This window comes from Hippoglossus hippoglossus, chromosome 10, assembly GCF_009819705.1.
Source record: "Hippoglossus hippoglossus isolate fHipHip1 chromosome 10, fHipHip1.pri, whole genome shotgun sequence".
Taxonomy (NCBI): domain Eukaryota; kingdom Metazoa; phylum Chordata; class Actinopteri; order Pleuronectiformes; family Pleuronectidae; genus Hippoglossus; species Hippoglossus hippoglossus.
In genome coordinates, this window is record NC_047160.1 from 15923955 (window position 1) to 16068133 (window position 144179).

The following is a 144179-nucleotide window of genomic DNA, read 5'->3' on the forward strand; positions in this document are numbered from 1 at the left end:
GACCGTTAGAGTCCAAAATAGTTACTCCATAATAAAAAACATTTTCCTTCAAGCAAGCTGAATACACTGAGCTGAATGATGAAGATAATCATTTAACCAAATGCTCGTCCACCAGCTGTCACTACTTGATTCATTCATTTTGTGAAGCGAAAGGAGTTATGACTTGCATGATGTAAAAATAGAGCTTTCAAAGCTCGAGGATTTATTGTGACTGCAATGTGCAATCATCCAACAATGCCACAGTGAGCTTTAAACCAGTCAAACCTAAAAGTATTATCTGTATCATAAAATATACTACTGTATATGTACATTAGCTCTTTACAACTGCACTAGTTTGTCATCCTTTCTACAGCAGAATAGAGTAGAATAGAAAAGAATAGAATAATGTAGAATAGGGATAAGGCAGAGCATACAGCATCGTAGTAGAACAGGAGAGGAGAGTGGAGCCAACAGCAGAGACCTGGGGGAACAGAGCAGCGATGAGGGACGGGTACCAGAGACACCCAGCAACATACATGGGTGTGCACGGCAACCCACACACACCGGTGCACAAAGGCCATAAAAGCACACATGATTACACAGGCCAGGAGAGGGCAAGTGTGTAAATGCAACCGCACAGGCTGTGTTCCCAAGTACCTACACAGACGAAATCACATATGCAACACACCTGTAGTGCACAGCATGCACACACAGCATCGTCACAGCACACGTACACAGAGAGGACACATGATATTCTTCTCATTATTGCGAATCCTCTCTTATCTGCATGTTTCCTCTCATCTTTTACTTCACTGCCCTTCTGCCTCTCCGATAAAATCCCAGAGATCCGTCATGTTCCATATTTCCATCGCAGGAGACAGCCACAGGGCCCCGACGCACTCCACAAGTCCGCCGTTCTGTCCAACCCACAGGTCCGACTCCAGGATCCTGTCATGTGCTATAATTTAGCTCTTTCCAGAACGCTTTACTTTCCCGCTGTCTGTCACTTCCCATACATCACTGTCATTCAGCTCATCTGTCAGGGGTCTGGGAAAAGGGGGTATGGGTGACTGAACAGAGGTGTCATCAGATTCCTGTCTTGGTTGTTTCATGTGCTCTTGTCTCTCTCTCACAGACAGACACACACACACACACACCACACACACACACACACACACACACATTTTTTAACCTAAGTTTGAATAACAAAGGGCAGAGGGGAAAGGCAGGTGGGTTTTCATGAGCAGAGAGTCTGAAGAGAGAAAAGGGATAAAGTGACAGAAGCCAACAGAGCGAGTGTGAGTGAGGGGGGAAAAGGCGTGAGAGAAAGATTGAGAAGAAAAGGGAGAATAAAACAACAGGCAAAGTGGGGAGAAAAGGAGAGGGAGAGAGCCTTTTTCGCTCCAGTGGGACAAAAGGTTACAGCATGACGGGGGTAGGTGTCAGGTGATGTGTGACAAGTCCAAATTAAAGATGACATAATGGCGGGGGCCCGGATGGGGTCCAAACTGGGGGCTGACTGAGAGTGAGGGTGGGGGCCAACTGTGGCAACCAAGTTGAGCTGGGCCATGCTGGGCTGGGCAGCAGGGGGCTACCCTGCAGGCTCCTCCATATGGAACGTGTTAGCCTAGCGATTGCTAATGAAATGCAGGCTGACGTCAGGCAGACACCCACCCGTTGTTTAGCTGTTTAATTTGTTATAATATTTGTCTTACAAATGAGGATTTTGCCAGGGCAGAGGAGGAGTTAAGGCTACAGCAGCAGATGAACCAAAGGTGGGCAAAGGGAATTATGGTAAAAGCCAAACGTTAAGGCAGCAAATGGGGTTTGAGCATTAACAGTAGAGATAGAGGAAAGCTAGGGAACTTAGCATAAGTGCTAACACAATAAGGCCAAGGGCCTCAGCTGTCTAAGTGGGAGGTATGGTGACCAGAGGACTAGCATGGGTGGGTGCGCTGGAAAGGGAGGGACTGCTGTAAGAGGCTCGGAGTACAGTGGGGTCCAAGAAGTCTGAGACCACACTGAAAATGTCTCATGTTTTCATGCAAACCTGGAAATAATCAGAAACTTTGAGGATTTGGGAACATTTAAAAACACAATTTATGTCACGTAAAATGAGAAGGAAATACTTTGGATTCCGACCATTTCTAGGTCAGCCCTGAAATTCAAGCAAATTTGGGGCATTGAACAACTTAACTCCTTCATACAAAAGGTCAGATTTCCATGAGTTGTATCCCTTCCACTGAAGCATGCGATCAGATGGGACTCAGGTGGATTTGATCTACTCAACAGAGGCCCGTTCAAGAAACTCAAACTGCCACCTGTTATAAATAAAGCTGTCTCCAGTTCCCAGCAGATCAGATCAGTGCACATTCGTGGCATTGTGCAAGTGAGAAAACCTGCATCAGAACTAAGTGAAAGTGTCACATGTTGAATTGTTATTCTCTGCGAATTGAAGGTAGAAGGTTGTTGAGGGGGCAGAGCATTGAACAATGAATAATTCCACACAATCTGGATTAGTTGTATCCATCAGGCGGACCAAAAAGGCACAGCAGCATCAGAAAATCAATTCATCAAACTTATCTCCTTGAGAGATGGAAAAGAGACTTAACCACATACACAATTTACTGATAAAAGAATGCACAATTCCAATAAGCAAACATACTGTCAAAGGAAAGTTGTTATGCAGTGGTCTTAGACAACGAATAGCAGTTTCTAAACCACTTCTCAGGAGGGGAAGCAAGGCCAAACACTTGGGGTGGGCTAAGAAATACCAGCATTTCACAGCAGATGACTGGAAAAAGTCCTGTTTACTGCCGATTCCAAGTTTGAGATTTATGGCAGTAACAGGAGGGTGTATGTAAGTAGACGAACAGGAGAGAGAATGATACTGCAGTGTATCAAACTGACAGTGAAACATGTTGGTGGGAATATTAAAGTCTGGGGATGTTTTGTTCTAGAGTTGGACACCTGCACTGAATTTGACTGCACCCTGACCAAGGAGAAATACCACTCCATTCTTCAGAGACATGCCGTACACTCTGGTTTGCATCTTTGTGGAGAATGATTCATATCTGCAGCAGGAGCGTGACCTCGAGACATGAAAACTTTGAATGAAGTACTTGAAGACGCAAAGAAGATGTAGTCCTGACGGTCATGGACTTTACTGCAGAGTTACCTGACCTCAACCATTGATCATTTATGGCAGCACTCGAAGATAAGCACTCTGTGACGCAGTACAACAATGATCAAAGAAAGCCAATTGTATAATAGAAAATCTAAAATCACTACAACAAGCTCTGTAGAAATTACACAGGGATAACGTGGGTTATCAGGTTTTAAGCAAACTTGTGGAGTTCATGCCAGCTAACATTTAGGCAAAAGGGGGATACAGCAAATAAGACAAGTTAATTTATGTAAATATCACTGATATCATCGGGGCATCATTAGTAATAGAAAATAACTGTTACATTTGAAATAAAGGCAACATTAAAGTATCATGACTATTGGTCTTAGACCTTTGGAACCGACAGTATATTATAATTATATGGAAATGCTTTGCATAGATGAACATAACTTTTTATGCATCGTTGTTTACACTCTTTTAGTGTAAAGAGTGTAACCCCCCCCCCCCCCCACCACCCTCTCCTTCATGCCCATTCACCCAGTTCCCAACATGCAGAGAAGCCTTCCCAAAATAGGCCTGGCAGAGCAAGTTTTAAGAATGCTTTTGTTATTGCAAAAGGAGTTGCGCTGTAATTGACCACCACCTGGGCATCTGGCAGGAGTCACAGAGAGCCGGAGAGAAGGGGATGCAGAAGGTAGAGGAAGGAGCTGTAGATGGAAAGAATTAAAGAAACGACAAAAACGGGGATGAATAAACGGATACAGAGGAAAGACAAGAAAGGGGGAGAGATTAATGGGAGAGGAGGGGGGGAATTTATGTGTGTGTTGGAAGGGGGTGAATGATGGAAAGTTTGTGTGCTATGCCCCCCTCTCTCTTTCTCTGTCTGTTTCTCACTCTGTTTCTCACTCTCCCACTCTGACACGTCAATTCAAAGGTACTTTATTGGCATGAGTAATGATGGGAGGTGTTGCCAGGGTAATTACATAGCACATTAAAGGGTTTCATAAACATTACAGTTCCTCCTCTGCCCGGTGGCAAGGCTAAAGGGCCAGGGAGAGGGAAAATAACAGAATGAGAGAAATGGACACAGCGAGCGGGAGCGGGAGCGGCACGAAGGAGAGCGGAGAGGAGGATGTAAGTTATAAGGGCACTTACTGGAGAGGAGGGGAAGGTAACTAGAAGGGAGGGGTGTGGAAGAGATGAACAGAAAAGATGACAGGAGTGAAGGTTACCATGCTCATGGATTCCATCGCTGAGCGCCTGAACATGAAACAGGAAGAAAAAAAAACAACATGCCGGATCAGTGTCCAACACAAACCACAGCTGCATTTCACATCACTATGCATGGAGAGCACAGGATGACTCTCTCTCTCTCACAAACACACTCACACACACACACACACACACACAAACACTTACACATGCATCCTGCAGCCATAAAGCACACACTTGTACAACTTTATGCAAAATCCCCAGTTGACACAATCTTTGCATATATATTTGTAACCATTTACACCATAGCCACAAACCTCACACACTCAACTGTGCACACTCTGTCACTGAGGGTCATGACACTCTCACTCAACCAAACACACGCGACCACAAGGACCATAATTAAACAAACATCCACCCAGTCCCTCGGCGTTGCATATTTATGCACAACCTCATTGGTCAGAAGCAATTACGTTGTACATCCTCGCGCAGCGCACTCACCGGCCCCTGCCATTCATGCAGTGCCACTCCTGTTGTAAAGCCGTTGTGTGCATCTAAATGTGAGATCAAACTCTCTGTTTTTCCCTGTAGCTGCTGGCGTTTATTTCCCTGCCTTAGTTATTGGGATGGTCAGAAGTTCTTGAAAAGTTGGCCCCTGCACGAGGTTCTGTCAAGAGTTCCTGATCACATTGATATATGATCCAGGTGCATAAATATGGCTCATTCCAAGTTTGATGTCTTTATGTTTTTTACATACCGCTTCATCAATGCGGACCGTCCAAACTTCAGCAGCATTCTTGCCAGATGGCACAGAGGCGAAGATGAGACAGCCTAGCTGCTGGATTGCATGTGTTGCTGGATTTAAGGTCAGTATTATGCACTCGGTTAATCTGGAAGGCACAGATGTTTTGTATTATGAGACATTTTGGCAATTCTTATCCACAACAATGACAAACTCCCGAATCCACTGAATCAGGTCCAGAATGAAAATCGTGCCATGAATGCTGCTAAGAAGGCAGGTGTAGCCTGAGGAACACGACTACCTGGGCACGATTCCCTCTGTAAAACCAGGCTCTGGCCTAACAATGACAGGCGAGATCACATGAATAATTACCCTGACACGCGTCCAAAGCAGCATCAAACCATCCGACTTGAAAGTGTCAAATTAAAGTTATTCCAGTGCTTCAGCTGGGCTATGTATAGAGACAACAGCTGCAATGGATTCCGGGACAGAGGAGAGTAAACTTTCATATTCACAGGATTAATCTTGCTAAGCGAGCGAGGGGAGCAGGCTGTGCACCACCAACATCGCCGCTAATAAAAACAATATTTAGCTTTTCTCTTCATCTCACTTTTCACTCGAGCTCACTGTTGCACAAATGGCTGCTCCACTAATTAATTCCTGCCCTTGCTTAGTTGCAGCTGTCGATTCTCTCATCTCCCAGACGCGGACAAGTGGCAAACAGGTTCTCATTTCAAAGCACAGCACACTGTACACATTCCTCGACTTTGCATGGGCCCCCCTGTCATCAAAGGGACTTTATTAAGTGTCTCATACATTTACACATTGGGGAACAGTTTAAACTTGGCCCGTGATTAACAGAGTTGGAATATCTATACCAGAGACCAATGTTAGGCTGTCATCTCGACATCTGATGCGAGGTTTAAGGCCCATGTCTGCAGGTATTAATCAAAGCCACAAGCCGCTCTCCCCCCACCCCCCCTCCAGAGATCCCGCAGGCCTGCCTCCGCTGTCCCTCCTCCCATCCACACATACACAGCCCCATACCTTATGGAGAAAACTAATTGAACACAATCCACTGCACTTGACACATCTGAAACCCCAATATCTGCTCAGTGTGTCACCAGGATGATGGATTGCATTTATACCGTTCAAAGTTTTTCAAAGTGTTGAAGTCTTTGGAGCACACAGCATGGGGATGATATCGCCTGTCTGCCAACTTGTCTTTGAAAACCAAACCAAAGCATATCTACACTTGACTCTTCACCCGCACCTCTACACACACACACACACGCACACACACACAAGAACATGAGGCAACAACTGGCCCGTGGCTCACAGTTCCGCATTAGGTTCCACTCCAGTCACCCATAACATAGAGTCCAGCACACCATGCCTCTCCTCCACGGTGACCTTGGGGTCAGGCCAGAATGCCCTCATATAATGAGAGTGCTGTTTGGGGATTTGTTGGACTGTGATAGAGAAAGGGCAAGCACACGCAATGCACCCTGGGTCTTTGTCTGGGTGCTGACGGTATTGACGAGCACTGATCGATGTTAATTGCTAGACAGAATGGCCATATTGACCAGGCTCCCTGGATGAAGAAGCCTGCAGGCCCAGTCAAAAGAGAGAGAGGGATGCACAGAGAAAGCTGCTGGGCCTGGACCTACAGCAGCTTAAAGGCCCCAAGACGCACACACATCCACACACACACGCTCCCACAGACACGCACACATGGCTTTCACTCACTTTAATGACTAGAGAGAGGAACACAAAGGCATAACGTCCATCAATGCCAAGTCTATTCAACACAATCGAGGGTATATGCAAAAATACGTGTCCTAGTGTGTGCCTCTTTGTGTGTTGTGTTCACATGTGAGTGCATCCACGTGTGTGCTTTTGTGAATTATGAAGGCGGCAAACTTTGTCTGCATCAAAGTAAGACAGTTCCTTTAGTATGTGGAAATGGGAAGGGGACTTCCATGGATGTGTGTGTGTGTGTGTGTGTGTGTGTGTGTGTTTGTGTGTTTGTGTGTGTGTGTGTGTGTTAGCAAAGGATCAATAGGCAGGAGCTGCAGAGGCAAAGACATGGGCAATCAATATGCTGACTGCAAACAGAGGGAGGGACAGAGGGAGCAGATAAAAAACAGCCGGGAGATTAAAGAGACAGATAGGGAGGACAGAGAATGTATGAGAGAAAGAGTGATGAAGGAAAGAGAAAGCGAAAGGGGGGGGGGGGGGGGGGGGGGGGGCTGGTCCGTTTATCTCAGTTTTGTCTTACTTTTATCTTATTTTGAGCGTATTGTAAAGAAAAATGTTTTTCTAAAGCCAAGCATCATTGAGTTCAATCTAATCCCATACTGTATATCTGCAAGCGCAAACACCTGCTGATCATTCTGTCCATCATCAGGTCTTCAGAAACAGCAGGCAGTCAGTTACTTCGTAAAAAGACAGAGAATGAGAATAGTTTGGTAACTTACTGTAGGGAGGGCTTTTAGAGAACAGACCTTTATTCTTTGTCCTTTCTTTTCTTTTGGCACCTCAGCCTCAATCAGAGTTCATATACACCGGCTCTCGTTTCCCTGAAGGATCTTTGTGTAGCATAAATCTCATGGATTTACGATTGGTGTAAGAACCTCTTAGCATCAGGATCCTTTTTGGAAAACCTTTCTTTCTATAAATCGGTTACTAATTTAAAAGCCCAGTATGTGAATGGAGTTATACGGTTCATACTCTCCCATTGCACTGAGATCTGCTGCAGCCACCGGCCTGAACCCTTCCATCTGGGCTTAAGAGAACCAGACAGACCCATACCTTATCACCAGAATGTGGTTCCAATCCCTCTCCACAACATTTACCCTGGTGTCCCATGCAGCAGTGCAGTGAGCGGCAAAAAAAGCACAGACACAGGTGCAAAGACAGAGCGAGAGCCAGTAGTAGGAAAGAAGGCCAGAGGCTTTTCTATGGAGCATGACTGGAAAGGCATTCAACCACAGTACCCCTACCCAGCCCAGCTCAACCCTGTCCAGTCGCACAAGTCTGTCTGTGGGCGTGCGTGTGCTTTGGTGCGTGTGCGACTGATTTGAAAGTACAATGTTGAAAAGAATAAGCCTACATTTGGAGCCAAGATAACTGTCCCTGATGTATGAGGCCAACCCCCCCCCCCCCCCCCCCCCCCCCCCCCCCCCCCCCCCCCCTCCCACTTCCACCACACATGCACGCACGCTTGCGCACACACACACACACACACACACACGCTAAAATGTACTCTCATTCCTTCTATTATTTTTCTTCCCGTGCGTGTGTGTGTGTGTGTGTGTGTGTGTGTGTGCGTGTGAGAATGAAAGGTATGGCAGGAGTGTTGTGTTGGCTTGGCTGACCGTCTGCGGTTGTGCGGCGGTGAGAGGGAGTTTTTTGGGAGCGCAGAGCGGGCGTTGCTGCCGAAATCCCTGAGAAATGTTCGTTTTGGATCCGTGTCCGTGCTTACATACCGCCCTCCCGACTGTCTCTCGTTCTCCGTTTCATTTTTCCTTCTTAAGTTCTAACTCAAAAGTTATGAAACGGGGAGTCAAAATACATCACTTGAAAGCGCGGCGACTCCGAATGGGTGTGCAGGAGACAGCGCGCTGCCCTCCGCCCCGTGCGCCCTGCGCGGGGCCACTGAGGCCGCAGGGGTGGGGTTATCTTCAGGGGAGATAGCGGAGGGCAGGGAGTGTTTGGCTGGTTTTAAGACAGATGTTCACTTGACTGAGGCAGGTGTCTTTGTTTTATGAACGTATAACCGTTTGTTTGCCACCTTCTCTGTCGGCCTGAGACACGTTGAAGAGATGACTTGCTCTGACGCGCAGTTTAAAATCGTTTTCTCTGGAAACAAGTGAATTCCTCCCGATAACATGACATCATCCCTAATTGCTTCCAATTACTTCGTTTTAAGAATTTCCATACACAAATATTAGTTGAAACAAGACAGAACAAGACAGAGGGGGAAAAAAAGGATTGTCTGGATCCTGGAGAAATGATAGAAACAAGTTGGGTTGTGCTTTGTAAACAAGTGAAATTATCTCACCTCGTAACCAGATGTTTTTCACATAGGACGGAACACTGGTTAGGATGGATATTTTTGCAGTGTAACTTTGGTCGGCATCGCATAGCGACTGACTAATCCCATTTTGATCCAATAAGTGTGCATGTGCGTGTGTGTGAGGGGAGAGAGAGTGGGGAGAGGAGAGAGAGAGAGAGAGAGAGGGGTGGGAGGGAGGGAGGGAGGAGGAGGGAGGGAGGGAGGATTGATCCGCGTCTGTTAAAATCTTGTTCTGGTTTTTCTTGGAGTGAGGTCTGTGCCTGCCGACGCGCCTCTCCTGTGCAGCCCCCCCTTCAAGAGGAGCTTTTAGTGGAAGCAAACCTTGGATTTTTTTTTTCCTGAAAGGGAGAAGGATCTGCACAACACAAGTGGAGTGGATAACAACGCACGGCTGGGTTTCTTCTTGCGTTTTCTCCCCATGGTGTCTGAATGAAACAGGGAGGCAGACGTAAGGTGAAGAGGAACGCTGCAGGCTGTGGACTGCCTCTCGATCTGTCACAGTGATTTTGGGGTAAACACGTTCCCAGAAGCGCCCGTTTTTAACTTTTTTGTATTTCTTCAGAAACTGGCGAGCTCGACTCTTCTCCCCTCTTGAGCAGCGGACTTCGTTTTTTCCCCCTTTTCTCGGAACGAGGAGAGACTTTCGTGTTTTTCCTCCCCTTCAGAGAAACTGCCTAAACTTTCTACGTGTACAAAAATAAATAAAAAGATCAGATTGCATTTCCCCCCTTCAAACATTTCGGAGGTGATGTCATCGTGCTGTGTTTTGGCTGGTATTGTGTCGAGAGGGCGCAGGGAGGACTGCTGCTGCAGCCAGGCGGTAACCAGCGGCTGAGGCGAGAGGGGAAGTCCGGAAAATCAGGTGCAAAGTGCGGCTGTCATTTCCTCGCCGTGTCGCGGGTGGCTGAGTCCGCCACCCAGTCACAGCTGTTCCCATCCTCTCCAGCCACCCCTCCCTCCCTCGTCTTTCTTTCCACTTTACTATCCCCTCCCATTCTCATTCAGCACTCTCCATATACCTCTCTGAGCTGGACCGCCCCGGGACCTTATCACCCTCTGTGCCGGACAGTGTCGGTCGGTGTCACTTGAGCCACAGACCCTTTGAACCAGCGTGGGGGAGCAGACATGACAGAGGGCGCCTTGCACTACCCTGCGCCCGCAGAGCCCCCGTCTCCAGCTCGCCGTTTGCTCCATCAGCCAGCCCAGGTACCCCACATCCAACAGCTCCTGGCCCCGCTCTGCTGGGACTAAACCTGCGTGTCTGCGCCGGGACGAACTCTCCGCCACTTTCTTGTATCACCTCACCTACCGCAGAATTCCAGTTGGAGATCAGAAGATTGCTGTTGCTCTGAAACGTTACGCATTGGATTACGCAGGAGATTACGCGCGTACCGCAGCTGTCCACGGGGCCGAGCGTCCCTCTGCGGGTCAACAAGGTCGATTGGAGTTGGTTATCTGTGAGGCGTGAGCGCGCTTTCACCTGTTCCTCTCCTCGTCGGGGACGCGCGGCGTTTAAAGCCCCTATAACCTCCCCCCCCCTTTGCTCCCCCGCCCATCTGTCTCCACCGGTCTGGACAGCTGTTAGAGGTTGCCCGGCGGTCACAGTGGCACGCTCACCCCGGCCTCACACCTCAGTTTGCCCGCGCCCGCACGTTTACCTACGCCGGGGGGACCTGGGCACACCGCCGCCGATGCCAACGGGAGTGTCTGACTGTGTGACTCTGCCCAACATCCAGCGGATTCGAACCACGCAGGGGAACTCTCCGGACTGTCGGACTGGCTCAGACCGAGCGAGGAGACTGTCTCTGGGCCAAGTTCCATAGTGGAGGGGGGAAGCAATGTGGCCCCTTCTTTCCACGCTGACCGTCTTGTAAGTCACTTTTATCACCTCATCACGCACTAATCTCATGCATCCACTCTGGTCCTATCTCTGTCATCAGTTGTGTAAACTTGTATCATGATAGCGATAGCTAGATGAAGATGATGGAGAGGAGGGTTGCAGTGTCTAACGATTACGTCACTCCCCATCAGTCCCCATAGAAAACATACCATGGAAAGCCCTGTTTTGATTGGCTGACAGTTCAAGGTCACTGGGTCAGAGTCAGGGCCATGTTACTCATAAAACCTGCCATAAACATCTCCATCACCATCTGCACTTACTTCAGGGATGACCAAGCTGGCCTGGAGAAGACCATTTTCCCATCGCCAAGAAAATGCCTCTTTTTTTTTTCCTATTGAAAATATTTCAGAAGTTGAGTCAAATAACACCAGCTTTATCTAGTGGGATAGGAAAATGATAAAGTGCCAAGAGCAAATCTAAGGGAGGAGGATACAGACTCGGGGGTTTGAGTTTGCCCATTCGAGGTGTGTCTTGTTAAAAGCCAAGGGATTTATTTTTCTTTCTTTGTGTCGGCTGTACTTCTCCCAGATGGCAGTCATCTCCAGATACTTCTCATTCCTCACACAACCTGGACAGGGTGTGTGCTGCTGCTGCTGGTGTCTGCCTGGCTTTCCCTCTCCGTCTGTCTCCCTCACAGTCTCTCCACTTACTCACCTAACTACCCACATCTGTCTTCCTGTCTTGCCCATACCCCTTTTTCCACAGATACTTGCTCCGATAAAAAGTATGAATTAATGACTGATGAATGATGGTGCCCCTGGCAGTATCTGAAGAGAGCAGCCTCACTGTTTAGTCTGCTGGTTTCGGTTTAGGTCTACCAGAGTCAATCATCTCTCCATTCATTTCCCTCTTGCCGATCAGTTTTACCACAGACACTTTACTCCATCCACATGCTGTTTTACAAAATTGATCACAAGTTTTTTAGCCGGTGAAAAAAAAAGCCAAGGGCCTTTTGCCACAGCAACCTGCTCCACTCCTAAAACCACAGCTCCGTGTCGAGGTCTTCCTCATCGCTTACCATTGCCCCAACATACGCCCTATTACTGCTGATACCACTCACACGCCCACTGGCCTAACCACTAGTCTGCACCGAGGCCGACTGCTGAACATCTGAAAGTCTTGCACTGTGCCGAAGCCCACTGCTCCAGTGTTGGCCTACCACGCTAACCACTGCTACACACAGCTGAAACCACTGCTCTGTGCTGAGTCCCACCAGGCCGACCGCTCTCACTCCATGCTGGTGCCCAGTCCTCAGTGCTGAGGCCTGCTAGTCTAACCGCAGCGTCCATATGGTAGATCTGCTGGGACGCAGGTTTATGATGTCAGACCCTTGCTTGTTTTGGCAGCCGGCCAAGGTGCACCGGGCTTTCCCTCTCTCCATACCTCCTTTACTCTCCCCGACTTTTACCCTGCGATCTTTTATTCTCTCGTTTTCTCATCCCTCCCCCACCCCCGGCCGATCCTGTCCCCCTCTTTCCTCTCTTTTTCTCTCTGTGGCTGGCATAATATGGAGTGTCTGTGGTTTTTGTGGGAGCGGGGGAATCCAGTGCTGAGGCACTTTTCCTGCAGTGTCCTCGGCGGCAGTGCAGCCGGGGTGTTTTAACAGCTGAGAGTCCTCACAATGCACAGGCGCTCAGGTTTTTTTCGGCTGCGCAGGCAAAATGTGAGGGCCAACACTTTACTGCAATGCCCGGGATGTCTGCATCTATTAGAGGGACTCAGGGGCCAACACACTGGGAAAGAAACAGAGAAGGAGGGAGAAGAGAGAGGAAACAAGAGTATATGGTATTTGTGTGTGTGTGTGCGCGCATTCGTGTGTGTGTGTGTGTGTGTGTGTGTGTGAGTCAAGAGGCAGTGACATGTGTTACGATGTGCATGAGTTGAACTCTCTTCCTCTTCTTTCCTCATTATTTATCTTTTTGTCTACTTCTCAGGCCAGACCACACTCAGTGGTTACACTACTGTCTCTCATTCAGCCCTTTTTTCTCCTCCTGCCTTCGAGATGTAACCTTAGTCCTTTTTCTCCTCCGTCTCACATCTGTGCATCTGCCCCTTCTTTCAGATTTTATCTCCCATGTCTTTCATTCGCCGTCAGCCTTCTCTGGCTTCATCTCCCCTCTATTTATTCTACCATCCCCTTCTTCTGTCCTGCTTTCTCCCTATCCCTTTGTGTACCTCTCAGTCTACCTCTCTCGCTATCTCCCTCTCTCAGCAGCGCGTATGTCTTTGCTTTGGCCCAGCTGTCAGCTGCCTGCTCCTCCTGTACACACACACACACACACACACACACACACACACACACACACACACACACACACACACACACACACACACACACACACACACACACACACACACACACACACACACACACACACACACACACGCACACGCACGCCCTGCACACATCTGCACATCTGTGTGCATGCCCATGACAGTGTGGAGGAGTCATTCTGCTAACCCCAAACATAAAGGAAGATGGGAGGCAGGGAACGATAGGAGAAAGGTAGAGTGGACAGAGAGCGAGAGATAAAGTAGAGGAGAGAGGGAGGACAACGAGTCAGAGAAAGAGAGAGAGAAGAGGCATGCAGTGAGATAGCAAAAGATGAGGTGGGGAAAGACACAATGTGTAGAATTGCTTTTCAGCCCACACACTTGGTTCTGAACTTCATCCAGTCTTCAGCCACTAATTCAGAGCAGTTCAAGGACTGCCAGAGTAGAATTTGCACAACACAATCACTCCCTCACTAAAGCTGTAAATAACACTTGATATATCCAAGGTCAAGGTCTAAACTTCAATTAAGCAATGTGCTAAAGTAAGAAGAATTTTAATTGTTACTGTAACCAGCTGCTTCTACCATTAATGTGTCAAAGTGTTCAGATAGTTTGTAAGGAAAATAGAGAGAGAGAGTTCATGTACAATCCATGACAAATGGATTCCGTCTGCAACATCGCCATGACTACTCCTCACCGATTGTTTCCTCCATAAATTATCTTTCCGCACATTTTGGTAGCTCGTGTTCTCACTTATTCATAGCATCTATAAATGTAACCGCAGTCCAACGCGCTCCAAAGCCACATCACAGCACAGTGTACACCTGTAGTCCAGCCCAGCTGTCTACATACAGAGAGCAGCCAAATAAGCCAGCCGTTTCCCTCAGATGTCCAAACCAAAACATATTCTAGATGTCTCGGTATGTTTGCCATTTCGCCACAGTCCAATCGGGTCATTTGGAGGCCAGATTTTAGCGTTGCGAAAGTCACAAACGGGTCAGAAAATAGCTTTGGACAGAAGGCTGGTAGCGTTACTATAAACAGTGCTGTGGGTGTCGTCTGTCTGTTGATCCCTGGACATCTGCCGGTCTGTATGTCAAGTCGCTGTGCCAGCTGCACACCCAGCGGTGTGAGTAATCACCCAATAAGGAAAAGAGATGTTGAGCAGAGAGAAACGGCAGAGAAGAAAGAGATGGAAACGATGGTGTCAAGCCTAACTGGTCCAGCATTCAATGTTGCTTGCATATTTCTAAACTCATCTGTTTCTACTTTTTCCAGATGTATCCAGATGTTGCTGGTGATGTGCAATCCATTACAGGTTAGAGTCTACATGCATGACAAAGAGTGATTGTAAGATAAGTTGTATGTTGGTTGTACGTGGAGTTTTTTTTAAGCCTGTTAATGAACCTCTGTATCTTCTGTGTGTATCTCTGGGTGTGTCTATGTGTGTGTGTGTGTGTTATCAGCAGGTACTTGGTGTGGATGGAGTCAACTTCAGCGTGCATGTGGAGAACCAGACTCAGGTGCGAGACACCATGAGCCGGCGACACCACCGGGTCTACCAGCTCTACAGCCGCACCAGCGGTAAACATGTCCAGGTGCTGGGGCGCAAAATCAGCGCCAGGGGAGAAGATGGAGACAAATATGGTAAGACACACAAACACACACACACACACACACACACACACACACACAGTAGAACACAGGGAAACGCTTTGGCGAATGCGAGTGTATGCACACAGAGAAAGACGCTGACTTGCACACACACACACACCCTCACACAATCTAACGGCTGCAAGTACAAAGACTTAAAGGTTGACCAAGTGCATGCATGAGCGGATACAGAATGCAACTGTGCACACTCACAAAAGCACACACACATGCCTCCCCAGGCTTTGGCAGAGGGGCAGTGGAGCTTGTCTTGGGAGTACAAAGACCTCATCGACTGGCTGCTGACTCAATGATTCACTAGAGAGCAAAAGGAAGAGAGAAAGAAAAGGTGATAGTGAAAAAAAAAAAAGAGTGTGAGTTAGAGGGAGAAGCCCAGCAGGTAGAGTGTCGGAGCGAGTGTTAGAAACTCATCTCCTTCATCGATCCCACCATTGATTTCTCATCCTCCCTGTTGTCTCCTCTGGTTTTAAAACAGCAGGCTTCCTCTCCCTCCCCTCTCTCCATCCTCTAACACTCCCTCTGTCCATCCCCCTCTCCCTCCCCCTCCTCTCCCCGCCTGTAATGATGTCTAACCCATTCTTAAACCACACACAGAATCAATGGGCAGTCGAAAGCCATACATACAAGCCGTACAGCTGGAGTTCATGTTTCTGTATGTGGCCCAGCACATGCCCCAGCTCATGTTGCACATCCCGTTCCATTCACAAACATGTCAGGTTTCTCTTCACACCACTTCAAGCCCGAGATGGGATCATAGATGCAAGGGCCCGTCAGATTTTTATACCACTCGAAAAAAACACAGAAAAGCCACCTTAAACTGACTGATTGTGAAAAGGTTTTGCAGGGAAACCAAGAGCAAAAAAGAAAAATAAAGAAAAGAAGGAGCACATGCATGAAGGTATAAACATGAAGCGAAGGAGCAGAAGGGAGACGAAAAGAGAGTTGGGGGAAGAGAGAGGAAGAGGGCAAGAGGGAGGGAGGTATTGATTTCTCTTGACCCCTTTGTTGACTAAGGTCATGTAGGAACCATTTTAGGGATTTATTTTTAAACAGGCACTAGCGCTGTCTGAAGATGTATAGTTGGCGGAGCAGTGTTGCCTGGAAGGATGAACATGTATGCACCTGCACACACACACGCACACACCGAGCTACACGCAAACACATGCACGCACCTTAAAACAATAGTATCGCAGGCGCTCCATTCTCCCGCTCCTCTTGGCTCACCGTGCTCCGTCTACTCCTGGATGTTATCTTTTTTACGAGGTCCATTTGTGGTCAGCAGCCTCACATCCATGTGTGTGACCGGGCTTATCTGACAACCATCTGTCCAGCCAGAGACATTGACATCTGTTTGGGATTTATCGACACATTTAATAGCAACTATGAATCCGAAAACAGAGATTCGATGTGAATGCCTCATCAGGTTTAAAAGCCAAATCTGATTTAACGGTCGCTGGTAATCTGAGCAATTAGTGTCAAACACATTGATGTTGTAAATGTGTAAAAGTTTATACTTAGATGTGGAAATTAAACAATCTCTAAATTTGTATTATCCTAATCTTGTGGTACAGCCTTACACACACACACACACACACACACAGTACTGTATTTGTCTGTGTTGCCTTTGGCTCTAATGTCTGTCTGTCTCTCTGTCTGTCCCTTTACAAGCCCAGCTCGTAGTGGAGGCTGATACCTTTGGTAGCCAGGTGAGAATCCGGGGCAAAGAAACCAATTTCTACCTGTGCATGAACCGCCGCGGCAAGCTGGTAGGAAAGGTGAGACTTCTTTTTTCTTGAGACGTGTTTCTTCAAAAAGCAAATCGAATCCGACCAGTTTCCTGACCAGCCTCTCTTTCCTCTTTCTTCTCCCTATGTGTGTGTGGTTTCTCTGCGCTCTCAGAAGGCCAGTAATCGAAGCGAAGACTGCGTCTTTGTGGAAAAGGTTCTGGAAAACCACTACACAGCTCTGATGTCAGCGCGCTACACGGGCTGGTACGTGGGCTTCACTAAAAGAGGGCGTCCTCGCCGCGGCCCCCACACGCTCCCCAACCAGCAGGACGTGCACTTCATGAAGCGCTTCCCGCCCGGAGAGCAGCCCGACCTCACCACCCCCTTCCGCTTCACCACCATCAGCAAGCGGGGCAAGAGGGTGCGTGCTACTGGACCCCGCTAGTAGTGGCTAACGCTAGCACCCGCTGTCTTGTCGTCCACAGCCTTGACCTGAGCCTGCCAATGGCTAACCCAGTCATCACTTCTATCACACATGACTCAACACCTCCCTTTGTTGGGACAAACATTGACCAGAAACTTGATGAATCATTCACGGGGTTTAGCTTTACACCTACTAATTTGCCACTACAGCCCCTTAGTTATTGATCATTCTTCTCAGTTTTAGTTCCCTTACTGGACCAACTGGAGCACTACCAGTCCATGGCTGGACCTGGTCTGCTTCCGTTCACTGGACAGAAATACTGACAGGAAACCTGAAGGGCAGCCAGACTCCCAGGCTCGACAAAGGCCTTTATTCCCCCCACCACAAAAACCTCAAGGCCTTCACATCTCCTGTTCTGGACCAGCTTGACACTGTCAAGTACGGGATTACAACTGGACCATACAGAGGCAACAAGGGTGGGAACGACTGACTGAACAAGAGAGTGGGTGCTTAGCCTTCGGATAAAGGGAAAGCAAGAAGGAGAAGACAGGAAAACGGCAGAGTGGACAAAGGGATAGAGTGGTCTGCGCAGCGGATCATATGGACCAATAATTGACTGTTGACATGTGACGCACTTATTTGTCTCACTGCTAAATTGGTGGGAACCAGTGAGACTGTTGGACGAGCGGAAGGATGAGTGACAAGAGGACTCGAGTGAGTGTCTTACTGAATAAATGCATGTTTGTAGAAGGAGGACGAGGAAACGTTTGTACGGTTGTGCATGTGCTTGTGTGTGTGTGAATGAGTGAGTGAGTGCACCAACAACCATGAGTGAAGCTGGATCACAAGGGACTCTGGAAAGGGACCACGCAGTCCCTGCATGAACCCGTGACAACTCACCGCAGGGACTGAAGCTTTAGGAACTGGAATGTATAAAAAAAACAAGCTGCACCAAATACAGCCAGCCAGTCACAGCGAACCAAACCAACAACCGACCAAAGACAACTGGAGACCTTCTTCACGACTCCTCCCCCACGTTCCCCCACCACCACCCCAAGGACACAATGCCCTCCGCTTATAGGTGCGGCGGGTGAAGAGCGAAGGGACGAGCATGGCGGGGAGGGTGCCTTCTCAATTAGCATCATTGCTATAGAAACAACCCAGGGGATGATGCTCCCGTGCGATATCTTGGATACAGAGTGCTGCTACCAGGACATTCAGTGGAACAAACCAAAGTCTCATGCATACACCCAGGAGAAAAAATATTAAAGGGAACAATTTATTGAAAGTTATATATATTATATATATAAAAAAAGAAGACAGAAACCCTAAATAAGCAATCTTAATATGATGGTTACTATAATTATTATGATAAAATTATTTCATTTATTTATTTCAGCTCTGTGTGCAGCAGTCTTTCTCGACTCAGTAAACCTTACAGAAACATTTCCTGTGTCTCCACGCCTCTTTAAATTGTTTCTTCTTCATACTGGTTTCTATCAACAAGACATGCAAGTTGCTTCAGATGTGTTCGGCTGGCTTTACTGGTTAATCTGACATTTTTCATATTTAGGAGTTTAGGTTTAAAAAATCTACTATAAAGTGAAGGTTTGATGCTTTTCTCCGTTTTAAATAATCAACAACTGATTTCCGTTGGGTTTGGGAATATTGGTTCAAGAAAAACAAGCATTCAAAAGCTATTATGCCGAATGAGGGTTTAAAGATGGGCAATTTGATGATTGACCACGATCCAATCTAACCACCAGAGATCGTACCATACAATAGAGAATGTGAATCAGTGAGTCGGAGTGTATTGTGGCAATGTTCAGGATTTTTGCAGCAAAATCATACTTCATTATCCACTACAGAAAATCTACTGTATCACAATATATATATCAACTATTTTTATATGAAACACCTACTGTGATAGATTTGATCCCTATTGTCCAATCCTAATATATATTTGTCTTTTTTTGGGGCATTTTTAAAGATAGATACTGATTAATTACATATATAAATACATATATATTTAAATTACTTGATTGCAGCCATAGCTGGCTTCGAACATGTTAGAAAACTATATCAAAGATTTGAAAATCTTCTCCAGGCAAGTACCACGGGACAATAACTCTTTTTCCTACGACGTATTAGTTGAGTCTGAAACTATTAAATTCTGCATTTCCCACAACAATTCATTGTCTGGGAAAAGTTCTCAGACTGGCAGATATGTAATAGAGACAAGGTGCAGACTCTGAAAGGCCACAGAAGAATGGATTCTCAAGTTTCCATATTTCTTGTTGGTTTGGCGTGAGGTAGTCACTGAAGTTCGACTCTGGTGTATTAAATTACATGACAAACACAAGTCTAAGGTGGACCGGCCTCGCTCAGGAACCCCGTGAAATTGCCTAGAAAAACTGTCGAGCCCCGACTGTTGTGCAAAAATCAACAGTCAGCTCCACATCTACCAAAGTTTAGGCCAAGAATATGCAGCACAAAGGGTCAGACCGAAAAAGAGGAAGGGAAACGTGCAGTAGTTAGATAGAGTTTCATGGCTGCTTCTCGTCTCATCTGTCCTGCTCTTATCCCCCCTCCCCTTCCTTCCCTCTCCTAGCAGGAGGTCACTGAAGAGATGTCGCTGCCAAATGACCCAATCATGCCGGCAGACACAAACAGCTGACTCAGGGGGAGAAAAAGGGTTGTACCGGAGGATTCCCATTGCAAGGCAGCAGGAATCTGTGCCGGGGGGGAGTAGGGTGTATAAAGAGGACAGTGGGGTGGGAGGGAATCGAGGTGTGGATGTGGGATAAAGAAGACTGGTTTTAGGGGGTAGGGGAGGTGGTGGGGGTGAGTTGCTCATTTCTGGAACGTTGCTCCAGTTCCACCCCGGAATGATGGAAATATCCCGCATAGCCAAACCCAGAGTGGAAGGTGTATGGTAATCATGTCGGGGAAGGAATGCCAAATATGTGCGTGAGAACGGAGCTGTGACCTGAGAGCTGCAGGAATTATGGGCCAAAATCCCACAGACCCAGAGGAAGCACACACACCCATATCCAACACATACACACATCATATACTAATGGTGCTCCACCAAGCACAAATCCATCCCACATAACTTATTCCCAGAATTTAAAACATTCTACTATACTGAACTAAACCCAGAAATGTTGAAAACCAACCCCCATCAGCCGGCCAACTCCCCTCCTCCTCCTAGCAGAGAGACTACACACTGTACAAGAACCGGGCGGACGCACTGCACAGCTCAAACCCTGTAAATGCATCACATCGAGGATTTTAAACACACATTGGTCCTTCATGATTACGGTGTTTACAAGACTGAGTGTGTGTTCTACTGTAACAGGTTGTTTAGACTCCAAACACCGAGAGCCCAAGTCTCATAAACATATTACACTGGAGGAGATAGCTGAGTTTATACTCCCACCTAGTGGCCAAACTAAATACATGTACCAGGCTTTAGGAAAGTCTAAATTGTGAAATTTACACTGGAAAGTCTTTTCGACAGGTGCATAATGTCGCTATTGGCAATTTGCTTTAATACATATAAGATGTGATAAGAGAAAAATATATTTTTTAATTGATGAAAACTGGTCTTTAGAAAGGTTTACTTCACACAACTTTTGACTTTCACAGAAGCAAAATATTCTGCAGTTGAACACTTTTATTAACATTTAATGTTGACAGTCTAAATTCATTCTACCTTGATGAAGGTTCAAAATGTGGGAAATGTCATTAAGTGCCAGTTTGTATCAATTCAATTAACTTTGTCTCATTTTTACAAAAACAGACTTTTTAAAAACTTGTATCAAACATGTTCTAACATTATGAAACTTATTGTGGAATGCAGATCATCCCTTCCTCACAGGAAGACAAACTTATACCCACCTAAAGTTCATGTTGTGATCCATAACAACCAGAACTCAAAGAACAGACTTACATCCTGTCTTCACCTATATAAGATGGTTTCCATTTTGCCACAGGTCTGTGCATTTCGTAGGTTTGTTTGCAAGATTACACAAACAGCAGATTGGATTTCCACGACACTCGGTGGAAGGATGTGGTTTGTATGGGTCAGGGAAAAACATTACATTTGGTGTGGATCCAGATCAAGGGGGCAGATCCAACTCCTTTCTTCAATATCGTGAGAGCGTTTTTTTTCAAGAGTTTCAGTTTTCCCAGATCTTAGTGAAAAAAGGGAACTGATATCTGTGATTGTGCAGCTTGATTCAATTTTAAAAAAAGGGACTGTTGGGCCTTAGCAGAGGTGTGCCCTCTACCAACTTCTATTCGAATAATTGATGTTGAAACCTCGAGATCTCATCCCGATTTCAGAAAACCGCTGCGTGGAGTTCTCCAATTCACACAAACTCTAAGGCAAGAAAACACCTCACCCAGGTTTTGTTGGTGCGAGATGATTAACTGTACACACATGCTTTCACAATCTAGGATGTGAACAACCACGTTCCTCATGTTCCATCCAGATACCAGTGCACATGTAAACACTGGCCAATAAACATTCAAATCAGCATTTTATGAAAATAAAAACATAAAAACACTAAAAGCTTCACTACCCACCCATTCCCTGAGCTTTCAGTTGCACCTTCCTCCATCGTCTTCATCACCAAATGATGTCTGCTGAGTTGAGTTGCTGCTGGAGGAAAACACTCAGAGATACAAGATGTTCCAGTAAAATCTAGTCACATGATCAGGAGTTAAAAACCTCTTTTGACAAACAATTTTCTTGTTTTCATTTTCAAGTATTCTTGTCAGCAATCTAGAAAACTGAACGGTTTGTTCCCTGCAGTTTGAAGAAGAGGAGGAACAGTCTGAGAACATGTCAGATACAGAGGCAGCATAGGACACAGACACATGCAAACCCACACACACACACACACACACACACACACACTTGCACACACAGACAATTAGACACTCATTCATGTTACAGTTGGCTCAACACTCCACCACTGTCAAGTACTTTATTCACAATAAGGTCATTTTCTTCTTTAAAAAATCATTTTTAATATACAACACAATTTTTGACAAGACAACTCCGTTTACAGCTAAATTTGAGCTCTTGAGTTCCAGCTTCTCTCATAACCAAAGCAAGCACGTAGATGATGGGAGGGAGAGAGAGATGGAGTGAGAGGGACAGATGACCAAGGGAGGAAGTTAGAAGAAAGAATGGAGGAAAAAGACAGTAAGAGAGAGAGAAAGAGAGGGAAAGAGAAAGAGGACTACGCTTAGTATGATGTTGGTACTAAGAACCAAAATACTCAAATAAAATTAGAAAATAACAGTAATAAAAAACAGTAAGAAAGTAAGAGTTAGAGAAAAAAAAAGCAGAGGTGCGCCGGGATGCTGTATCCATGGCAACCTCACATGCATGTCTGTTTGTTTGACGCTTCTGCTCTGTTCGGCCATTTCACATAAGTCCACATACAACAAACGCACTCGAAACTCGAGTGTGCGTGCCCCCCCGTGTTCCAAGCAAGTGTGCATCTCTGGGGGTTAGAGCGAAGGGGGGAGCGAAGGGGAGGTGGGGTTCGGGGGGTGTCGAGAGAGACAGGGCAGAGTAAGAGGGAGTGAGAGGGAGCAGGGAGGTCATTCCCGAAACATTCTCCCTCGTTCACTCTCTCCGTCTCCCATCCTCCCCTCCTTTTTTTAGAGCTGAGTAAAGAGTCTCTGTCTCCCGCATCACAGCTCCTGTCATCCTCTGTCCAACTGCGCCACTGTGTGTGTGTGTGTGTGTGTGTGTGTATGTGTGTAATATATATGTATATATAAATATATATCTATAAGCGATTCCATATCTGTGGGAACCTGTTTTGGCAGGGGGTTGAAAACTGAGGAGCAGAAGCTGCTTGAAGTTTCTATCAAAGGGACAAAAGGGAGCTTGTGACTTATATAAGATCTAAGGTAATACTGTCATTAGTGTACTTTACAAAACATAAATTAAGAGTTGAAGGTGAACTTCTTGGGAGAGTTGCATTGGTTGCGTAGTAGGGCGTCCTCATCAGTGTTGACCTGTGTGTATATGTGCGTGTCTGTGTGTACATGTCACCGTACTGGGCAGGCCATGGGCACAAGCTTTAGAGTCTGTCAGAACGGGCTGAGGAGGGGTGAGGTGGCGGGGTGCAGGGTGGGGAAGTGGACAGAGAGATGACGAAGAGGAAAGAGAGGAGATGGACTCCTTTTCCATGATGGATGCATCCATCAGCCCATCAGCCCTGGGCTCCTCCAAGGAAGGGTGCAGTGGACGGCGCCACCTGAGGGAGAGAAGCAGTTTCCCAGTCACACACAGGTCCACTCAGGGATCATAAATACATTATGCACAGTTCAGGAAGTAATTCTGTCAACCTCATCTGTAATGCAGGATGTCACATTTTTACAGGAAGCTCTTTCCAGCCGTGAGTGTTTTTGTACCTGCTATCTAGAAATGTAAGTGTAGGTGCGGGAGGGAGACCGTCCCTCTGACTGCCCGTTGGTTGAGACGTTCAGGAAATCCCAGATCAGAATGGTGTCGTCATGAGAACTGCTGATGATCTGAAACTCATCGAACTGGAGACGGAACACGCGGCCAGAGTGCTCCTGCAGACACACAAAACATTACTAGGATGTTAGGACGTTTGGGATGTCACCATTGAAGCTGAAATTGCAGGTTGATGGACTAGTGTTGTGCGATTGTTCATTAGCTTATGAATTCAGTTGTGTTTTTACAGGATCCATTTCCCCATCCAAGACAAGAACCACATGAAACTCAAAGTTTGGGAAATACTGGATCTCACGCAGGTTTTCATATGAAATTTTAATATGAAAGGAGTTTAATGTTGTATGAGAGAGAATTATAAACAAACTAGAAAATGTGTTTCAACATTTCAGCTGTGATTAGTTGAAACTTTTTTTAATCCTTTACAGCTGACATTTTTTAAACCAAACATCTAAATTCATTTAAAAAAAGTGGCTAAAGACACTTGTGCATAAGCCCCACCTGTTAGCCATGTGTCAACACAGTAAATCCCTGGTACTCACCACTAGAGTGCGCAGACATAATGTGCTGGCGGGGGCTCGTGGGTCAAGCGCTGCCTGCAGGTCCCACACCTTGATCTTACTGCAGAGTGAAACGTGAGACGACAGGACGTCAGGGACAAATTCAGCCTTTGCGCAAAAAAACAAACACGCGTTTACATTCGTTTACAACACTCACCCGTCGTAGGCGCCGCTGACGATCCTCTTGTTGTCAAAGCGAATGCAGCGCACCAATTCCTCATGACCTTCCAGGACTCGCAAACATGCCCCACATTCTATGTCCCATAACCTGCACAGAGAAAAGCCTCAGTTTACAAACAGAAATAAACAGACTCTACAATGTTTACATCACTACTCGAGTATGAGTCCGAACAAAGATACATTTTTCCAGCTACATTGTATAATATAATGCTTTCAGCCCAAGAGGCCTCATTGATGTCTGGTTAAGAGATCCACGATGTTAAGGAGGAGATAGCTGAGAAATTGCAAATCATTGGAACCAAATTATTTATTATTTCTTAACATTAATAATTATATTTCAATACATCAACCATATACATCTTTAGTAGACCGCTAACAATAGAGGCTCCTGTAAAAACAACCTGCTGGTTGTAATGTGTTGGTTTATGCTCAGGTCCCACATGCTTACCGGATTGTGTTGTCAGATGAGCCGCTGACCACCAGACGATCTCTGTACTGTAGACAGGCAATACCCCGCTTATGACCATTTAGAGTGCGCACAAACTCACAGGTGCTGGTGCTCCATACCTTCAGGGGGGAAGGACAACACAGATAGGTAAGTGTTTGTTTCATTTCACTGTCTTAGTCCATAAAATTCACATCACAATCAGTTGTAGCAGTGCTCTGGTTTCATGGAACACCATGGTATGAAACTGATGGTATCCTACTGTGTCCATTTGCTTCCTAACAACAGAATAGGCAGACAAAAATGCAACTGAATAGAGAATGACACGTGTGTCTGAGCATTTCCTTTGTGCCACACACACACGTAGCAGAGACAATGGCAGAGAGATATCACCTTTCTTCCTACCCCAGAAAAGAAACTAAAATCAGCAGAGTGGGAATACTTTGGATATCCCAAAACCTGAATGTGCTGTTTTTTCGAAGGGGGACACATCAAGCATGTTTCCCCATCAGTTAGAACACCATCGCTCAGTGCAGATTAAAGTATGTGTCTGGTTTATAACTTCGATCCATACTTAAAAAACATGTAAATGTTAAAATAATGATCATAACATATGTGGAATATCGGAATAATTTCCCACATTCTGAGTTGTCTGTCTGTTCAGTAACCTCTGACTTAGACACACACTGAACTCGATCTGACCCCATGAAGAAACACAACTTTTCCACCTTGGGGGCTGATATGCATGCCTGTGTGTTGAAGTCAGACAGGATCAGTCTGGCTACACTGTTACGCAGTTAAAGATCTGTGAAGACATTTCTCACTATTTTCTGACTTTTTTCACAAATCAAACAATCAATTGATTGATGAAGAAAATATTCATCAGATTAATCCATAAGGATTATCACAGAATAACTTTTACAGAATGCTATTAGTACTTTTATTTACGTAAGGGACATAAATACTTCCTCAATTTGAAACTGATGATAATATTATAATAAAATATTGTATACTGTGATGCCATGAAACCATGAAAATGTCACTGTTCCAACCAAACTAAATACAAAAAAATCCATCCCCCTGTTAATCAGTGCCTCTGGGGTTTAATTCAAATTAGACTGTAAATACTGGAGAAAACTGAAAAGAAAGAAAATTGTGTCGTCTGTTTAACTGTCAGAGCTCCAAACTTTACCAGTTAAACACTATTTTACAAAACCCTACCCTCCAGCTACTATCAGAATTATTTCTTTAGAAGTCAAGTTCTCTTGTTACCTTGATGGTGCGGTCCCCTGAGGCAGACACAATGTATTTGTCATCGAAGTCAACCACGTTGACAGCTGCTCGGTGTCCCACCAGGACCCGACGTAGGCTGATGTCAGTGGGTGAGGCCATGTCCCAAACTGCAATTGAACGGTCCTTGGAGCAGGTGACCATCAGACCGTTGGCGAAGCGCAGGTGAAGAACTGCCTCGTTGTGGTGGATCAGTGTGTTAAGTACCTCACCCGTCATTACCTCCCACACCCTGCAGAGGAGACAGAAGGAGAGGCGCAGAGGGAAACGGGAGGAAATGAAAACAGACATATGGAGAGATGGCAGGGTGGCCAATTGATGAGGGCAAAGGTAGCGGAGGGAGGAAAAGAGAAGGTGAAATTAGGGCAGGAAAGAAAAATGGGGATGTTGAATGAAAGGGGATGGGTGTGAGACAAAGAGAGAAGGAATGGCAAAGGGGGGGAAAAAGTGGAAAATGACAAGGGGGAGAGGGGTGTAGGAAAGAAAGATGAGGGCAGCAGGAAGAGTTGTCAAAACGAAATAAAAGAAGGGAGAGTGGAAAAGACATGTAGTGGGAGTGAAGGAAAAGGAAAACAATGGAGACATGAGAGAGAATTATGTTTATTAGTTTTACAATGGAGAGTAACTCAGAGTTCACGTACGTGCATGCACGCACACACGAGTGGCTGTGAAGAACATGCAACTGAACAGCGAATGCAGAAAACACTGGAAAAGCTGACAACCAAATGTAAAAACAAAGTGCCTGTCAAGCTGTTGCTAAGGAAGTGAAGTCAGATTTTCCTTGGATACCGCCCAGCAAGTACGGCTGAAGTGTGAAGTAATAAGAGAATTAATGTTGAGCTTCTGTGTGGAGTAGCCAAGCAAGTGTCGACATAAACACACAAGCCAGGTCTTTAAAAATCTGCAATAAAACATATCCTGCTATCTCTGCTAATGAAAGTAAATCTAACCCACTATGAAATAATAAACTTCAGTGTTTTATATTGCATCTGTATATAGTGTTTTTATTGTCTGACTGTGAGGAGCAGCTGTAGATTGGGTGGGAACCCAACTGTAAACTGGGGGATTCAAAACAGGCAGAAGGTATTTCGGTCATGACTGGGAAAAACAGACTAGAGACAGAGAGTGTGTAGAAATTATAGAAATGTGAAAAGCAGCAGAACCATCTTTTGAGCCTGAAACAAATTTTATGAAATCGGGTAACAAAAGGTATGTTGTACATTATGAAAATAAATAAACTGATTTTAGAAGTTATTTTCCATGTTATGTTTTTTGAAATAATTAATATTTAAATCCGCTGCACTGGATAGGTTTTGTGGCAGTCCTGCATGACATATGGTTAATAAAGATACACAAACGATAACACGCAGCTGCCCTATCTCTATTCATACAAACAATGTCAGTACACTTTGTTGTGTGAATGAACTCATCACTATATTCTTCAGAGGGATTTAATTCTGAATGACTGAACAAGCATGAGGTGCAAAAAAATTAAAAAAAGAGAACCCTCAGGATGAGTGATTTTAGTAAAAACACCTATCCAACCTGTTGTGTGATGATAGACTCTAAAAATAAAATCTTTCTATCGAATGACTGTTTTCTCTGTACTGTGATTTAACAACATAACAACAAATCACTGTTGATTTTCACATCTCAAGAGAGAGGAGAATATTATTGGTAATTTGTTGAAAACACATCAGTGTCCCTAATGTTTGAGAGAGAAGTCTATTTGTATATAAAAGAATTGTCAAATCATCTTATAAGCAGCTATATTAATTTCCCCTAATAAAAGATATACTTCCCATTTAAAAGTGCAGAGTTAAAGCTGGCTCTTCTATTACCAGGAATAATTAAATTTAAACAGAGTTGCATGTTGTGGAGACAGCCGAATAGTGAGAAAGGAAAACTCATACTATGCTATATTTAAAATACACCATGGCTTCTTTTAAAGTGAAAAATGCTTTGTTGATAAGTATGATTTAATATAATTCTTCCTTGAGTATATTCTTCCGTGTCTGACCTGACTTAACCTTCAATTACAAAGCCTGCATTGCAGAAACCCCTTTATACTGTAACAAAGCCCAAGCTAAAGAAAATGTTTACATATCTGTTTTTGTACTTTGGTGGTGGAATCAAAATGTCTCTTGTACGTGTCTGTACTAATGCATTCTGGCTGATTTCGCAACCCTCAGAGAAATATCAATAAGCTGCATGATTTTTGACTTATAGACTGAATAATATACAATCGCTAGCTTTAGTCTGAGGATAACAAAGTAAGTATATATAAATCCCCATGCGTTTTACGTCTCATTATGTCTAAAAATAGGTTAGTAAATATGACAGAGTAACAGAGTAAGTCCCATTGAGGCGTTAAGCCTAATAAGCGGTGGGTAACAACTTTCTCTTCGGCAACTGGAATCCCTTTTATTTCTGCTGACACAGCTTTGGCTCCTTCTAAATATTAAACCATATATTCATTCTGTGAGACATGTGCCGTACCTGACAGTTGAGTCAGACGACCCGGTGACGATGACCCTCTCATCATACTGCAGACACAACACTGAGCCTGTGTGACCGGTCAGTATCTTCAGACACTCCAGCGACTGCTTATCCCAGATCTGTGAGGAGAAAACACAGCAGCATGAGAATGAGGATGAAGAGGAGGAAGAGGATGAAGGAGGGTGAAGCAGAGGGCGACATTGAAAGAGGAGCACACAGAGAAAAAAAAAAGAAGAGAAAAAGAAGAGGTTTTGGAAAAAGGTTGCAGATCTGGGTCATGCCAAGAATGGCCTATTCTTACAGTGTGTACTGTTCATGCCCCATTTCCCCACTGCTGTGCTGAATTGTGCGTCTGTGAGCAAAAGAGCAATTCAGCTCTTCCCTGTGTGTGTGTCAACCTCCTCCAGAACAATAAGACAAATCTGCTCCCTCTCCTCCCTCTATCCTCCCCTCCTCTTCTTCATCATCTTCTTCGCTTCTCCCAGGCCAGACAGATAAGTGGAACACACAACGGGCCTGGAGCTGAGCCCTTTAAACCTATAATTCACTTGTGTTATGTCTCCGTGTCTGCTGGTTTAGCTCAGCAACGTAGACAATGAGATGATGAGCCCTTCTGAGCCAGAAGAAAAAATTCAATTCATAAATACACAAAGATAGGTTGGAGGAAAACAACCACACACGCAGCATACATCGTTTCTCACAGCTTACACTTTTGGCTCCCTCCACCACTGGTGCTTACATAAATGGGATCCATTTTAATTACTCCTTTAAGTCATTTTGGGTTAGTAGGGCAGACTGGCAAATGTCTACAATATGTTTTCACCGCCTCAGTAGCAACAAACAAAAAAAAGTTGCGAAACTGGCCCTTATTTTTTTGCATAAATTGAAATGTAACTCGGGCTCCTATATTGATGAAATAAATCAATCACACTGACTATATTTACATGGATAGGGATACTCCAACTATTGAACCTTATGCTGTACAAGACATTCTCCATTTCTGATGTTAAGATGAGTTGCTAAGAGAATAAACCATTCATATTGCTGTTACAGAGCCTAGTCTGATTATGACTCGCATCAACATCCACGCCTCCATACATTCGACCACGATTTTAAAACCACAACCTGAAATAGTTAACTGCACGATGGTAATGTTTATCCTATTGTGTTTTTTCTTTCTGATTTTGTATAAGCTTCAACTCCTTGTTATTTTTTCCCATCTCGTTAACACTGGAAGCCAGTGCATATTTTGTCAAGGAGTTGGTTACTGCTACATGTCAATGTTGCAAATGTTTTAAGACCCCAAAAGGACGTTAAAGTTAAGGTAATCAAAATAAGACACTCCCATTTATATTCTTACGTCTTATTTAGACTATTGTCTTAGTATTCTAACTAATGACTGCTGTCCATGTTAACATGATGACTTAGTGGTGGGGCAGTACATTTGTATTTTGTAAAATAGTTGCACTAACTCAACACGACTTTCACATCCTGCTGTTTTGCTGTCGTACAGAACAGGGGCCATCAGCTGTAATTCTTGGAAATTAGTTTTTGTTTCAGCAGCTGTCAATGAGAAAAATTAGAAAAAAGGGAAATTTTACCTTGCATAATAAAATAAATAATCTATGAAATTGACAGTGAAATTATCTGCCAGTATTCTACACACCTCTGAGGTAGTTTTGCATCTGAAATGTTAGTGAAGGTGATAGTGGGTTGCAGTAGCAACAATAAAAATAAAGGGGGCCAAGCCATCGCGATTAGACCTCAGATTTTCTGAGACATTTTTCACATTAAAATACACATACCTTGATGGAATTGTCCCTAAGGCCACTGATGATCTTGTCATCATCGTACTGGAGACAGTAAACCCCTTTACTGTTTTCTGAGCGACACTGAATCCTCTGCAAGTTGTGTCTGCCACACCGCCAATTAGCCTCAATAGTCTGGAGGGACGAGGAAGAAACAGCGAAAAAGATTAACACAGGAGGCATCCAAAGACTAGATGGTAGCACTGCATATTGTACAACGTAATGTTGTTAGAACTGACAGAAATATAGAAGATCTAGAAAGGTGGAAAGTGCTCATAGTATTATTGTGGTTTAAAAGACAATTAACTATATAAATAAACTGTTAAGAATTATCTACGTGTTTGTAGATCATTCTGGCCAAAAAACTAAAATTCATAAATGTAAATAAACTTGCCAAATATTAATAGTGTAATATGATTGACTAGTTTCCATCTGGTTAATACAATATATAATCAAATACTGTAGTGATGTTGGTATGTTTCCTTTTTCAATGATAATAACAAAGAAAAGCAATGCATTTTAAACATGGAAGGAAAATAATATCTGTTGCAATGAAGAAAGCTGTGCTAAATTACTCTACACAACAAGTGCAATACTAAAATCCATTTAGCTGTCTCACCTCTATGTCTTGGATGATCTTGGGATACAGGGAGTGATAGTAGGAGTTGGGTGGGACTTCCGATGTGCGGTTCTTGAACAGGTATTTCTCCCTGGGGGAAGAAAAATATAAGTGCTTTGGCTGCTTTGTGTCCACTGGGATTTTTTTTTTTTTCCACCTACAACAGACACTCAAGACAACAGAATCTAATCTTACGTCCTCATTCTCTCCTTCAGTCAGCCTCATTTAAAATTCAAAAACAAGACTAACAGGCACTCCAGTAACTAAGTGTTTACTTGAAAATCTCAACGGGCATCCACTTAATTTATACCAGCCTCAGCTATTTATATCATTATAAAATATATGGTAGTAGGATAGCCACCACGACATGTTTGCAAAATCTCACCACTGATGTCGTTCAGACAGGCCTTTCCAGAGCGGGTCAGTGCGGACCATGCGTTCGATGAGCTTCTTCCACAGCATACCCTCCGAGATGACCCTCTGCCACTCCTTACACACCAGCTCTGCCGAGCACAGCGAGCGTGCATCCAGGAAAGACAGGATGTTCTCCGCTATGTGATCCAAGCCTTGGGCTACAGAGAAGGATCAGAGTTAATTTTTGCCTCAAAATTATTACAAGGTAAACTATGATTTTCCTTTATTTATAAAATCATATGATTGGAAGGAAACTTGTCCAAGAGTAAAAAAAAAAAACTTAAGTGCTAAACTGTGTACCATCAGACTGTACTGTAAATACTGCATTTACAAATGTGTACCTGGCAGCGCAGTAATGAAGTCCCTCTGCAGCATGGGTTTGAGGTAGGAGTTGATGTGGCCATGCTGATAGTGGCACATTCGGGAGATCAGTCGCTCGACAAACTCCACCTGGTCGGCCTCTGACCACTGGTCAAACAGTGCGATGCAGTGTTCTTTCTCCTTCTCATAGTTTCCCTCCGATGGACGCTTGCGGGACCCCACAACAGGACCGTTACTAAGCTATAAAGATCAGGAACACATAAATATTAGACATTTAAAAATGTGTTGAAAGTTTTTATTTTCATTAATATAATATTCAATAATTACAATATCTTTATTATAGTGTAGTGTATATTAATTAAAATACTGAATAAGAAATGTCAGTCATGTGGGGGCACTCCTCTATTCGAAGTGTATTACAATGAAACTCATTTTGGCTGTATATCAAACTTTATTTCCGCAAATAGAGAAAATGTCAGATGATGTTATGTAAGTAAGAGCATTGTATAAATCTTAGATTAGGAGTTTTTAAAAATTCTATTTAAATCCAAATCGAGTTACTACAGTGGAACTAACATAATAACACCTCAAATAATTTTAAATGTTTTTTCATGTATGAAATGAGTAAGTCAGATCAAACTGGGGGTTGTAACAATGTTGCTGTTCTGGGCCTTACAGCACTCTATGCACATAATCAAGCCTCTCGCTGTTGTAGAGTGGATTAAGTTAAAAATCAATTTTCAATGCAGTGTATCAGTGGTGTATGTGTGGGAACAGAAGAAAAAAATGTTCAGAATAAATGTTAGTGTCAACATCAGTGTTGAGTGTTTATTTGTATAATTTCATGAAGGGAACTGTACATGCATAAAAAAATCAGCTGTCATTGTATATTGTTAATCAAAACTCACCACAGTTAACATTACTATAAATTTTACTTTATCAATGAGGATGCAGATCTCAACTCTTCACCAAGCTGTGGTCTCAGATACACGAACAGTTCCCACACCCACATATTAACCCCAAGCGCACGCACGCACACACCTTGAGAACTGTGGTCTTCTTTGGCGACAGATCGTCCACAAGGTTCTGCGAATCCATCCCTGATGTGTTCTGTAGAAAAAGAACAAAACAAAGAAATGGTGCAGGTAAGTGTCTTAAGTCTTTTTGTGTCTGTGTTGAAGGCACTGTGAGAACCAGGGCAGCGGTGTAGATAGCGCTGGACACATGAGTGCCACAGAGACAGCCAAGGAAGGGTAACTATTATGACTTCTGAGGCGTGCACGCACAAAAACACGTGCATACACACAAACATATGGAGCGAAAAAAACTGAGCTGCAACAAAAGGAATCTATCGGCTTGCTTGTCTGATGTGGGCTATGTAGTCTGGACAGGAAATTAAACTGCAGCATCTTGGGTATGTCACTGGCAGAAGCTCAGGCATGACTGTAATGAAACTCAAGCCAGATAGTGGTCTTACAGCATATATGGAAAACAGAAAAAAAACTGAGAGGCAACCGGATCCCAGTCATTTCTATCATGACTTGAGTCTTACAATGACTTTAGTTCACATATCCACAGAGACAGAATGAAAGGGCGACCATTTGTCCAGTTCTTATTAATAATTTAAATCATCATCATCATCTGGAGAATGGACTGTATCTGAATTATTAGGTAAATCGCAAGTTCTTTATGGCATGCAAACTTCTTTGGAAGTCATATTCAATGAGGCAGCCATATCATATTGTTACATTCATCATTTCATACATACACCACCAACATGGAGATCTGTTTTCCTCTTACGGGTGCTTGTTATCTACAGCTTACAGCTGTGACTGAAGATACACAGGACTAGTTATAAGGTCAACATGAAAATTAGGATTCTCATCAAACTATCACATACTTGACTTAAAGGCCTTGAAACGCACATGGGATATTCACCATCTAGTCCTATATAAAAAAAATGACGGCTCTATATACTGCAAATTCTCCAGACATGAAAACATACAACCAAGCCGTGTCAGAGTACTGTATAATACCAAAAAGGGACTACTGTACAATAATCCTTTGCAGGTTCACTCCTAAGTATATATACGTTTTTTCCTAACAGTGTATTCCCAGATATATCGCAGGCTAATTTGGGGGAATGGGACACACAAGGCCTTTACCAAGGAGAGGGTCAAAGCTATTGTATATCTGTACAAGGTCAGAGTCTGAAAATGTCTATGCTGGCGAAAAAGCTAGAATAGAGGCCCGTCTGACTATTGTAATAGCTCATCTGTTATGGTTTCTCCAGAGGCTTAAGAATCGCCATAGGTGGTCTCTACCTGAGGCCTCTTTAAAATTGCTATTGCTAAATTATCTAGATATTATTTTCTACTGAAACAGAGAACCCCATCAAATTTGGATCATAGAGTGCAGTGCCAGGTTTTACTCATTTTAGTTATCCATCTAACTTGGGGATGCTGCTACATGTGGAGAGCAAAACCAACATAGAACATGTTAGTAGTTTCCACTAGAAGAATCACACAAACATACAAACAAAAGGACAGGTACCAAGACTAAAGCAGACAGGACAAGAAGCTAGTTTGCTGGTGTTAATGGTCATGCAGAGCAGAAGAAGAGAAGAAAGGAGAAATAAAAACAGACAGACCAGGTTTGGCCAGGCAGGCAGGCAAGCAAGCATGTAGCCTCTCAGAGCTTGAAGGAAGACCCCCCACCTCGGCCCTCACATCTCCAGGTAGAAGGGGAGAAAACATTACTCCTCAATGCAGGGTTATTCTCTGGTACCCCCCGCAGCCTCCCTCTACCCACACCAAAGTACTTTGGAAGTATTTTACCATTCAAACTAAACTGATTATAAAAGAGTCCTGTTTTCATTACAGGGCACAATCACTGTTTGACTTTCTTTTTAAACGTTCTGTGACCTAATTTAGATGCAAGAACTGTGATTTAACATGATTATAAAGAAGCCAATTACAGTTTGCACGGCTAAAATTAAGTTTAAAGCAGAGCGAGTTTGAGGACACACCAGAGAAGAACCTGAGAGCAGTGTGCTTCCAACAGGGAGGAAAGGACAACGGAAGGTGAGGAGGTGAGAGGATGAGGGGAGGGTGAGGAGGTGCATTCTGCACCTTGGTGGTATTAGGACTCATGAGAAGTGGGTGTGGAAAAGTGATGGGTGAGGAGATGGCGAGGGAGGAAGGGAAGGGAGAGGAGGAGGAGGAGGAGCAGCAGAATTAAGAGGAGAGAGGCAGAACCTGGTTGTGAGCCCGGGTGGAGGGGATGCTCTGCAGGCACCTGAGTGCACACAAACTCTCAGCCACCGAGGAGCAGCCCAGCCAGAGAGAGCGAGGCACAGAGCACTGTGTGAAAGAGAGAGAGGAAGGGAGGAGGAGGAGAACGAAGTGGACAGGGTGAGGGAGGAGGAGAAAGGGAAGAGCGAGGGACCAGAGATGGGAAGTAAAGGAAAAGAGGAGGGGGGCGGGGGTTGATGAGGGATGTTCAGAGGAGGAAACCAAAGGAGACGAGTGAATGGATGGATCGATGAATGGATGGACAGATGGAAGTGGTGAGTAGTTGTTGAGGAACAAGAGTGTGGGAAAGTGTAAGGAATACAAAAATGTGAATGTAAATAAATAAGATTTGGTTTGATATTGAGAGGAGGTGAGTAGGGACATTATCAAAGGTGAGGGGAAAAGAAGAAGGAAGGAGGTGGGGGATAGTGAAGGGAAAAACCAGTATTAGAGCTACACACACATTGACACAGTGAGCGCAGGAACACACACTCTTTCACTCACAAGATACAGACTGGTAAACACACACACACACAGAAGCATTATTAGACGTGAACTGGGTGGGGATAGGTAGAGGAGAGGGAGGGGCAATGAGATTAATTTGTCAATTATTGCCATTTTTGGTTTGACAGAATCCCGACCCACTGTTCTGCCATCCCCACTCTCATGGGTGGTTAGTGAATAACACTGGGAAGAAAAAAAACTCAAAAATCAAATTAAATACACAGACACAACCCGGACAAATTTCTAACTTTTCTTCAGGACCGGAGGATGTAATTCCTCAAACCCTGCATTTATGTAAGGCCTAATATTTCAATATGTGAAATCAGAGATGAGGTGCGAAATAGACAACAGCAGCATGTGCTCTTTCTAAAAGGATATAAAACAAACTAATCTATTTGGAACATTGATGTCTTATGTGTCCATAGTTTCTCTCATGGCATATAGACATCTATAGTGATTGTGGAGAGGGTTATTGAGCAAGAATAGGCACACTATTAACTTAAGAAACAATCAGGCCACACAGGATGCTTTAGGTCCATAACATCTACAAATCTACAAAACACTGTCGTTTTCTAAGCCTATCTCACTGTCGTAGGTCTGCCTGACAATAAAATGGATTTGTTTGCTTGGAAACCTGAAGGATGTTCCCTAGTTCAGATGTGGTGTGTATATTGTCTAATCTGTCAAACTGAGACTAACAGCATGGAAGCAAAATGACCCAAACACATGTTGTGCCCCCATCCCAACCAACGTCTTCCTTGCGACCACTTCGACCCCTGTAATATTAATGTTAGCTGTTAGTGAGCTAGTGTTAGCCTAGCTGGCTAGCTTACCGGGGTAGCTAATGATTTCACAAGAAACCTACGTTACATGTTGTCCTAACCTGACCTCATGGAGGGAAACGGTCTAATAACGATAGTTACGGTTTCTGCTCGCCAAATTAGCTACAACCGCCCCGATCAATGGACTGTTTGATATGTAAATGGACGTCAAGGATACTTAGCATTTTAGCACGCTAACTATTAAGCTAATTGCTACCTCGCCTGTGTGAATGAAAAAGCACAACACTTCCTTCTACGCACTTGAAAAATATAAACACGTAGGCAGCGCATTGTTACGATATCAGCTGTATTCCGTGGAGCTGTGGAAACGACCCGACTGCTCCACATACCAGTCATCGTGTTGGCGGCTCCGAACATAAACGCGATAATGTGACATTACCCGTGAATTTACGTGCTTCGTCGCCTTCTAGCCAGTGTTAGCAGGATGGCTAAGTATCAGACAGGGCCCAGTTAAAGTGGCGCAGCGTCACCGCAGTGAACGCTACACCGAGAACCCCTCCGCTGTCTCCGGCCGACGGCTGCCCATCGAGCCTCTCATTTCCCCGCTGATTGCCAGTATTACCACGAAATCGCCACACTTTACACCTGTCGGATGATATCGTCTCGGTGTTGCTCAGCTATCAGGCTCGTAAGCGGAGCGTTCTTAACAAAATGTAGCGATCATTTCAGGCCCTCCCTCTGATTTCTGGTTCCCCCCCCCTCCTTTCTCCTCCACCTCTCCCGAAAAGCCGCCTCAGCTCGTCCCTGCCGTCGAATCGAGCCTCGGCGCTTCCCCCGCCCGAATAAAACACCGATAGTGCCGCCCGCGGGGGTCCGGGATGCCGCATCGAAACGATCCTTACCATCAGTTCCAACGTTTTGTCCTCCATCTCCGGCTCCATGTTGACGATCCCCCCCGAAACTCGCTCTGAAAATGGAAACCCAGCCCTGCGTCGGCGGCCCGCAAATGCAGAGACGTCATTCACTTCGCTCAGCCACACAGCTCCGGTAGGGCAGTGTCAAAGGGTGGGTGGGGGATGGGAACGCCCATGCTCCGGAGGAACCGCGCCGATTGGACGGATTTTGCCAAAAAGGAGGGTCGTGTCGCCGCTTAGCCTTTTATTGATTGGCTGGCCGTGCTACCAAGGCTTCCCCGGTGACTCCCCCAAACAAAAGGGCAAATGGATGAAGATGCTGTTGCTATCCTGAAGAGGAATACACTAAGGCGAAATCAATCATCCGCATAGCTTTGCTATGAGATGCTGCAGGATGTTTTCAATATGTCATATGAAACCGAGAGGAAACGTTTTTTTAAATCCAGCTCCAGAAGCTGAGAGGTGAGCATGCCTGTAGCTTTGAGATAATACGGTCAAACACAATTCAAGAGAAGTGGTATGGGTGTCAGCTTCAATACATTTACATCCAGCTTCATATTTGAGCAAATCCACACAGGATCATGCAAGATTTGAATAAATGCAATGGAATAAGAGGGATGATACAATGCAACAGTCATTACATCAGGCGCCTATTGCAAAAGTCAGGGTTACAGAGTTCACAGTGCATCTTTGCAGAGTAAAACCCAGAAGTTCCCGCTGTACAAGGATTCATGCAAGGGGTCACGTTCCAGGCTTTATTCAGCAAAGTAACCCAGACAGCAGTGTCCCTACCATCCTTTACCTTAGTTCACCTTTGCTGGTGCTATCCAATGAATCCCAGGTGAATGAGAGAAACGCGGTTGACAATAAACTCACTGTGTTTGAATTAATCACATCCCAAGTCACAGATGGATTCACTAGAAAAGTTTTAGCACTATATTGTGCAGAATGTTTTGTTCCAGTACACATAGTACTTTGAGAATTTTACAAAGTGTGCTCCATTTACCTCTTTAGCTTTTCCTGTGAAACAATTATTTGAAAAAAGGTTGGGCATTTGGTGTATTTCATTCTTTTACAGCCCTTTCATCAGTTTTTCACAAAGCTTGATAGATAACTCAAGTTCATCTTTGATTGAGTCAAGCCACTGGCAAATTTAAGTTTCTATATGATTAAGTATTACACTTAAAAATATATCCACAGGAATGCATTGAAAAGAGTAGATTTTTGTACCCAATTAAAGCATTAATTTACAGGAGTAATCAAAATGTCATAGATGAAAACTGGCAATTGGATTCAATATGTTGTTTTATGAGAAAACATCTTATATCAAGCAGGACACTAATGAATATCTTTATAAAAGTACTACATTATTACTTCCTGCAATTAAAAAATAATTTAGCTCCGATATGAGGTGGATCCTCACGAATTCCCTGAAAGCAGTCAAGTGTCCTCATCACTCACACAGGACCATCAAAACATATTCATTTCTCCATCGTCAGGAAAGCAGACAAAACATCATCCCTTCCATGTACAGACAGACAAAAGCACAGGGTTGAGACCACAGCAGATGAGGAGGTAGAAATGGTTTTCAGCAGTTCAAATTTAATACTTTGTCCCCCTTTCTCTACAGAAACCCAGGTAAAAAAAATCCCCCACTCTCATAAAATACAACAGCAGCAGTTACCAGTAAAAAAAATGAAATGCAAAAAAAAGAGAGAGAAAGCATAGAGGGGAGAAGAGAGAGAGAGGGTAGGGAGATGATGAGGCAAGAAAGGAAAATATATTTTCTATATGTGAGGAGTGAGTCCAAAGTTCATCTTCAGACTGGGTCGGGGGCAGCGAGGAATCTGGGAACTTGCTGTTGTGTTCATTCAAAATGGAGGGGAGGAGAGAAAAAAAATGAACAAAAATGAGTCGAGTCCAATCCAACTAGGGGAAGGAACCAGCACTCTAAGGCAGGGATTTATTCAGGAAGGGCTTTCTCCCTCTCTGGATGAAAAAAAATCTCACTCCTCTTCAGCCTGCAAGATGTATTTTGTTGTGTGTACAGATGAAATGTATGTGCAAGTTTGTGTATGCAACAGGTTAATTGGAAGGTGTGTCTGTCATATATATGGTCAACACTGTCGCACCTCTCACTTGCTGCAAGAGAGGTGGCATTTTTCTTTCCTTATTTCTTCATTCATTCCTTTGCTTTTTTTCTCCCAATAAATCAGTCCCCGACTACCTAGTAGTCATCCAAATCAAAGATCTCATCGTCCGCTCCTTGATACTCCATGCCCTGGAAATCCACCCTGTACCGCAAGATACCTGAGGAACACAGAGATAATAGATTAGCACGGGTAATATGATGGCCAGTCAGCTTATGTCATGTTTAGTTAGATTCTGGCAGCATTAAAGGAAGAATGTGTTAGGATAAGCTAAGCCTCGTTAGCTATGGGGGAGGGAATATTACTTTCTTAAAAGTATGAATTCATGAAATTCTCTCTTCTTCTTCTTTTTTAAAAAAAAAAGGAACTACTTATGGGTTGCAAAACCAACATAGTATTACATTTTAGACGAAAGAGGAAATTTAAAAAGAACTGCAAATACAGTCTTTTTACATTTTTCGACCATCAAAAATTCCTCGGTTGTCCTGCTTGATGTTCTGGTATTTCAACTGTTCAGAGAACACAAAGGTTCTGCATGACTGACACAAATACCTATGTCGCTACTCATCCGTACAGTATGAACAGGCCTTACCTGTAGCAGGAAACCATGTTAAATATATCTTTGATTTATGATTGCACTTGTGTTTATAGTTATAACACTGAGTGGTTGGCAAGATGATTAATGTACTCTTAAAACTAAATGCTTAAACGCACAATCACTCACTTGGTAAAGAAGAGCTACGGTTACCCTTTATTGATATCATGGCATTCCTTGTGATATTTGGTCATCAAAAAGGGGGGACAACATACGTTTTCATATACAGCACAGGGACATTATGAATTCAGGATGCTTCTACTTTGCCTCCACATTTCTATACCTACTCAAGGAGTGAGTCAGGGGGAAGTGAATCAAGAAGGAAAGAGAATCTGTCTCCTCTACTATCAGAAAACATATCATATGGTGCTTTAACAAGTAGCCAATGCAATGTCAGTGCAGAAGTGCTATACTAACTGCTTTACTCAGATATAGCTATGGTTGTGCGTTAACCATTTGTTCTCAAAACTGGTCCAAAATGGCATATTTTCAGCATTTATCAGAGCTATTTCTCCTACATATAGGTCATAGTGCTCTGCTGATAATTATTATTAGCAAGTGACATTCTTGAAATCATACAGTATATCCTAGGCTATCAGTTTCTTAATAGTTGCTGATATCAGCATGGAATTAATGTTGACTAGATCATCTTGAATTTAAGAGACATAAAAAAATATATATATATATATTTCTTGTGACAAGCTTATGTGGCTGATAATTGAGAGGCTTTGTTTCCTACATTAAATCCGCTGACAAGCAGTCCTACGGTAAACTTCATATTTTGCAACCCCAACCTATTCAGCATGGGAGGTACAGAGGACAGAGACTGACCTCTCCAGTTTAAGGGCAGTACATCTACTCTCTGCGAACTTGAAGGAATTAACCACTGAGCTGCACATGTCCTCCGTCCCCTCTAACTTGATGTTGTATAAATGTACTATTCCAGGGTCATAGATACTGGCGTAAACAACTGTGTGCTCACCCCCGATGCCTCCAAAGCCCTTGACGAACTGGGACCCTTCCTGGCTTTTGTCTGTGACTATCTCCAGCGTGGCTCCGAATTTCTTGTAGTTGTTAGCAAACCACTCCAGTAGTGGCATACTCTCAATCAGCTCATGTTCCTGCCCCGTCTAGAAAAATGAAGAAAAAGAAGTCAGCGACACATGTCATGATCCTTAATTGGTCTAACTTCAATCACAGGGATCTGTCTTTTCTTTGCAAAGCATACCTCCTTGTCTGTGAAGTGAGACTTGTCTTTCTCCTGCTCCGGCGTTAAGTACAAGGTCTTTTCATCTGAAATGCAACAAAAGAGGGACAATAAAATTTCCATAATGTTGTAATCCTATTTATAATTTAAAATAATCTTTCAGCAATGGAAGATATACTGTATATGGGTTGTGTACCGTTCTCTAATCCGTTGCTCTCAGCCCCGTGCACGCGTAGAATATATCGCATGGTGTCTAAGTTCTCGTAGACTATAAGGATTTCCACCGCTCCCATTTCCAGGCCTTTGAGTGTGTCCTCCACACCGAAACAGTACTTCCCCGTGTCCTGACTGATCTCATCGAAGTACCGTCCTATACAGAGGGAGAGCAAGTAGGAAAATCTCAAGTACAAAATAATAAAAAGCTTTGTTTTTCAGCTCATGCTGGTGACATCTGTAGTCAGCACAATGACTCACCTATGAGCTTCTTCTCCTGGATGAACTTGACATTAGAGAGAACCTCTGCTGAGAGCTCAATAGCCTGGTTAAAACCATTCTCTCCTCCGTAGGAGATGTCCACAAGCTTCAGAACCTTGGCTTGTAACCTCTATAGAAACAAAAGCACATGAAAGATAAACCATTGAGATATACACACAAGTATAAAGTACAAATCAGAAAAATACACAATATAACCAGTCATTAAAATGTATTAACCATATATTAATTGCCAATTTATTACACAATAATTACCAAGTACATATTTTTGTTAGAAGACACACAGACAGACTTACTGGGTCAAACATGTCCGACTGACTGAGTTCAGTCTTGAAGTCGGCAGAGCCAGCCAAGACCATTCCTGCCACATTGACTTTGTCGTTGGACACGAAGAGCTGGACAGCCGTCTCAGCCACTTTTCTCACATAGTTGTGCCTCTTCTCCATTCTCAGACGAGCAAAACGCAGAGCAGACTGTCCTCCTCTGCCTGAGAGAAAGATAAAAGATGTAATCTTTAGAATCTGCTTGGCTGAGGGCAAAAGTAAAAGCCAAAATAAACAGAGTAATATTTATATATTGTCTACAGATCTCTGCTTGTGAAGCTGAACACATCTACATTTCAGTGTTGTGTGAGCGTAGTGGGTCAGTACCGTGCTTCTTGGGTAGGTCCACAGTGAATTTGTGCAGCACCTCTCTGGTGTTGCCCTGTAGTGTGCCAAACAGTGCCCCACTACCGTCGATCACAATAAAGCCAAACTTGCTGTCATCAGAGAGCAAGGCCGTCAGTGCCTGTATTAGAAGAGTGAGTGAAGAATGAGATCATGAGAATGTGACAGAGTGCATGCAAGATACTAAAAGAGAACTTCCCATCTCAAAAATCTTCTCTACAAGACACAGAAAGCAAACAGCTCTCACCTCGGTGTGGAACTTGTTGTCACAGAGGTACAGGGAGGTGTTGATTGGCTTAAAAGGCTCAAAGTCGATATTGACTTTCTTCTCCTTGCCTTCCTCTGTCACAATGGTCCCACAGTACACGACCAAGCCATTGGGGGGCACTAGAAAGAGAAGTGAGAGGTGATTAGAATCAAGAAATTTCAATTGTACAGATGCATATACAATGCAATGGCCAGAGGTGGCACACAATGTAGAGGAGTGTTAGGAGAGAGACACTGCAAAGAATCATCAAGCTTTCTGACACTCATGTATGTCATTGTGCTGGTTGCATTGCAGGGCTCTGAAAAGGCCACGATAATCTGTGACAAAATGTCCATAGTTCTCCCTGGATTGTTCGGGTGTATAATATAATGTACGCACCGACATTGTAGCTATGGGTAAGACACACACTTCCTCAATGTTTATAGCCACCTACACTGATGCTGTATTTGATGCTCAAATCAGATACTTCATTCTGTACACTACACTCACATGTAGTACACAGTGTACATTATATATTCAATGGTATAGTGCATAAATTCTAACTGGGTTAACAATCCCAAATTTGACATGTCCTTGCACATTCACAGTAAATGGCAGTCACAACGTGTGACCGCAATTGTCATCTGCCAAATGATCTGCTTACTGCTTTGCTGTAAAAAGGAACATTTCAATTTCTTGTGTGTCCCGTGTCACACAAGGACATTGAACAGCCGTCGGCAGAGACAACATGTCCTCCTACCTCTGCCATTGTTTTCACAAAAGTTATAAGTCCCTTTCTGCTAAATAACCCCGATTGTGAACATTGAGGGTGAGTGCATCTTCTTACACTTGTGTTGCCAAATCTGTCAGTATGATGACACATAAGCACTCAAAATAGTGAGTATGGCAGCATGCAGATTGAGAACACAGCATGTAATTCAATGCTATTGCCAGCACATCTTAACCCAGTTCAATACTATTAAGAGTGCAGCCTATAGATGCACTGTATGAATGGCAAAAAAAACTGTACTGTAAAGCACTTTTAGTGGTCACCAAGACTAAAAAAGCGCCATTTAAATACAGACCATTTACCACCCTCTCATTTACTAGATGGTTAGGAGCTTGACACGGAGGAATAGCATTGTAATGAATGGTTATGTCCAATCAATGTCTTTGCCATGGAAGAAATATAAGATTTGCAAGCCTGGAGAGATGTTGGATGAACACATTCATAATTTCTAGAGCTACTGTAACAGAAATGGTGATCATGTTTGTAAATCTGGAATAAAGTGTACACAAGCACCAAAATCTGATGAAATCTTCTGTTCTGGGTGATTGTTTAGCTCCGTTTGTCTCATCCACTCATATGTCTTTAAAATGGTAACATTATAATGTCAAATAAACACCAGAGCTTACTCTCCTTCACTGAGAACATGAGGATAAAATGTAAGACACTGTGGTGGGAATAAGTTCTGTCCAGCTAACTCTAAAAACCCAAAAAATGTTACAAGAAGTAAGCAGGTTATATTTAGGTTTGCCTTGTGACACGTACCCTTGTTGTAGAGCTTTAGTCTTTGCTGTACAGAGGTGATGGCCCCGAGTACAGAGAGCCTGTTGACTCGGCTCTTGATGTTGGAAGCGGTGCCAAACTCATCAGCCAACATCTTGGCCACTCTGGAAATCTGGTCCTTAGGTGGGATGATAAGCGAGATCATACTGGTGCCATTGCTAAAGAAAGAGAGAGAGAGATGATTTCATGTTAGTGTATTTGTAAACAAGCAATGTCTTACAATGCTTTCTTGTGTGACTAGCGTAACACCACGGTAACAATTCTCCATGCCAACTATACACAACTTCAACTATTTGGAAGTGCAACTTGGACCGGTCTCTTCATCATCATCAATATAACGGCACCCCTTCCACATGCCAGAAATCACAGGGACAAGTTCTGAACAGTTGAGGGTGAGCTTTCAGTCACAGTAGACAATCTCTGCCCTTGAAGCCAAGGACTGAGTTACAGTTCTATTGCTACACAGTTGTCCTCCATTCATTTCTTGTCACAAAGGCAAAGCATGCCAGTGCTTGCCGACTTAACACACAGACACACCGACACACCGGCGCAGGTAGCAGCAGCTGGATGAATATAGGGCAAATGGTCAACTGTGTGTAACATGGCAGGCAGTGGAGCACAGGGCAGCACATTCTGCTCAACACTAGACGGCAAGCTAGGAGCCAGTGTACCGGCTCCCACATCTCACATGTCGTGTCTGATTATTCAGCAAGGCCACAGTGTCCCTACCAGCAAACAACTGATCTGGGTTTCTTTTCCCCTGACCACCATGTAGCAGCCAAACTTTAATGTAACGCCGAGTAGACCGGCTGCCATGAGGCAACTAACTCACTGTGTCTTCAGGGTAGCAAGAGGATTTGACATGTGATCTACGTGTAAAATTGTCGCGCAAACACCATTCACATTTATGAAATACGTCTGGAGCATGTGGAGGCTGTAAGCTAGCCGGCCTAGCTTCTACCCATCAACGTGCTCGATACAGGCACCGATGGCGGCCTCTTTCCAGAGATGACGTCTATTAACGGGTCTGATTAGCAACACCGCTAACGCTACCGTTGCTAGCTGTGCACTCTTTGTTGGGACTCGAGGCGCCCAACCCCGCGCTGTCACCGACACCACACAGCCGTAGGCGGCTCAAAATCCACAGTCCTCCACATTAAAACCATCTTCCCGACCTCCAGACAAGACCAAATGCGCCAGCAGTCAGCGGCTAGCAATTAGCAAGCTAAGATATCCATGCTAAGCTAAGCTAACCACTCCCAAACTCGGCCGCACTTCTCCGATCTCCAGCTGTTGCGGCGCTCCACTTTCACACCATCAGCCGAAGCCACACAGCCCGGTGCCCTTAGCCCGGCACCCGGTATCGACCCGCACCTTAAAATCGATCACTTACCCGCGGGCAGCCTCCAAACTTTTGATCAGCTTCTTGATTTTCCATATCTCCACGTTCCTGTCCGCCGCGCTGGGGTCGTCCGCCATCTTTCTGCTGTAATCGCTTCAGCACCTGAAAAGACGCGAAAAAGAGGAGTAAAACACATGCGGTGAGCCGAGCAGGAGCCGGATTGGCGGTCCCAGTGGCCAGATGGATCATTCGTGCCGGCTCGGGGGGCGAGTACCTCTCCAAACTAGCGGCGCGGCGTCCGTTAAGGCACCTGACCAGAGCGGGCAGCTGGACTGACCGTGAGGGAAAGACCCTACCCGGCCTCTCTCTGTCAGTACAGTGCGTGGAGAATAAAAGGCCTACAGTCTGCCAGGCCCTAGCGTCCACCCTGTTCTTATCTAATACGACCTACTTTCCCCCCCGATCGCTCGGAAAACACATGGAAACCAGCTGTCAGATTTTCTGCCAGCGGTAGAAATGGAGCCGGTACGTTACCTGCCTCGGACAACGCCGCTCCGCTCCGCTCTCAGTCTGCTGCGCTACGTCGGGTCGGTGGTCCGAGGAGTGACGTTGCCTTCCCGACCGGTTCCTCTCTCCTCCACACGCCGCGCGTGGTGCTAACGACGGGGCCGCACATGTGGGAGGTGGTTTGAACCGTGGCGTTCACTTCCTGGAAACCACATAGAAACCAATGAGATCCCTCGACGCGCGTGGCAATCAAAGTGATCTAAACAGCCATTGGGCAGAAGCGACAAAGCGTCATCGAAGCCGGGCGGGCGTCTGCCACCGTGCATTGTGGGACTTGTAGTTGGCGAGAAGACGACCAGGCGCCAGTTGAAGTACTAGATTTAGCAAAACAGAGATTGTTTGAATTGGTCCCGTTAAAGTTTTTACGTCGATACTAAATAATTCTTGCGATGTTTGGTGTCGTTCTTTTCACCTGTTGCATCGTAGTTACTTATTTTCATAAATATGTACTATTTAGTGAGAACAGGGACATCTGCTGGCCAATTTTAAAACATGCATGCTAGATAAATTCCACTCACATCAGCTGCTGTCCCTCTTTTTCACACTTTTCCCCCCCAAAACATTTCATTTCTGGTTCTTAATGTGATTTTGAGGCTGATTACACACATCCAAAACAACATTATGACATCAATCCCCCATCAAAATTACAGAACTGCACATATCGCCTCTCGTTCTTGTCGACCTGATTCATCGTTTTTCAACTCACTCCTAATTAAAATGTTTTGTTTCCCTCAGCACAATCTGTCTGATGGGTTTAGTCATGTGAAACAAAAACATAACAACTCTCACTGGGTTTAAATGATGTCCAATGGGAGACACATTCAGCCGGCCTTCAGAAACCAGTTGAACTAATGGTGGCAGATGGATGAGCTAGTGTCTGTTGTACAAAATAAAAGAAAAGCGCTCCTACTCATTATGGCTGATGTGTTCCCTAAAAGTTAATCTCAGCTACCCACTTGAAGGGATAGTTCACCCAATAAGGAAAAATTCACTGATTATCTAATCACCTCAATGCCGATGGATGGGTGGGTGAAGTGTTTGAGTCCACAAAACACTTTTGGAGTTTCAACATTCTAATTCGACTTGTAACGGCATCATTTACAACATGTTTTTAGCCTAAATGTCTGCTGTGATCCATGCACGAATGCGGCTCGGGAGGATAACACCGGACATTTATACTTAAAACATAGTGTAAATGACCTTGTATCGAATTTAAATGTTAGGGTTTACTTGGATGACACCACAGGAGCAGGATGGAGGCATTTTATGTCTTTTTCTGTTGTTTTTTTTACGTTTGAAGAAGTGGTCACCAGTTACTTCAATTGTATTGAATTTGGCTGCAATGCTGTTTACCCCTGAAACTCCAAAAGTGTTTTGTGGACTCAAACACTTCACCCAACCCCTCCATCGGCCTAGTGGTGAGTAGATAATGAGTGAATTTCCGGGTGAACTATCCCTTTAATGCTACCGGCAGAGATGGCCTCTGTCTTTTACGGATGTTTTGTCAGGTTGTTGCTGACATAGGAAAGAAAGAACAGAGGGGGTTAGAAAACTCATTTTCTTCCTGAGTTTCGTTTACCAAATTTCTAGTTTAACTGCAGCATTTTACAACACACCCAATATCTTGAATGTTACACACATGAAACATTTCATCAGTAAATCCAAGTCAGCAGGGTCCAATCATCTGTTCAGCGTATGAGTTCTGGGACAATGTGGCTTTCAAGACTGCTGAGTGGGCCATTTGAAAGGCCAGCTGTGCAATTAGTGTGGCTGGCGGTATTGAAGGGAGAGAAAAAACGTAGCAGCATGTTTTAAACCAGGCAGCTCAGTAATCTGGCCGCCGTCTGTTGTTGAGGCTGATGATGCACATGAAAATTATTGGGTGAGACACTGGGTGAGGCCAAGATTGGAGCGTAAGTATAGCGTGGCTCTTATTTACGGTTATAGATCACTGTTATACAACAAGCGAAGCCTTTTGTAGATGTACTGGGTCACATTCAATGAAATATCGTATTTTGGCATTTTCCTTCCCTTGTCTTTTATACATGTTGTCCATTTGACATGAAAAGATTTGATAGAAGAGCAAATACAGAAAACATTAGATCACACTTTATACTCACATTAAAACCACTTAAAAAATATATAATATTTGTAGTTAAAAAAGTTACTGTTAATTTAATATGTTGAGATTACATGAGCTAAATCCTATTAACTAATTTGTACACTGAATTATATGTTCAACAGTTGCTGCATTTGTGAAAATTGTGCAATTCTCTGTTTAAAAGATGATTTAAAGATCTACCAACATACCTTTTTTTTTTTCAATTTTAAAATAACACATTGGTACTTTGTGTATATTAATGGTTTATTTTCACCAGTAAGGGCCTAAATCAGAAGGAAAAATGGCAAACATAAATGGGGCATTATGTAGAAATAACCATTTTATTCTTCTATATGGAGCCATGGAATAATACTGGAGCCTTTACAGATGTGGACCACTAGATGACAGCATTGGTTAGGTGAAAAATGAAAGACTTCTACAAAATCTCATCTAACAGGTGCATCCTCTCCCCAGACATTCATTGTGTTTTTTTGTATTGCTCTGTGGGACACTAAGAAGTCAGGCCTTGTTGTGTATTTGTCGTACTAATTGCGGCATGCTTTATTAGCTTTGCTGGATATTAGTCAGTGTCTTCAGTGAATGGTGATTGTTTCTGTCAGAACAAACATCTGTTTGTGCATGAAGCAACAAGCGTGATCATCCCTGTGGTATGAACCATCTCTGGTGAACTGTGTGGGCGAGGGAGGAGGTGGGTGTAGCTTCTGTCATTATCTGGCACACTCAGGACGGCTACATCATGGAGAAAAAGTGATATAGCAGTTTGTGCAATGAACTGCCTCCAAAATTGTCAAGCATCGGTATCTGTGCCAATTCATCACCATCTGTCGGGCATCAGAGCTGTAATGATCTGTCACTTGGAAATGGATGGCTCATGCTTCGCTGTGGATGGGAGCTTTTCTGGCCGGTGCTTCATTTCACCTGGTTGTCACACACAAGCGTTCAGAGAAGCAGAGAAGGTTAGGCTCTTGAAGCCTCAGGATTTGAGAGAAATGAAAAAAAAAGTATTCTAAGTTTGCAATCTCTTCTGAAAGAGCCTCAAATTATGTTACAAAAATAATGAATCATTTTTTTTCTCAATACATAACAGATGCATAACTTTGGTTGCCTCACAATTTAAAATGATTCAGCATCACGTAACCTTTCAGTGCACCTATAAGTACAAAGTTAGGTGCTGCGGACTTTTACATTTTGTCTGATACTTGTCTACCTTTCTCTGGAAGAAATACCAATTTATTGAAATGTATTTTTGTACAATCGGAAAGTCAAATACAAATTGTCAACAGATTTTACACACTCAACTATAATATCTAAATTATGATGTAAGTGAGTGCTCAAATGCTTTAATTTCCACATTGGCTCTTCAAAACAACCAAAAGGTCCATGTTGAATCCCCCTCGATCTGAGAGGCACTCTATTTGGCTTTACTAATGTAACTGGATGATTATTTCTGCAGCCGGTATAACTTAACAGCACCGTTCTCTGCAGTGTGATGGGTGAGTTATGGCATAGAGACACTCAGCTTGATCGATTACAATTCATTTGCATGTCATTGCTATGCCATTGAGAGCAGTCATCTCTTTCCTGAATGTCACACTGTGCTCTGCATTGTATCAACACCAACCTTCATAACCGTGTCATGATGTCATAGCAGGAGTGACTAATAGTCTGAGTGTACATGCGTGTGGGAGAGTTATGGAGTGCGTGACCCAAAACAGATGCCACCAGGTTCAAGGGGCCCCATTTCCCCATCTGTAGCCATCTGCTTAAATATAGTTGTGGTCGAGTTAGGGTGGGAGGAGGGACTCTCAGGGGTATTCAAGGACACAGCCTTGCTTGTCATCACTAAGAAAATGTGAGTGGGGTACAAAGAGTGAGGGAGTGAGGACACATCCATTCAGTCCCTAGTAGACAAACGGGGGCAGTTACATAATCAGCACATTAACACAGAGTTTGTTCAACTTCTTGGCTGCATATCAGAGAGGACTAACATCCCTGACCTGTAAAAGTTAGTCGGACACAAAGGATTCAAAACGCTTTAAACATGAAACAAATCTAAAGCACCGTGACACGTGTTTCTGTGACTCTTGTAACCTCGCTGTCACGGACGTGTTGGAGCTCTGATGCTTCTCCTCCCATGAAAACTTCATTTGCTCCTCCGTTTGTGCGGTGCAGCTCTCAACACACGAGGACACCTTTGAACTCCTCCGAGGGAATTAAGCAGCAGTTATTCTCTGCCGACGGGCTAATCTGTGACTCAGTATGTGTCTGTCTCACAGCCTCTCTTTCTCTGTCCTTCCGCCTAAAAGAGAGGATCATAATCGTACTTCAAAAGCTCGCGTGTGACTCAAACCAATCTTCTTAGGATGTGCTGTACGGGCATGGGAATGTGCATCTCTTCTTGGTGTCTGGCAGCCGTCTCCTGCACAACTGTGGGTTTTTGGGTTCTGGGACAAGTGCAACGATTTGGGAGGTTTTGGGTGCGAGTATATTTTTCCCTGAGAAAATCTCCAGTGTTGACATGCTTGTCACATCCCTGGCTCTCTTACTGCTCTCCACAGAGGCACGGGGAGATTTACGGATCTGTGTCCTAATATTAAGTGGATTAATCAGAAATGGAGAGTCAAGGTTGTCATAAATATAAATGAGGTTTTATGAGGCGGGGGTGAGACATGCTTCATGTGCACACAGTGCAGGCTATTAGGAGTTTATCAGTGCAGTGTATTAAGACCAATAACCTCAATTTAGAGGCCAGGACACATAGTCAATCTTAATGATGCATTGGAAAGGGGTTAAACCCAAAGGTAATGTGGACCAGCTGGCCTGCCTACACAACTCACTGACCGTGGGCATAATCCAATTGTCTTTCACACCTCAGGGAGAAAGGACTGCTGGGTATTTTGCAGCGTAAGTTCGACTCCTTTTTCTGCCTTATTGTCCGTTTCTGTAATATTTGTTGACTAATAGATATTGAAGGAACAGCAGAGCAGAATTGCTTGAGCAAACAATGTGCTAGCTCTCACTGTTAGCCTGGAGGATAGTGCTGTGCTCCAGTCGACACATCCAGCTGATAAAACCTGGATGCCACCCATCACTCCCCAAGGAGAAAATACCATATGCTCCCATCAATCTCACAGCATTACCAGGGCCTGGTTATATTTTTTTTCTATAATGGAAAATGGTCTACATGTAAACATTTGTCGAGGAAAAACACATATTTGTGTTAAAATGTGCTAAATGCAGCTGTTCTGAAACATCTGTTCCATCAGCGCCTGGCACGTGCATATTCTCTGCTCCTTTAGCTTTTAGCACAAGTAACGAAAGATAGAAGAAGGAGGGAATTGGTGGGAGATGAATCTACACCAGAAAGAGCTCCAATTCCTCAACAGCCGCGGTATCTCTGAGCATTAGAGAAGAAGAGGTCTTGGTCGTCACTCCCCAGGAAAGATCAAGTTTTCATGCCAGTGAGTCCAGTCTGTGCAGCAATCCATGCCATCACTCATGCAGTACAGCTTTAAACTAGTCTGAAATCATTACATCCAAGCCACCACCATGACAAACTCCCAGATGGACTGATAGGGGAAGGAAGGTGAGAAAAGTGGGATGAAGCACGGTAGAAAGATGGTGGAAAATGGATTTCTTTTTAAGCTGCATTAATCAAATTGACTACAGAAAGGGCAACATCCGTTCAATGGATTTAATACTGCATATTAAATGAAGACAAAAGCATGACAAGCTCACTTTGAAGGATGATGATGGGAATACTCAAAAGTTGATGCCATTTAGGTGATATGCAAATGTCTCCGAGTGAAATCATTTGAACAAAACTCCCCTAAATGCATTACTCACATTCACGCCTGAATAATTAATTAATTGTGCGGGTTATAATCTTAAAACGCTTATAGAAATTGCAGCTGAAGTCAATATATGCGACCTATCTGTGGGTGTTTGTGTGTGTGAGAGAGAACTAGTGCATGCCAACATGTGAGTTCTGGCACATGTGGACTGCTGCTGCTGGAGTGAGGACACTGAACAGACCGAATTGGACGAGGAGACTTAAACAGATTCAGAAAAACATTGTGGAACTGCCACAGTAAAACCAAGCTCTTCAGCTGGTAACATCCCCACTTCATTAGAATTTCAAATATGATGGAAAACAAGACTGAAAAATATGTTCACCGTGGTTGCATGGAGAGACGAAGAGCTCAAGCTACAGTGAGGACAGGGGCCATCACACATCTCAGTTTATTCAAACAAAATGTCACATGTGAATTTACTATATCAGCTTGGAGAATGTGTACACCTGTGTATAGGGCATCATGGGGGTGTTTGCATGTTTTCCCACAGTCCAAAAAACATGACAAGTTAATAAGACTCCAATTTGTCTTTACATGTTGCCCCTGCAATACACGATCTGTCCAAGGTGTACGCCCCCTCTCGCCCAGTGTCAGTGGGGATTGGCTCAAAGGATAAGCACTATAGATAATGGTTGGACACATGGACAAGTGTGTGTGTCCCAGGTAGCCTGAGTCAGGACCAATTGAGAAAGACAGTGGTCAGCAGGACCTGGTATTTCCCTGACGACAGGATGACAAGGTTGAATGTGAAACTCTGAGAAAAGGAGGCGATATAAACGCATTTGTCTCTTAAATTACTGAATCAGTGTCTCACATTCAAACATGGAGAGGAATTGATGGAATCGAGCCCGTGAAAAACTAGTGCCTTGTAACAGAGTGATGCCTGGTTGGAGGTTACGACAGACTGAAGAGCAGAGACTGAAGATCATCAGGAAGGAGCCTCAATTGGTGGGAGAGACAAGAGTTTAAAATGTAATCATTTGCAGCCTTGAAACAGCAGCGAAAGACAGAAGCAGCCAAAAATAAACAGCACGGTCATCACCAAGATAAACTGTTTTTGTATTGTGTTCTACAATTTAATCTGAACATTCAAATAAAAAACACGTATGTTGAAATATTATGTTTATTTGACTTTCTCTACCTTTCAAGGTCCCCAATACAACAAACAGTTAAAGCTGCAAAACCTACAGAAGAGCCTATTTGTGAAATACAGAAGAAAACCGGATAGGAGGCATTTACCTGAATGTGGCCTTCCTGAAAGAAACATGAAACATTTATTACCATACGAGTGGGGGCTAAACCTTTTATTTCTGGCGTCATGGACTGAGACCAGAGGATCCGACCAAGACACAGTGGCAAAGACAGGAGGCAAAGACAGGAGGAGGGGAAATAAATGGACAAATAGATAAAAGTGCCGGGGAAGAGAAAGTTAATTCCATATATTTCAGCAGGGTTGAGAGGTGGAGAGAGAGACAGCAGTTTCTGACTTGGTTGAAAGTTAGTGGTGCACATGGCTCAATCCAGAGACCTTGAGGAAAACATTTAGTGTAGGTTCTAATCTTGATAATTTATAATTTATATACTTTCGCCCCCTCATGTTTGTTATGACTTTGATTTCTAGCTGTTAATGCACAAGACAGCTCCTCCAGAACGACTTCCTCCATGTCCTCATTAGCTCCTCAGGTGGATCTGGTTCTGCCGCCTTTTACAGTTTGAACTCGTTCATTCTCTTAAGACTCTCGGTCCCCTGGAGCCTCCTGCTCCTCATCTGCAGGAAAATAAAATGCATGAACTCAGAAAGATGATCTTAAATTGGATAGTCTTTCTTATGTCATATACACAGTATGACATTTTATCTCCTTGGTGGAAAGATAGAGATTTAAGAGATTTTGAGCTCAGAGGGAAAAAGAACACAAATAAAACATACACACACAGGGGGTATCGGAATAAAATCTTCTAGGAAACACGTCTTTTCTCTTAGTAAAGGAATAATGTAAGTGACAAGGAGCATGTCTCTGAGCAGGCCTTCACTCAAGAGATCTCACTGCGTACAGATTTATATTTTATTAACACTGTATTCCAATGGCTCCCTGCGACATAATTAACAAATGCAGCCAATCACGCAGATATTAAGTGTGCAGCCTGATGCAGCTTCAGCTCATAGTTTCAACGTGCTGCTCTCTCTGGCATGCAAGAAAATTATACAACTTTATGACTATACCTTTCCTACACAGTGTGACATTGTGCAGAGCCAAAACAAGTAAATGGCTGGTAGGGAAAAGGTCAACATAATAATGTGCCGAAGAGAATTTGATATTTTTAATCAACTGTTCATCCAAACCAAACCTAGGTTGTAAGAGTAATGCGATCGTGTTCATGTACAGTAGCGAGTACTGGATGCGGAAGTCATGATAGACAGTGTGTCCTTTACACACAAAGAGAAACACAGTTGAACAGAGCTTCATCTGCATCAGGGAGCTCACTCTGAGAGATTGACAGAGTATTTGCAAAGAGTGGGACTGCAGCAATGGGTGGATATTGGTATTTTGTTTTCCTAAATGCATACAAAGGTTATTTATTAAGTGAGGGGTTGAAGATTATTGGAAATTTGAATGATAAATTCCATCCAGCCATTAGCATGTCACTTTTTTCTTAAGGGTCGTGGGAAAGCTGGAGCCAATCCCAGCTGTTTATTGTCCGAGAGGTGGGGTACACCCTGAACAGTCGCCAGCCCATCACAGGGCCAACAACCATTCACACCCACATTCACAGCTATGGTCAAGTTACAGTCTCCAGTTAACTTAACCCCAATTGAACTGTGGAAGAAAGCCAAAGCCACTATGTAACAAATTTATTTTCCATCTGTGCTAAAGTCACCACAGTAAGGATGGTCCACTTTTCTGGAATAGCCATATTTGTCCACTCGCTAACAGTGGCTGCTGCTGCCATGACCCTGGGTTATATTGAAGTAGTCCTCCACAGTACGATGAGAATTATTTAGTAGGAACTTAGAGGCAGCGAGGAGAGAAAGACAGGAGAGACAAAGAATATTAAAAGGAGGAATGTGTAACATATTAACCAATGAAAAAGAAAAACATGCCTGTGCTCAGATTAAACTAAACTCACGTCTCATCATAACCAGAAATTCCTTATTACAATCTGCTACATCTACTTAAAGGCAACCAGTCACCTACAATAGCATCTACACATCTATGCACGCTCAAGGGCCGTCACTCAACTGGTATATTGTTGTGACAAAAAGACTAATGGTGACTAATGAGACCAATGTGAAAGGATTATAAATGTGTTACTGATCCATTTTAATCTCAGAAATACGAACTTGAAATATAGTGTGGTTTTATTGTGGGTGGGCATGTTGTCCTTGGATACAGAATGAGTGACTGACAGCTGTCAGTTAAACTGACCTGAGGGCATCCTTCCACTGCGTCTGGATCGTATTTTTTCTTACTTTGACAGGTCAAACCTACAAACACACAAGAACAAGATCCTGTTGTAACAAACACATACGATACACTTTTCTTTAACTTATGATTCCGCCTTCAACTCAAAAGTCTGCCTCATAACCCAATTCAAGAATTCATTGTTTCCCCACAAATAACCTCTTTAAAATGTATACAAAATCATTCCCATGCTTAGCAATTCTGTTCCATCATCACAGTCTCTCTCCTCTGTCCATGTGGCACGTTGTTCTATTTTTCCTGTCATTCTCTCTGCATCAGGCTGCAGGAGGCAGTACAACCACTTACATTTCCATCACTGTCTCTTAAACTCCTGCAGAGAATGTCCGCTGCAACTATGTCCTATTTCTGGACCTTTTTTTTGGTTGCTGAAATGAGTGCAAGTTAAATTTTCCGCTCCAACATGTCCAATTCACTTTCTCCGGTGGATCTTTTAATCCTCAACAACTGCCTCATTGTCTCTGTCAGACTCAATCAGGCTCTGGAAAACTCTCCTCCCTCCCTCACCCCCAGGTTGTTGGAAGCAGTAACACCACTCGTTGTAAGACAGCTTGCCGTCCTTGAAGGAATTGCAGGAGAGGAGTTGGAAGAGAGGCTTCATGCACAGCTCATACTTGTCCAGGTCGATGGCGCTCATCTCTGCTTGGTCCAGCAGGAGGTCAAAGTTCATCCATCCCAGTGTGTCAAAGTCTAGACAGCAGTTCAGACAGAGGAGGGTTGGGGTTAACTCATGACAATATCCTAAGAACTAGTAGTATTTTGGATCAAGTCAGTCTAACATTAAAATAAATCTTCAGAGTCAAACTAAGAAACGTCATAAACTTGCACCAGAAAGATAGAAAATGTTTCATAGTGTTGGCTCGATGTGTTTTATTCCTTTTGTGACAATATCTTAACGCAAACAAAATTGAAATAAATGGGAAAACACTGTTCTATTAAAGCTTTGGCTTTTCAGGAAAGTGGCACTTTCATGTTTATCCATTTGGTGACTCACATTAAACCAGCAAACAGCTCATAAGAGTTTTTCATTATATAAAATTATACTAGCACCAACTATCATGTTTTTTCTGTGACTTTCAAACCAGGTAAAAAAAAGGCATGTTAGGCTATAAAATGCAGTCATGTTTTGCACTGTTTCCATGGCTACCACCTGATTGTACTATACCTATACTTATAATTTGATATAAAAAATAACCCTGGATAAATAGGCTCTGTGTGAGTGCTTTTAAAAATATAAAAAAAACACAGAGCACTGAGTAATTTTAGCATCAACTAAATTCAAATGGAAAGACCAACTGCTGAATCTCCTAAAAAAAACCAGAAACAACACTTGACAGTAGATAGAAAGTAGAACAGTAGAGGGCAGTAATGCAAAATAAAAAAGTCAATGAGCAAAAAGGAGTCGCCCCCTTCCTGCCACTGTTGGCTTGTACAAAGAGCTATCCCGAGTCATTGTATTTTAACACTGTATGAAATGAGGTGAAGGGTTCTGGGGCAGAGGCTGAAACTGGGACAAAGATTTACAGTCATATAAAACACACGCACATGATGTACTCAAGTCCTGTGGCAGAGTCAAAGCTGGTAAAAGATTTTTGCGTCTGCTGGTGTCGAGGTGAACCTTGAATCAGCCCTTCAGTCTGTACGTCTGCCCCGAGGAGCTCTTTGTCCTGTGTTTGTGTCATCGCAGGTCACACGTACTCAAAAACATCCTCACAATAAGATCTAACACACAGATGTAATTGCTGATATTGCTCTCATCATAAGAATAAAGAATTTCTAAATAACCTCTTTTTTTCTCTATTGAGTCTCCAAATTGTTTTCAACACAACACAAACAGTTTTGACAGTTACCATAGGAACACCATCTGATAATTATATCTGACCTGCATATTTGGTTTGTGTGTGTGTGTGTGCGTGTGTGTACACTCGTTTTTGTTACTTCTGTAGGACCTCCTAAACATTGACCTCGACAGGACAAGTGGACCTCATGGGGACCAGAGCCCGGTTCCAATGAGGTAAAACAACATTTCTCATGTCCTCGCAAAGGTTAGTGGTAAGATGTGAACTGTGGTATAGGTGTAGGTTAGTTAGTTATTATAGTAGAAATATAATGTGACACAAGAAGTGAATCATCAGAAGCACAATCATTTAAAATCAAAATGATAACTAACCCTACTGTAATCTACTCTCAGCAGCTCAATAGACATAATACAAGATTTTAGCAGAACTAAGGAAAGTTTATTGTTCCATTAAATGTTCCCTTTAGCTCTTACAGTCTCTCCCCTTGACAATTGTCAGTGTTTAGACACAAACTTAATTTGTTCACCCATTTGCTCTGCTTGTTCCTCCTGTGATTCTCCTGCTGCTCCCTCCCTCCCCTCATCCTTGCCTCTCGACTCTCTTCAGACTTTGCACTGAGGCCTGCGATGAGTCTCAGAGGGGCCCCCGTTGTCTGTTTCACTTGGCATGACCCAGATTGTTTGTGACAGGCACACGGCACTGCTGCCTGTGATGGAGGTCCCTTTGCTGGGCAGTGAGTCAGAAAGCAGGGGCAGAAAACATTTGCACACTGGGAGGCACACACACAATGGGACAAGATACACAGAGACAAAATGTCGTGTTAAGCGTTTCTTTCAGCGGCTCAGCGGGGTCAGGCCTGGCTTAAAGATGTCAGAGTCAGACGCAGAACTGACATCAAAGTTGTTCCAAAGGGATCGCATGAGGAACACTTGTACATTCAGAGCACAAGGGGGCTTAGTGGTTAACAGAGACCTTCAATAGAGGCCCCATGTGAGGGGAGGCATTCACCCTGCTGAAGTCCTCTTGAATGAGACAATCTGCACCAAACAGCCCCGAGGGGACCAGACTGTGGCTGATCGTGCACTCTGTGAGATGACAGAGCAAAAAACAGAGCTCTCCACACATACCCATACTTACAGATCATAGGCAGGCAGACAGACAGACAGACAGATGGGACAGGCAGACAGACAGAAAGACAGACTATCTTGTGAGACAGATAGAGAGACAGATCGACAGAGGGACAGGCAGACAGATATGATAGATAGATAGATAATAACACAACAATAGTCTTCCATTTATAGTAGAAATATAGAGATGGAAAACAGATTGAGACTTTTTTTGTATTATTTGAAAATTTTACAATGCAAGAAAATATAAGAACTCCTCTTCACAAGTGACTGCTTTGATATTCTGTCTTCTGGACACTTGAAATGTGAAGAATAAACGTGTCATTGTTCTCTAACACTGTTACTAAATTACCTCAAATGTCACTTTGGTATTCCATTATTGCAATAACTCAATTCTACAGCAAATATGGCAAAATTGATACATCTTGGCGAATGTGAAGCGTGCACTGTCCGGTATGTGTCACATGTGTGTTGATTTCATCTCTATGGTAATTTGTCTGTGGTGTCTGTGGTCTGTGGTGATGCATTATTCAGCCAGTTTACATTTTATTTTAAAAGATAATCACTCATGTGCCCCTGAGACATTTAGGACTCTGTATTTTTCTGTTAATGATGTGAGCCTGGCTTCAGTCATGACCCATCACATCATCTCTTTTTATTCCTTTTGGTTGATGCCACAGCTCTCTGCTTATTTCACGACAGAGGAGAACATGTAGTCCAGTGCAGAATCGTCAGCAGTATGAAATTAATGTGAAATGTCATGAGCAAATATATATTGCCCCATGGATGATGACTCTAGTTACTCTGTCCCTCTGAGAAATATGGCTGCCGCTATAAATCGTAATTCATGTATCACTGCACATACTGGCGGTCCCGTGTTGGTCAACCATTCACACCACAGCCACGCGTGCACAGTCCACATGAAAAATATAGTTTCTTGCTCACTGGATTTAAATCAACCGCAGAGTCTCTGTGACCTAAAAGGCTTCACCATGCTGATATTGAAGCAGAAGATAAACAGAGAGCAGACACTGTGAAACAGGACAAGAGAGAACTGGTGAGACAGGTTATTCATCTTTGCAGCCAAGATGTGCCGGTCATCCATCTGCCCTTTATGCAGAAGCGTCACAGTAAAGTATAAGAATAAGAACAGAGCACTGAAAGGAGGGGGGGGGGGGGGGGGGGGGGGGGTGACATGGAGATGGATAGAGAAATAGAGAGAGAGGGGAGAAAAATGAGCAAAAGAGCAAAAATGAGATTTAAACAAGCAGAGAACAGCGCCGGGTACCTGGTTCCAATATGCTCTTGATTTGGCCTCTTACCGACTCCTGGATTTAATTATTTTCTGATTATTTGAATAAGAAAAGAAAATGAAAAGATATGAAAACACTAATGTTCTGCAGATTTAGACTGCCTTAAAACTTCCATCCATCAAAATGAAAACTAGAAAACCTCCTTGTTGGAGGTCATAAAGAAGACAGGATGATGGGACTGAAAGTGAGAGGCAAACAGAAGAGAGGAATGCAGTGTATGTAGGTGTCGCAGGACTTCATATACACCCAGGAGGAATTTGCGGTTAACAGTCAGGCTGCAAGGCTGTGTGTTTCTCAACAAACACACAATATTGATCTGATCCACAAGTCAGATATCAAACACTGGATCATGGCTGGGAATTACCCTCCTGCCTCTCCTGCCTGCTCTCTACCCTCACTCCCTCACTCTGTCTTTCATGCAGTATTTGTTAACTCTGATCGATAGGGAAATGGTACTAAACAAAGCAGAGAAAACACAAAAGCGATATGTTTCTCACTCACGGACACACAAATTGGATCTGGTCACTTTTGGCACTTTGTGGACTTATGCATTCAACTCCAATGAAGAAGCAACCCAAACAATCAAGCTTGTAATCACCCCCCCATACATTCATAAGCTATACCACTTATTTAGAGTTGTAGATAAACTTAACCTGCATGCCTTTGGAAAACCAGTGCTGATGGAAATCGCCTGGATACTGTAGGGACACCAGGGCATTTTTAGTGGATTGGTGTGTCGATAGTGCAAACGCTGTTCCTCAGTCACACAGGCTGAACTGAAACTGGATTTAGGAAACCACTCCTGATCCTGAAAGTTCTCTTTTATCTACTTATATACCTTATACTCTCTCAGAGCTTCTTAAACGACCCCTAAAGTCCCAGGGTCACACCACGGTCTGGTTGTACAAATGTGGTTACAGTCTGAAAAGCTACAATATGCAGTGGCCATAATTCTGCTTCAGACATACCGTCGAGTTAGATGGATCAGCGCTGAGATTTTAGGGCAGATAAAAAAGATGCACACACATGCTGCCAGTGTCAATAAAGTTATGTGACACTAATCCCTTGTCCCCATATGAAAAACAAGCCCCCATGTTGTGTACGGTGACTGTGTTAACAGATTTAGTTCCCCCCAACATGAGTAATAACTGGACCACACACACACACACACACACACACACACACACACACACACACACACACACACACACACACACACACACACACACACACACACAGCGGGCTGATTAGCGGGCTAGCTAATGCTTCATAACCTTTTACATTTTACATCCCATTGTAAATATTACCCTGTTGCTCTTTTAAGAAACTTCTGCCAATAAAAGATAACGATGAGACGATGATAAAAAACTTAACAAGACATTTAAGTTCTTTTGACTTTCAGGTTAGGGTTGCGGAAGAAGTAAATCTAAACAAAGTTATTGTCTCACCATTAAACTGAGAGACTCATCTTCTCAGTCTGGTTTGGTCTCAGTCCCTCACATTTCACTGATAAGGCAGATCAGGAACTCCAGCTTAAAACTACACAACACCCTGCATGGATCATTAAATCTTAATATGAGGACCTTATAAAGAATATCACACGTCCAGTGATGAAGGTTTTAAATTAAGCACAGACTTTACGTACTGAGTCTTTACAGAGGAAAGGATTTGCTGAGACCGGATTGGTTATTTATCTTCGCTGAACAGATGTGTCCAGTAGGCAGTCATGTAGACACACAATTACACAGAAAGATGCCCAGTGACATTTTATTATTCACTTTAGTGCAAACCTAGTGCAAAGCAAAAAGCAAGATGGACTACTGAGAACAATTATAGTAATAAATATAGTTAGAATAACAGTATCAATTTCAGCTTCAGGTAAATCAAGGGTGAGAAATTGTTTTGGACTATTTGTGAAAATAGAATAACACAAAGAAAAATGAAGGGGTAGATTCTACCTCAGATGGAGTCACAGCTATACATAAACGTGTGTAACCACGTTATACAAGAAAACATCCTGCACAAAGCCTTAACTTTCCCCAAACTGTATTTTCAGTTAAAGAAAATTCAATTCAAATTCAATCTCTTTGCACCCTTCACCTCCTCGACAGTGCTGCTATTGTATTTGTATATGAATATGTTGTCAAAAGAACAGTGCTGTGTTCACATCATATTTAATTATCTGTCGGGGGGGGGGGGGAGAGGAGGTGAGAGAGAAAACCCAGGAGATAGATCACCTCCCCCTGTTACTGTCGGCATACTGAAAATATCTCAAATGGTCTTTTACAACTCCCTCTTTCAGGGTTTATATTGTCTCAATTCATCATCCAAAAAACAAAGAGGAGTGAAACAGGAGAGGACAGTCACTCACTTTCCGTACTCTCTATTTAAAGCATGTATGTGTGTTTAATAGCAGCGGTAGCTTTGTCCCTAGACCATAATTCTGTTATCATTGTGTCACAGTGAAGGTGACATGGACAATAGAGGACATACGGTGAAAGCACTGAACACTTCAGAAGTTACAACGAGTATTACAACGAGGAATATTTAACATAAGATCCTTTATTCTTAAGAGTAGAGGAGGCCTTCAGATCAACAAACAGGGCTGGACCGAAGCTGAGAGGACGCCCTTCATTTCCCATGAGCACCAGTTACTTTGTTTGCTTTCATGGCTGAGGCTTCCTTTCCTGGGCATCACACTGAGAGAGAAACAGTGGGAGAGCAGGAGCAAAAACAACCAGGGTGACAGTAAATTTTGTCACTATTATAGTTTATGTGTAGACACAATCCATGAACTGTTATTCTATTGTGAAATCATGCATCTGCATTATCATTTTCTTAAACTAAAGTCTCAGCGAAGAACATTTTCTCTCAGGATGGGGGCACTACATGCTGCCTTTTTAGTCAATTACACCTGCATTGTGTATTTTATGACCATCGGGGGGCAGAACGAATCCAAAAACAATACAGCTTCATGGAGCTTTAAAAGCCCAATTTAATTCAAGATCCACATGCAAATAAAGAGGTTGTTATCTGAATTATCAATGAAAAAGGCAATAAAAAGTAGAAAATGAGGGAAGAAATGTAAAAATAAACTTTTTTCTAATTTTATGTTAAGAAATATACACTAAATAAACTGTAGGATGGGTTTTCTGCAGTGCGTGAAACTTAATGAAAACTATTTTGGTGCATCAGCCCCACATTTGTCCACATTGATCTCTATGGTGATGTTATCGCCGTGTTGCCAAGGCTCAGCTGAGTGACGTTCAAGGTGACAGATATCAAAGCACAAACCCAGTGTCAGGTGACAGAAAACAAATGAAGGTGGAGGAAGTTTTAGAACTTGACAGTTTAGGTTAAACAGAGACAAGAGAAAGAAATATAGAAATATGATACATATAAGACAAAACTGCTACAGAGCAGAAAACAGCTTATGAGTGAGGTACACTGGATTTTAGAAAATTGTTTAATCCTATGTCTGTTTCTAACATGGAGATCAAGTCACACTGTACAAGTCATTAGCCGGAGGCTGGAAACATCACGAGAGTGGCCTGGTCTCCACTGGGGGCCTAATGGGTTGGTTTTGAGCCACAGCTGGTGACTGATGTGAGCATTTACTTGATCCTGGCCTCATCACACTCTGTGTTTCTGTTAACATGTTTGGTTATTGAAGGTAAATCACAAAATTAAATAGCCTAAGCCTCACAAATTATGTGTTTTTTTCTTGATCCTTCAAAAAACAACATAGTCACCTTCGTTTTTGAATCTCATATTCTTAACAGTGTTATATAAATGTTGAATAAATGAACATGAGTCATTGCTTGAAGTACAATATTTTAAAAACTATTACCCTAATAATACCCTAATAGCCTTGGTCACTAGGCTTTCACGCACAGAGTCACACATAAATATAAAGGTGGCAAGACTTATTTCTATACAATCAAAAAGAAATCTTCTCCTCTGGGAAGGAAAGCCTGGTCATTTCTTTTCTCTGTGAAGTCATAAAAATTCACACAAGCAAAAGACCACTGAGGGGGACGCCAACCTTCCTACTGAAGTTTTAGCGTATTGATTGGGGTCTCGGCCTCAGTTCCTTATATCAATGCTCGAGGTTGCATGACTTAACTCCTCACTTGAATATGACACTTCGGCTATTACAAAATGATAGATAAAAGAATGAGAGGGGCAAGTTGAAGGCTTTCTAAGATGGACGAGTAAGCCGTCTGAGCGTATGCACCAGCATGCACACACCTGCACAGTCACAGAAACAAATACCAGAATAATCAAAAGAGATTCAGTGGAATCCTGAATATAAAATGTGACCTAACACCATAGATTGAACGACATATGCATAATACGTAGAATAAAGGATTCCAGGAGAAGTCAAGTAATACGTGATGGAAGGCTGAGAGGAGAATGACAGCATGACCGAACCGTGGAGAAGAAAGAAGAAAGATGTAGTGACACTGATAAGAGGAGAAGGTCAGAAACAAAGGCAGGAGCGGGGAGATGAAAGAGGGAGCTCCAAAGAATGATAACTAAGAGAGCGGAGAGTTTGATTCATTTAAAAGTAGAGTGGGCATCCATCAGCTACACCGAGGGAATGGAGCCAATCCTGGCTGATACTGCAGGGTGAGAGGGGGGTTACACCCTGGACAGGTCGCCAGTCTAAGAAAGAGCTGGCACACAAAAACAAACAAACATCAACACCTACAAGACGCCAGGCAGGGGGAGGCAGTACCCAGAGGAAACCCACCAGGCACAAGGAGAACATGCTATGTTCATATAGAAATCCAGGATTATTCTAGAACCCAGAACTTTCCTGCTATGGCTCATTAGTTCTAAGCAATGTCAAACCATTCAAATGAGGGGTGGTAAAGGGGCTGTATCTATGTAGTGATCTTCTAGTCTCATTACCCACTCAAAACGCTTTACAGTAAAACTGTTTCCAGGTATGAACTCCAGAAAATGTCCAGACAATAAGATCTGGAGTCCAAAGTTTGCCTTTGACATATAATAAAACACAGCAGGAGATTCCCCTGGTCAGGTGCGTTCTCAACAATAGGAAAATCCAAGTGTCCAAGTGAAGGGTTGCTTCTGACATGACGCATAAATCCGCTGCGATCACGTTTGTGTTTACAGCACGTCGACACTGGCGCCGATCCTTAATCATGAAAAGTTCTCAAATCTCGTTCTTTTTACCAAGTTTACATTTTCGTTAGCATCTTCCACACGTATGGCTCCTCTTTTCCACCATGAGATATTTTTTTCGTCTTTACATCCGTCATGTTAGAAACGTCATCAATGTGCCCACTTGCTTGCAGTGAATCTTCAGGACAATATAACCTGCTGTATTATCACATGGGCCCACTCAGACATTATCAGAGCTTGGAGATTGTCCGGAGCCTTTGACTTGGATATTTGCGTTTTCACATTAAGTCCGTCCACATAATTTTAGGAGATTATCTGGAGTTCAGTGCATGTCTAAAAGCACATTAATATAACACATGCTCCAATTCATACAACTCTTTTAAAATCAGACATCATTCACACAACAACCATCAGGACACTTAAGCGTTCAGTTTCATGCTAAAGGACTCTTCAGCCAGTGGACAGAAGGAACTGGGGATCGAACCAACAACCCTCTGGTTCGTGGTCGACCTAAGCCCCAGTCTCCCATCACTCTGCACATCCTGTATATGCTCATTCTCCTCTCTCTTCTATACTCGTCTCACATTTTTCTATCTACATTCCTCCCATTAACTTATTTTCTTATTCTCATTCAGAAAACATCACAGACTCGACAAGCTCGACAGGGCGATGACATTGGCGCTGACATTGACATTGGCCAATGTGCTTGAATGAACTGATTTCCGATAAAGATTTCTAGGACCATGGTGATTAGTATTATAATTCCATGTGCTGATAAATGAGAAAAAAGCAGCAGAATAAAGAGAGAGACTATGCGAGGGTTAAATTAGTGCGATGATATCTTCACCAGATGCTTTTAGATAAAAACACAGTGAAAAGACTCTTAATTCTTTGAGTGACTCATTTGATTTCAGAGAATATATCATTGATACTGGCTTAAAGAGAGGTATGATGTATGTGTCAGTGTGTGGGTTTCCATTTTAAAATGGTTTTGAATTGAAAATGGTTACTATCATGGCAACATTACTCTGAATTATAAAGTAAAAATATATCCTCTGTAGAGTAGACAAAGTGCAGGGTAGTGATATGTGCTCTCCAAGTCTGGTTTATGAAATCATTTTCATTACAGATTGATAAATTGGATTCTTCTCTGACTGTATGTAATTGTTAATAAATGATCTCATATTTTTAGGCACAGAAAATTAGGGCTGTGACCAAATGGAATAAAAATATATTTTTGAAATGAGCACACTAACTTTAGGATCACATCTAAGAGCATAGACATTTATTGGCATGGGATAAACCCGCTCAGATATATCATCTCATTTTTTGTTTCACTTACAGAAACAGAGAGAGAGAGTACAATGTTTTCGAAAATGTGCATTACTGTGAGATAACCAAGAGGTAAGACACTCGTTCCAAACTACAACATACCTCGGTTTAGGTAGATTTATACCTGAAATACCTGTTTTCTTTATGAAAGCTTAAAGCGTCAATATGTTAATGAAGACAATAAGATGAATTTCGTATAGAAAGGATGCTGGACTAACAGTGTGTTCAGGCAATGGAGCCTTTATTAGCGTGAGCTTAGATTACAGTGTAAAAAGAAGATGATTGTTTAAATCAGTGTAGTTAATTAAAGTACAATTTGCAGAATTATTAAGTGTTGTCCAATTACTGCTGTTCTACTGCATAACAGAAGAAAATAAAGTTCAATAATGGTGTGTTTGGTGACATGCATCATCTATTAGCAGGGGTTGCAGGACCACAAGTATGGGAGGAGAGAATGGAGATTTATGCAAATTGGCAGTGATACCTATTAATCACAGGCTATTAATTGCCGTGGTAGAGATAATTACATCTGTGAGTCAATATCTGCTCGGAAAGAGAAATGCATGTGAGACACTGATGAAACCTTGACGACCGTTACATACAGATCCTTAGTGTGGTGGAGCTAGTAGAGGTTGAGTTCAGGACATTTTACCTGCTGGCAGGGTCAATACAAATGTGACTTCAATAACTGTCGAAGCGTTCACATTTAGAAGTGAGATGCAAAGATTTCAGTGAAAGTAAACTTGACAAAGAACGTGGCGTGAATGACAGCAGAAAAGAAAAATGCTGAAGTGCTCTTCATGGGGTCTTTTTGTTCGGCTCCACAAAACCGAAACCAATTTAAAACACCAGCAGTGCAATGACTGTTATTTTTCATATTACTTCTTCTGCCTTATTGCCGTCCCCTGGTTGCCTTCTGCTTGATTATGTATTTTTCCTGACACTAAGCAGCTCACCGCAGCCAAGCTCAGTGTATTATGATTGAATCTGCCAATTGGGCATTTATTATACTGTGCAGGGCTACTGGAAATTTTTTTTATGGCAGTATTCTGAATCTGAAACTTTCATCATGTTCATCATGGTTTTATGTGAACAATGGCAAATATAAAATCAGTCATTGGCACAGAAAGAGCCGGCAAGCACATTAAAAACTAATGTGAAGTCGAATAGAAAAGGCCAATAGTTGTGGCGCTCTAGTCATTTCAAGTCTAGTTCGATTTATTTATTGAGCACATTAAAAACAAAAAGGAGTTTATCCAAAGAGCTTTAAAATCTGATATGGATAAACAGAAAGTAAAAACAATGCAAAAGACAAATGCAGTAAAGACAAAAGAACATAGGACAAAAGATAAAACGTCTCCTCTCCCAAAGCTAATGCCCTATCTCGCCATGTCAAAGCAGTGTTTCCCAATAATTAAGAAGGCTGTGACTTCCCGACATATTTAAATTTGTCCCCCCACAGTTTTATAATCAACCAAACATTTTTTACACTTCTCTGTGTAAAATAAGGTCTATTACTTTATTTTTTCCTCCGTTGCTATATTTTATAGCTGTGTGCAGCATGCTCGCTCATGCTATTGCCCATAAACTTTTAACTGTCCAGACAGACAGTCAAACTTCATAGTTTAGCTGCAGTTGTACACGTACCCGCAAGTGGATGCCATGCAGTTCTCTCTGACGCAGGAGGTTGGCTTTCACTTTTTAGTCTGTGTACCAGTCCCCTTGCATGTGTTTGGATCCCCGCTGTTGGAAGTGCTGGAGAGGAAGTGTAACTGAATTGAGACACAGACAAACATCAAAACAAAAACAAGACCTCCATGGTGAAAGGTAATAATGACAGACATTAACAGAGTCGTGAGATGGAATCAGTCTGAATTAAAAACACGTTTAAAAAGGGAGGACTTTAATTAGATTTATAATTATCGATGGTGGATAAATACCAATACGGTTGCTTGTTACAGAGTCAAGGTGTTTTAAAACCTTGCATTTCCTGTTTAATTGCTTAAACACATTCAGCGGAGCTTCTTAATAACAGTACAGCACGAGTTAGAAAAATCATTACAAGAAAGGTGTCTGACATCTTTCCCTGCCTAGAACCACAGTCTTTGGCTCTGTATCTCTTTTTACTCCAAACGCAATGTTCAGACAAAAGTCCAAAAGAAGAGAAAAGGATGATTTTTCCGATACTGGACGGAGGCCAGCACTGATTGGATAATACAGATAGTCCAAGGGAACAGGCCACTTTGCCAGCAAGCCCTTTCACAGAGAAGAAGGTAGCCTCTAATTATTTGCTACAGAGCTCCATGAGGATATTTCTGTGACCTGCCGTGACTTTGACAAGTCCATATTTTTCAGCCGTTCACCCTGCAGGTTAAGAAACAATTGTTGCCCGTTAAAGGTCCTTGTATAAGGTCGGATTTACATGTTTGTGTCGTATTTGCTTTTTGCTCTGTGGTGTTTTCTCTGCCCAGCTTCCAACAGCAAATAACCCAATTCAAAACAGTATAAATGAGCACTTCCACAACCATTCCCAGAGGATAGACTTGTTCCTGCTATTACAAAAATGACCATCACTCTCCGGCCATTAAAAACTGATTGTTTCTTCTATTTTACCTCCGTTCTGAATGGTAGAAAAACAGAAGCTTAGAAACAGAAAGACAAACATTCGTAGATAAAAGCACTGGAGCGAGGGATGACAGAGAGGAATGATGGAAGCCATGAAATGGCCCCTGGGAAGATGAAGTTACAGAACAAATTAAATATACAAAATCAGTATTGACCGCGGCCACTAGTGTTCATTACTGTGACCACAAAACACGGTAAAATATTAATGCGACTGCAGCGGAGGAACGGGTAAGATAAACAGTTTTTAATCGGATTAAGGATAAGGCCAAACAACAGAGAGTGGGTTTTTCCTCTCAGCCTCCACTTGTATCCAGTAAAGCTTTAGAAAAGGGCAGGCTCACTAAAAGTATAAGATCAAGTGTAATTGCTTTATTTCTCGATGTGTCAAGATCAAGTGGGCTTTGTTAAGGGATGATCATCTGAGGATAAGATGGGGAAACCTCTGAACCTAATGTGGAAAGTGCAGACAACGATTTATACGGGTTCATATAATCACATAAAAGCACTGAAATGGGAGTCCACTTCTCCTCCTATATTTGCCATCGTGCTTGAACCACACATTATGATATCGAGTGTAGAAATAAAGAGCACAAGCTTTTATAAAATAAAGCCTTATTATTTTTCTCAAGCCAGCCATAAATTGCTCTTCCAGCAATGCCTTCTCATATCAATAAATTCTTTCTGACATCCACAGCTACAAAATCTAAGGCAATGGCTTAATCAATAAATTGTCCTCCAGTAGATGGGATCAGCTGGCTGTTTAAACAGATTCAATCAAGCGTGATATTAAACTAATAACATGCAGTAAAAAATAACAGCCAACTGTCAGGCTATATGTAGTATAACAGCTTTCAAAGCCTCCTACATAAGTGAAAGTAAATGGAATATATCCCTATATATCATTTTAACTTTATAGAAACAATGACCATTAAAGTAATCTATCGACAGTACCTGCTGCTACATCACTGGTCACTTTCACTCACACACTTGTGTCAGCACAGAGCCTGGGTCTGACTAAGGGGCCTTTTCACATCTGAACGTATGGTCCATGGTCCAGACCAAGGTTCATGTCTTTGATCCAGTTAGTTTTGGTCTCACATTGCAATTCAGGGAGCTTTTGTACGACATAAATAAGTCCTGTCATTGTTACCTACATGGGCTGCATCCAATGATTCATTTATAGACGGACGTGTGTCTGACGTCATTGTGTTGTCAATTCGGCTATTGTATTCTCAAAATCTTTTCAATAAAGTGCATTTAGAAAAAGTATTCTTTCTGTTTGATTGGAGAAAATAAAAATGTGTAACTTGCCACTGTAATATATACATCCTCATCATTTAAACATTATTTGAGGCAAGAACTACAGGCAATGCTGTGAGCCACTTACACTTGTGTCTGAACACATTGGGCGGACACAAGATGAGGTTCCACAGATCACAATCATCAAGCGTCATTAAACTGGGGCATCTATAAACTAACAAATCACACAGTGGCACACAGTCCCTTATTACAGACGGGGGTTGGGGGGGCGGGGGGGGGGTCTGTTCTCACAAGCTAACCACGTGACTTTACCACTAAATAATACAATCTATCCTTGTAATAACTGAATGTAAGATAAATATCAATAATGACCCTATATGCACTTCAAGCTAATGGAGCTTGATGCATGCTCATTAATCAAAATCAGGCACATATACCGCTCAAGGTCAGAGGGACGGACACAACCCTCCCTAACCATCGACCAATCGGGTTTAGTATTTGTGAGGAAGTGTAAATTCAAGCAGGAGCAGTTGAACAACGCAGGAGGACGGAGGGCTGCCAATGTTGTGATGAGGTGGTTCGGGCGTTAAAAAATTTATATGGACTGAAAATGTGATTCTGTGTGTGGTGTTCGAGCTGTTTGAGGAAGAGTTAACTTTGTGTGCATTTGAGTGTGTGTGCATTTGAGTGTGTGTGTTAGTGTGTGTGTGTGTGTGTGTGTGTGTGTGTGTGTGTGTGTGTGTGTGTACACTCTGAGTGCTCATGAATGCGATTAGGAGGGTTTTAACTTTCTGAGAGAAACAACTGACTCAGCTCAAATGTTGCTTAAGTTAAATGAAATAAATAAATTCAATGACATCTAAAGGACAGACAGTATGTTGGAGACCAATTATCTGTGTCCAAGCAGCCACAGTCAGTCAATTCAACAACTTTTATCCAAGTTTCATGTTTATATTTAGAGCTTATATTACAAAAATAGTCATTTCTGTCATGATGGTAATTTGTTAGACCTAAAATCCAATTTCACTTCTGCTTTCTGTGACAAGCTAAGGCAGTATTCAAAATATTTCTGACTACACTCATCACACATTGTATTTGTTGTGTGATTGTTAAGCAGGCTCGCTACCAGGAATGCACATGAAAGCCTTTATTGTAACTCAACCTTATTTTCATCATCACTTCAATCACCTCAATCCTGATAATTTTCTCTATTAATCAATGAACCTTTTGGCCAATAAAATGTCAGTAAACAGTAAAAAAAAACTGTTAATGGAGAATTCATTCAATCTTGTTTAGTTACAACTGCTCAACAAGCATTAGCCAAGATGAAATGAATAATTAAAAAAGTACAGAGAACAAGTATGAAAATAAAACAGTAATAATAATAATTTCACGCTGAATACGAAATAAGCCCCTAGGAATGTTGAAGTAGAAACTGGTAGAAACAGAAACAGTGCAGGTTAGTGGAGGTAGGAATGTAAACAACAACCAGGTTCCCTGATATGTTGCATGGATGTAGCTGCAGAAACTTTCCTTCCTGGTTTAATAAACGCAACGAGCCCACCACCTCCTTTCTCCCACTGTCAGATTGATCCTGTCTGCCTGAACCGTGATCAGATGCTCCCACATGATCCTGTAGCCATGTCTCAAGCCACAATCAAAATCGAAAAGCTGATCACATATTGAATCATTGTCTTATCGCTAAACTAGACACTGACGTTACTTTGGTTGTGTCCTTAATTCAACTAGTTTGCACATTAAAAGAAAAGTTAAAAGCTGCATTACTTTCTGTCTGTCTGTGAACACCTGTAGCACACACTGCTCTCTGTCGGAGTTCTGTCTCTCAGTTATCTGGCTGCAATAATCAGCAGTGCATCCACGATCACCAAAATGCTAATCAGCAGCAGAAAAAAACACAATGCCAGTGATAGATAGATTTTTTGGCACAGATAATGCCCCTTTTTACTGCTGGAGTTTAAAATGGGTAGGCCCCATGCTTCGGCCCGAGCCCTGTGTTAATTAAGGCAAAACAGTGTGACTGGGAAGCCTATCTGGCTGCAGGCTCTGTATTTACTCCAGAGATAGAGGAGAAACTCGGGGCCCGAATCCAAACCCACTGCACAACTGACTGAAAATCTCTACTTAGATACAACTACCAGATTGTGTCTTTTCTTTTAGCAGAGGTGAGAAACTTTTTCTTCTAACTTATTTATCCGATATCGGACAAGTAAAGAGCCATACCGATCTTCACATCACACGCACAAGCACGCACACACACACGCACACACCATGTTTACAAGTGTGTTACCTTTTAAAATGGCCAGTTTAGCCTCCATTATACACCAGGGTCAGAGCTTTACTGTCCTCAACTACACACACACGTTCACACACTGGCATATATATGTACATTTTGACATCAAATGTACAGCGTCCTCTTGGTTCTATTCAAATTGAACTCTGACATTATGACTGAGCTTTTGACTTTATCTCGCCTGAGCAAGTTCGATTCCTCTATTCCTAATGCCTTATTGCTTTTTTCTTTTTCTCTCCATTGTTTCACCATGTGTGTCAGTAAAGTCCAAATCAATGATTATATGTGTGACAGGGTGATGAGATACGGGCGAGAACATGTGTCTGACTGTCGCTTTGTTTGCATCATTGGAAGCGCGCACTTCTATGGAGCAGCGTAATAATAATGATCACCGAGGTAGAGGTCGCGGGTCTTAATAATGAGCCACTGAACCAGTGTAATAACTGAAGAACAAGTCAAAATGCCAGATCATTATGAAGATGGGAAACATTTATTCTCGCTTCGTTTAATAATTTCCCCGTTGTTGGACTAATAGAGGATTATCTTATCTTAGTCTGATAGAGTCTCTAAGCCTCCAGCAATCTTCTGTTTGTTTAAAAAAAAAAGATCTTTATACTATTAAATATTATGATATTATCCCGTACTAAAATAGATGAAATTGAGTAGATCGGGCATGAGTGAGTCTGACCGACTGGAAATCATTTTGGGGAATGAATATCCAACAACAGAGATGCCAAACAACTCCAGTTTCACCAGAGGGCAACAGCACCATCTGAGTGAGTTTGTACCCGGACTAGAGGGGTCCCCGACAATGACAAACAATGACTGCCGTCTTTATTTCACTACTTCCACTACCACTGTGTTCTCTGGTGCTCTGACTCTCCTGTGCTCCTCTGGACTGGTTGTGATAATGGGCCTCTGCTTGCCATCAGTAAATCCTCCCTTTGACCTCTTTCACCAGATAATACATCACAATCATAACCCCCACAAATCAGTTGGGAACGCAGCTAGACGGAGACCCCAGAAGGAAATTTTCCTTGCTGTCAGCTCCAAACTTATCTGCTCCCAAAGACTCTTCCACCCCTCGTCCCTCTGTCTCTCTGCCCGGGCTTAAAGGCCTTTTCAGGGCAGCTCTCCAACCATCCCAGACGGGACACAGCAGAAGATAACGCAGACAATGAAAAAGAAAGAAACAAGAAGAAAATAAATCAAAGTTTGACATTGGAACAAGGCTGCACGAGGACATTGCGAGCTGGACACTGGAATCCATACACCACGAAATGTCATAGTGGACTGAGTGAATACAGAATGTGACGTTTTATATGCATCCTTGCATTTTCCTCTCCGCAGTGAGTGAGTGTGTCAGATTGTTTGAGAGTTTTCTTCTCTCTTGTAAATGGGAAATGAAGTAAATGTCAGGACACGGCTGACATTTTAATGACTACAAGGCAGCCGCTCCAACCTGATATTGCAGCAGTCAGTCACACCTGGGGTGGAGCGGGGGGGGCAACCACCTTGGTGTGTGTGTGTGTGTGTGTGTGTGTGTGTGTTTATGTAACTCTTGTGCATAAAGAGGTATGTTGATTAGTGTTTGTGTGATCTCTGTTTGAATGTGTGCATCGTTATACTGTGGCCATGTTGGGACTTGGACATTTTGAGTATTATCCTCTCTCATTAAGAGATATAATGTATAAGTCCAACTGTAAATGTTGGACAGTGTTTGTTTCTGCCATGGACTGTAAATAAAGATGGATGACACATCTCTCCTTCCTCCCACTATCAAGACATGTAGCAACAACAAACCAAATACGAATGCTGCCATCTTGAGCGTTTGGAGTTTGCGTAGAGAGACACACGCTTGACCAATCGTGAGTCTGTCTCAGCCGTCAATCAGGAATGTTCCATTTTTGTAGCATCAAATAACTAATTAAAAGCAACAATGAACACTTGAACATACAGTGTGACAAGAACTGACTAAAAATAGAGAAATCATATGAGAAATTTTGTTAGACGTGACTTTTTAGTTTGGCCCACGTCCCATTCACTGAAATGGAGGTGACAGTATTTATAACCTATAACGCAGCCAGCCACCAGAGGGCGATAAAGATGCTATGGCTTCCGTCATGTCGTCCAAATTTATATACAGTCTATGTTTTCCACCACTGAAAACATCCTCTGCCGTATGACCATCAATGTAAAACTCGGTGACAGTGATCGTCTGTAAACTCAGTCAGTCTTCTACCTGGTAATGTTGGCCAACACAGATGGCAACAAAAGATGTTAGACATGGATTAATCTGTTAGATTAATTTGGATGGATGGATGGATGCATGCATGATCAGATAGAAATAATGACATGATAATGAAATTCATACAGTTTATACGACTGTACTGTACATACACATAGCTTCAGGTTACCTATACGGCTCAATTTCCCCATTTTTCTACCGTTCCACAGAACTGGAGGGTGAAACCAGCTCGAAGCTCTGAAGACCCTATTTTAAATCATTTTCTTACAAAAGCACTGAAGTCCCAGCCAACACGCCTCTCTCTAATGCACACAGAGATGACCAACTATAGGCAGCCTCAGCTAAATGTCAAATTAAATGTGCTTCTCCAGCTACTAGAAATGTGAGACTGTACAACAACCACTCTGATCACTCATTCAGTCCCTGTATGGTTTCAGATGAAAAACTGTCTTATCCCTAACACTTTCCTACTAAAAGTGTATGTGTGTGCTTGTGTTCGCACACTGTATGTTGTGACTGCTTGAAACAGAAATAATGGAAATGTCAGAGAATATGTCTGCCCTGCTCAGAAAACTGAAAAAAATTCGACTAGGCAATGCAATGAATCTGCCACCGGTAAATCTTTTTGATATTTCTAGATCAATGTCCATCATTTCTATTGATTTCAATAACAGAAAAGCTCACCGAAGTAATTACTGTGGCCGGTAGAGCGTAACAGGGAACGGAAGATATCAGAGGAGCTGACAGGTGGTAAAAAAAAGACGATATGGCCAAAACATCTAAGCCAATTCATTTGGAGGCAGAAATGTTAGTTATCTAACACAAAATGTCATTGTAAAGGAAAGCTGATTCCACAACATGTCAAATACAATGAATTCCTAAAATGTTCATATTACAAGTTGTAAAGGTAAGGCAAAAAACTATTGGTTATTTTTCATTACAGATTTATGTGACGATGAATCTAATCTATTATTTATTGGGTGCCAAAAACAAAATTAAAATACGGTAGGAAGTCTGGCAGCAAAAGTTGCCGTCAACTTTGTAGTTATTCTTTATTCTTTAGAGATAAAAAACAAAATACAGATACAAATCAAACTACAAAAATTTAGCAAAACTATGTGTATTTTTACATTATAATTAAAAGTAATTTAACATTTAAAAGCATTAAACAATTAAATCAATAATTTCCCACTATATTAATTTACAGATTATAACTGTTTTATTTAACTATCATAAAAAATAAATAATTGTAATTATTATTATTATTTGAGAGAAAGGAAAAATAGGAAAATGTATCTGATATTGATGCTTGAAAAATGACTGAAAAAAGATAAATAATTGTCAATTTGTCACTGCCAAAAATTGAACAGAAATAAAAATAAAAACTCTGGACTGAAACCATGACAACCAAAACATGAATTCTGATCCTTTTCACTTGGACTGATCATGTGTCTCACTGATGCTTCGCAGGCAGGAAGAGGCACACACACATTTAAATTTGATTCATGACATAAACATAACGTGTGACAAAAACACACGGCAAATATGAAAATATGTGTGACTGAATTATATCTTTTTGTTGATGTAATTTAGATAAAAGAAACAGATTCACAACCATTCATAAATATTCAGCCCAAAACTTCATAAATGCTCGGAGATTGTGTTTGGGCGTGAATTCAAATGAGGAAAAGAGAAACCGGGCAGATGGCAACAGCTTGTTTGGTCTAATGAAGATTCAAAGCTTTGCACAAGAGTCTAATGAAACAAAAGACTGGAGAAGCTATAATGAGTGAAGCACTTTGCCCAAGTCATGTGAAATCCATGCCAAATCCTACAGGTCTGTGGTATGTCGATTCACTCTCAGCTACTGGAACAATATATATAGTAAGTAAACATTCAGTGGTGAACCAAACATAGACATGACGGAAAGTTTCAAATCCTCTGAGGTTTGGCAAAACTGTCGACTCTGTGAATACAGACTACGGAAGTTTTTTTGGAAGAAAGCTAATTACATGTGCAAACAAGAAGAAGAGCTTGATGTAGTGGAGCAATCTGACTGGGACAGAAAGTTCCTGTTTCAACAGAAGCACAGACGATTAAAAATTAGGCTCAAATTTAGTCAAGACTTTACAGAAATAGTAAAACTATGAAACACAGGAGCAAGAAGAGGACGATGTTAAGTGAGATTACTTTTAAATTTTAAACACATATAATCAGGTTTTTGCTTTACACAACACTTCCACAATATCACCCTAATAATAATTAGATAATTGTATGAAACATGTAAACTGGAACATTATTAATGTGATGTTCTCCATAATAAACGGACAAATGTAAAATTTTCCAGTCTATTAGTACTATATTATCTATATTATTCCACTTAAAACAGTTGACTTCAATACAACCATCTCTAACTATTTCACTGTAAACGTTTGGTAGCCTACATGAGGATTTATGTTGAATTTGTATTAGAACGCTGGAGTTGCATTGCAACAAAACCAGATTGAACATTATCTGGGATCTGCTCAAGCAACAATGTTATCCAAGCTTAACACGTAAAAGAAGTTTCAACATCTTAATGTGAAAATAAAAAGCAGTGCGAGCTAGAAATATTAATATGGGACACTTCACATTCATGTTTAAAAATACAGCAGAAGCAGATCCTACTGTAACAGAAGAAATAGCTTGTTTAGATAGAGTATTGAATGATGAATAAATTGATAGTCAATGGAAAAATATGGCTTTTACAAAGGTAAGTGAAGACATACACAATTTTAAAACTTCAGCCAAGGTCAAATTAAGAGTTTCATATATTTTACAAAAATTACTTATGAAATGACATCCAGGATATCTTGCATAACCATAAATATAAAGAGTTAGTTAGTTTTAGATGCCGCGTGATCTGATTCTTGTAACAGGAAATGAAAAGTACTTTCTAGTGAGGTAAAGAACACCGAGGTTCATTTTTCTTCAAAAAAAAATCAAAAGGGACCAATTATGCTCTATATTTTCTGTCAGACTCCGCATGTAGCTCTGCAGGATTCAAAGTTAAAGATGCCTTGTATTTCTCAAACTGCCCTTTAAGCAGCTATTCAGTTGAACCTCTGACTCAAATGAGCATTATTAACTCAGGCCTCCTTAAAAGCCCACTTTGTTCTGAATGACTGAATACCCAGACGCCTGTCACTTGTGAGGGAAACCTGTGGAGGCTCAGAAAGCAAACTGTCAGTCACGGAACATAACTGATTTGAAATTACGATTATAAATAACTGATAACCACTGGAAGCTTTTTCCCCTTGACTTTGCTAGTTTTCTAGGAAGCATAGCCATCTATTTCTTCAATGAATTTAGAACATAAAAAGTCCCAAGCATTGTTAACACTTGGTGTTAGGAGGCTTCCACGCCTGCCTTGTTTGGTCCAAACCTTCGGACTTTTCAGTTTAGTCCAAAAACAAAATACCAGGTGTAAAAGGTTCTTGGACCAACGGACCAAAGTTTAGTCCGACCAAAAGAGGTGGTCTCAGTCCGGATTACACTGAACCATGGTTAGGAACATTTGCAGTGTAACGATTTTTTTGGAGAGTTCAGAAAGTTACATTACATTACATTTCATTTAGCTGACGCTTTTATCCAAAGCGACTTACAATACGTGCATTCAACCATGAGGGTACAAACCCAGAAAAACAAGAATCAAGGAAGTACAATTTCTTCAAGAAAGCCAAACTACAAAGTGCTATAAGTAAGTGCCATTTAAGTGCTACTAAATTGTTAGTTGTTGTAAGTTGAGTCGAAATCGTCAGAATGCAGATGTCTGACGCACAATGGTCTACAAACCAATCAATGTCAAGTAAAGGTAGACGCAGCCCATGTAGGTGATGACGACAGGACTTCAGTGCCTCAAACAAAAGTCTCTAGTGCGCCCCCTACAGTGTAATGTGAAACCCAAACTGTATCAACTGTAAACAGACATGAACCTTGTTTTGGATCATGCCCCAGACCTTCAAGTGTGAAAACACCCTTAGCTGATATTGCTCATAAAAAAATAAAAAATGAAATTCATTTTCTTATAATTCCTGATTCAAACTAATTTAAAAGTGGCTCTTTGGAGAGGTTCATTTTTCCAGACACAGTAAATGATTGTATGATCACCGAGGCACACGTAAGAGAATCAGTATCCAGTCGAGCGGAGATTGACATGCAAGTGAAACACGAGCGGGCTCTCTAATTAACTGCATTATCGTGCTCTCTCACAGGGCAGAATAATCTAGTTTACCTGACTGAGATTGAAAGAAAGTAAATGATGCGGCGTGCAGTTACGTTGTGCCGCTCTCATCTTTAATCAGCCCGGCTTATCAGGTCCAGCGGTTCAACAGCAATCCCATCCCATCGAGATGAGGCAGATCACAGAGAATTAGCCTCCAATTACACTCGGCGAGCGGGCGAGCCTCTCTTCATATGTCATCCTCAATTAGTCCACAAGCAAATGTTTGAAGTTAAATACTGATTAGAGGGTTATGCTCTGAAAATTGTTCCCCCTCTCCACCCGCCCACACAGCAGCCATCTATCTGATGTAGCTTTCAATGCTCTTTTTCCTCTTGGCGTGATTACAGTCAAATTGGTGCATGATCAAAGTGTGTGTCTGCACCTGAATGTTTTTTTGACACCTCACAGTACAGATGGGAATCTTGGCCAACAGATGTGTAACGTGTGAGTTGATGTGCGGCACACGGACGCTGTGTGAAACTAAATCTGTCAGGTGGAAAGATATTTTGTGTTTTTTCTCTCCCACACAAAATCTTTCATACTCTTTTTCAAGAATCTGTGCCGTGATATGAATTCTTGTTAGCAGGATCAAGGACACCTGAATGATACCCTAAGCTCACACACATGCACGACTGCTGTGGCTCCTCAACAGCTGTGTTGCTCTTGTAGTGATGTGACAGCAAAGTCAGAAAACAGCTGTCGACATCTCTCGTGCTTCAGTAGAGAAGCTGCCTTATCACCCACAGCTGGATCCAAATCATTCCCCACAACTGAAAAGCCTCCAGTTGATCACAGTGGCTCAATCTAGTGAAAAGAAAAAAAATCCTCTCTCCCACCGAGAGCCGACAAAGCAGCTCAGTCAGTCCTCAGCTCTGGCTTTTCACAGCTCAGTGCCCAGTGCTGCACCGACTCTGTGGGCTACACTGACTTCTTCACACCAACAATTTGTATTTGCCTCCACACCTCTTTCTCTCTGTTATGGTTCCGTCTTGTCCGTCTCTTCTTCCCATTGACAGGGCTTCTTTTTGCCAAACCCACACTGACAGTCATGTAAACAGACCCCTCTAAACACACACACACACACACAAAGCACCAGAAGGGCACTGATGTACCTGTTCTGGAGCAAAATGAAATATTCCACTGGAGAGGGGTTTTAAAAGCATGGTGTAGCAGCAGTGTGTATTAGTGTCATATCTATATCAGCAGTGGTTTCATGACATCGACCAGCTTTCCAACGACTTAGGGCGTTTTCACACCTGGACGTCTGGAACAAGTTGTCTTTGTTACACTGTTTACGTTTGATCCCGTTGGTTTTGGTTTCATATTACAACATGGCAAGTGGACTAAGGACTTTTGTAGGACATACATTTGTCATCATCACAAACACACCTTATTTGTGCCAATGCTGAACTGTGATCAGCAGGTTTCGTCACTGTGATGTTCACCACGACCTGTGACTTTGTGGTGTTGCTCATGAACTGCGACAGACATCACACTAAACTGAGTAGTGTTATTGGCTTGTGTGGGCTTTTTGTAGTGGGTTGAAGTTTCCTGTCACTTTTGTGTTTCTATTCCTACTTTTACACAACAGATAGAAGCCATCCTGCTTCTAATAAAAACCCATGTACCAGTATATATGAGCTGGACTCACTGTGGTAAGTTGCTATTAATGAAAACAGAAAACTGGGTCCAAAAAGCTTTCAACCGAGTCAACAGTGGATGGCTTCTACTGTAAAGCCTACATCTAAAAAGCATTATCACTGAGGTGAGCCAACACGTCTTTAATTAAAACACATCCAGCATTACTGCTATTTCAAAAACTTTCTTTTTGGCCAGGGTCATTTTTTCACATGGTTACATAAAGAGGTGTAGATAATAAACGCTTTTAGAAGTTTCCTCTAGCAAGCAACAACTTTTACTCTCCTGTCGTAGATACAAGGACTATCACTGTACCAGAATCATGGGGCTCATGGTGGACATTGTGCCGATATTCCAACTATACAGATACATTATAAAGTATTTTTTGGACTCGTGAGTATGAGATGTTTTCCGTCTTTGTTTCTAAGCAAAAATAGACGAGACTGCAAGAGACTGAGAGGGATGAGAGGAGAGGAAGATGGATGCATACGGAAATCACACACAAGCAGCAATCTTCAAATTTACCCCCACATAGAGCAAATTTTCTCATTAAGAGCAGGAGTCCTTCTCCTGTAATCTGCAGCACCATTTCTTCACATTATTCACATCTTTATTATTTCACTTTTACTGGCATGAAAGTGAGCTGGAGAATTGCTTTCAGACATAGAGCATGGGGGGGGGGGGGGGGGGGGGGAGGGGATGTTGAATAAGAAAATGCTTTTTTCTTTATGTACGTGCACACATCAGATTGTGGACATCAGAGGTTCGGGGTTTTTACTTAGACATTGATTTACTCGCTCACTCAGACAGACTTTTGTTAGTATGCTCTTTGTTATTGGGTTCAGATGATGGTGAGGATCATTCTCTCACAGATATTCTCTCTTGCAGTTCATATAATATATACAATAACTGAAGCCACCACTGAGAATAGTGTATTCCTATTATCATATGCACTATTATAAGCCAACGTCTTGTGATTAAATTCTTAACAGTTAATATGACAATGACGTTGAAAGTAAATTGAATAGGTTTTAGTGCTGAGCTCTTCGTAGAGACTTTACCTGCACCCACTATGAAAATGTGGCTGAGATATATTTTTTCAAATATTCATGAGGCATGTCACACGAGAGTGGGTCGACAGATGAGCAGCTAGATTTTGCAAAAATCCGCAGCAGCACAAATCCTCATTAGCTCTCACTGGGGAGCGTAGTCTTTCAGTGACAATAAGACACACGTTGCATCACATGGTAGAAAACAAAGTTAGAACTATACAAGTTGCATTCCGGTTTTTGCACAATAATTCCAGCACTGATATTATACAGTATTTATGCATAATGTGGGCTACATGGATAATAATGCACCAAATTATGTCGGACCGGCTGCCCAAACTTTGTGTGTGCTGAGCATTTAAATCAGCAACATCTCTGCAGCTCTGCAGCACCGGCTCATGAGAACGTTTCCACTTTGAGGGAAACTGTGTGAAATGTCAGGGGCTTTGAGGACAGAGCTGCACTGTATTTCTAATATACTACAGCCTACCACAAAATGTAAAAAATATATATATATATCAACAGAGTGCTACCGCTGCTTGCTTTAAATGGCTGCAGAAGAGAGGGGATGAAGGCCATTCAGACGAAAGAAAGGTCAGTGATAATGACACATGTACTGTTTGACTATCAGACATATTATAACCCCCACTACTCATTCTGGACACTGGAGTCAAGGCAGAGATTAATTTAATGTGAATACTACTGCCCTGCTACCCACACACACACACACACACACATGGAGCCTGCAGACGCCAGATAGCCTATTTGATGTGACATCTAATTCCAAACACATCGAGGGCAAATTATACAGGCTGAAAGGGAAAGAACGAGAGTGAGAGCATATGAGAGTGATAAATTCCAGGAGAGAAGACACACAGGCAGCATCCTGTCCGTCCCTCATCTATTCCACTGCCTCAGATACCAGCGAACAATCACACAGCTACGAGCATGATGCATTACGCCAATTAAGCGGCTCTTTAATAGCAAATTATTAAGAATAATTGATGGCGTCTCGGTGCGTGCATTAGATACGGATGAATTTATAAATTATGTGAAGGAATTTTCTTCTTCTTTTTAAAAAAATATTTACCATCTAGATGTTTCCCACCAACTCGTGCATGTTGCTGTTTAAACCTGACCTCCTTTTGAACCGTGCACAGAAGCGTGCACTGCGTAAATTATGACAAGCACTCTTTAAACAAGCAGCACTTCGAGGGGCCACTCCAGCAACATGGCTGCACATTTTTTATTTAGTTGAAAGAGTCACAAGAGGGAGATTAAAAAAATAAGAGAGGTCAGAAGTGATGCTACCGAGGTTGGGATATCCTGACTATTAGTCCATGCGGTATACTTAAACTTCCCATAATGCCGTTGGGCAAGTGTCTTTCACAAGACCCTCTCTGCCTGGAAACTGACAAGGTCTTTAAAAGTCCACACATCAAGCGTGTAGCACAGGTTCTCTGGTTGCGACCGGCTCTCTTATTATTCCCCTCATAGTCTGAGAGATGACCTTTCTTTTGTCAGAACCCCAGTAATATTTAAGTAAGCTTCGGCCTGATGACACGCTAACCCTTCAAAGTGATTACAAGAATATAAAACTGCCTTTTGTGCTCGTATCCTCCTTTTATTGCTCCTGTCTATTTCTACTCTCACAACTAATAAAAAACAGTCATGTCCGTGTATTTCATCGCTCTCTCCCTCCCTCCACAGTCTGGACAGGGATGTGTGAGGCGCAGATTTAGAAAGCTGTCAAACTGAATGATGCGTTTGCTATTTGGTGAAAGATGTAACTTGAAGTTGCAAGGATTTGCAGGGTTATGGTCTTTGCAGTATTTGCTATTATGGAAATAAACTACTAGAACTAACCCATGCACTCAGCAGTGGACAGTGCATACAACTAAATTAATGAAATAAAGTGTTTTAATGATTCATTCCTGTTCCATGTCATGTGAGACCTTGGAGGAATAAATATCAAAGATGCAAAACGGGATATAACCCATGAGTCCCACAGATTTAGGAACAATTAGACTGTATTGGGCTCTTACTGCTGAAAGAATGAATGATGACATTGATAGAAGTAATTTCCTAAGATTCTAAGTGAAAACTAGAATGGCATACATCCACCAAGGCCTAACAGTCCCCTTATGAAACCACATTCCACCAAGTTTCGTGCTAATCTGTACAGTCATCTTTGTGTAATCCTGCTGAAAAACAGACAAACAAACAGATTTGTATGAAAACATAACCTCCTTGGCAATAGTAATAACTGTGGTATGTAAGCTGGCATCCTATGATGACTACATGGGACAGTGAAGCCCAGTGTTTCCACAGCAACACAGAGTTTTGCCGCTGGTTTGTACTGTGGAAGCCAGATGGTCCAGCTGACATCCTCCCTGTGGTTCCGCAGGTAACGTGCATCCGTTGCACTCCGACAACAGCTGCTGCTTCAGCTGGACAGGGTGTCCTGCAGGACACTGCGGGGAGTATTTTAGTCCTACTCCTCTGTATCTATTACACGATAGACTGGTGGAAACCATTTGATAGTAGTTCATTTGCTGCCTTCATGGCACAGTTAACCGGCATATTAGATTTGGAGATGTGACAGTGTGGATTTGGTTGGATAGATGACTGGATTTCACAGTGTCTAGCTCACAGCCGCATAGACGCTAGATTAAATTATGATCTCCCCAAAAGGACATTTTATTAACCTCGCAAACTCAATGCAGAGACCAAGGATTCAGTAAATACTAAAAACAATAAATAGTAAATGGTTGACACCTTCATAATATTTTGCTCAGATAGTGTATATTGTGTATGCTCATAGAATCAGAGATCCAGAAGAGTGTATCCTCCAGTAGTGATTTTCTTTCAGTCATTTTATAAATTCATCCTTAAAGAACTTCTCAAATGATAAACTAACTTTCCATAATATGAAACTATATTCATGTCAAAAGGTGAATCATGTCCAAAAGTCATAACAGCAGCTTGTTTTTATCTGTTTATGTCGTGTGTTTGTCTCTGTCACTGTTTTTTTTTAGCAAAAGGAATAAGAAAGAAAGAGAAAATCTGGGTGTTGCAGTGTTGAATGCTTAATGATCGGTGGCTCTGTGATAGAAATTATGACAACACACACATCCTCTCTCTCTCCTTAGCTTAAGGAGGCCACTAGGGAGTCATTATAGTGAACTATAACTCCCACTAAGTAGGTTACTGACTGTGCAACTAGACAGTACAAATGAGGTCTCAGACAAGTGATGTTAATCATACTGCTGTGTTCAAATATAAACACTGTAGTTAGACCTTTCATCACTGCAACGAAAGAAATACACTTGATAAGATCTACAAATCCAATTTCACTGCAACATGGTGTGTCACTGTTTTAAATTGTTTGTTTATTTTTGTAGAAGCTTGCCTCTGTGTGTGTGTGTGTGTGTGTGTGTGTGTGTGTGTGTGTGTGTGTGTGTGTGTGTGTGTGTATGTTATCATTATCATATATCATGTGTTGAGACTCTGGTTATTCAAAGTTTATCACAGAACCAACTTGTGAGTATGATGCCCACATATTTGAATTAATGACAAAAAGGACTTCACAGCTCTGAAAACTGGATTTAGAAGCACATGTGTATCCTTACATGTGTGCATGCATGTGAGTGAACATTGTGAAAAACATCTGAGGTGTACACAAAATAAGTTTTCAAAGTCAACAAGGCCGTGTGCTGTGATCTTTCTGTCGCTTTATGGCAATATTTATGAGCTTGTACATAAAAGTGGGGCTACTTCTGATGCAGAATAGATACTTTGCTGCAGATTTTACAACAATGTGCTACACTGTGCTATAAATTGTTATTTGAATGTGAAATGATCAATGTCAGGGTATAAGATTACGGTCATATAACACAGTCCTATTTGTAAGTAACAAATACAGTCCGGCCTGGTCAATTGTGTATTCCTAGTTAGAATTCCTGCTATATATCGATACATCTTTCTTCGTCACTTCGGTATAAGTTGCTTGACATTTTAAAGCAATATTATGCAACTGTAACACGTACAAATAAAGAATTCCAACAGAATTGATGACTCATAGCCACAGAGGCTGATATTTTTCATAAAACATAACAAAGTGTTGCTTAAAATGGAATGTACAGGTTTTCTGTCACTCACGGTCTAATTCCACACAGGCGATGGCCAGTTGTCATTATCTGAATTCCAGTTTGCTAATTAATGACTTGTTGTTATCGTCACCGGATGGACGACATTTTCCATATTCCATATTTTGAGTTGTCTGTGATGGTAAACACCATTTAACATTTGTGTAATTACAAGTGTACAATGTTGAATGTTTGCTTAAAACGTTGAATCTATTTCGTTACCATTTCCACACTCGAGGGAAGGGAGGCGGCAGAGTCCCAAGAAATCTCCTCCTCTCCTTTCTGTGCTGCATTTAATTAAGAAACATGAGGTCACATATTTTACACTTGGCCCGACTGAATGTTGCATCATTTGTGAGGGAAAACGCAATTGTTTTATTCATAGATCTGCAGCTTTACCCGGCTGCTACCTTTCTTCTGTCTTTACCCCACCGTCTGCCCCACGCTTCCTCCTCATCTCACGCCACCATCTCATCTCCTTTCTACATGGAAAGGTCCTGGTGTAGGATCAGCTGTATCTATAGAAATGCTATGGAAATGAGACGTAGGGAGAGAAATAGAGTCTGATATAAAAAAGAAAGATAGGCCAGAGGAATGGAGCAAAGGCAGGTATCGCAGAATGAGGATGGTAAAGGGGAATAACTTCAGGAGATATAACGTTTTTTTCTCTCCACTGTCGCCAGGGGCTCACTCATGGAATTTCTATCAGTAACATTGTAATGTCCCAACCTAACAATGAAAAGTGCCTTGAGACAACAAATACCAATAAAACTGAATTGAATTATGTCATAAGAAAACATACCTGAGTGAAATAAAAAACACTCAGGTTGAAGTGGCCTTTCCTGTGCATAGAAGACACCGGGTTTTTCATTCACTACGAAACATTGAGAAATTTCGTTTAGAAAACAAGACATTTGCTTCAAAAGCACATAATGGACCACGTTATCTTGTATTCTGGCTAAGTGGCACAATTTCCTCTTTTCTGTACTGGTCTGACTGGTAAAAGCGCAATTGCTCTTACTGTTGTCAGTCCCAGCAGGTTTTAATGGAAGTTGTAAAGATGCTTCTGGGAGACGTAGCAAATAATTAACTGAAATGCATAAGTAGCAACTAAAGAGATAAATAAAAAGTGATTACAATGATTACTGATGTAATTCATTGTGTGTGATTGTGGAATGTTCTCGTAATTCTCTATTTGCACAATGTAGTATGACGTATATTTCTGCTTTCTGCGCTGCCCGTCCGTTCCCCACATAGTACTTTCTCGTTTTTGAATTAATATCTCCACTTTCACGGTTAACTTTGTATATATTGTTAAAAGTATTTATCGAGAGTAGAGGTTAGCCTAGCTAAAGTTAGCCACTAAAACTATGAAATATACCGTCAAGTTTACGAGGAGTGAGGTCAGCTCTACAGAGTTTTACTCAGTTCCTCTCTGTTCTCCACTGGCTAAGTTCTCCTCCGTATGCTTTCACTCTTTTCAAGCTGATATTGATCTTAGGGCAAAATGGGAAGGTAACATTCGAAGGGTGGGGTTCACCATCACCGATAGCTCCAGGGTGTGTAGCAGGCATTTTCTAGCAGACGATAAGATTGAATCTCTGAGCGGACTTCCTCGTCTTAGAAAAGGGGGCCTTGCCATGTGTTGTTCGAGTGGAATCACGTCCGGCAACGTGTTATTGTTTGGGAGAGAACAGAAACACCTGTGGCTAAACTCTAAAAATTCCTAAAACGAACTCTATAGGCCGCTGCAAAAAACAAACTACAATTAACAATGTGTACAAAGCTTACTGGGAAAGTGAAGAAATCATGTAAGGACGAGAAAGCACTGTCTGGAGACCAGGTTGGAAATGAAAGTAACAGTCTAGTGTTGACGGGATGTGAACAGATGGGCGGTGTGCAAAGCAGAAGTACGTCACACAACACTGTGCAAGTAGAGGATTTGGCTTTAAACCTCTTTAGTAAAGGTTACGTTTATGGTTACTGTAAAGAAACTACACGTTCGGTAGGTTTTTTGTTTCGGTTATTGTTAAATGGGAACAGATCTCTAACAATGTCTCTACTATACCATTTGTGACATACATTTTAACAAACACTTCACTTGCTATAGGACCCAGTGCTCATTTCACTCAAATCTGGGAGACAAAGTTGTTTCACAGATAGTCTTTAAGAAGCTGATATAGGTGTCAGGTCATCCCAAATGTGCCAGTGACAAAGCCACTATAGCGGCTGAAGATAGAGTTATGAATAATAGATAAGACAGACTTAAAATCCTGCTGCCGCTGGCCATTTGAGATAGAGCGGAGAACGGGGACAGAGAGGAAAGAGACAGGAAGGTGAGGGAGGGTAAACACATTGGGGCGAGCAGATAATGAGAAAGCAATAAAGGACGGAGGAGCAGGGATGTCTGGTGACTCGCAGATTGCTGCATCGAAACCTGCATGGCAGATAATGACGAGGGTGGGCAGAAAAATTTGGGGAATTCCTCATAAACAACTGTGAATTATTTGGCCGAAACGAGAACCTCCATGCAAACAGAAACTGAATTGTGCAGAAAATAAGTGTGAGTGTGAGAAAAGTGCAGCTGATGCAAGGGGTTTCAAATTGATTGTGTAGTTGTGCTTGTGTGATTCAAAGTTAAGAATGGTTTTACTGAGGATTCAAAGGTGAATGCAGACAGAATACCACAGAATCTATGTTTTATGATGATTGACAGAACTCAGACAGAACTCATGTGTTTGCTAAGCCCACAGAGCCCAGGAGAGAAGCCCCCATTGGCACTGGAATACTTAGAAAACTTAGAATTACACATAAAATAAACAGTTTATATGTGAGTTGAGCTCCACCAGTGGGTTCTCAGCTATGAAAGGAAAGAAAAATGTGTTTACTGTAACTGAGGCATCTCGGTGCCACTGCAAACAGTCTCAGCTCTGTGCTCCTGTTCTCACACGTTGCCTGTTTGGCCCTGGTGCCTCCATAACCTCTCGATGGCGTGAAATACAAAGACGTAGCTGTCATTTTCCCACATCTCAGCAGCCTGTTCACAACTTTTTTTGGTTTCATTTTCAGTTTCTCGACGCTAGCTGGCAGATGTCAGTATGTCGTCACTGTTGAGAAGGATACAGATCTTTAAAGTGAAAGAAAATAAGCTGTTAATATTCCAGCTGCTTCTCCTGAGTGTATGAGACACAGTAGCTCCATTTAGACATCATGTTCAAGGTGGAAATGTTGTGCCTATTAATATTCTGCCTCGCCGCTCAGTGTACAAGGTAAAAGTACAGAATGTACGGTGGCCCTGAAGTGCAAAACACAGAACATGTTTGCATTTAATTTTCTCAAAAATCTAATATTCTACGGTAAAATCTTCTGAAACTTACAGACTGACAGTGGGGGGGGGTCACCATTAACAAGGGTGAGGTGAAATATCTGTGACACCTCTCACGGATTTAAAAAAAATTATATTTGAAATGAGCAAGTTATGAGTACCATATTAAAAAAGCAGTAATCTTACTCTAAGACAGTGTAATTGTATTCACATTGGCAACAGGCTGATGTGGTGGTTAGGAAGACCATCCTGACTCCAGATGATCACTAGTTTTATTCCTACCAAAGTCAATACATCCATTCCTGCCACAGAACATCTCCACCCACCCGACACCTCCACACCGTATCGTTCGCTCGCAGCAGCAGAGCATTATAGGCTCGCTAAAATGTTTTTACCTCGTTGTTAATGTCACGATTTACATATTTTACTGCCATTCCCATTACTCACAGAGAGAATAAGAGATGGAGGACGGGACAAAGAACTGAGGAAGATTGTACTATGAGGAGAAAAGAGAAAGGTCTTAAAAATTTAATACAAAATAACATGTACTTCTGCTCATCTTATAGATTATCTCTCATCACAAAGAGCTCTCTTGACATCTTCTCCTGGGTCTTCTACATGTGAGGCTCCGCTTTTTCATCCTGACATGTTTCTTTTCATTTTGTTTGTCCAGAAATTCTTGTCACAGCGATGCAATGACATTTTCCTTTGCTACTGTATTAAACTACACCTACATCAGAGAAAATGGGACAACACAACCCCTTCACAGCCACGTGCAAAACAAAGGGGTAGGGCCAATTGGTAGGGCTAAGTGGTGAATTGGGACAGGGCCATTGAGAAACTACCTGTTTCCACAGACTCATTTCACTTCACAATGACAGTTCACAACCTCAGATTGTCAACCAGACTTTATCGAGACAATCTGATGTAGAAATTAAAATTAAAAGCCCATGGAAATATCATATTTTCATTGTTTTGGTTGTGGCAACAGAGAAGGAGATTCTTATGGCACATGACAAAGATGACATCACTGAAAAGACGGTAGAGGGCAGTGAGTTACTGCGCCGTCTACTTGTTTACTAGTCTAGGAACAGTTAACTTAACAAATAGGGTTAGATTACAAAATTAGGTCTGGTGCTTTGCGTGAAAAGCCATATACATGGAGCAGACACCTTGTGTGGAGCAGACACCTTGTGTGGCAATGTTACAAGATCTTATTAAGCCTATCATTATTTTATGTATTAATCCATACATATTCCAAACAATAAAAATGAAAATTTTTAGGGTTAAGTAGGTAAACATACCAATATAACTGTACCAAGAAAGCCAACAATGTTCCTGTAGGTAAGCGCAATCATGGTACATATATATGGTCTTTTATGGAGCAAATATATACTTAATTGAAGTATTAAAACACCTAGCACACACACAAACACACACGCGCACGCACAGCCATCACACACCCCACTGACTCTGAAACAATAACTGTTTCTGACCAGAGAGAAAGAAATCACCAGCTGTTCAGGCTGCTGGCCAAACAGCTAATAGTCTCTATCCTGCTTATCAGTGTCCTGCACACTCACACGCACACAAAAACACACACACATTCTCGATGACTTTAGAGGACATTACATTGACTTACAATTATTTCTTTGAGACTCTCTGTAACCTTCACCATAACTACTGCTTCCCTCACCTCACTCCGACCTAAAACACGTCTTCACCTATTCACATTTAATGATTTATACGGTGGGGACGTGTCTCTTTGACCCCATGAGGAAGACGAGTCCCCATATTGTGGCGGTGATAACGGATTTAGGTCCCCACAACATGAGCAATACCTGGACCACCCACCCACACACACACACACACACAGAAAGGCCGGAGTGTTTTTTCTTTCTCCTTTTCTGACTCGCGGTCTATGCTTACCTCCCCTTGGAGTAGAGACTCTTACACTTTAAGCCAGTTAAAGTGCTGTATTGTTGTTGATAAGGAGGAAGATGAGGGGGCTGGGAGGAAGGTTCTTTGCCATTTATTAAGAGAAGCCAATTCAGGACTCAGGCATTTGTATGCGTGTGTGTGTGTACCCCCCCTGAGGACCTGAAAGCTTGGTTAAGCTGCAAGTCTGCGTTTAAAAAATGCAATTACACAGAAATACAAGGCTCCACCTGTGCATCTGTGCTCTTACTGCACTGCATGGATGCGTGTGTGTGTGTGTGTGTGTGTGTCAGACTGTGTTTAACCGGGTGTTTAAAACAGGACTGGACAAATAGTTGTGTTTGTTTGTGCTTTATCTAAATGCATAAGTTTATAAAATTACAGTATGAAATCCCTGTTGACATTCACAGGAAAAAACGGGAATGTAAATAGTGTGTCTACGTGCACTACATACATATCAAGAGATGCTATTGTTTTTTTAATCTCATCAATACAAAATCAATATCAATATTCTGATCTTTACTTATAATCTTACTGGTTCTTCTTAGTCTTAGTCTTAAAGTTTAACATTTTAAACATTTGAGGAACATCAAAGGCGATTTCATAGCTTCCACACCTGACAGTCTGATGGGGTCCGCTGTCGTCCTGGTGACGTGAATGCCATCATCCACCCATGTCCACAAGGTTACACATGTTTCCAATGCTGACGTCTGCCTGCGGCTGAAAATTTGTGTGAACGCATCGACTGTGTATGCTCCTGCCACCTACTATATGAAATGTGGGATCAGGTAACTATGCATAGAATGACACAGACCCTTGTTTCAGTATGAATGGAACAGTGGGCATGTACACGTGACCGGAACAAGTAAAACTCAGCTTACATGGAACACAGAAACGAGCAAAAATACACATTCACTAGAAACTTAATCATTTCTGTCGATATATATATACATAAAGCATTTTAACCAGAAGTCTTTTCTGTGTTTCTATTCTGTTCCAATTTGGTGATACGTTGCTAAAGATCTCTTTCAGTCGCTACACTCAAATTTACCCAGAGGTATAAGCGTTTCCTATCAAATCATGTTAAGTAAGTTCTTCTGAATATGTAGCTTGTAATTAGTAGTTATTGGAGCCAGTTGATAACAAGCAGGTAATCGGCACGGCCAAATATTAGGCTTGGTGAAGCAAGGAAAACATATCCAGGGTGTATTTAACTTACACACTAATTAACACTATTCTCTAGAGCAGAGTATTAAGAGTGTGAAGGTGTTTGAGTGTTTCTACTTAGAATAAAACAACTAATTAATTCAAATCTAAGAATTTCAACAAAATGCTCACTGCTGTGGCTGTGTAGTGATTACTCTTGTAATAATAGTAAAGTTCTCAAATTATATCTTATGATATATAATAGCTATAATAATCATGACTATTCAATGATAATTTTGTATAGATTTTTTGGTTTGCAGTTCAGTTCAACACTTTTACCAGATAGACAGAACTACAGGCTCTTATTGAAGAGGCCAAATCAAACATAATCAAGGTCAGCAACGCCCTCTCCTCAGCTGCTGCTGCTCTCGTCACTGAGGCAGAGAAAACGCTGTAATCAGTAATCACACACATGAGGATTGCAGTGGCCATGTTTCCAACTATTCTTTTATCTTCTGTCCATAAAAAAAGTAAGGGATGGAAGAGTTTCTGAAAACTATAAAAAAAAAACTGGGAATGGTGACAGATGTGAATAGAAAGGAGAAGATGCAATGAGGTGAGACACTGGGTGGAAACTAGAAATAGGCTTCTTCTCTGTAACATGCAATTAATTGAATCCACGGCGGTAATGATGCAGCGAGGACGCACATGAAGGAGCGACCACAAACATCCGTCTCTCGGCGTAATTACCATTCGTCACAAACTCGCAAGGCTGATGACTGTCGTGGTGTTTGAGGCTCGAGATCAGCACTGTGTTTGTTTGTTTGTCTCTGTGCAGCAGGACTCTTTTCTAGCACTAATGACTTAGCAGGCTCTTAATGGATGATAGAAATAATGGCGCTGTAATTTTCTACACTCACACCGTTAACAGAAATAACCAAAAAGTAACTGGTATCAGTTTTAATCACTGAATGGAGCTGGATCAGGTGCAACCAGGTGATTGAAGTCTGAACCTTTGGTCATTTGACAAGTGGCCGTCAACCCTGTCTGTGCTAAGATGTTAGATGTCCTCTTTGACTCCCGGTCGATTACTCTGACCCCTCTCCAGTCAAGGCTGAAACCAATTTTAGGCTGAACGCTGCAGTAAAAAAATCACAAAAAACAGCTACAAGCAAGAATTTATAACATATGCCGCCTCCATAAACCCTGCGATTTTATCACACCGGGCACTTTGCTAGAAATTGAAATTCAATGTTAGTGGCTCAACATTTGCCTACTTCAGTGGCAAAATGATGGAAAGCGTTCATAGCTCTAATGCGAAAAACAGCTGTATCCATTTCAGGTTTTATGAGGACAATAACTTTAAAGAGCTGCTTCATAAGCCGGATATTTTACTAAACATAATGCTGCGGTGACGGGCTGGCCCCCTAAGCTATGATTCAGTTGTAGAATCAAGCTGAACAGCCCTATGGCTCGTTTCCTCCCGTGCAGAGCAGTAGCCAAGGCGATGTGGATGGATGGTTTACATAATCCTTTTGATCAGTTATGGTTATTATACTGAAGAGATAATTGATCAACTGCTGAAGCAAATTTCATTACAGAGCGTTTATACCGTAATGCAGCGATCAACACGTCCGGAAGAATTGGTTTGATGGGTCAAAGAACATGAGAGCAAAACATCTGTAACAGAAATCCAGTTGAAAAAACATATTCTCCATTTCACACAAGACATGTTCCCCATTGTGGCAATTTCGAAAAACAAATCTGTCTTGTGTGCGTCCTTGTGAAAGAAATAAGCCATTCATCAATCTGCCAGGTACAAGCAACACTGAGCCGCAGCCGTCCATCAATTACATCACTGAGCAGCTGTGGTGGAAGGCAGAGTGACGGCGATGACCCAGCCCACCTGGTCGACTGGGTGACCTCTGACCCGCTGTGACAGGGTGATCGATATCCTGTTGCAAAGGAAGTGAAACTTTTCACCTCCACGCTCCAGGTGCGCTGACAAAATTACAACACCCAGTGCTACACCCACACAAACCTTCACATGTCAACCTTTACATGTCAGTACGGAAAAACATTTAGAGATGTGCATAGACTGGGAGCATGGTGACAGTGTGTGATTAAGTATTTTAAAGTCAAATCAGAAAGTAAAAATTTAACACAGTAATGACAGCAAACAACCCACTTCTCTCGAAGACAAAGAAAAAACAATCAGATTCAGAGTGATTCTATTAATTAGCAGGAACTAAACTGGCTAAACTAAAAACAGGTGATTCAGAATGAAGCCACAAGCCACAGGTTCCCTTTTAAGAGAAGAGAGATCCACGTAGGGGTGTGACAACAGGGTAGCCAACAAAGCAGGCAATTGCCTGAGGCCCCGAGATGAGTAGGGGGTCCCCGAGAATAGCTGATTACATTAGTCCACAGCAATGACATCTGTGTGGGGGAACCAAGATCCCTTTTGTCAAGGGCCCCCAAAGTCCCTTGAAACGCCCCTGGATCCAAGCCCTTATCATTAAGTATGAACGTACAGTGTCAAACTGTCCTGCTTCACACTCATCACACATAAAATGAACAAAGTCTTGACGGTTTAAAAATATGTAATAACACATTGTAAAGCAAAGTCAAATTTTTTTATAGGATTCCAATAACAAAGAAGCAAAATGTGATTGGCTCTCAACAAACCATTTAACCAATTGGCAAGAAGCCATTTGCTCTACACACACTAACACATACATAGAATTTCCAGAAAAGAGGCCTCATGATATGAAAACACACAACATGTAGTTACACTTAATAAGACGTCTTCACCTTCTTCAGCTTCACAAATCCCAAAGTAAGCCAAGTGACCACATAGTAGTAGAGAGAGAGCAGAGTAAATGATTCTGAGAGACAAATTCTTATATCAGTTTCAATAAAAAGTGATGGACGACAAAATATATCGTTGTAGCTCTGCGCAACAATTCGTTCTAAAGTATATCTGACAGTGGTATCAGTCAACAAGTCTGATACGTCAAATCGAGTTGATATATTTCAACGTTACTGTCTTCTTAGTACTAACACTCTTCTCGGTTACTTTTTCTCCAACACAGCCGATCGAAGAAAGACGGAGTGTGAAACACAAAGAGGGAATATCAAACTAATACGACTACCTTGGATAAATATCCACTTCATTTAACGAGATCAGATTTTGAAAACCTGATATCACCTTGAGATGTATTGTTACAATCACATTTGTGAATTCTGTGGAAGAGCACTGAGAGGGGAATCTCTGAATAGTCAAAATGTGCAGACCAAATCATTACATCAGCAGTGGGTCATATGAGCTTCTGACAATTGCTGTAAAACACTGCCTGATCTGTGTAACCTCTTTTCATGGTTAATTTCAAGCCTCTTTTATGATGCAAACAGTTAATATCCCCAGGCAATGCCACCGATTCAGACATTTAATGACCTTCAAATGGTTTCTTCTTGAGTGACATCAAACAATTTAGACGACCAGGGGGATCAGACACCATCTGTTTAAGGTCCAGATAATTTATTAGAAAATCTCTCTCTCTCTCTCTCTCTCTCTCTCTCTCTCTCTCTCTCTCTCTCTCATACCCATCCACACACACACATACAGGAAGAGGGCTCAAAGGTCAGCCAGAAACATGACATCCAGCCAGCTGTTTCCACATCGATGCAGCGGAGGGACCATTACCTCTGATTAAAAAAGGAAGAAGTGAGGAGGGAAAAAAACGATAGTTATCAATGCAGAAATTATAAAACTCCCTGATGGGGATTGTACTTTAGTCGAGGGTGTTCCAATGGGTGGAGTGTGTGACATCATCTTCATAAGTTTGTTTAAGGGTTTCCAAGTAAGCTATTTAAAAGTAGGGTTATTGAGTTAATGGGTTATTTAGCTATCGACAAATAAAGCCATTGAGTGACTAATGATTGGCTGTACCTATAACCGACCTGCCTCGCTGCCCTCACCTTGCCCGTGCTCTCACTGCACATGACCGGAGTCTTCAGGCAGAGAGACATACACCACTAAGGCGGAGAAGACAGCCAGAAGTTAGCAAGCGAGTCACGGAGAAGTCGGCTTCTAGCGGTGGTCAGGCAGTATGCTATGATGAGAGGGACGATGGGAGGGGGTAGGATGTATCGGCTGTGTAGCCTTCTCTTCCTTACTTTTCCTAGCTTAAATGAAGGAAATAAAATGTCCACAGATCAGAGCGAGTAAATAAGAAATCCATCCATCCATCCATCCATCAATCCTCTATACCTCTTATCGTTTGAGGGTCGCAGGGTGAAGGCTGGAGCCAATCCCAGTGAGAGACAGGGTACATCCTGGACAGGTCGCATATCACAGGGCCAATACAGAGACACAACATTCAGTCACAGTCACACCTATGCAAAATTTTAAGTCACCAATCAACCTTAATCAAATCTGTAGGTCTTTTGACTGTGGGGGGGAAGCTGGAGTACGCAGAGAAAACCAATCAGAAACAGGGAGAACATGCAAAGCCCACACAGAAAGACCTCGGCCGAACCTGTCCATGAAAGCCACTTTAGAAGAGAGTAAAAGTGTGTGAGAGAGTAATTCTACTGTGGCTCCAGTCTACAGGGGAACTGACACACACACACACACACACACACACACACACACACACACACACACACACACACACACACACACACACACACACACACACACACACACACACACACACACACACACACACACACACACATTAAATTAAGTGTCTAAGGCAAGGTAATTTTTCTGATTACTAATGCATGACTATAAAATTCTTCACCCCAGGAACCTCAGGGCGGTTAACCAACAGTGTGTGTGTGTGTGTGTGTGTGTGTGTGTGTGTGTGTGTGAGAGAGAGATATGAGGCTCTTCCATCGGCCTGCTCTAAAAGGTATTAAAGCTCAGAATCACAGACACAGTTAAGACCTCCCAGAAACACTAAATCCCTCTTCTCTCTCCCCCTCTGAGCACCTGGGAACTGCATTGACTCATTGCGGTTGAGAAAGTAGAGAGAATAAAAGAGAAGGCAATAGACCGAGTCATTAAAGAATAGCAGAGATGGAGAGAAAATAGTAAAAATAATGTCAACATTTCATCTGTGATTAGTGACGCATTAGACTTTAGCAAGGGAAGAGAAATGAGATTTAGAGGAAACAAGGAAGAGAATAAGTCATGAGAGGAGAGAAGGAGGAGTTAGAAAACAGGAAAAGGACAAGGAATCAGGAAAGAGATAACAAAGAGTGATACTGAACCGAATCTTTCTTGCCACCAGCGTTTGTGTGTGCGTGTGTGTGTGTTCTGACTTAATGGTTTTATAAACCCAAGGGACGAGAAGGCTGTCACAAAAAGTTTAAACAAAATAAAACCCAGAAGATACGAGAGTGACTCCCGGTCCCAAGTTTGCAAAAACAGACAAGAAAACATGAGAGTCAGCATCGACGGACACTTTTTCTAAAGGCAGAAAACCACAATTCCAGATACAAACTTTGCAGAGACAAAACAAACAAATGCATAATCCTGTTTCTTTTCATAAATGTTGTTTTGTGGCACTATGACAAATATGAAAAACTGGGAGACCTTTTTATCAGCATGAGGAGACACAGTGAGAGGAGGAAATAAAGGACGGGCCTGTTGAGGAGAACAAAAAGCAGAGGAAGAAATGCCAACTGCAGAGCTCAGCTCTACTTGATCAGCAACCACACGTTTTCTCTGCCACACAGAGAATCTGACAACAGACACTCTCTCAGAAGGGCCCATTCAAAAACAAGACTGCAACTGCAAGAGACTTGTCTGGAGTATCTTCAATCTGAAATGAGCAGAAACACTCTTCTCTCACAGACGAACATTGATGATGACATTGCACAAAAAGAAAAGTTGAGCTGAGAGCAGTACCAGCTTCTCTGGTTGGTGGCAGGCAACCTATTCTTAGAGCTAACACATGAGCAGGGGCAGGTTGACCCAGGTCACAGCGCTGCTCACAGCACAGCAGGGACCCATGATAAGACTCTCCCCACTCTACTCGACTTAAGCCTGAAGTTTATGGGGTTAATTACCTACATTAAACTCAGCGGGGACACACAGTCCTTAAAGCTGGGGTTGGTAATACTGAGAAAGATACATCCCTCCTCCTTCTATCGGCCCTGTCGTCAAAGTTAAGCCAGAGACAGGTACGCCACTTGGACTTGGAACGTCACTAAATTGGCCGTGTTTATTACAGGGCCACAGGCATCAGTTATTCTCTTTCTTTATTTTAAATTGATTTTTATTGATGGCCATCTGAACGTGAAGAGGAAGAAACAATAACTTCAAAAACAAATGACCAAAGATGAATGCATTTGTACCATTTGTATTTTATCAGCACAGAACGATATGGAAATAATGTCCACAATAAAACGGATACAAATATCCTTATGAACATATTATAAGGATTGAATATATTATTGATAATATGGAATTGTATAATCCCTGAAGAAGATTTCATGGTACATACAGCAACATATTCAATAACTGCAAGGTGATTTTCATGCATGACTCTGTTGGGGGCCACTAAAGGGATGAAATGGGTGCCCAGCAAAACTGAACCATGTTTGTATTTGTAAATAATTTCTCTCTCTAAAGAAAAGCACAGTAAATTATATATAAGTAGCCTATTGCTGTTTGGCCCACCTGATTCCATCCTCCACAACTTGTATCTCTTTATACCTACAGGAATTACAGCATTGCACGACCCCATTAAATATCTAAGTGCACCGAGTACATCTTGTCAAATGGGCGGCCCTGGTAAAACTTTTATAAAATTCGATGCTTTGGTGCGAAAAAGAATGAAAATCCTGCAGTCTACCCATGTCGACACGATAGTGAGGTGAATTATGTATGCAGCCACGTCTGGAGCCACAGGTCCACACACTGATGAGCTCTCTCCGTGGTACTGAAACATTTTCATTCGGGCACACACCACATGTTGAACAAATGAGCACCTGTAGCCCACAGAATATAATGTAATCCAATTATACAGTGCTGCAATGAAATTACACCTTTGTGAGGTGTATTATGTCTAAATGTCTATTTATCCGTAAAACAGTAAAGGTTATTTTTGAATTCAGCCGTTAGTGAATAGAGTAATGGAAAATACATTCAGTTCACTATAAAAGATGAACATCATTTGGGGAAAATGACTGATATCAATGTGACCATCACAAGAGACGGTGAACAATTTGATCTTTGCTGTTTTGCAGATTCATACGAAGTAAGGCGTACTGTTCACAACATGCTTGCTACAACATCACATTATAAACACAATGTATGTGTAAAATATGATGTGTGTTTATGGATTGCATAAATCTAAACTATTGTAAAGCAAACTCAAATAGCTGCTTACATGTCTTAGAATTTATGCAGATATACTTAAAAATGAAAACTCCTGCTTGAGATATTTGAAAGTATATTTTTTTTATTGCTGATAATTATGCATTTACTGGTTTGAGTAAAATTTGAAATGCAGAACGTCAACTAGTAGTAGAGTATTTTCGACCTTGTGATGTTTGGAAGGATTTCCCCCGCTGCAGTGCCATGGCTTGTTACTGCAAGGCTGAGTAAATTGTTATAATCTTGAATCAATGTAGCCCAGAATATAATTTAAATGTATAGCTCATACTGGCGTTTCTGGGAGTATGTCTTAGTGCTGCCAGAGCTAGTTATTAAAATATTCAACCACACCTACTCTCTAGTCCACTGCAGGTGCTCATCAGAGGCAGAACATTTTAACCGAGGATAGCCGTATTTTCCTGCAGGTATGTTTAAATATACGTACCAGTCTAATCACGATGCAGGAAAGATACATTAAAATGAGCAGAGGTCATCCAATTGGCCTATCCAAACACACACACATACAGACACACAAAAACACAGAAAAACACACGCGCACACGCTCTCAGGCTCATCTTTGCTGCGACTGCATGTATCAGACACCTACCAGTTTCCCCTGAGGCAAGAACTCCCACCCACACACTTACACTCAAACACCTCAGTGGCGGATAAAACCACAACAGGGTCACTTGCATGAGTGTGTGTGGACCATTTGTGTTTCAACATACGACCAGTAAAAACGAAGCTATTCACATTAGGCCGTGCTCATTAACACATTGCCTGTTAGAGCTGCCGGGGGCTGTGCCTGCAATCCCGTATAATTACTGAAATTTCTCTTGTTCAAAATAAAGCGAATTAGAAGCGGCACACCCGACTCAAGTGGCTTCTCTGCTGGTGACGGCCAATAAATTTAATAGCAACTTCCAGACGTGCGGTGAAGTGAGGTGAGGTGAGGCAAAATTACCTGCCATTTCTACCTGTGGTTTCACACACATTCCCACTGTTGGCCGTTGTTGTCATTGATAGTTTTAGTAACTATACCCCGTGTTACTTCATATTTCTTCAATCTACAATTTACAACCAGTCTTTTACACCTGTAAATGAGCTTTTAATAAAAGTTTGCATGAAATCAGTTAATCTGCTGAGCAACTAACTCTCACTCTTTTACAGTGTTTAATAAGTTAACTTGACGGGACCTGACCTTCAAATCAAACTTTAATTCATATAAAGAGGTCACTCGCTGGGGTTTGGAAGACGGAGACACTTGTCTTGTTTGTTCTCTGTGGCTATCAGCTGTTTCTGTGTGTCCTCCTTTTCAGAGCCAAGAGATAAGAGCCTTTTCTGCTGTGTCCCCTCTGCGTGTGTCTCTTAAGGGGGACACAGCGTTGCCAAGATTTAGAAACGGTCAAAGACAATGATAAGATTTCTTTTTAATTACTGACGGCCTTGAGAGATCACAGTGTGTGTACAGGAAATAACAGGCTCATAATAATGCAACCACTAACAAGAAGAACCATGGCAGCATTAAAAAACACTCGGGTCATGTTAGGTTCAGATTTGAAATTACATGTAAACTGACAGCGTTGCCCAATGTCAAAGAAAAGTCTTTAATGTTCGACGGATGGATGTTTTACAGTCCTCTTGAATATCCCATAATACAGCTTTTAGATCTTTTTACCTCCACCAAGGACATTTTGTTTTTTTAATCCATTCATTTGTTTGCTGGTTGCCTTGTTTTGTGTAGGGAGGATTAGAACCTGGTAGAAGAATGTGGCTCAGGAAAGAATCCATTTAATTCTAGTACTAATCTGGATCAGGGGGCAGGATTTTGTTTTAGGACTTTCTTTAACCTTGACAGATTTTTTAATATTTTCACAGTTTTCCCCGGAATAATTCATGGGTCTTGATGAAAACATTTTTAGGCATATTTAAGGGGAGTGATGTCGATAAAATGTGGTGCAGCTTGATTAAATTTAGAGCGGACTGGTTGATGTGTCTCTAAATCGAACAGGATGTTGGAGTGTGGCATCAAAGAGTCGACAAATGGAAATGGTCTTATCTTGAGCATCAGCTATTTGAGACCCTTGGCAGTGGAGCTGCTGCTGATGGTGGCACAAATGGTGCAAACTGATTAAAATGAAAAATTCCCTGCTACTTCTGTTAGGATGTGGCTAAGAAAATAATTGATGTGAAGATATTAGTAAGATTTCCCTCGTCTTTTTGACATCTCAATCTTGAATACGTTGGTCAACACTGATCATGAAAAATCTTTTTGTCAAACCCCATTCGTAACAGTGTGAGAGATAACGATAATAAGAGTTTAAATAGTCACGATATTCTGCAGCTAATCGTTATGTACGCGTCTCCTTCGTTGGGGTAGGCGTCGCGTCTCCCGGAGACTGCACTCGTTTCTGTGATGTTGCCAATATTTCAATATTGAAGAGCTCTGCAGGCTGTCTCCGGCAACCGAGATTACACAGCCAGAGAAAAGACAATCACGCAGTCGTCAAACTGGATCAAAGTGCTAACTCTGAAAGACGGCCAGACAAATGGGAGCCAATGTAGCGAAAAGAAGAGAACAAAGCAAAACCTTTCCAGACTGCGTAAAAAGCTGCTTTGTGGACAGTCTCCTCGCCGTATTCGTCTGCGCTCACACTATGACCACTGTTGCTAGAAAGAGGAAGGAAAGTAAACACAACAGGGGATAGAAGTGAAGCGGAGAACAAAGGGAATGGTAAATAAAAGAAGGTGAAAGATCGAAACATATTGAATACAATTAAGAGACTGTGTATTATTCTTGGATATATGGTCTTTTCTTCTTTGTGGGAAAGGTCACATATTATCCCCTATATTCTGACTGTGTAGCAAACGCACACACACACACACACACACACACACACACACACACACTTATCTGAGAGATGTAGAATGATTTCCTGGTAATTTATGTTACAAGTGTTTGCTTTTTGTCCCCATGAGGAAGAAAAATCCTCATGATGTAACTGTGTAAACAGATTTATGTCCCCACAACATGTGCAATGCCTGGAAAACACACACAGACACACATGAATATATGAATTATAAATGTGTGTTGAACCAACCAGGTTGAACAACATGTGAGCCAGACGTGTATGTTTTAGTCAGTTATATTACTTTTGGGCTTTTTTAGCTGTAAGAATAATAAAAACGTTAATCCAATATGGTGTCTGTGAAAGTATTTTAGCGTGTGACAGCTGTCACTCAAACTCATCGACCTCTGAAGTTTTTCCAGAGCCCCTCAGGCTGACTCCCACTCGTCTGATCTTGACAGGACAAAAAACAGGATTAAACAACACACAAGGTCAGGTCATTTACTCCTTTCATCGATTTCAAGCAGCTGTTTAGTGTTTCCTCCTCTACCTCCATCAACATCTCCCAGAATAATGTCACTTCTCCTTTCCTTGTTTTTCCTCACACTCCCTGTCTCTGCTTATCTCGTATATTTCAGTGCAGCATTGGACCTAAATATTCTAAAGACTGGAGCACTACTCACATTTCCATCAGTTCGACCTGAACTTGCATTAACTCCACAGCCTTCATATTTCATTTTAGCCTCCCTCTCTTTCCGGCTGCTTGAGGCAACAACACAGCTCTGGTGTTCGTTTATTGTTCCCTTCTTTGCTCGACTCTTTCCTCCCTTGATCTCTCCACTCCTCCCTCGCCCTCGGGCTCCTGGATGCAGTACCTCGTCTTGCTGGAGAGCTTGCTTGTCCTTGAGGGAGTCTGGGCGGACGGCACTCAGCTCTGATTGGTCCGGCTGGAGGTCAAAGTTAATCTCCGGCTTGCCGAACATCCAGTCGAGTGAAGCTTTGCATACGGGCAGGACGCTCGTGTCGAAACACTAAAGGGATGAGACACAAAGGCAAGAACACAGAGTTATAAAAGTGAACATTTTAGGAGCATTTAGAGTAAAATGCTGTTAGGATGTGACGTGATGGAAAAGCTAAATTGTGTTAGATCATGATGAGATTACACAAAACAGCTCAGGATCATTTTCAGCTCCCTGAACAGCTCTCAAAAGAAAAGGAGGAGCTATTAACTGGAAAAGGATTGTCAAGACAATTCTGTAATGTGGCTGTTGAGCACGAATATTCGACTGCTTTTAATTCCACTGAGAAGGTTTTGTTTTCTCTACTGCCTGTTGGTTTGTAGGAATGCACAAAAATAATGAATGAACTTCCACAAAGCTTGGTGGAAAGATGCATTGGCCAATTCAATTTTGACGGAGGTCTGGACAAAGGGGAATATCCAGGATTTTTAATAGTTCAAGGATAATTCAAGGATCTTGATTTAAAAAAATGTATATCTTGAGACAGAATTGAGTTTAAAGGGACTTTTGGGCCTTGGCTGAGATATGTGCTCTACACATTCCCATTTTCTGTCAAGAAGCACTTTATTTAACTGGTAGATTTTAGAAAGGGGTCTGGTGGGATGTTCAGGGTGCATGCTAAATATCTTAACAATGGAGCGGCAATCTTTGAACAAAAGCCAGATACTAAATTGCCTTAAATTGCTGTGTCAGATTTATCATCCTTCAGCAACTGACTGAGCCTTTCACAGAGCGAACAGGACAATAAGATGTAGTGAAATGATTTTACCCCAAAGAGCAGCATGTAAGCGAGGACTTCTCACGCTACTTTTTGGCACCAAAGAGCAAAATGAAGAATACAAAGACTAGACGGACTCAGAAGAATTCATACCTCTGCCAAGGCCCAACAGTCTTCTTAAATTTAATCAATCTACACCAAATTTGGCAGAATTTTTTTCCCATCCATAAATTGTTCTCTGGGAATGTTGAGAAACGATGTAAAAGAAATTGAAAATCCGCCTCCTGATCCAGATCCACACAATAATCACATGGGCTCTTCCTTGACCTTTGGTATCCTCCTACCAAGTTTAGGTGCTTTTGTGTAATCTTGCACCAAAACAAACCAACCAATAAGCAAACAGACAGGGGTGAAAACATCACAAAACATGCTTGACTTAAAAAATCTTGGTCGACTGACAGGTCTCTGACTGGTGATTGAAATCTTTGACTTTTATGGAAGCTCTAAATGCATAAATCCAACTCAGCCCGCCAGTCTCAGTGTCACTGCAGACCACAAACACACACACACACACACACACACACACACACACACACACACACACACACACACACACACACACACACACACACACACACACACACACACACACGGGATAGAAAACATGGCAAACATCACTCACACTGTCACTGAAACTGTTGATAAACAGCCGGAAACAGAGGGGAGGGAAGAAAATAGAGGAGCCACATGATATAGAAAGAGAAATAAAAGACAGAGAGGAGGAGAGGAGGAGAGAGAGATATTATGTCTGTTTTGTGTGTGACACATTAAAGTGACCTCAGCAGGAATACGCTGGGTGAAATTAACAAAACAAAGAGAATCCAACCATCGTCCTGGATTGGAGGGCATCCTGAGGATTACAGGAAAGTTCCCGCATTTCCAAATGGTGTCTTTGAATGTAGCAGGAAATAGAACTAGGATCATATTTTGTAATAAGTAAACAAAAGGCCAAAACATTTTCCAGAACTGTTAAATATTCAGTTGTTCACACTCGCTTTTTTTTTTGTCTTCATAAGGAAGTTAGGAAGGTCGTAACAAGGCTGGAAGCAAAAGCAATGTTCTCTTGATCCTACTGAGACCCTGAGGTCAGCAATTCTTGTCAAACTAAATCGAGTGTTAATATTCTTCAAGGATGTTTGGATCGGAGGGAGCAGACCACAGCACCAGACTCAGCTCAGATATAAGCCTGTTTTTACATGTGCTGCAAAAAACAAAAAGCAAAAATTCAAGATTTTAATCTTAAAATTAAAAACAAATATGTGCAATCCGAAAAATAATTCTTTCATTTTATTGTTTCTGATTTGCAGAACGAGCAGAGAATGTGTGCCCTGAGGTGTGCACATCAACAAGGACACTGGCAGGAACCAACTCTGATCCACGACTAAGGTTTGAGAATGTCGAGTAATTTCGGCCGCTGTTAAATAATGTCAGAAGTCCAGGTAAAATAACAAATAACAACATTACCTGGCTGGCTATCAAAGCTGACATTACTTGAATCACAAGACGAACTGTACACGTGTGTGTGTGTGTGTGTGTGTGTGTGTGTGTGTGTGTGTGTGTGTGTGTGTGTGTGTGTGTGCAACAACCCTTCTGGCAAGTGTAGGAAGATAACATTTCGGAGTGTTCTTCATTTCCGCAGGTCTGAAAGAAGAAGCACGATCCCGACGGCCAAACATTATCTGCCTTCACCTTCTAAATATCATTCCTCCTCTGGCTGAAGTGGATCTGTGGCGTGTTGCCCTTCTTCAAACACAAACCTCAGGAAGCTCCGGCCCTTCCTTCATTTATTTTACTCTCCTTCTATCCCCGTGTGTTTCTTCCTTCCATAACCGATCCCTCTCTCTGTGATTCTGCTTTCGTCATTTCGCTGATTCCCCTGAGAGCCTATTTATTTCTCTCTATATCGCCTGTCCGTTCTCCATTTCTCCTTACGCAACTGTCAATCTCCTGCTAGTCAATAGAGGCCACTTATCCCAGCGCTACCTGTCCCACTCTCTGTTAGATCATTGCACCGTGCAACCTCTCTCTCGCTCTCTCTTATGTCTTCTTTCGATGGCCTGGGGATGCTCTGAGGGCTTCCTCTCTCATTTCTCTCTTCACTCCTTCTACAGCTTTCAAGTGTTGAAATACATCTCTTGTTACTTTTGATACTCGCCGTCTCCACAATCCAATTTCTCCTTCCCTGACTCCCACTCACCTCTCTTTGGATTGGTGCTGTGCGGCCCAAATTGAGTGTAACGGAACTATCCGTCTTTCACTTTCCACGAACTGAAGCATGGTGGAACGACTGGTTTGCCATCTGGCACATGGGCTAAGTAGCCGGTGGTCCATGTGTAAATTCTGAATATAAATCACAAAACAATAAAATAACAGATGATCAGTTGCAAGGGATACATTTTTGTCAGTTGTGTTTTCTGTTACTTAATACGTTCTGCTTTGCTTTGACTGAAGCATGGTCAGTGCAGATGACTGTGGATTAAAAAAATAAGTAATAAGAGATGTTGCTGCCGTCAGGAGAAAACAACCATTATGAAATATATATAATTTATAGAAACACAATCAACCCTATTTTTAGTGTTATTGACTCTGAGTAATAACAATTGTGCTATGCCATTTTAACTTACTGCCGCATATATATATAGGGCTATAGTAGCAGTATATATAATACATGTACACCACAACAACACGTCCTGCTTCTAGATCACATGTGACTGAATTGATCAATAAGAAGCTGGATTTAGATTAAGGATTAAGGATTTAGACTGTACACACTCCCGAATCTCGGGCGATTCTTTCACATATTTTCCAATCTGATTACACACACGCGGTTTGAAAAACAGCGACACAACCATCCATACACACACAAAACTCCTAAAACATTGGACACGTATACTGATGACTGCGGCTTTTCTGTCATAAGATTGGGCTGTGTTGTACATCATGTAAATATCATCTCAAACAGCATGAGCTGTCGGGGTTCAGCAGGGATATAGTTTTTGTAAGATGCTTGTATTTTCTTTTGTTTTCTTTCTGTTGAAGATATTTTTCTTTTATTTGTTATTTTGGCTGTTCTTTCCCCGACAACTATTCTCACCTATGAATGAACAAATGGATCAATTCTGTGTAAACTGCAAATCTGCAGCGGCACTGGCCAACCTTGCGAGCGGCGAAAGAGGGGAGTCATTTAATGCTGTGCACAGGTTGGCCTGAGGGCAGGCATGACAATGTGTTGTGTGCTGTGGATCTCCTGAGTGCTATTCAGATTAGAGGGCAGTGATAAATTCTACCTCCGAGCTGCATCTTCTAAAGTCTCTTATCACACTCAGAGAAATACATTATACACAGACACAAACACACACAAACACACACACACACACACACAGCCTTTTAGCAAAAGGGATTACACATAAAGACATTAGATTACACAGATACAAACAATCACACTGATGCTTCGGCTGCAGAAATCAATAGGTCATCTTCTGGACAGATAGAGGAGAGGGATGTTATCATTAAATCTCAACAGTTTATTTAGTTTTCTTTTCTTATGTGAATCCCAGTCTTTCCCCTAGAATGTAAAATCCTGGCTTATCACCCATGACATCAGCTTCCTTTCAAGTCTGATCGCTGTTGGACAAAAAGCATCTTTCCCAGAGAGGGAAGAGGAGACAAGGGAACAAAAGAGGTCTAATTAACTGAAAGATAAACATACCTCAAGATGCCAGGTCTGTCTCACATCAGCGTTTACATATTGTTCTTTAAAACACATGGGTTTGGAAGTAAACACAACCCATTACTGGAGAACACATCCAATGTTGATGCTGATCTGTTACTGTGAGGTTCCTCTGGGTAGAATGATACACGTGACTCACCTCTATACTCACCTCAGAGGTAACCGATGCTCTAACATAAATTAGGACAGAGGTTACAACGAGCTCGATGAGCAGGAAGCGACCTCTATAGGCTGTTTATCAGACCTCCCAGTGCTAAACAGACATATTGAGTTTGCTATTCGTCTCAGGTCCCAATTTGGATACTTCCATTAGTCCCCTTACATGCAGCACACTGTGTATGCTATGTTTATTGCGTATATTTCAACAGGGTTGTCTTGTCTCAAATCGAACACCTGCCAGAAATGAAAATCACAAAGATGGCCACCCGCCAATATATCTGCTGGTTACTTTTCTCAATTGTCCTAAATGTGTATGTTTTTTGTGCCTGTTGTTTCGCATGAAGGGGAAATTATGTTGCCTTGACGCTGCCGGCATGTTCTACTTCTGTGCCTGCAGTTTTGATAAGTTTAAAAGCATGCTGGTCCCACCTGCCCCACCTCTTCTGCTGGATGAAAAGTGTCCGGCATTGAAAACTCAACTCTGACAGTTTTGAGTGGACCATCTGGGCACCGATAAAGCACCGCATGTTGCCGCACCAGCACTCAAACTTAAAACCTATGCACCCACTCAGTCTTAGTCGTAGCAGTAGTGTGGGTTTGTCCAAATTCAAATGAAGTACAAGCTTGGAGCTAACTCCCTGGTTGCTTTACTGCATTGCAAACCTTTTTTACAGTTGATAAGTCAGTGTAATTGTGAATTGTATTTTTGCAGCCAAACCCTCATATGTCAGCTTTATAGACTTAAACCTAATTTATAATTTTAAGGATTTATCAGCAGAAATGGGATCCATCTTTGAGTTTTCATTCTGCATCTTTCATTTTTACATTTGATCATTTCTGCTGGCGGGGAATATGTCTCTGTGGTGCCCAGGAGAAGGTGACTGTAAGCAGCCAGCCGGACAGACCGCGCGCTCCTCACAGGAGAAACTATCGATCAGCTGCAGGTTAGATATGAGAAACTGGTTTGTGGTTTAGAATTCCCTTCTTTTCTTTCTTCTCCTTCTCTCTCCTACCATCTGTCTCCCTCGCTGCCTCGCTCCCCGTGTCTTTTTGTCTCAGATTGATAGAGACTCCCGGGGCGTGATACCCAGAAGCCCTCAGATTTTCTCCGAATACTCACCGACCTGTTCACTGACTCGCACGCATACACATGAAAACACATTTGCTGTTTCATTGATCGGCCCCTTACAGGAAACTTGGATACCCAGTCATACAGTAGATATGTTGTGTACAAACATCAGTGAAAGACAACTCTCAGGGACTTTTGTAAAATCAGTTGCTTTTGTAATAAATCAACTGATTTGATTCCATTCGGTTGCTTTGTTCTGCTTCCAGCCCACAGTCCCTCGAAACTGAAAACTTTAAACATTTTTTCTTTCCCCCACAGGTTCCCTTGAAACATCATGAACATTGTGCTGTGGCTGAGTGAAAGACAGGGATTAACAAAGACGGGAAATACATATTCAAACAATGCAACAAGTTCAAAAAAGATTCTTGAGGATAAGTAAACCAGACAGGGAAGGAGAAGTGTTTGGTGTGACAACAAAGTGACACTGAACTACATGCAAAACAACTAAACATTAAATAAACCTATATCACACAAATTAACCCAACGAGAGAAACACAAGGAGAAGGGGGAAGACAGATGTTGTTTTGGAGCTTTTGTTGAGGTCTGAGTGAGTGACAGGACAAGGCAGGAATCAGACACACACACACACACACACACACACACACACACACACACACACACACACACACACACACACACACACACACACACACACACACACACACACACACCGGAGAGACAGTCCTAACCTCGCAGTGCAAACAGAGGTCAACTGTCTAGGATAACTCACGTGTAGGATTCAGGCAGGTCCTGATGTGCTGCTGCATTTGTTCTGAGACAAGATTACCGGTGTCGTTCGGGGTTTCTGACACCTCGACGTGACAGCCGTCGTCATGGGAACACAGAGGATCAACAATGTGACACACGTCCTCCTGAGTGGCAAAATAATCGCTTTCTCAAGCTCTTCGTTTAGTGGAATTTCCTCCGGCGTCTTGACTTGTCTCCTCCCTGCTCTCTAGCCTCAGGTGTTAAGGGAGTATACGCTGTGACAAAAATGAACATTGTTGTTAAGTTACAAACTATCAATCATTAGGGGGCACATATGCATTCAATATTGTAACTATTTTGTTGGAGATGCTGGGTAACAACAATCTCTGCTAAAAGATCATTAAAAATTAGAAGGCCCCATATGAAACCATTTGAATACACTAATCTATTTATTTAGATCTGCACCAAATTACACGTAATCATAAATATTAGTTCCCCCAACATCCCTGATTTAAAAGACAAAGAAGATCCATGAATTATTTTCTGAGAAGCCGACAGAAATGTTGAAATCTATCTCACAATGTTGAAAAACGATAAAAATAACTAATTGCGCCTCTGAATCAAGATTCACTCCAACATTTTGTCGTAAGTAATCCAGTATTTTTTGCCTAATCCAGCTCACTAACAAACATACAAACAAACAAACAAACAAGAAGAAAACATAACCCCCTAAGTGAGGGTAAAAATATGCTCTCTGCAAACTGACTCTAAAATCCTTTTCTATCAAATGGGCTAATCCATAACAATGTTTGACAAAAGGTATTCCTCAGGTGTTTATCATGTGACAAAGGGGTCAAAATACTTCACATACAACTCAAAGAAGAACTTAGAATGAGATAGCAATTTTTTATTTAGTTTCAATTAACATCTGTAGCCATGGTTGAAATCGAATCGTTCTCAGCAGATAGCTGACGTTGGTTGGTACTATATGAACGTATGTCTATTGTTTTATCATTCTTGCTGAAACTCCGTCTATAATAATGCATGATCCTAATTCCACTTATTAACTTACTCATGCAAGGCAAGGCAAGGCGAAGCAATTTTACTTATAAAGCACCTTTCATTCACAGAGGTAGATTCAAGGAGCTGAATCTGCATGCAGAGCATGTCCCGTAACCACTGACACATTAGTAGAAAAAGTCATTTATTTGAACAGTTGATTTACAGCAACAACGCTCCTGATTTTGGGGATTTAATCATTTCTTTTTGGTCAAGTACCCTTTTAATAATTTCGTTTTTTTTTAACAGTATAAAGAGAAGGCTGTAAAAGCAATTGCTGGAATTATTTCTTACAACTTAACGGTGTGTGTGTGTGTGTGTGTGTGTGTGTGTGCGTGCATGATGGGCATGTTTCTGCGGCAATTGAGGCAAATGTTAATTACATGGGTTCAAAGACACTCCATTATGAGAGCTCAGACAGAGTGGAGGGGAGGGGAGGAAAGGGAGTGGAGAGCAGGGGCATAATCCGTCCTCCTCAACAGCTCCATGCTGCTGTCACACAATGTTGCAAGGACAAATTTAATTTAGCCGGGGGATTTAGCCCATTCAGCGACTGACTTTGTGAGCGTCTAGCTCACTTTGGCTGTCATGGGCTGATGAGGGGGCAGAGTTGAAGGATCCAAACCCGTTCACCTTCGCACTCGGAACATCTAATCAACTTTAAGAAATTCAAAAAGGATTTGAGTTCACGTCAGCCCCGGTGTCAATTTTTACTGCTGCAAATACTTTCATGTTGATTATGCTGAAACAGTGGCACACTGCGTTTTTTGAGAACAGAACACAAACATCACCTGGCAAATATGCAGAGCGGATGAGGAAAGCTAATACAAATGGAGCTGAAGAGATAAGTGTGAACTGATATATTGGTGCATGCTGTGGACTAATAGACCATTTTAATCACCCAGAAGAGATACTATAGAGAACCAACAGCAGCCAGTGAGTCTGTTATGATTTCCACTTTGCAGATACAACTGTGAGCTTCTAGATGGAAGTTATATTCCACGACCTCCTGGGAAAGAAATTACAAGATAAATCTATGGAAAAATCAGTGAAGACGGAAACCTAAAAATACCTTCCTTTCTGTAACGGAGATATCCCTTGTGTTTGCAGAGATTTGCTGTCGAGGAGGGCATGCCTTCATAACAAGACTTCCAGTTTCCATCCGCCCACCACAACCACAGAGCAGGTCCCATCGCGCTGAGCTGACCGGTGCAAAGGTCTGAGAGAGTTTAAATGCTGCATTGTTATCGTAGCATGCTCCGGCCTCTCCTCACATGGGGAGGGGAAGTCGGAAAATAGATACAAAAAAAAGATTAAGGAAATTGTCTGAAAAAGTGAGTTAACATCCATCTGCATTGCGTACAAGCCTTAATTACCTGGCTGCCATTCACTCCAGATGGTGGAAAATCAAAGTAGAAAGAGTGGGAAGAGAGAGTAATGGGGAAGCTTCACTTTGTTTCTACCTTCACCATCCATCTCATTACAACACGATGGAGAATAATGAGTAAAACAGCACGAGTTTGCAATTAAATGTCTTAGAAATTAAACTTTCTGTCTGTGAAGTTTAGTCCATGGGTGATCAACCTTTTTCCTATCAAGGGCCATTTCTTTTTTTTTTATCACATCCTTCAAGGGCCAAACTAAATTATCAAACACATGCATCATTTACTGCAATTGCTGGAACTGCTTTTCTTTGGTGAGGTGTCTGATGTCAGATGGCAGTGATGATGAAACGACTCGCATTGATTTTCCAGGTTAGGGTGACTCAGACTTGAACAGTAGTCATGATGGCAGCCTGACAGGACCACCCTGAAGGACATGTTTACTATGTCTACTATTTCGTATATTTTTCTTTTATCTTGAAGATATTTTATTTTGGTATCTCATGGGCTGTATACAACCTGGAGGCCGGTTGGGAAATAAGCGGAGAGAGGGAAAGAATACTACAAATAATGAATAAGAACATTCAGACTGAAGCCTGATTATAAAAACACATTTGCCAGGAAGAAAAAGAAAAGACAGATTAGAAACTGATGTCAAAGAAGCAGACGTTTAACTTGATGGGTTTAGTTCAGCTCATCTCGCTCATGTTTGAAAAACAACTCACCCACTGCTTTTTACCTCAGACACTAATAATGCTCATAACTGCCTGTGAGTGTAAAGAGTGAGCTGTGACTGAAAGCACAGAGACAAAACTAAAAGCAGATCACACCAGAAAGCAATGAAAGAGTCCATTATGTAGAAATTAATCTTTCTACACTTGACACAATCTCCTCTACTTTCTTAACTCCCACATAAGCTCTGAACAAACACACGCTTTACAGTTTCCACTGATCAAACATGGAAGCAAACTAATTAAGAAGCAGTCAAGATGCTAAAACACTCACAAGACACAACACCACTCTCTCCCCTTCATCAATCAGTCTTATCCAGTTTTGTTTTCAACCCGGGTGTCACTTTGTGTAGTTGTGGAAATCATCAACGTTCGCTATGATATTACTTTTACAAACTTCATCCAAACTTATGGGGCTGTGGTAAAACACACAAACAATAGAAATCAGTGAGGTGGAGATTAAGAAATCAGAAACCAGACCAGATATTCTAAAAGGTTTCAGTAGAGCACACAATGCAGACTGTCATTTCCTCCTCAGATCCAATGATGGAAAAGTGTCGTTTTTTTTTGTATTCTTAATGGCACATTATAGTTCACATTTTCTTTTTCTCCTCTCCATCATTGAATTCCTACACAATAGTGTTTCTCAGTAGCTCGTGTTCAGGTTGCATTCGGTATATTCATTCTTATTCCCTCCTCATTTCCTTTCACACTTGCCACAGTGGGTCTGACACAAAACACTCAGAATGCCCTGGCAGTATATCACCAATCATAAAGTTGCAGTCCTGTTTATAAGGCAAATAATCTCTGATGATTATGAACTTTTGTTAAAAGTTTGAATTAGAATTAGGTTTTAGGTGATGTGGGTGGGCAGCAACAATGCTAATGGGTACAACATGCATTATGCATTCTGTGTGCTGCTGCCTCGTTTATACATATATAGTCTCATATATATGAATAAGATAGTAAATATATATTAAAACAAATAAAGATATATAAAGAAATATTAAAGTTTCAAAGCAATTCTACAGCCATAACAATCCAGCGATTCTGTGCTGCTCTGGTTAGATTACATTTCTACTCCAGAATCTCTCCATCCATCTGCTGAAATCCTATTTTCGTGACAAACAATAAGAAGCACAAACTCACTCCATCACTGCTGCCGGCGGCTGCCACAGAAAGGGACGAAGGGAGGATCAGGCTGAATTAGGAATGATGAGGTGGGAAGAAAGTCCCCATTCTTTCACACTGTCTACTTAATATAGGGTCACATCATGTTAGTCAGGTCAATGATCTTTTATTCACCATGTAACTTGTTATACAAACGATCAGTCGGATCTAGATGTGGCACCATGATGAAACTGTTTGTGTTTCTGCAGCTCATCAACTGTTGAACAATTCTGTCTATCTCATATGAATCTTATCTGTAAAAAAGTCCAATCACTTTCTGATATGTGCCTGCATAAGTTGCATGATTTAATTCATTGTAATATTTAAACAGTGTTTGAGTCTTCTCATGGTGTCAGTATATTATATTGGGATATCATAATTGGATATTAAATAGCAAGTCCTCACTAATGAGCAATAATTAAAGTGTATGTTAATGGTGTAATTATACTCAGCCCCAGTTAATTCTACCTGGTCTGATGTTGTTATTATTAAACCTAATTGCTTTTTTGCCATTTAATCTAACAAATTTATATTGCCTCTAGCTGGAGAAAAACAATCTTCTCTCGGATAATACTAACACACTGGTCTACCGTGTTTTTACAGTGTTTGTAATGGAAGGGACAGCTTTATCTGCAAATATTTCTGGATTGGAAAAAAACAAGCTTAAACTATGACTAAACGTGTGACTTTGAAGATTTGAGTTGCTGCTCCGGTAACAGGATAGAGTTGTCCCCTAGCTTCGGGGGAGCAGAAAATCCTGGGCGTCAACAACCTGTCAACAGACTCAACTGGTAATTCAGTTATCCACATATGAGGAGTGGGACCCAGATGTGAAGTCAGCATGTGCTGTCACAACACCGCTGGCCTCGAACATCAAAGTGAGCTGTGGCGGATGCTCGCGGAGCAATCATCTGACAATCAGTGCTATCGCTCACAGCAATGACTCACCCAGGAATAAACCTTCTCATCATAACTCTGATTGACCTGCTCTGCACCGTGTCAGTCGCTACAGTCTCTCCGCAGCCTAAGAGGTGGGGAACAGCGGCTGGACTGATTTATTTTGGCCCAATCAGCAGACGCCCTGCTCCCCAGAAACTTCCTCCAGCTCCTCGTGGAGAAAATGAATGCACTCTCCTTGGAGGTATGTGTAATCCCTCCAGCATGTTGTGGGTCTTCCCCCAGGGTGTCCTCCTCATAGTCTGGGAGGGATTGTCTATGGGAGGCTTACCCGAATCAACTTGGCTCTTTCAGTGCACATGAAGCTGCTCTGCTCTCAGTTCTGAGTAGCCCCTTATTCCAAGCTACAGTCCAGCAGCAGAGGTGTAAATGTGGGGTCAAATACACACAATCACACATTCCTGGTCTCATGGATATGTGTAGATTGTCATGCATATTTGTCCTATAATGTTTTCAGTCAAATCAGAAAACCACCGTGGTCTGAAAGTTTACCTTATCTATTGCAGATTCTTTTTACTGATGGTTTCTGCTATGTATCAAATACGCTACTGAGCCTTGCACAGCAGAACTGAGAGGAAAGCTTCAGCCCTACAAGTTTGAGCTGGATCTGAGTTATCATTTTCTTACCACTTGTGTGCATGTGTGTGTGTGTGTGTGTGTGTAACCAACTCATGTGACTGCTCTTTATTTGTCTTTCTGCTCAGACACCTGCTGAATGATTGACCCCAAAGGCTTCGATGCGACTAACAAAAGAGAACCAAGTCTCAACCAACTTTTTGGAATTTCCTCCACACCTTGTGGATCACTATGTGGCATGAAAAGGATACAAAAAGTTGTTAAATCTTAAGCTGTGTTATTTAAACATGAACATAGTATAATAACCATTGTTATTCCTGTCTCGCTGGCAACTGAAGCAGCCCCCGGTGGAACATCTTTTCTGTGTATGGTTGAACCAAGATACCCTGCGGGGGGAAGCTTATTTCAGCTGTATTTTGCAAGGATCTCATTTTTCAGTCAGTCACCATAAGTTGAAACACAGTAAGTCAGTTGTCAAATCGTTACCTTTGCCTTCAGGCTCAGCTTCCTCTTGACCGCAACATTCACACACAACCCCCCCCCCCCCCCATCAATTTCACAACCCATCTTACCCTCACCTATAGAGAGATACAACCAGAGAGACCTTCATTTAGGGCACAACATACTCCCAAACCAAATTATGCACTCCTCCCTTTTCCGGTACAATACCGTGGTTTCAGACTTGAAGGTAATGAAGGTACCAGCTGCTTTAAAACAGAAAACCACCCCAGTAATGATGCTAAAAGAAAAATACAAAATCAGCAAGAATGCAGTGAGCTTGGAGGTGTGTGTGTGTGTCCCGACAGCAGCATTGTGCGTCTCACCTTGGGCAACTGTGGAAAAGCGGAGTGACTCACTCCTCGAGATTAAACTAGTTTAACAGCACAGACTCAAATCTGCTCACACAGCTGATACAAACAAGTGCAAAGAGACTGGTACGTGGCATGTAAGACAAAGCTAATCGAACCTCTTCAGAGTCCACTTTGATTGCATCACTGAAATAGGTACAGGGTAAGACATTGTTTGGTTTAAAAAAAAAAAGAAAAAAAGAAATACAATCCAGGTCCTCCTGACAGAAATAAGGGGGATGTAAGTAGTTTATGTAAATTCTGACTTTGAGGGAGAGAGAACAAGTGTAGTTAGCGTGCACAGGCTCACCTATCTCCCACTGATGCCTTCTTTTATTATGTTGTGATTCAAATCCATATCCGTCCCGTCACCTCTCCGATGGTGCCACTAATGTTGCTTAATAAAAATTATGCAAAGGAACAGCTCTCGCTCGTGCTCCGGACATATTGAATTATCTGTCTGAGGAGGGGGGGGGGTGAGAGAAAACCCAGGAGATGGATGACCTCTTCAAGTCTCGGGCACGTCTCGCTCTTTCTCTCTCTGCGGGGGTTAATATGGTTTTAATGAAACCCTGCTCCGACAACAATTTATGTCACGGTGTAAAATGAGTGAGAAGTGATGGAGAGGTTCAGTGTGAAACTGTTTTATTTAGTGAGAGATGAACAGAGGAGACGGCAACAGAAAAGAGTCGTGAGCTACATTTTAACAAAGACCAGGCCCATTCATCACTTTAACAGTTACTACAACCCTTCCAAATGATAGAGTTTTTTTTTTTTTCCTTTTGGGAATAGCTGTGGGTCTGTCTCAGTGGGTTAATATGGTCCTGATACACTGTTTTATTGCTGCATGGATAGAAAATTGAAGGGAGAACGAGCGAGAGATGACAGTAGCTGAGGGGTTCAATCTGGAGCTGCTCCACTTAACTGGAGGATGAACAGAAGAGATGAGGAGAGGAGATGAATTAAGAGAGCTGAGGAGTAATGTGCTGCACTCACTGAGCCGCAGTGGGCTCAGTGATGAAAGCATTGTTGTATTAATAGGATCGTGTATGTGTGTGTGTGTCGCTACAAGTGGATATATATAAAAAGAAAAGAAGTATACTGGGGGCTGGCGGTTGTGCACTCAAGTCAGCGCGGCAGAGAGGGACAGGAGTCAATAGATGTGTAAGAGATAAAATGAGACAGGAAAGAAGTAAGAGGAGAGTAAACGAAAAAGACGGAGATAAATGGACAGAGGAGATAAAAGAGGTGAGACAAGGTAAAATAAAACACGACGGGAAAGATAAGGCAAAGTTCGTTTCGGTATACGATGATACGAAAGACAAATTAATTCAAGTTTCGATGAAAAGAAGAACGTTGGACAGACATTCATTATCATGTAAGAGATGCAAATTAAGAATAAGACAGAGACATACGAGGGCCACAACAAGGGGGAAGTCAAAAGAGAGAAGGTTGTGAAACTTAAGTGAAGTTGGTCTACCTTAAACCGGAGAGAACGTCTCACCGTGGTTGTGTGGTTATTCTGAGTATCTCATGTTCCTCCTTACACCACATTACATTAACATGCAGAACACACAGCCATTTCCCCAGATCTGCTTCCTGTGTGTATACAATTCTTGCCAGATCCAAATGAGTTTTATTCACATATTATTCATGGCTCTATTCTTCCAGCAAGCCATGATAGTGTGACAGTGAGGCAGCATGCACAATAACTGGAAGCCGAGACTGAAGTAGCTCAATGGTATTAATTCATCATTTATCTAATGATTAGCACACGTTTCTATGAAAAAGCCTCAAGCTCTGGTTCATCTAATGTGCAGTCGAAGTTTTGGCAGGTGACGTTCATTGGAATAGTCTTAAATAGCCCCCACAATTATCACTTCATCTAAAATATGTACAGAATATCTTTATGTAGGGTAGAAGGCAGTTAAACACAACTTTAACAAACAAATCATAGTCGTTGTTGCACTGATTATATTTACACCTTTGGAAATTTTTAAATATGAAATATTCCACTTTCATGTGGACTTAACATGATGAAACACAAACGTTTAAATTAGGGGCTCCAAACAGACCGAAAGCCGAAGAAATTAATTGAAAAATTTCAATATTAGAAAGGATAGGACACCATCCATCTTTAAGGGGGTGCAGAGGGGCTGAAGAGGCTGGAGCCGATCCCAGCTGACATTGGGCAAAATGCGGGGTGCACCTTGGACAGGTCGCTAGCGCATCAGGGCCAACTGAGACAAACAACCACAAACACTCACTGTCAGTTTAGAGTCAATGATTAACCTAAATGAATCTGCATGTCTTTGGACTGTGGGAGGAAGGTGGAACCATGCAGACACGGGGAGCACATGCAAAATCCCCAACACACCACTCTCAGGACGGGTCACATTCAATAGTATTTTACACAAGCTATTTAAATAAGTTTGTCTTTTTATGTTGAACATTTCAATTTCAGTAAGAGGAAAAAAAAAATCATCCTAAGAGGAAAGTTGATCTTTTTGATGGGTTGAGCCAGAGCAGACAGTCCTGACTGCTCCATTCAGGTCTTTACAATAGTGGATGTATTACACTGCAGTAATGGATGAAAAAGAAAGAGACATCAGTTCAACTACTGAAGTGAAGAGGTGGAATACATCTGTAAAGCTAAAACATTCAAAACCCAGAGTGTCGGCCGCCCCGTTGTTGCTTTGGAAACACCAAACTCACACACAGGAGTCAGAATCATTGCCAGGACAGATTAGACAGACATCCTTCCCCTATAAATAAAACAGCCACAGGAGGTGTTAACTTCCCGCTCGTCTTCTTCCTCCCTGTTAATTTTCACCCAACAGAACAGATGGTTGCTCGGTGCTTCGAGTGCCTAAGTGTTGGATTCCCCTCCTCAGGTCATCTTCTGTGTCACAGTTCAGAGTAGCACTGAGGATGCATGTGTGAAGCTCCCCCCCAGTTAAGTCAAACTCATTACAAAAGACAGACCAGCCAGCATAGACGTGAAGGAAAGTAATAGCGGCTGAGAGGTTTAGTCTGAGGCTGCTTGATTTAAGCGGCAGAGGAGGGGGAGGATGAGTGTAAGAGCATTATTCAGCTTTACGTCAACCAAGATACATTTTAATGGAAAAAGGTTGCATGCATGTGTTAACGTAACAATTTTAATGTACTAAATAGTCCAAAATATGTAAGTGCAGGGTTAGTCTTTTCAACTTGTGACCTTTGTTGAAGGTTGTTCAAGAGGATACAAGGCCCCATGATGAGAGCACATCTGATAATGTTCTATAGCTGTGTCTGAATTCAGGGGCTGCATCCTGCGGAGGAGGCATTACTCGGCGCACAGGCCGCGAAGGCTGAACCGAAATTAGATGCTTTCCGTGATTGGCGCCACTAGCTTGTCCCGCCCCTTATTGCATTTGCCAAAGTAGGACACTACGAAAAAAAGTTTGAATGCACCTTGGTTCTTTTCAATATGTGCACCTTTAGCTGTTTGGTTGAGTTGAAGCGTCTTACTTAAGCATTGGACATCTCGTTCGCTTGCCAGCGCCGTTACCTCTTTGAAAAACTATTTCTAAACAAAGCACAATGACTCCTGGGATTGGTTGGGCCAGAAGGATCCACCCATGGGGGCCTTTGTGTTTCGGGGATGGAATGACGCATTTGTCTGCCACATTTGAAGGAGCCTTCAAAATGGGACAGTGCTGTCTCGCCACTGCAACACAATCAGTCTTCAAATGCAGCCACAGATAATGTGTCATTGAAACGTTCAAATAAATGCGAGAGCTGTTGCTTTACACCTATTCAATCTGTTTTGAGTTGAAACAGTATTATTACAACAGTATTATTATTAGTATGTGCATTCATTGCAGCACAGTCAAATAAAAGAGATCAAACAACTGCATGGCTCGAAGCCTCAATGAGTGATACTCTTGAGGAGATACTAACACAACGCAAGTCATTTGTTAGATAAACGTCAGAGCTAATGGGGAATTGAATTTAGTTCAAATAAAACCAGAGTATTAATTACTTAAACATACCTACTGAGCTGCAGCAAAGCATGTAACAAAACTCTTTCTGTGGAAGGCAATTACAGATAAGACGGCACGCTGATACAGTGCATTATGTACAAAAGGGAATTTACAAAGGCATGCTCCGTTTTGTACTCATGCTCAAGAGAAGGAGGAAGAAGAGAAGGAGGAAGAAAGCCCGATGACATAACAGAAACTGTGGCTTTTTCATTTGTTTTGAGCTGTTGCTGCTCGCTGACATTTCAGGCTCCATGTCCAGGAGCATCAGCAACATCTAGAAATGAACGCTGACACTCCCACTTAATTGCATATTAAGAGAGAGCCACAGGTTGTGTAGGGCTGTATGGAGAGACGCCTCATTTCACCCTTCATCCTCCCCTCATTTCTCCTCCTCTTCCTCGTCAGGCATATTGAGGTCAGGTTATACAAAGAGTTCTGGGAGAAACGGGTTATTTACTGGTGATTGCAGGTTTAGCGATATTAAGTGAAACTGCAGGGCACAGTGTGTGGGTGGCAGATATTTTGTATGCCTTAGTAAGAGAACAATTACATAGGTTCTGATGCATAATAGCGATAACAGCTTTTTCATCAGGAAAGTTTAAGCTGTTGCAAAAACTTTCTGGCTGTTACTTATTCATCTTAACTTTATTACTGTTCTTTTAGTTGCCTGAGATGCTCTCCACATGCTTTGCTTTTTCTCCCTCATTTATATCCCTTATTGTTACTCTGTCTAAGATTTAATACATTTCTTTAGAACAACTGGAACTGTGTTGAGTTTGTGTGCAAACCGTATAAGAGATTAAATCATTTATTTTGAAAAGCAGCAAAACCTTAGTATTGTGGTACATTCTCATTTTTGACTGTCTTTACTGAAAACACAATGAAGTCAGTAAACACAAAATCTAAACGAAGTAGAGCAGGTTTTAACAGAAGAGAGATACCTGCTGGCTGATGTCCAAGCCTGGCAGAGATCAAAGACACAGCGGATTTTGAACAATTGTTCATTCATTTACACTGAAAACTCACATTCATTCTCACACAGTCACACACAGTTACACACAGTTACACAGAGTTACACAGTCACAGAGAACAAAAGGCGGAGGATGATTTCAAAGCTAGTTAATCATCAGTTAATAACGATTAGTATGTGGATCAAAGCACTGTGTGTAGATGCTAATATCAATTAGTGGACTGAGAAGATGTTTGTTTTTTTTAAACACAGCTGGTGCCTGTTAGTTCTGAGAACCAACTCTGACCAGAGGAGACATCTGGTACACAACAGTAAATTTGACTCAAAGTGTCTTTGTGTCTATGATACAGTCAATAGTTGTGTGGAAGTTTTTTATTAATAAGATGGCAAAACGAGTGCAGCTCCTCCCACAAAGTATCCTCCTCTCCGTCCTACAGTAGCTGTTTGGCTCTGTGGATGGCAATGTTTGCATTTCAGTCCATCAACTCCGTCAACATTAAAGACAACTTGACAACTAGACACATCCAGATGAAATCTTGGTTCCCACAGGACAAAGTCCTCTGACTTTGGGTGACATTTCTCAACATCTATTGGACAGATTGCTATGAACTTTTGTTTCACACCTTCAGGATGAATTGTAATAACTTTTTGTCAACCTTACAGTTTGTCCATTACACGGCTGCAAATCGAAGACACTGAAAACTCACTCACATCCCTGTGATCACATCTATTCACATATTTATTATTCATTATTTCCCCACGTCTTCTAGTTTAGACTGTTCCACTCTGTATCTTGACTGAAAAATCTTTCATTTTCTTTCACCTCCTCATGTCTCATTCTAGGTCTCACTCACTCAGACTGTTTGTAGTGCAGCCCTATTGGTTATTCATCACCTAATGTTTTCCCTTTTCTATCTAAGTGACACATTCTCTGTCTTTCACTTTATTCTTCTGAATGAATGGATTGCGTCCCGTCTCTTTCTTAAAAATTTAATTTCTCCTAAAAGCGTAAGAAATCACTTCTACTCCACATCCAATCATGAAATGTCTGTGGCATTATGAATTATTAGCCTGACAAAAAGAGCAGTATTACATAGCGCTGTGTGGCGTAACATAATTGTAAATCATGTTGCTGCCTCGTGTGTTTATCGCCTCACGTAATTAAGTATGCTGCACCCATTTCTGTCCTCAACATACACTTTCTTATATTACTCACTTCAGTAGTTTCCTATGGCTGCTCCTGTTGATTTCAGTGATGCTCGTGTTGGCTGGGTAGCTCTAACTGTGTCAAGGTAAAGTTGTTGCTTTCGGGACGTTGTCGGGGATTCATTGTGATTCGAGATACAGGCAGGCACCACTGAATATTTACAGCCTTAGAATGATCTCGCACCTGTGAGACCTTGAAACGAAAAATCTTTCCCTGTCTGATCCGAACAGGGAGACAATCCTCCGAGCTGGCGGTTGTTGTTGTTGTGTGCGGCGTGTCTGATGTTCAGAGTCTGACAGTCTGAATGCTGTAATATCTTTTAATTGTTTGATATCAAAGGGTTGTTTTATTAGGGAAATGAACCTCAACAAAGGAAGTTTCTGTTTTCTTTAAAGAGAGGAAAGATAGAGGGATGAAAACAAGCAGACAACGCGTGTGGAGGCAGGCTGGGACATATGGTTGTACACTGCGGATGCAACTGTGAACATTTATTATGTAATTAGCTGCTCAGAGTCAGAAAGCCGACGTGGCTCCACCGTGTCCCTGTGGACCCACTGTCTTGAAGTCAGGACACATTTCCCCCCTGAAAATAAACACAGAAACACAAGCAGTTGACAAGCTGTACAAATCCCTGGATACAAAGCACCAGCATCACAAAAGAGCAAAACTCTGGTTCATTCAGGTATTTCAGAAGCTCTTTTAACAAGCTAACGTCTGACATTTAGCCGGAGGACCTCGCGAGGGCAAGTACATCCGCATAATGGTTTTTCCACTCATTTGAAAAAGTCACTGCCACTTCACTGAAATGACAAAAAATATGTGTTTAAAATCCTCGACTTGGCCGTTCACCTTCAAGCAGACCTGCCGTGTGCGGATCGGAGCGGGGGGATTTAGCTTTTCTGCTTTTTTCTCTCTAACTTTTATAAACTATGGCATGTTTGATGTGGCCTTTGTCCTTCAGTCTTCTTCAAATCCCCAGTTTCAGCTGCAGAGACACATCCTGACCTCTGAAACAACCCATTAGCTGCTGACTGACAGGGATTTATTTTTTATCCTTCGGCATGGAAAATCGCACTACAAAACAGAGAGCCAAAAGTGTGTCTGGCTGAGCAGGCTTTTTAGTGACACTTGAGTGCAGCTTCTCAGGAAGGAACTTGCTCTCAAAATTATTATTACACTGATAAACTAATAAATGATCTGATAAATTTAACAGTATTTTAAGTGTTATCTATTGAAGTGTGTGCTAAACTTTAATCCCACCGCTCAACAGACAGCCGCGTAAGTTTCTGGCTGAATTTTGCAAATTACTAAAGTTTCTTGTCTTTTAAATCAGTTCTCGCTCTGAAATGAAAAACTTTACTTGTGAATTCATAATTCATATTCAATACTTGATGAGAAATTTACAACCAGAAAATCTATATTTCACAGCCCAAACTGTGAAGCCGGTTTCATTTCTTAACATCCAGCATCATTGATGAGTTGTTGGGTGTTGTGGGGTATTATTGTTGTTGAGTGTTGTCAGAAGTGTGATCTGTTGCACTGTATCCACACCCAACACTGATGTCGCAGTGTCTGTCAGTACAGATGTCTGTCACAGCACCAAAGTGAGCAGTTGAACCATTGGAGGTCAGCAAAAACACGGTTTCTCTCTGTTGTTATTACTTTTTATGAGGTAAAAGAGAGAAGGCTACGTTTTCCATTTGCTAATGTACTGCATCCAACTAGTAGACTTAAAATCATGAAGTATCTGTTACCTCATTGTTCATCAATGACAAAAATCACTTTAAACATTAATGGTCATATTGCAAGTAAAGGACAGACTGCTTGAAAGAGCCCACTTCAGAAACACATTTGAACCACAACCAGAATATGACACGGAACATCGAGCACTTGTCACATAGTCTGTCAGGTGTCCTCTGCAGTGAAGATCACCCTCTCACAATGTGACCCCCCCCCCCCCCGAATATGTAGAATCCCATAGCTCTTTAGTGCATCCTGAAGAAGAGTAATGCTGATAAGCTGCAGATGGACACGAAGCAAAATGGCGGCCAGTCCAGTGTCGTCTCACAGTGAGACTCATCTGTTAAAAGCGGTGTTAATGGAGGAGCAGCAGAGTGGGTGTGAGGCCATTCTGCCTCGAGGCTACATGATGCCACTGCTGTTTGCGACCAATTACATAGCTGCGAATAAATAACAAAGCTTTTTCTTCTACATTTCTACATTGGCCCACGCTGCTTCTTGCATTATCAATCATGCATGGATTGTTTTCACTGGTAAACGTCAAGACAGCCACTTTGTATATGCTAATTAAACCCTTTATTCTATCCGGATACACATTTTGAGATGACAATTCAACGGCCAAACTTTGTGGCACTTACTGTTTGATATACACACAGCGTCGATGCTCCTTCATCACACTGAAATAGTTGGAAGCGTTTGGCAGCGATCCCAAAATATGGCTCTGCACTTATTTGAAAATGTACAACATACTGAGCCATCAGGGAAAGAGTTTCCCTGAGCTGCCGCAGTATTTCAAGAGCTTCAACTGAATGATTCTTGGCACAGGTGCCAATTAGGTTGAAGCATGCTGAGATGATCAATGCCCACATCAATTCACATGCAGCGGTTATAAATCTGGTAATCACTTGTCCAGGTGAGACCCCGCCGCTCCATCCATGCAGGCAACAGACAATAACAGACCAAAGGAGACAAACTGAGACCAATCCCAAAGAAGACTGAGTCGAGAATTAAAAGTCTGCTTCAGAGATCAGCACTCATGGATACGATTTGTCAAACATTCAAGTGTACTTATTCCAAAACAGTAACCGAAAGGGAACCCGTGTCTGATGCAGGTTTCTGATGTTTGCTTATGTTTTACATCGGGGATTAAGTGGTAAATATAGTCACTGCAATGGGGCAAAATGCAAAAAAAAAAAAGCTTTCACAGATTAAGGCAGTATAATTTATTCAACACAAAGTCAGGTACAAAATATACTGCTATTAAAAGTTAAAATGCTAAGAAAACAGAAACTTTGCTATCTAAATTATAAATGTGAAATGCTTCTATATAGCATCTTATAAATGCTGTGTCAAAGCAGTATAGTCGTATTGACAGCTACAAGAACCTTTACCGCAGTACAAGTCTCATTCATACACACACATTCAAACAGCATTTATATACGCACATGCTGCATGATTCACATGCTGACAGAACCCCCACACGCTGACAGTTTCTGTAGTTTCTGTTCAGTGTCCTGCTCAAGGACACTCTGGCGGGATCCGGGTATTAAATCATGATCTTCCTGAGCCACAGCTAACACGATATGACGATAAATCATTTGTCTAATTCTTTTCTTAATATCAATTAGTCAAAATCCACTGTCATTGTTCCCACATATCGCAGCCTACAAGTACATGATATTGCAAAGGTTATTGAATAAATGCATAATTGAATACAACGATAAGGTTGTATAATTTTATATTAGTTAATAATTTTGATGCTCAACTGAGCAACTTAATTTGTTACAAACTCAACTATTTTCAACACACTGGACAAATGCTGACCTTCTATTATTTACTATTGTAAGGTTTTTGACATGAAAACCAAATACACAAAAGAAACTGTGGAACAGCACTACATACATGACGACACAGCACTTTGCCAATGATGAAGTAAAAGAGGCTGAGGAACAAGTAATAACTTTTCTGTAACAGAAATGCTGAGGTCTCTGTTCCACTAGGACTACGCCACCAAGGATTTATGGCTCAATGAAAGACACTGTAAAACCAGGTTAAGATAAAAGATGGTCCACATGAATATTAAATGAGTGACCTTTCCTCCCTCCGTCCCCAGCCTGTCGCTCCCCTCTGTGTTTCCCTCCAGGCGCAACATGGACATGGAGGATCACTATCGAGCACACCTGAGTCTGACTCTCAACCCCTTTACTATAATGTCTTTTAATCCATAATTACCTCTGGAGTTGTAGCTTCCAATACAAAAAGGAAAAAAACTAAATCAACCCAGAGCAACTGTGAAATACAAGTAGGGTTTAAGCAGAAGGCTGTGGGACTGTACAGCGCTAAAAAATTAAAGCTTTTCCTTTTAGAACTTTCACTATGCTGCAGAATTAGATAAAAGCAATTGATGATCTGTGAGGTCAGGGTGCCACATTTAGTAAAACATGTCCTGGGACTAGAGGGAGATCAGGAAGAATAATACCGTCTCTCATTCTTTGTTTCATGCTGTTTGCATTGGAGTTGGTCTGTCTACGTTCTCTGTGTCTCTGCAGCTCAGCAAACAGTCTAATACTGAAGGTCTGTTTGTTCAGACTCATATTCACACATTCAGCACACACTCGAGCACCCTGCAGGATAGTTCGACTCACTGGTTCCCCACCAGTACATGATGCACAGACAGCCACGCAAAAACACACGCACTCGCTGCCTGCAGGTATAATGCCAGAGGTGACCAGCTTTCATCTCATTTGTATCTATCTATCTATCCACTGAATCATAATAAACATAGAGAAACAGAAGCACGACAGGGAAACAAATGAGGAGAACCACCGAAGCATTTGGTCAGATTTGATAAGGTGGATGCAGAGTGGGGAAACTTTTTCTTTCCTAACAATATTATTTTTGCTCCTTCACAGCCGCTGGAACTAAAAAGTATTAGCTTAGTAAACAGGGTCTCATTGTTCTCGTGCAAATCACAGATTTCAAGGTTTTACTTTGAAAAGTTTTAGCACAACACATTGCTGGTGAAATTCCCTCGCACTGTGTTGTTACTTTTGATCATATTGCACAGTCCCATGCTACAGCTTTCATGTTAACATCCTTTAATAGACCATGATGTTAGGATTGAAGCTAACCCTGGAAATAGCTCCATGTTACTGAAGGGGCCAGCTTTGATCCTCCTGTGTGCATTAGCCATGCTCGAGCTGGTTCAGATGACAGGCTGTAGGCCTTGGTTACAGTATCTCTCTCCTTCACACTGCTATCTCTCACACTGCAGACACAGGGTGGAGTGATAATTACTTTAAACACGACTGTGTACAGAAAACACAAGTACTACCACGAGCAGAAAGAGCCGAAAACTTGGGTTGCCATCACGTTTCGAATCTGTTGTTCTGAACCAACCATTAAATCCCATAGCTGCATACAGTAATGAAAAAAATGATGTCCTCATCAAATCAATATGGATTGTGTTTTGTCCAAACACTTATGCATCAGGCTTGGACTGGAGCTTTTCTCAGAAACTACAGCACTATAAGAAATCAATACGATGAAATGACAGGAGGGATGGAAAACAGACTGACTGTCCTCAGCGCTGTGTGCTTTCAAAGAGACAATGAATAAGACACTGTGTCGGAGAGAGCGAGAGATTGTTGTCTCTTTCTGGGACGCTGCTCCATCCAGGCAAAAAAGTAAGATGATTGGTTCGTAGCTGTTTTTTGTGATGGACAGAGATTGGTCTGTTTATGACAGTTTCGTATTTTCTAGAATCAGCCGGGTCGAGCTCCTCTCTCTGGATGAGACACAAGAGCAAGGTGAGCTCTTAGGGCTTAGGTTCTTTAATGCCTCTGTTTGTTCTTCATCAGGATAATGCAAATCAAATTGAAGGGATTTCCACAAAACCTGGTGGAAAAATGGGACATGGGGAAAGAAAGAACTCAATCGATTTAGGCGTGGATCTAAAGAGATAGATTTCAAGATTTTTTTTTACCACTTTCTTTAACACTGTGAGATATCAATGAGTGAATAATAAATGGATCTTGATGATAGGACTGATATCTATGAGGGTGTACATTTTGGTGTGGCTTGATTGAGCTGAAGAGGACTGTTGGCTCCACTGAGAGCCGACAGGACACCATGTTCTAATGTCTGCTAGCCAAATCATACAGTATATATCATGTAGTTCATTCTTGTCCAAGGAAACAGAGGCTGACAAACAACCTTATCACACGGCCCTTTCAAGAGCTGTTCTGCAGCTTGTCATCATATCACAGGATTTTCACCCAGTTCTCATCCATGAAGAATTTCCATCTGCTGATGAAGATCATGTTAGACGATCAGAAGCTTCAGGCCTGCATGTCCTTTAATTGTGTGGTTATCTCCAACACAACATGTAGGTTGAGTTAAGCTCACATTAGCCATTGTTGCATGACAGTATAAAGAGCTATCATATTAAAAAAGATATAAATGGCAGGGATCCGGCTGATCATAAATATAAATAAGCGTAAGCACACTTCAAAAAAACAAGTATGGACTCAAGCACCCATCGACCTCTTCGCACACACACTGACACGGATGTCGCCCACATATATGTCATGCTGTGACACCCCATCATAGGGATGGTGGTGGAGCCTGCGGGAGGGAGCAGAGAAGCCAAATGCTGAGAGGTGCTGCAAGTATTTCATGTCCGTCTTTAGGCTGTGACATTAACAACCCAGGGTGATTTAACTTCCTAATTCATCCACCTCGTTTATTTATGAGCCAGCAAGGCTTTTTAGCAACAGCTGATGGATCTCTCTTGCTCTTTATTCTCCGCCCCGGAGGACTTGGAGAAGCATAAAAACTGAGATGGAGAGCGAGGGGAGGGGGAGAAAAGTGGGGAACAAAATAGTGTTGCAGAGGTGTGACAAAGTCCTGGTTTGCTGCTAAGTCACCCAGGATAGTAAATTTCATTTCAGAGAAGGACTTTTTATATCCTTGTTCCAAGCCTTTCCCCCCCCATTTCTGTCATTCTCTGGCTGTGCTCATTCTCCAACATCCATTTTCTCATCATGAAGTGCCATTCTTATCTCAAAGTTATCATCCCCACAAGTAATCTGTCTCTCTACAAGGCTTTTCCCAGGCTTGTACACACTACACACACACCACACACCACACACACACACAGAGTGGCTTCAGGGGACATGCCATTAACTTACAGATTTACTCTAAACTTAACCATAGCTACTAGCTATATAGCTAATTTATGATTTATGTTATTAGGATTTTTGTCCCTAAAAAGAAGACAAGTCCCCATAATATGACTGTAACACACTTACACACACAAACAGTGTCATCGGACAATTTTTAAACTCAGACTTGGTAAAAACACAGAGAGGAAACAGAGCTAACAGAGCTGGTATAAACTGTAAACCTTTTATTTGGTGGTCCAAACATGTATGAGAAGACCCAAAATGATCACAGGCAGTGGAGCTGCCCAAGGGACTGCTACTAACCCCCCACCCCACTCCAATGGCTCAGTAACCCCACTGCATTTGATGCTATAAAAACTGGGAGAAACGTCATGACTGACAGCTGAGACTCACTCACTGTTGGTCAAGTGTATGTATTCACCGGACCTTGCCATCATGGCTACATCCCCCAGTCGTTACTGCTCAGACTCCAGCTCCAAATCCATAAAATAGTGGAGTTCATATCCAGGATACTTTGGCTTATTTTCAGAATAGCGGGAGGAAGTGGATTTGTGTCATTCATCTTTATATGTTGTCTATGGTTAAACACTGAGCAAAGTCAGAGCCACAGTAACACTCAATTTGCCACAAACTCTGTTAAAACAAGTCTTTCTACAAGCTCCTGTTCATTCAACAAAACCAAGTATAAATCATTATAATGTCACTGTTGAGAGTGATGCCAAAGCAAAGACATTCGTCTCATGGGCAGGTTCATTATCAATGTTTTTACAGATTTGTTCATGTAAAAAAATTCATGATTTTTTCAGGTTTTTTCAATGTTAACAAAACTCGCTCCAGGTCTTAACACATGTGTGCAGATCGTGAATTTTGTAGATAAATGCGTTGCAATTTCTGCTCGGCCAGGTCACTCATACCCTGTGGCAATTCTGAAAGGGAAGCTCTGTGCATGCCTGGGGCTTGACTACATTTCCCCAGGCAGACAGTACTGATACTTAGTTCAGTTTACTTTAGTTAAATCACTTTGGTTGGCATCCTCTAACCTGTAGCACATTTCAACCTAGACCTGATTGGCAAGCCTGGATAGGCATTCCTCATACATCACTGTGAATCTCTGGGTGTCTGTGTTTCAGCAGGTCACCATTATCCAGAAACTGTAGCTCATCTTCCACTCATGATCTGTAATCCTGTAATCCAGATCCGCCTCTCTTTCACCGCTCTCTATTAATACACTTCAGTTCTGTGTTGTGTCCTCTATTTAGTTTTTGTGCCAGTTTGACTCTCCTGTGCTCCTCTGGACCGGCTGTGATAATGGGGCACTGCCTGCCATTTGTAATCCTCCCTTTGACACCACACACCACACAATGAATTACAAACAAAATGCTCTCATGCTCACGCTTATAGAAAAGCCTAGAATACAATAGCAGATCCAACAAGTCTTTAGAATAGTGATAGCCCTGTGGAGGAAACAGCAGTAACCTACAACCAGCAACCCCATCACTTGTGTCTCCCTGTTTAAGTTTACACACGTTATGGTGAACCTCAACAACCACAACAGACACAAAGACATTTTCAGAAATAATGGGTAGAATTTTTTTTCGTGGCATCAATTCCACAAAATGTTGGAAACCGTTTTTATGGCGTTCCTAAAAAAATGCTCACTGCATGTATTCAGTATATTGTGTGTCTTAACTCTGAGTTATGCAACTGTTCACTTTTGAGAGTCACAATCAAATTGACAGTGGGAGGTTTGACTTCCATTTCTTTGCAATAACTAGGTGGACTGTTGTAAGCTTGATGGAATGAATATGTTTAAGATTAGATTTTGAGAGGCTGCCAAAAGAGCATAGGATACGTTGATATAATAACTGGATAAGATATCATAGATCCCCTGCCAAAAACCATGTCATTTACTACACTGCCAAGTGCAATGAAATAAAGTATCCGCTAATAGACCACATCTAAAAGAAAGCGCTGAGAGATTGGAATACAACCTCTGCAGCTTGGAAGGGGTCAAATAAATCGTATGCAAAAATATCTCTTGAAATTAGTGTAAATGTGAGACCTGTTGCTTCAAAATCCCTTCAACAGTTTTGGCTCCATCCATCCATCTATTAGCCATACAGCCAATGCCTGCTGGGCAAGAGGCAGAGTACTCACTGCACTGGGACAAATTACCATTCACACCCATGAGCAATTTGGAGAAGCCAATCAACCTGCATTCCTTTGGAGTTCAGGGGGAGGCTGAAGTACCCAAAGGAAACCCATGCAGGGGAGAACATGCAAACTCCACTCAGATAACCTGAAGGCCTTTGGGTCCGAACCAGAATCCCTGTTGCTAAGAGCCAACAGAACCATACTGCACGATCAGAAAAAGATAACCGCTCTTCAGAGATTGTACTGAAAGAAGTTCAGTGGTTGACTGGTATAGGCAAGGATGCCGGCATTTATCTTGTCCTTTTGTTGTGAGAGATGTTTTAGTCACAATACACCATTGGGTTATTATGTTTATGTTGCACTCGTTGTGTTTGGTTTTTAATCCACACATCAAACCTTTGCACCTGAAACAAGTGAGAATCCTCTTTGTATTTGGACTTTTAAAATGTCTGGGGTTTCCTCGAGGTGTTTTACGTGTAGCATAAAGCACTACATTTTCTAGATAAACGTACGTATATAATAGCTGAAAGTTAAAGGAGAAATATACATGGAACTGGATATATGCTTTGTTACGTGTGTGTGTGTGTGTGTGTGTGTGTGTGTGTGTGTTTCCCCGTGGAGGGAGATAAGGGGACAGGGAGCTGAGGTCAGCCTGACTCTATCTTGCAGACAGCCTGGCTCGCCTGTGGGTGGTTTAGCCAGACATCTGCTGAAGTCACATCAGATCCTGCGGGGCATGTCTGCTACCATTTCCCTCAGCTGACCCTGGATCTGGAGCGAGCGAGCGAGGATTTACATAATGTGTGAGGGGGTGAGAGGTGTAGCTTTTGTGCCTGAGGCTGATATCAGATCAGGTCTTAAGGGTTCAGCGATAATGTTGTCTCAGTCATCGGGGGCATGTCCCCTTAAACACTGAATGGTGATTGGGGCTTGGGGAGTTTGAACAAGCAACAGCATATCAAACATGCATGTGTGATGAGTTGCTGGAGGAGTTTTTATTCAGATTAGATCTGTGTTACATTTTGAGTCACATTTAAGTGTTTGGGTTTGAATAAATCTACCTACTTATAATGTTACTTAAATAAACTAACTCAAATCTAACTTTAATACATTGATATTTAATGAAATACAAGCTACTATCCATGGTATCAATCTATCGTAACTACCACTACTGCAGTGTGACTGAAGTTCAATTTTATTTATCCAATAAATAAATACTGGTCTGCCCTCATATTACTTTTGAAAAAATACCAGTACATTTAATAACCTTTTAAATGAGCCCTTTAGTCTGAGTATCAGCTTTAAAATGAAGAAGTGGCAAATAAGCTAATATTTACTGCAGAACAATGCACCGAATGAAATAAAGGACTGAAGTCACTGGAGAACAATTGGAGAATACCAGAGTAATAATCAAAACGCTTTAATAAAATATGAATGCTCCTAACTGGAGATTCCAACAGGCTTTAATTGCATCTGAGTGGACAGTGTATTGGTGCAGTAGGTTTATCCACACCCACCTCTGTTCATGTGAGACCATCATCATGTACTTTTCACCAGCCGCTACAGAGGGGATAGTGTTGTTTTCATCTTGTGAGTCAGTGTGTGTTTGTGTGTGTGTCATAATGGCAAAATGTGGGCCTAGAGACACCAACATGGGGAACAACACAGAGGTGGTTTTTAGTACTTTGTCACCATGACAGCATAACAACCGTGCAAGATACAGCCACAAAACTTTACTGGTGAGTAGCTGAGATCAAAATAAAGGCTGAGTTTGAAGATGGGCTTGGTTTGACCCATGAGTCAGAACTCCTACATGTTAATGGGCATCATGGCTGCTGTGTTCCCCTTATAAGAGGGTCTCCAGTTATCTCCTGGACTTAATATGTCAGAAACAATAGAAGGCTCTGGGGTGTGCAAGCAGAAAGTTTGCAGAGGAACAAAAATAAAGCCAGAGGTTAAAACAATTTTGCAAAATTTGTTGCAGCAATGAAGCTGGAAACATTGAATGAACCCAGAGAGAAAAACGTGGGGGTTGAAGACAGGAATAGAAAATAAGGGAGAACAAAGGAAGAGGAACTATAATGAGGAAAAGAAAATGATGAGTGAGGCCACAGGCTTAATGTAGTGCCCTCTCTCTGCAACAAAGCCAAGCAAACAAACTCTTGTAACTAAGGTACTGCCTGTTTAATAAATTACCTGCCCTGAAAAGAATACTGTACAATGCCAACAACCCTGTTCACATTAAACAGAACACTGGTGGGAGGGGGGGAGCAATTAAACCAACTGCACAAACTGGGCAGAGACAGATTCTTTAATAAAACAAGCATGAGGAAAAACAGGTCCCCATTTATACAGAGGTGTTCAAGGTGCCATATTGCGAGAGGTACGATCTTCAGCTTCTTCACCATCTTCAGCCAACCTGAATCAACTGTCCATCATTTGTAAGATATGGTTTCTATTTTTTTTTTTTCAATCTCGACAAAGCACTAAGTGTTTTTGCGTTTTGTGGTCCTTTCAACCACCTTTCCATATGCTGATTGTTGAATGACTTATGTTGCTGTTCTAAGTTTCCCATATATCAAATGCATTAATTTAAGAGCTACACTTGCTTACTCACACTTTAGGTAGGGATGGTAAGTGGTTTCCTGAAACATGTTTTATCTTAGTTATTGAAATTCTCTCCACGTCTCGAAAGCCATCAATAAATAAAGTCATCTGAAAAAAACATGCCAGTGTTGATGTCCCTTGCAGGACGGTAATAAACACGACTCTCACTGCGCATGACCAGAGTCTTGACAAGCCAGAGAGGTGGAGAGGAATTACAACGCTTAGGAAGAGTCAATAGTCACAGAAAAGTCAGCGTTTAGCAGTAGCCCGGCTGTTTTGAGGGCTTGGCTTTGACGAGAGGGACGATGGGAGAGGGTGGGATGTATCTGTTGCATATTTTCAAAGTGTAGTCTGCTCTTGCTGCCTTTTCCAGGCTTACCAAATCTAGCTTTAAGGGATGAAATCCATCTCGCAGAGTCAGAGTTCTGGAAAGAAAGGATAAGTTGCTTGACAGCTTTGTCGCCGTATCTACAGCCCAGCTAAAGCCTAATGTCGCCATTATTTCTTTTATGAATGCCACAGCTGGTAGTTCCTCATTCCTCGCTGCCCGCCTTTCTTCTGTAGATCCAATCAATCCTATTCAAAACTCCACCCTGCCTGGCACCAAGAGAAAAAACACACTGCTCCTTCTCCTGGTAATCCACTCGCAATATTCTGCTCCTGCCATCCCAGCAGCCTGATCCCCCATCTCCCTGACGTCCCTGCAGCCCATCCCGTGGTCTCATGGAGGATAACACATACAGCTCATTGTTCGGTAAATCACAGGTAAACTTTTGCACCCCACTAAGTTGCGGTAAAGCTCAGAGATATATAATTACTCTGACTGCATCTCAAAGGGACTACTCTCTCTTTGGCTCATGCTACACTACAACTGGTTCTTTTTGAAAGACTTCAGGCAATAATATAAATGATAATTACAGTAATCACGGAGGCGTTGCACAGCAATCAAGTAATCCCCTCCGTTAAGGTGTGTGAATGTGTGTGAGAGGTCAAGAGAAGTTGGAGGAGCCATTATGTTCCTGTAATTAACACAAACGGCCGTTGCCATAGTGAGCAGTTATTTCAGAACAACTAAGCCCACAGACCACCTACACACACATGCAGGGATTTGATTCCTAGCAGCTGGATGCTCGCTTAGCACGAGTAGAGCCTACAACAATCAGGTAATTAGGTGCAAAAAGTTTTCACTTGTACAGATGTAAACAGAAACAACATGTCATTTCCCAGAACAGTTTAGTAGATGTAAGTGATGAGAGCATGATGTGGCATGAAGACCCATTCAAAACTTAACATTTTGTAGATAACTATAATTTCTTTTTCCTTTATATTTCGGTGACGAGAGAGAAAGAAGTGTTAGATTTCTGTTCTGCACCAGAGTAACAGGGACAGTTCAGAACTGAACTGAAGAGTTTGGGTTTAAAACAAATAAAATTGTAATTAGACGTTTTATATGGAGCAAATTATCTATCTTTCATCATCTTCCTATCCCATTAATTTCAAACGATTGCTTTTGATTTTGGATTTATATGATCTGCTCTCTTTGATATTAAATGCTATCGTTTTATTTGGCTTGCTTTCTTTGATGTTTTGTTTTGTGTTTTAATTTGTCTTCTTTGTGAGGCACTTTGAAAAGGCTGTTTTCAAAGGAACTATACAAAGAAAATATTATTACTTTTGTTATTATTATTAATGTCAACATTCTTAAACTTGCCAAATTAATCAATTAACATTTAATTGTAAAAAAAGTTCAAAGCAAACATAATAAATACAACTCTAGACTTCAAAATGTACTTATTTTTGCATACGTATTTGGTACGTATTTCTAAAGGGGAGGAACATGATCAACTTGTAGCAAGTAAACGCATTCATAATCTTCTTTTATTGATCTGTTTCAACACACACACACACACACACAATGTTTGAGATGTTGGTCTCGCTTAAATATTGACAAAGTCAACACAGACATCAATCGGGAGGCAGGACTTGTTGACTCTTTAAAAGTGTAAACACATCTGCAGTCCGTAACCTGAAATGAAAGTGCTAAACCAACTCCCTGCACATCATCTACCACCTCCACCACCTCGCTACAGCCAAAGATACATCCCAATCTCTTTTTCTATCAGAACAGAAGCAATTAAAGCAATAACAAATGTTGGCTGTAAAAGACATTTCTATAAGTGTGTATTAATCAGATTTGGTCCATTGTCATTCACCAATAGTCCCATTCACACCGATTTGTCCAATGTTTTCTTGGTGCACACCAGTAACACAAGGTAAGGAAACCTCATTTATAAAGCACATCTAATGGAGAAGGTGATTCTAAGAGTGGTTTATATAACACGTTGAGACAAGGTGTAAAGTGGTTTCCCTGAAAGGAAATTAGCAGAAGAGATTTCTTACACAAATAGTAATACACAGATGATTCATTCAGTTTCCCTGTTTTTCATTATATTCAGTTATTCATCTCAGCTTCACTCCAGAATCTTAATATTCTTGTGTATAAATAGATGATTTCCGGTGCTTCATATTTTCTATTTTTCACCAATCATTCACTGTGATGCATTGTATAGAAAAGGACTACAGGCATCTAAGCATGTGTTAAAAGATATGCCCACTGTGGTACATTAGTCACATACTGAGAGCTCATCTATAACTAGTGTATAGTCTCACACACCGACCAAAATTACTTTCATTCCTTTTGAAAAAGAAAAATCCAAACAATTCACCGTCTGCACGTCCATTTCCTTCTTTTTTTAGACATTTAATTTTTCCTCTCTTGCATTGTTCTCATTATTTAACCAGTCCGCCTTTTTCTGTCTTGTGCTTGCAGCTGCGTTTCTCCATAACTTCATGAAAACTCCCCGAAATAAATGCAGAGCACAAGGCCGGTAAAATTGCTGCTCGGGTCTTCTAACTTTGTCACTCTCAAGTAAAGTAGAAGGGGAAGCTACTAACAGGATGATGGACAGAGCGCCACAGAAACTGGGTAAAGGGAAAGAAGTAAAGGGAAAAGTTACAGTGACCTGGACGTCAAGCATGACTGGATAGAAACTTTTAACAAAATGGGCCATGAGAAGAAGACAAAAAATCCTTTATTTTATAGCTCAAACACACAAACACCAACCTCACCTCCTGCACTCTGGAAACAAAACTGTCTGATGAAAGGATACCCGCAGGCGATTACCTCACCCAGTAACTTTCTGTCTCCTCATTGTATCTTCATCTCGGGGTTTACCTTTCATTTTCCCTCAGCTTCTCTCCAACTCATTTCCCTCCCCTCTGATTCAGTTAGACTTAATTAACCTTTATGAAAATGGGGAGTACAATATTATCAAGATATCATAGTCTGATTCAATAATAGTTCCGCCTGACATCTCGCTAAAGTAAGTGCATTACCATTTCAGCAAGTGAAAGCCAATTAAAATATTTAAAACTTGTGGGAGCTGGTTAACTTTGCAAGTTTGGTGCAGACAACATTAATATGAGCCGCTTTATCTACGATTATCTCAAATGCGGCAAACGAGAGGAAAACATCTATAGGTCGTCATAAGCAATAAATAAATGCATGATGGCACATAAATGGCACAATAAAGGGAAGGGAAGTGAATCTTAAAGAACCTTAGACTAGCAAATACATATACAACGATAACAAAAATCCGGAGTTGGGTTGTCTGTTTGTTGATCCTATCTTAAAGTCGGCTACATCACATCCCTTTAAAGACAAAGTCAACTTTGAGTGATGGCTAAAGAAAAACATATTGAATATATTGAAAAAAATGAATAAATTAACTTTATATCAGACTGGATAGAGGAGGAACTTGTTCGTCGTCTACGGCTTTAAGATGTGACGTTGTCAACAACACACATTATGTACATGTCAGAAGAGAAAGCTTGCACTGAATGGGTGAAGGTTTGAAAAATATTAAAAACTCGCAAATTAATCGCATGAAAAACGGCAGGGGTCTATTTTAACTAGAACTTCAATCAGTGAATGGAACAATGTGGTAAAGTCCCCAAAACAGTGTAAAATTGTTATCTACTAGAAGCTCGTATCAACCAAACCTGGAATTAATTAAGTTACACATTTGAACATATCAGAAAAATATAAAACATTATATCTGACAGTGTATAAAATACTTTTTATAATGTTGATAAGAGCTGCAACAGGTTTAACAAAATTAAAATCAGTGCCACTGCACTAATACAGAATATTAATATGTTATTCATGCAAACAAGGACAATAGATGGTGTCTCACTAAACCCAATGTTATCTCACTGATTGGAACAGATCAGTCGAGCTAATTTAAAAACAAGACATCACAAGATTAATGATTTTTATAGCTGATATTTTTGATAATACACACCAGAAATAAACAGTTTAATCACATTATGTCTGGTCAGCTACCCCAGTGCATTTAAATCAGCTACAGCTCTGCAGCCATGCATTATGATAACATCTCCACTACGAGAGAAACATTAGGTCTGGCAGGATCCTGCAGACAATTTGAAATATACTTATCACAGTATAACAACAGTGGATTAATAACTTCTCTAAATTTAAATAATTTTCATGGACAAGGGGGAGATAGATGGAGGGGAATGAAGGGAGGAAAAGAGGGGGAGCTCAGAGGTGCTGATCCTCTTCCTCAGACAAGAAATTCATTTGACAGCTCAGTCAAAGCTTGACCACTGCGTGACCCACAAGCAGAGGAACACACACGTGTTCAGTCAGTCACCCCATCACATCCGTCTGCTGCACAAGTGACAGCTGCTGGTCCGACATGTATGACACGACAGAGATAAACTACCTGAAAGAGGAGAGATGGAGAGGGATGGGGAACAGAAAGAGAAGTGATGGGGGGGACAATAAACCAACTTTCTGCATCATTCGGTTTGTCGGTGCAGGAAAGGTTTCAGAGGACAGAGAAGGAGAATGTTTGGAAGGACCCAAAACAATTGTTGCAGAAACAGGATATATGCAGGTGAGAGTCAGTGACCACATGATGATATTATCCCTCCATCCATTATCTACAGCGCTTATTTTTAGCTCGCGGGAAGCTGGAGCCAATCCCAGCTGACCTTGTGCGAGAGGCGGGGTATAACCTAAACAGGTTGCCAGCATTTCGCTGGGCAAACATATATAGAGAAAAACATCCAGTCACACTCACACTCTGCATGTCTTTGCACTGAGGACAGAAGCGTACGTGGAGGAGACCCACAGTCACGGGGAGAACATGCAAACTCCACGACCTGGGAACCTTCTTTGCTGTGAGGTAACAGTGGTAACCAAAATATCTGTTTAAGCTTAACCACATAAAATGTGAAATCAAGTTCAGTTCCTGGAGCATTGTCACATGGATTTCATTAAAAATTTAGGATTAGAAAAAGAACCAAGAAAACAACCAGTAATGATTTTCATCAACTTTTTCTTGCTTAAGCTGCTCCATAGACATTTAACAAGATTTATTTTCAGTTCTCGTTCTTCTTGTTTAATAGTTGAGTAAGTGTACTAGCATTTCAATATTTTTTTACCTGTTAGATGGGGTGGACAGATTTTCAAAATGTTAAATCTGAAACTGATCAGTAACTTGTCAGAGGGCGATGGTGACCCTGTCAGAGGGTGAGGGCTGACCATTTAAAGCAATGGACAGCTTCCAGTAAGAATCCATTAATCCAGTAACGGAGCCCACCGAACCCGGACAGCCTCAGTCAGCTGAGAGACGCTCAGTTAATATTTGAAGACTTCAAAGTACAGCGAACAGATTCATGTCTGTAATGTCTTGATGAAAAGCGAACACACTGGCCGACTGAAAGTCAGAACCTCATTTTGGGGTTTTACATAACAGACTTGCATCATGGCGCCTTACATCATAATGAAGTATCTTTGGAAGCGACTTTTTTCCAAACTTCCAGATTTACTTTGATTTAGGATTCAACTTTTTAAGATTATAATGATTGTTTATGTGAATAACGTCTGTAGAAGCTGGAAGCTCCCTTTAAACCAAGGAAGAAAACTGACGGGACTCAGCTGAGTGATTCAAAGTTAATCAGCAACAGAGCCAGAAAAAAATAAAATAAATTGCCACGAGTTTCTCAAAGGGCCGTGGTAAATATAGGGTGACATGTGGAAAATGTGCAGTTGGTGGAGAAGACTTTTAACTCAGAATTGCAGTTGTTTACACTAAAATTGCAATTTGGTATCAGAGATTTAAAACAGGACATAGGGAGGAAGAATGAAATGGAAGAACAAGGACAGTGTGTAGAAGTTGGAGGAGGAGAGTTTTAAAGACATAGAGGAAAAAGAGGAGAGAGATGTAAGGTGGAAGGGATAAGTGAACTTGGAATGAAGAAAATAGCAAAAGAAGGTGTTTCCTGTGTTTTCTGTGTCCAGCTTTAGGATGGACAGACTTATCATAAGAACAAACATAGCACTAAATATTAGATGTAAATACATAAATGTAGTAAAGAGATTGAGCAGCACAAAACAACATGACTTTCCATCTTGTCTCCATCTCACACAAATACAACCACAAATTCAATATCAAAAATCAACAGGCATCAGCGTGTAAATGCACATAAACATATTTAGCTCATTATACGACAGTAGCATCGTCTTTTTGTGAGACATTAACCCACATTAGCTACATTAACAGTAACTGAATGGATTAATTTGCCTTGGTGAGCTGGAAGGAGGCACTAATGAAAAGAGATGAATGAAAACGGGGGGGAAAAAATCCTTAAATGGATATCGAGATTTGCAGCAAATGTAATATTTTGACACCATATTACCTTTCTCCTTCTGAATCTATTCCACAGTGATGCCGCGGCGATGGGACAAGTGTTAAACCAATCAGGTGCAGACGCTGTGTTATCTGTGTGATCCGATGGGGAAACACGGGCTCAGCAGGAAGAAGATATATTCACTCTATTCACTGCATTACTCTACTTCATCACAGCATCATTTTCTCATTTGGACACTTTGTTTCATCCATCTGTTCCATCTCTTCCCCTCACTTCCCCTCATTTATCCATCATGTACAATACTGTCTCAAAACTTGACTTCTTTCTACTCAAATCTTCTATCTATTATCAAAAGACTTGGTTTTGATGTGATTTCCTTTATCTGTGAATATGTGACATTTAGCAGCCCAGAAATGAAAAGTACTGAGACTATAGCAAAGCAATCAGCTCCGTACGGCTGCTAACATTCAAACACTGATGTACGGGGTAACTGGCAATTCGCACACCATGGTGGGGCAATGTGAAAAGTCAAGTCATCAAAGTGACAAAAAAATCCATTATCAATTTAATACCTGTACCAAATTCCATGACAATCCATTCAGTTGCCAAGACATTTCACCAATGACCTCGGAATCAGAGAGTGTGATGACCACCGCAGTCGGTAGGATTCATCATCTGGGGACCAAACAGTTTCTGTGCAGAATTTTATGACAATCCATCTCACAGTTGTTGAGACACGTCAGTCAGGACGTTACAACATCAGCACAGTTAAACAGGGCTAAACAGCAGCTATACCTGCTGCCTCAGATCCACCAACACCAACCTCCTCACCCCTCTTACCCTGTCCAAGCACCGGACCTGGGGGGACAGGGCCGTCTCCATCGCTGCCCCCTCCCTCTGGAGCTCTCTCCCCTCTATCACCTCCTTACAAACTCACCTTTTTAAATCTGCTTTTAATCTGTGATTTATTCATGTAACATAATTGTTTTTAATGTAAAATCACTGTCTTTTAACTGCTATAATGTTACCTTGTTGTTATTGTTTTTACCGTCACTGTTTTGACCATGTTAAGTGCCTTTGAGTACCTTTCAAAAGCGCAAGAGGAATAGCGTGTATTATTATTATTATTATTATTATTAGTACTGTATTAATTTATAATGTATTTGTAGATAACAGAGATTCTTGTTTATGTGCAGAACTGAATTGCACCATGCCACTATTCTGTAATGTTTCTGACACAAAGTGGGAAACAAAGACTGGAAAATGAAAATGTGCTTATTTGTGTGGCCTAGAGAAATTCAATTAAAAATTCAATTCAAGTATACACACTAGTTAATGTACCTTTACATGGGAAACGGAGTGTGTGTGTGTGTGTGTGTGTGTGTGTGTGTGTGCGCGAATAGCCCTGTTTGCTTTAAAGTTGTGGACTGCAGCAAACAAATCAAGGACTGAGGTCTTTTTCTTGTCCTGAGAAAACCCAAGAGAGAGTCTCACCACAGAGGAAGACACTTAAGGCAAGGCAACAAAGAAACAAACAAACCGGGTGAATCATGTTTACCACCATGAATGATCCAGGGCCTTGGGCCAACTGCTAACAAGTTGCATCAGCTCTCCGTTACGGTTTCATCAAAGCTGGGCGACTCATTTTGTTCACGGCACTCGAGCACCAGACTATATAACATCCAGAGGACTTCATCTTTGGCGCCAAAAGGAATTAACTGTGGTAACTCGACAGTTTCCATCATTACAAACGTTGGGTTAGATTAGAGTCATTCTCCAGATGGAAAACATTGGAGATGCAGTTTGTTGTCGACTGCATATTGTCTCAGCAGGGGAGAGAGTGCAGCAGCTCAAATTATCACTGATCAAAGAGGGAAGATTTCAAAGTGTAATTCCCCCTCAACACAAACTCGGCTCTCAGACACATAACAGCTGTTGTAGAGTAAGTTGGGAACAAAGTTTGGATGGATGGATGGATAAATAGATAGATGGATAGATGCTGAGGTCTCTATGTGTGGAGTTTGCATGCTGACGAAAAATTCATTCGTTGCATGGATGGATCAGCTTTTCAACTATTCACATGTGATCACAGTATTGGTGGAGAGGCCTTTGCCAAACATTTAAGCAAATAATCACAGTGTTGAAAACTTGCAAAAAATGTTTATACAAAATGATAACAGCATGATGGGATTCCACTGACTATATTGGATTATTGCCAAGCACTAGTTATAAATAACATCTTCTTCTTTTTTTCCCAAGGAGTGTTGCAGCTGCCCCAAAAACCTTTCCAGTCACCCTAACAGCATATAACATCAAGTCCCACAACATTTCCCTTTTTTCCCAATGTCTCTCTACCAACACTACAAGAAATCTAATGAGCCCTACAGGGAATCCCCCCCCCCCCCCCCCCCCCCCACCCCCTACTCACTGGATTATCTGCAGTCTGATTGGCTGAGGGAGTCCTGGTCCCACCTCACATGTTCGAGGACCCAGAAAATGCCAGTAGTCGGCTGGATGCTGATCTGTATCAGCTTGACATCACACGGAGAAACCCTCGACTTGTTGAAAATGACTTCACAGTCATTTTGAATCAGCAGTTGTTGATGGCGTTGCGGGTGAAAATGTATTTTTCCTTTTCTCTGCGCAGATCTGAATCTATGTCCGTCTCAGTCAATTTTGCCTTTGAATCAGGCTCCGGAGAAGATTTATTTTTTTCTATCAACACACATCATCAAAGTGAGACTCCGTCGGAATATTCAACACAGTCACTGAAGTCAGTTATTGGGGACGCTTGATTTCCATTTTCAATGTTGCATTTGA

At 41.9% G+C, this 144179-nt stretch overlaps 4 protein-coding genes across 9 annotated transcripts; 1 reads left to right on the forward strand and 3 right to left on the reverse strand.

Annotated features, from left to right (window-relative positions):
- The first annotated feature begins 9388 nt into the window (after window positions 1-9388).
- Window positions 9389-18583, forward strand: fgf18a (fibroblast growth factor 18a). Of its 2 annotated transcripts, none has more exons than XM_034598562.1 (5): window positions 9389-11011; window positions 14594-14633; window positions 14782-14962; window positions 16655-16761; window positions 16886-18583. In XM_034598562.1, the coding sequence occupies exons 1-5, from the start codon at window positions 10980-10982 to the stop codon at window positions 17156-17158; spliced, it is 633 nt and encodes a 210-aa protein (XP_034454453.1). In that variant the 5' UTR covers window positions 9389-10979; the 3' UTR covers window positions 17159-18583. The 2 variants fall into 2 exon arrangements, with proteins under 2 accessions (XP_034454453.1, XP_034454454.1); XM_034598563.1 differs by having other exon boundaries at window positions 14785-14962.
- Window positions 18584-22091: 3508 nt separating this feature from the next.
- Window positions 22092-37453, reverse strand: fbxw11a (F-box and WD repeat domain containing 11a). 4 transcript variants are annotated; one of them, XM_034597569.1, is made up of 14 exons: window positions 37263-37396; window positions 35039-35143; window positions 32823-32891; window positions 31802-32021; window positions 31432-31618; window positions 31047-31137; window positions 30425-30562; window positions 28620-28738; window positions 26103-26352; window positions 24834-24952; window positions 24363-24473; window positions 24188-24266; window positions 23582-23746; window positions 22092-23424 (listed from the first exon to the last, which is right to left on the reverse strand). In XM_034597569.1, exons 1-13 carry the CDS (start codon window positions 37299-37301, stop codon window positions 23585-23587), a joined length of 1689 nt encoding a protein of 562 aa, XP_034453460.1. In that variant the 5' UTR covers window positions 37302-37396; the 3' UTR covers window positions 22092-23424; window positions 23582-23584. The 4 variants fall into 4 exon arrangements, with proteins under 4 accessions (XP_034453460.1, XP_034453461.1, XP_034453463.1 ...); XM_034597570.1 differs by lacking the exon at window positions 35039-35143 and having other exon boundaries at window positions 37263-37453; XM_034597572.1 differs by lacking the exons at window positions 35039-35143; window positions 37263-37396 and adding an exon at window positions 36800-37044.
- A 1393-nt stretch (window positions 37454-38846) lies between these two features.
- LOC117769019 (eukaryotic peptide chain release factor subunit 1) lies at window positions 38847-46245 on the reverse strand. Of its 2 annotated transcripts, none has more exons than XM_034597573.1 (11): window positions 46080-46245; window positions 45597-45707; window positions 44186-44361; window positions 42634-42773; window positions 42369-42507; window positions 42015-42205; window positions 41701-41830; window positions 41423-41596; window positions 41248-41312; window positions 41002-41149; window positions 38847-39584 (listed from the first exon to the last, which is right to left on the reverse strand). In XM_034597573.1, the coding sequence occupies exons 2-11, from the start codon at window positions 45680-45682 to the stop codon at window positions 39502-39504; spliced, it is 1332 nt and encodes a 443-aa protein (XP_034453464.1). In that variant the 5' UTR covers window positions 45683-45707; window positions 46080-46245; the 3' UTR covers window positions 38847-39501. The 2 variants fall into 2 exon arrangements, with proteins under 2 accessions (XP_034453464.1, XP_034453465.1); XM_034597574.1 differs by having other exon boundaries at window positions 38857-39584; window positions 45820-46176.
- A 6569-nt stretch (window positions 46246-52814) lies between these two features.
- Window positions 52815-58902, reverse strand: LOC117769020 (testican-1-like). Its single transcript, XM_034597576.1, has 4 exons — window positions 58846-58902; window positions 56075-56257; window positions 55514-55572; window positions 52815-53856 (listed from the first exon to the last, which is right to left on the reverse strand). The coding sequence occupies exons 2-4, from the start codon at window positions 56235-56237 to the stop codon at window positions 53794-53796; spliced, it is 285 nt and encodes a 94-aa protein (XP_034453467.1). The 5' UTR covers window positions 56238-56257; window positions 58846-58902; the 3' UTR covers window positions 52815-53793.
- Window positions 58903-144179: the final 85277 nt, after the last annotated feature.

Bases quoted from the DNA above. Each gene is read 5' to 3' on its own strand.
- fgf18a (XM_034598562.1), top strand. From the start codon at position 10,980: ATGTGGCCCCTTCTTTCCACGCTGACCGTCTT. The intron at 14,634-14,781 runs GTTAGAGTCTAC...GTGTGTTATCAG, and splicing joins TGATGTGCAATCCATTACAG to CAGGTACTTGGTGTGGATGG. The intron at 16,762-16,885 runs GTGAGACTTCTT...CTGCGCTCTCAG, and splicing joins GCGGCAAGCTGGTAGGAAAG to AAGGCCAGTAATCGAAGCGA.
- fbxw11a (XM_034597569.1), bottom strand. From the start codon at position 37,301: ATGGAGCCGGAGATGGAGGACAAAACGTTGGAACTGATG. The intron at 32,892-35,038 runs GTTCTGCCTCTC...CTTTTTCTACAG, and splicing joins CCACCCGGGCTCACAACCAG to AACACATCAGGGATGGATTC. The intron at 24,953-26,102 runs GTAACAAGAGAA...TCCCCCCTGAAG, and splicing joins CAGGGGACCGCACCATCAAG to GTATGGAGCACCAGCACCTG.
- LOC117769019 (XM_034597573.1), bottom strand. From the start codon at position 45,682: ATGGCGGACGACCCCAGCGCGGCGGACAGGAACGTGGAGATATGGAAA. The intron at 42,774-44,185 runs GTACGTGTCACA...TTCTCTTTCTAG, and splicing joins ACTAAAGCTCTACAACAAGG to TGCCCCCCAATGGCTTGGTC. The intron at 39,585-41,001 runs GTGAGCACACAG...TGTGTTCCTCAG, and splicing joins GGGCTTTGGAGGCATCGGGG to GTATCTTGCGGTACAGGGTG.
- LOC117769020 (XM_034597576.1), bottom strand. From the start codon at position 56,237: ATGAACTTTGACCTCCTGCTGGACCAAGCAGAGATGAGCGCCATCGAC. The intron at 55,573-56,074 runs GTGAGGGAGGGA...GTGTGTTTGTAG, and splicing joins CTGCTTCCAACAACCTGGGG to GTTTGACCTGTCAAAGTAAG. The intron at 53,857-55,513 runs GTCAGTTTAACT...ATTTTCCTGCAG, and splicing joins CAGTGGAAGGATGCCCTCAG to ATGAGGAGCAGGAGGCTCCA.